This window comes from Lissotriton helveticus, chromosome 5_1, assembly GCF_964261635.1.
Source record: "Lissotriton helveticus chromosome 5_1, aLisHel1.1, whole genome shotgun sequence".
NCBI lineage: Eukaryota > Metazoa > Chordata > Amphibia > Caudata > Salamandridae > Lissotriton > Lissotriton helveticus.
Genome location: NC_136065.1, coordinates 2,053,139,477 through 2,053,283,655, shown reverse-complemented (window position 1 = coordinate 2,053,283,655; position 144,179 = coordinate 2,053,139,477). Strand labels below are relative to the sequence as shown.

The window sequence follows — 144,179 nt, the reverse complement described above, 5'->3', positions numbered from 1 at the left end:
GATGCAATTAGGAGGGAGGGAGGCTGATGCGCGTTTGTGTTGATCACGTGGTTCACGTGAACTTCGTGAAAACGCCAGGCAAAAAACTGGTGGTTTCACGAGCAGTTTGCCGACTTGAATTCTCCCTCCGCTCGATGCGCATGCGCGCATCGATAGGTCGCGAGACCTAAAAACTATCAAATCCAAATTATGTGAAAAAGTCTGCTTTAATGAGACAGGTGCATCAAATCAGGTAACATTCCCTTGGCACTTGCCCATGCAGACTAAACAACCCGGGCCTCATTAAACATTTCAATAACTTCACCCCTCATACTCTCCCCTCGCCTATAAAGCTCTTGAACATTCCCCTTTCCAAAGACACACTATCCTAACTCCAGGATTCAATTCATCCAAAACATCCCAACATCCTACAACAGTATCCTACAGTTGACTTTCCAACTCGCTCCCCTCTTACCTCGCCCTGCGCTGCTTATCGTGGTGCTCCACCTACGCAAACTTGGCTCGAGTCCTGAAAATCGCTCTCTGAAGCTGCCACCAGAAAAACCCTTCCATGGCACTTCCCTTTCCCCACCCCCAAACTACAGATTCACTCCCACCAATGTGGCCACACACTTCTCAACTGAAGCAAGTACAACTCCATGCCAATAACTGATAAATGAACCCCATTGTCACTAAAAAGCTGTGTAATCGCAAACTCAATATCCGGGTGCCCAGCCCTAAAAACACCATCCTCTTTGCAAAACTCCCCGATTGATCTTCTGAGGCACTCTGTCAATCGTCCCTCGTTTCTTCGTGTCACCCCTCTCTTTTCTAGGCAGAATTTCGGTACACAAGATGGAAATATCCTTCCAAGCCCTCTTTCCTCCAGTACATCCCCTTAAATGCACTTTAACAGTGGCAAGCCTTTCATTTTCACCAGGTCATTCTCCCCTAGGTGTCTCAACAACACATTTGGACAATAAAAGCCACTTGACAGAGCATTCAACTGTGGCTATAACTCACGGCACGCATGCCCCTTTCCCAAACCATTCAACTTGGAAATTGCAGTTCTCCAAGCCAAGCCTCTGTACAAATTTTCTTGTGTCCGCCTGATGTGCTGCCCACTGTAAGAAGGAGTGGCAGCTAATCCAACTCTCAGTATGGTCTCACCTGGGACCCACCACACAACCTGTAATAATAAACAGCAAAAGACAAATAATTAAAACGTACCATTTTAATCCAAGACCACGTGGGGCTGACATAGCACTCATTGCAATCACATTTCCACCCCCTCACCTTTTAATCTCATCCCTTGTAGAACCCCCATGTCTGCGTCAGTTGCCATCCGTATGTGAAAAGAATGCGTACCAAATTCCACAGGAAGAAGATGCAGTAGTCTCATTGGTTTCTGAAACGCTCCCAATAATTTCTGTGCTGACACCCCGTGACCTGTCCTTGTGCCGAAACATACCCACGTCACTCAAAACTCACCCCTCTTGTATCTTCTGCACCAAATCTCTCATATGGATCAGCCACCAAATTCACTGATTTACCCTGCCCCTTCAGATCTGTTTTCAGCCGTATCAGTCTTGCCTGCACAAACTGTTCCCTTTTCACAATGGTCTCCCTTCTCAATCCTTCAATGGCCTTTGAACCCAACAGTTCCACCGCCCAAAAGGCTCCAAAAAATTACCAAACCATAAGTAGAGAGAAAAATGTATAAAGCCCTCTATCATCCCTACAAACATGAGTAAGAACCAAAACCACATTTCTCACTATCTGTAACGTCAATGGCCTACCCCACTTCCCTGCAGCTCCCCACTCCCGTGCCCACCCTTCCAGTATTCTCTCATCCATCTCTCCCACTGATAGCACATATCCCCAATACATTTTCAAAACGAAAGACAGACCTGCCAATGGTCACAGGGCACAGTCCCTTACCACTCATGGACATTACGAAATTTACCAGGCTCCTGACACCAAAAACTACCCGGTGCCCGATTGTACGCTTTCCTGGTGGACGCCAACAGTGCCCTTTCAACCAGTTGCATTTAGCGGACCCTTCTATGCCCCACAACTGCTCAGGCATTGCTGTCGTCACCTCGTCTGGCATCGGAGCCAGCCCACGGAATATCCTCCACTGCCAACGAGATTAAGAATCCATAGTGTCATTGTCAACCCCAGCAATGTGCTTTGCATTAAAAGCAATGTTATGTTGCAAGCACTCTAGCATTAATACACTCTCAATGACTGCAACACATTCTCATCTTGCACTGATTGCATGTTTACAATATTGATCTCTGACAAATTGTCAACATTGAAAAACACCTTCTTGTTTGCAAAGTATCTGCCCCACAATACAACTGCCACTGCCATGGGAAAAACCCAAGTAATGCAATGCTACGGCCACTGTTCTGCCACTCTCCAGGCCACACTCAGCACACCATTTGCCCTGCCATTAAATGCCAAAACCGGAGCCACCTGATGCATATGAAAACATTTGAAACAACCACTCTGCTTCGTCACCCATGCCTCTCAAAGACACTCCATTGAAGTCTGCCAAAAATGGTTTACAAACCAACAAATCCGCTTTTACTTCTGCTGACAGATGGACTATGCAAATGGGCAGCTTTCTGCCTGGAGGAGCCAATCCAAACCTTCTGGAAAATGTACATCCAACCCTCACTGCCTTGCATGTGAAATTCAAGTGCCCCAATAGCACTTGAGTATCTTTGACCAATGCTTTTTTCTTTGTCATCATCATCTCCAGCAAACCCAACAATCGCTTTTTCTTATCCATAGGAGGACGAACCTCCATTGTCTCAGACTCTTACTCCAGTTCCAAAAATGTGAGTACCTCACTGGGTCCCACCTTCTGCTCCAGGGCTAATGGCACCCCCAAGATCCATCATCAACTTTTGGAATTTTGTCAGCAAGTTGCTACATTCCATAGATACCGGAGGCCCCACAATAAATAAGTCATCCAAGTAAGGTGTCATGCTTTCAAAACTATAGGACCTCTTTAGCAACTTTTGTAAAAAGCTACTGAATTTCTCAAAAACGGATCACAAAATCAAGCAAACCATGGGCAAATCCTTGTCCACAAAGAAAAATCACCAAACTGGATGCTCAGCAACTCAAAGAGTGCTGGGTGCACCAGTAACAACCGAAAGGCAGATTGAATATCACATTTTACCATGAGAGCTCCCGACCCGAACTTGTTAACCAGATCAAAGGCATCAACTGGTACGTACTTTATCATGCTTAATGTGTCAGGTATAAAGTAATTCATTGACTGCCCTTCTAGTCATGACAAATGCTGAATTATGTGAAACTCACCATGCTTTTTTTTAGAAACATCTCGCTGAGTCAAATGATCAGTCTGTCCAAAGGCCAATCTTGAAAGGCGCCTGTCATCTGCGCTTCTTCCATCTCCTTCCTTGATTTATTCTGTATATGCTCCTCATGCCCTTTCACAGATTTCAAATTCTCCACCTTCCGTCATAGTCTAAGGCCCTCATAGCCCAACCAATAACCAAATTCAAAACATTTCAACAAGAACCCGAACTGAAGGTATTTGAGTGATTTATATGAGCACCACTTACATTACACAAAGAAGATTAATTTGTTCAGAATCATAGGATGTTGAGCCAACGTCGAGACTTGAACCTGGTTGTGCAGTTCCAAAGTCAGCAGCTCTGGCCTAACGCCACACACATCACTTCCCTGTGATACGTCAAAGCTGGCTACAGTCACCCAATTAAAATCAGCATACTTAAAGTAGGCAGCCTTCTGACTATGGCATACACACCAACATTTTAGAAGAGGAAAGTGGGAGATTTTAAAAATCATAATTGGGAGAATGTATTTCCTCCATTGACTTATATTGGAGCAGAGGCAATTTCAGGTGGGATACAGCCAACTTAAAGCCATTTTTGCTTTAAAAATGTGGATTCTCCTGCCTGAATCAGGTCTATTGATATGTATGGTGGGCGAAATCAGTAAGGAAGGGGATCTTTGTATGATGAATGGGTGAGCAAGGCCAGCGACGGAGACGCCCTCACATCAACTGACCCCCTGACCATGCCTTCAGCCTTCTGACCATGGTAGGAGAACTAGGTATGGTAGGGAAGCCTCATATGGAGGTCTGAAAGGGTGCCTCAGTGACGGGAAGGGGAGAGGATGTGGTGTTATGGCCACAGCTGCAGACTTTGGAACAGAGAAACCAGCTTTGAGTCTCAGCAGCGGCTCAAAATCTTGTGATTCTGGACGAATCACTTAATATCCCTGTGAATGTGTCCTTGTGTAATGTAACTGGTGCTCGTGTAAAGCGCTCCAGTACCTTCGGTTCAAGTTTGCGCTATTCAGTGGTATTTGGAGTGCCTATTTTTAATAGCCCCCCCCGGAGAAAAGCTTTGGGCACCGTGAGGGCCTGACTCTTAGCAGGCATCAGGCTTTTTCCCAGGAGACTGGGGGGCAGTTTTGTAACTGGGGGGCCGGTTGTGCAACTGTGCTGCACTATCAGCCCCCAGTAACAAAAGCAGCAATGCTTCACTCTTGCACCCCCTTCTTTCCTCAGGGGCTAGTCCGACAGACTTGCTTTGGGTTCTCAGTCTGGACCTGGGCACCGGCACTCATTCTTTTACAAAGTCAGTACTGGAGACCCCCTCCTCCATCTCATATGGAGGACTGAGCGGGTACCCCAGTGAAGGAGAACCCAAGCTCATATGAAGGACAGAGATGGTACCCCAGTGAAGGTGATCCCCATGGTGTGGAGGACAGAGAGGATGAACCAGTGAAGGCGCCCCCGTGTCGAGGACAGATAGGGTGCCCCTGCGAAAGAGATGCCCTTGTGAGGACGACTGTGTGGGTTGCCCTAGCGGAGGAGACCCCCCTCAAGTATACACGACTGATAGGATGATCCAGTGAAGGCACCACCCCATGTGTGTAGACCCCCCTCAAGTATACACGACTGATAGGATGATCCAGTGAAGGCACCACCCCATGTGTGTAGGACGGAGGGACTGCCCAAGTAAAGGAGACCCCCCCCTTTTATGTGAAGGAAAGGCGGGGAAGTCCCAAGTGAAGGAGACCCCTGTTTGTGTGGAGGTGGCACCAAGTGAAGGAGACCTCCCCTTGTTTGAAGGACAGAAGGGATGACCAAGTGATGTGCTGTTACCAGGGTTTTCATCTGCTCCTCCCAGAGGTCACTTTGAATGTGAAGGAGGGTTTTGTGGAGCACAGAGACCTAGAAGCGGGAGAGCTAGACCGGTGGAATGAAAGAACTTAGAGGCAACTATGACTCCCACATTCTTCCTACCTTGGCTTGGTAGAGGGAGCCATACCTTGGTTAATTGGCCAGTGAAAAGGTAATAGATCGGCCTGTGCCCCTCCTAACACCAAGATGTCTATGTCGGCTCATTTTATCATAGGAAGCTCTACCGCCCAATGGAACATATTCCCAGGCATGTGGAGTGGGTGGCATTATTCACATGCCAGTTTTCCAGCTAGAAATGGATGTGAGTGTGGCTAGCAGAGGATTTCAGCGCCCTTATTTCTTACCCTCGGATTCTTCTTTTTCACCTTTTGTGGCCCTCTTTCTTAACACTCTTCTGCTTCCTGGCCTTCTTGATGGCTCTCTTCCTAACCAGCTGTGTTCCTTTTGTTTTAACCCTTAGCATCCCTCTTTCTGACCCTCGTGCTCCTCTTCCTCAGTGGTCATCTTTCTGACCCTGGTGCCTGCTCTTAGGTTTCTCCTTTACTGGTAGTCTGTGTCCCTCTGACATCAGTTCCCTTCTTTTCACCCTCAGTCTTTCACTTTCTGTTGTGGTGTCCATATTCCTGATCTTCACTCCTCCTCTACAGGATCTGAGACTCTTGGTTCGTCTTTCTGATTCTCTCTCTTACTCTTCTAACCCTGAGTACCTTTCTGTCCCTTCTCTAGTGTTGATAGAGTGAACAAGGTATGTAGAGGCCAGGCTGAGTACAGACAGGTTCCTCTCTTCTGAGGTTATAATGAACTTCTGCAAACTTGACTCGAGTCCCGCCAATTCCTCTCCAAAGCTGCCACAAAAAAAACGCTTCCATGGTGCTTTACTGGCCCCTTCCCCAATCTACAGATTCACTTCCACCAAGGCGGCCAGCCTACTACTCAACTGAAGCAAGTACAACTCCATGTCAATAATGGATAAATAAACCTCATTGTCCCTAAAAAGCTGTGTAATCTCAAACGTAATATCCGGGTGTTGAGTCCTAAAACAACTTCCTCTTTGCAAAACTCGCGCATTTCCCTGCTAACCTTCTGAGGCACTTTATCAATCGCCCCATGCTCTTCGTGTCATCCCACTCTTTTCTGGGCAGAATTTCGGTCCACAAGATGGAAAAAACCCTTCCCTGCCCTCTTTCCTCCAGTAAATCCCCTTAAATGCACTTTAACAGTATCAATCCTTTCATTTTCACCAGGTCATTCTCCCCTAGGTGTCTCAACAACACATTTGGAAAATAACAGCCACTTGAGAGACCATTCAACTGTGGCAATAACTCATGCCGCGCATGCCCCTTTACCAAACCATTCAACTTGAAAACTGCAGTTCTCCAAGACAAGCTTCTTTCCAAATCTTGTGTCCGCCTAATGTGCCGCCCATTGTATGAAGGAGTGGCAGCACATCCAAATCTCAGTATGGTCTCAACTGGGACCCACAACACAACCTGTAATAATAAACAGCAAAAGACAAACTGTTAAAACATGTAACATTTTAATCCAAGACCACATGGGGCTGACATAGCACTCATTGCAATCAGATTTCCACATCCCTAACCTTTTAATCTCATCCCGGGTAGAACCCCTCATGTCTGCGTCAGTTGACATCCGTATGTGAAAAGAATGAGTACCAACCTCCACAGGAAGAAGATGCAGTAGTCTCATTGGTTTCTGCAATGTTCCCAATAATATCTGTGCTGACACCCGTGACCTGTCCTCGTGCCGGAACACACCCACGTCACTCAAAACCTATCACTCCTATATCTTCTCTACCAACTAAGTGGACATACTCTCTCATATGGATTAGTTACCAAATTCACCGATTTACCCTGCCCCTTCTGATCTATTTTCATCTGTATCAATCTCATGTGCACAAACTGTTCCCTTTCCAAAATGTTCTCCCTCCTCAAACCTTCAATGGTCTTGCAACCCAACAGTTCCACTACCCCAAAGGCTCCAAAAAACAACCAAGCCATCCATAAGTAGAGAGAAAATGTATAAAGCCCTCTATCATCCATACAAACATCAGAAAGAAGCAAAACAACCTTTCTCAATACCTGTAACGTCAATGACCTACCCCACTTCCCCGCATTCCCCTTCTCTTGCGCCCACCCTTCCAGTATTCTCTCCCATTGATGGCTCATATCCCCAGTACATTTTCGGAAAGAAAGACAGACCTGCCAATGGTCACCAGGGACTGACCCTTCCCTTATCAATCATGGACAGCCGTCTTTTGCTCCACTGCCACCTCGCTACACCTCTGCTTAGCTCTTGACACCAAGAACGACCCCCCTGCCTGATTGTACGCTTTCCTGGTGGATGCCAACAGTGCCCTTTCAACCAGTTGCATTAAGTGGACCATTCCAACTGCTCAGGCATCGCTGTCTTCACCTCCACTGGCACCGGAGCCTGCCCACAGAATATTGTCCACTGCAACTGGATAAAGCATCTGCAATGTCATTGTTAAGCCAAGGAATGTGCTTTGCCTTAAAAATAATGTTACAGTGTAAGCACTCTAGCATGAACACACTCTCAATAGTCATCTTCTCATCCTACACCGATTGCCTGCTTACTATAGTGACTTCTGACAAATTGTCAACGTTGAAAAACACCTTCTTGTTTGCAAAGTATCTGCCCCACAATACAGCTGCCACCGCCATGTGGAAAAATAAAACAAATGCAATGCTACGCCCACCATTCTGCCATTCTCTGGCCCGCACTCAGCACACCATTTGCCCAACCAATAAATGCCTAATCCAGTGCCACCTGCTGAATCTGCAAACATTTGAATAGATCACTCTGCTTCGTCACCCATGCCTCTCAAAGGCACTCCATTGAAGTCTGCCAAAAAGGTTTTCCAAACCAACAAGTCAGCTTTTACTCCAGCTGACAGATGAACTTTGTAATGGGGCAGCTTCATACCCGAAAGGGCCGATCGAAACCTTCTGGAGAATGTACATCCCACCTCACTGCCCTGCAGGTGAAATTCAGGTGCCCCAACAGCACCTGAGTATCTCTGACCATCACTTTTATCTTTGACATCATCTCCTCCAGCAAACCCAACAATCTCTTTTTCTTATCCATAGGAAGACGAACCTCAATTGTCACAGAGTCTTACTCCACTCCCAAAAAGGTGAGTTCCTCACTGGGTCCCATCTGGTTTTCCAGGGCTAAAGGCACCCCTAAATCCATTGTCAACTCTTTGAATTTCATCAAATGTCTTACAGTAGCCTGGAAGACATTTGAAATGTAAATGTATTGAAATGTACCTTTCCTTAACAATATGTTTATTGGTGAGACTGCTGTCTGTAAGTGATGGATAGTGCGCGAGCTTGTGACAGGTACATGACATGTCAGTTAACGCTGTCTTCGGTTCAGTGCTTTACCCAGATAAATCTGCATTCAACTGAAGGGAAGAGCACCCTCCTCCCTAAGCATATAATCACGTAAGTCAATATCCGAGGACTGAAAACTATGCCCTGTCGACTTGTAATCATCTGGGAACTCCCTGGCAGTGTTTCAAGAGCTGCTCGACACTGACATATTACTCGAGACCTTTACACCCGTTTCAAGAAGTGACTCACAGCATTTAGCGAGTCTAACTTATTCTTGTAAAACAAATCTGAGTATGTGGATCAAGACAGATCTCAATTTGTCCCATGCCAGGCCTGGCAGTTTCATCCAATCCATTTTTTATCTATGACTTCTACTAACCAATATTAGTTTGAATGGGGAAAACTAGAATGCACCGAAAAAAACAAGGCAGGATACACAGGGGAGCAGGTGGAGCTTACATAGCAATTTAGCGCCGAGACGCCCATGGGCCTTTGTTCGCGCTTTAGAAATGTTATTAATAAATAAATAAATAAATAACGCGAAAAGAGCAAGAAGGGAGAAACTTCTGTAGAGGTAAGAAAGCTCATGTTCTACCACAGCTTGACCTACCCAGCTAACAACAATGATCAAAGGTAGCAGGTGGGAACACAGCACAGGATTACATTTCATGGGTTTAGATCCGTTTTTTCCAACAGGGCATTTGAGGCTGCGAGGTTATACGGGAGGAGCTCTGGAGCCCACGGCGAACCCATTATCCCACCTCATGCATGGGCCTGAGGGGAGGTTCAGGAGCAGTGGTGCTATCAACACCCCATGCAGTGGCTCGAAGTCAACGTATGGGGTAATGCCGCTATCTACACCCCATTCACATACACAAGAGGAAATACTGATGCAGTGGCGCTATCTATATCCAAGCGCAGGCACGAGGGGAGATACGGAGGCAGTTGCACTATTAATGCCACATGCACAGGCACGAGGGGAGATACGGAGGCAGTGGCATTATTTATGCACCATGTGCAGGCATGAGGGGAGGTACAAAAGAAGTGGGGCTATCTACACCCATGCACAGGAGCAAAGAGAGGTGCGGAGGCAGTGGTGCTATTTATGCCCCATGCACAGGCACGGGCGAAGACAGGGAGGCAGTGGCACTATCTACATCCCATGCATGGGCGCAAGGGGAGGTACGAAAGCAGTGGTGCTATCTACACCCATGCACAGGTGCAAGAGGAGGTAAGAAGGCAGTGGCGCTATCCACCCCCGTGCACGGGCGCGAGGGGATGTATAGAGGCAATGGCGCTATCTACACCCCATGCACGGGCGTGATGGGAGGTACAGAATCAGTGGCTATATCTTGGTACGGGGTAGTGGACTACAGCCAACCATGAGCTGGAGTTTCGAATCAAAAGGACTTTTTAATTCCCATACCAAGGTTCACTGGTTCACAGTGGCGGCTCCTCTGCTAAGGCATAAGAGCGTTGCCCCACTGCTCTCTGATCTGAGCAGTGCGAAAAGGAAAATAAAATGACAACATAATGTTATTATCATTTTATTTTTCCGTAGAGCCAGTCAGAGCAGGGAGGAGGAGTGGTGGGCACCATAAGTTCACATGTTGGTTTGGCCGGGTGTCCTAGGGTGGCCAAACCGATGTGCACACCCAACATTTTTCCACCTGGCTGTGTTGCACAGCCGGGTGGAGAACAGTCCCAGGCACTATCTGAGCAGCAAATCAGTCCACTGAGACCAATCACAACGGTGTCATCATACCAGCATGTGAGCAGCGTTGTGACTGTCAAAGGGAATTCTGGGAACCTGTGTGCTGCCGGTAGTCAGGAACAGAAGTGGACTGAGGAGAGGTTGCGGCTGGCAGGGAGGTCATATTTTCTTTTATTCTTGGACCAATCCCCCCCCCCCCCTTTACTTCTGGTCCCTAGCAGCTGCCACTGCTGGTTAAATGCCCCATACGCCTCCTAAGAGCTCTTCTCACCCCTAGAAACCCCCTCTACTGCCATTAAACATGTTTTACAATTCAAGCCATGCCAACAACGTCTATCATGAGGCAAGATTACACTTTGAAACAATGAGTAATCTAGGAAGATTATATTTCTCGTACCCCGATCCAGTGGCGTTGTGAACCCCCTGCTCCAGCAGCTTGAGCGTGGGAGGGGAGGATGCTACTGGACCCCCAAGAACACTTTGCGCCCAACCAAGAGGAGCTTGTCACTGACAAGTAGCTCCTGCTCGGTTCGCAGGTTGCAATGAGTGAGGTTTATGGGGGGGGGGGGGCTTGGGAGGGAGGGGTGGGGAGGGAGCAGACCACAAACCAGATTTTGTGTTTAAAAGGCCGCTTTATTGAAACAGGTGCACATAACAATTATAAAACCTCGGGCAAATGCCTTACAAAACTAAACCTCACTAATAAACACTTACTTAGCCCCCTCTCCCCCCCCTAACATTTTTCTCAAACCCGCCCCACCCGTACAATACCACATTACAAAATTACAAACAGTACAAATCAATGCATCAACGTATAAACCTATAAATCCAAACGATCTGTTACACAACCTCCCCTGCCTGCCCTTTTAGAACTTCCGATCACCCAACCTATGTAAACACACCAATCATAAACCTGGCCAAACCATCCCTGTCGATGACCAAACTTCTAAAAATGAACAACAAAACTCAGCCAACCCTGGCAAACTTCTAATACCCCTGCCACCCAGAAAGCCGGAGGGGGGGGGGAGAAAAAACTCCCGCCCTCCCCCCTTTCTGCCCCCCAAACTGATAGCAAATTTCAGGCCTACACGGCAAGCCCCTGAACATACCAAAACCTTGAAAAGACTTCTCCATCCGGTAACAAATAAAGGTCCATACCCATCCTGGATAAGTGAACCCCATCGCCCCTGAAAAACTCTACAGCCTCAAAACGAATGTCCCTATGCGTCACTGTCCCAATAACGTAAACTCCTACAGAAACTGAAGATTACTAAGCTCACTTTCTAATGCGCCCTGTCAATCGCCCTATGATTCAAAGCTCCCCACCATATTCTGAGCAAAACCCTTCCATCCCATAAAAACGTGGCAACCAGCCCACTGCTCCTGCAAAAAATGCCAAGTCCCTCTTCATTGCCTGCAACAAACATGCCCCTTAAAATTCACAAAGGTCATTCTCTCCAAATGAATTAACAACTCAAACGGCCACTGCCCCCCAACGATCCATTTATTCAGAGCAGGTACCAGGTCCCTCCAACACATTCCCAGTTTCCCCTTCCACCTGATTATACACAAAGTTCATAGAGACCCAACATTGCCCAAGATAACAAAAGCACGCTTGTATCTGTGCCCATATGATGAACAAGTGCCCCAACTATCCAGATGGTCAGTTATGTCGGCGTGGACCGGCTACTGAACCTGTAACGAAAAACATAATGAGACTCATGGCAAGGAGAATGACGCATGCGCCTTCTCCGCATTACTTCACACATAGCGCCGGGAACAATTAGAAGACCAGAGCCCCAGCCGCAAAACATCCCCCCTAACCCCGCTCCGGTTAGAAGCTTCTGTTGCTGCACTGATCCTAAAGCGTGCGTCCTATTACGCCCCATCCCACCTAATACTCTGAAAGGCCCTGCGCCACACCATTCGAAACTGATAGCCTGATATCTGGCTCCCGCCGGCTTGCAAAACACCTATTTAACCTCTTCCCCACCAGACAACGCCTTCCAACGATGAGCCTACGGTAGGGGTATGTCAACACGGGCAAAGCCAACACCAGCCAAACACCTATCTCTCAGCCTCTCTGGTCTGATTTTAAGCTTGCCTGCCATAAATGCACCCACCCTCTGAGAAAAATACTTCCTTTTAAAAATGCCCCATTTCAAATTAGTGCTTAAGAGCTCGGAGACTCTAACAGCGCCGAAAAACAACCATGCCATAAGGTTAAAAAACAGACGGGACTCAAATCTATCCTTACAAACACTCGGTAACACATCCACAAGCGTGCTAAACTCTGCCATGACAAAGAGCTGCGTAACAACGCTCCCCGCCCCGGTCCCTAGTCCAACCGTCCAACATTCTCCTCCCTACTTCACCCGCGGAAGGATAATAACCCACAGGAGTTTCCCCATTAACGAAATGCCCGCCAATTTCCTTGCAATGATGACCTTGAAAAGACCCCTCTCAATGAGGTCCCAAAGAAACTGGATCGCACCTTCTGACTGCCTCTATTCCTCCACCCGCCTGCAGGTCTGTAATGCTAAGAAATCCTAAGAGTGCTGAGAGCCCCTGCGTGTTACCACTGGACCATCTCTTCTGACTGGGCCCTCTGCTCTGCCTTACCCTCCCAATACATGCCAAAATTAAAACTGCCTGCCGCCTCTGAAAACAATTTTGACATCCCCTTGGAATTCCAACTCCCAATTTAACGGGACTCCCTTAAAAGAGTTGAGAAAAACTGCCCACATGCGCCATTCCTCTATCGAAAAAGCTCTGAGAGCCCCTGTTAGTTACCACTAGACCATCTGTTCTCCCCCCAGACGACAGGCGGACTTGGCGGCGAAGCAGGTGATAACCCGCCAAATGCTCGCCCCAAACTCCTACAAAAGGTCCTACCCGCCATGACTACCCTGCAGGCAAAATTAAGGTGGTCAAGCAAGACCTGTATGTCTTTCACCATCACTCTCTGTTTTGAGAGCATTCCCTCCAATAATTGTAACATTGCATTTTGTTATACTCAGGCAGGTGAACCTGCATTGCCACAGAGTCCAGTTCCATTCCCAAAAAATACGTGGTTGTGCATGGACCCATTGTCCTCTCTGGGTCCAATGGCACCCCCAAATCCTCCAGGCGCTCATGGAACGTGACCAGGGCTACCTGGCACTCCGTGGAGCCCGGAGAATCAACGAAAAGAAGTCATCCAAAGAATGTGACACCACCTCATGACCAGTGTGCTACGTGAAGTACTGCTGCAAAAACAAAGTGCTAAAAACTCAAACAGGGCCCAATACATTGAGCAACCCCTCGGTAATGCTTTGTTCTCGTACCATTCTCCATGAAAATGGATCCTCAGAAGATTCCCATCATCTGGATGGACTCGAAGCAACCGAATTGCCGAATTCATATCACATTTACCAGCTCTGCAGTTGCGCCCGCGGTCACAACTAGTGACACTGCAACGGCAACTAAAAGGTGCAAAAATGCCCAAAACAGGGCACAATACCTTGAGCCACCCATCGGAAATGCTTTGTCAACGTACCATTCTCCTTCAAAATGGATCCTCCGAAAATTCCAATCCTCTGGATGGACTGTGAGCAACCAAAGTGCGGATTTTATATCACATTTTACCATCTCTGCAGTTGCGCCCGCGGTCACAACTAGTGACATTGCAAAATCAACTGATGAATATGAAACTGCGTCCGCCTCCTCAACCATAAATTCATTAACTGAAGACCCCTTTGGCCATGACAAGTCCTGTATCAGACGGTACTGGCCCACCTCTTTTTCGGGCACCACTCCGGTCGGAGAAATAATCAAATCCTCCAATGGCCAGGCATCAAAGGACCCGCCATTCTCCCTTCTCTCAACTCCTTGACCAGTTTGTCTCGCACAACTGCCTTAAATTCCGCCGCCTATTTTAAATTGCGCACCCTTTTAAATGTATTGAGAGCCCCTGTTGGTTGCCCCCATCAGAAGCACCTGTCTTGCCCCTACAATCTCCATACTCTCTCAAACCCTCAGCCAGCGCCCTCAGCCTAACTGGCGTAGGAACCTACAGGCCCAGATACTTGAGATCCCTTACCTCCCCATCTACTCTGGAACTGTGAAGAGGGCCCCGGACTGGTAGCACCTGTCTGTTGCCACTACTGACTTCCCTGTTGCGTGCCTTCCCAACATTGAACCAAGGAGTGTTTCTTCCCACACTAACAGCACGCATGACGGACTTACAGTATTCCCTTGTGCCCAGGCCCTTGTTAAACTCCCAGCATGCCCGGTCCCAGATTGTGTAGCTGTTGTGCTCCCCACCACACCCCGGGTGGACTTCCCCTGACAGGGCCGGTATGCTAATGGCAACTGACCAGCTGTAAATATGGTCTTGCCCCCAGCCGGTGCATCGTGTGGTGCCACCAGTCCGTGTCTAACTCCCCCCACTTTGCCTCTGGGTCCCAAGCCTATACGGGCCCGAAGTTCCTCCTCATACTGCGTTCATGCGTAGCCACTACCCGTGATCTGAACTTTCTTAATAACATCCTTATATTAGAAAATGGCAATGCAGCGCGCTGGAAACATTTAGCAATACACGCTGGCATAAATTAGAAATGCAGCCGTTCCATTTTCAAATTGTCAAGGGCACCTTGTGCTGCTTAGCAAACTCATACTCCTCCTCTTTCGAACCTTCCTTTGACTTCACCTTCTTGCGAAGAAGTTTGAGAATTTCAACCTATACCCCCTTCCATAGGCGATCCTTGGTGGCTAACAATAAATGCGCACCCAGGAGCTTCGTCACGCCCATATAAGGCAGGTTTTAACTCTTCCGCTCTTTACTCCGTAAAGGCTCTTTACCTGCGTCAACTGCCACAGTATTCGTCATGCTCTCCACTTTATCACCCTGCGGCCCCCCCACCTCTCTTGTTTCCACCCCTTGATACGGAACGTATTTACCTTTTTTAAAGCTTCCCTTCCAACACTCCACCCTTCTCCTTCCCCCCGTCCCCACAGACACCATATTTGGTTTAGCCCGTGGTTCACCAATCTCACCTGGGTCTAACAAAACTGCCTGCTGGGCGCCGACCTCCATGCCACTTGCTCCGTGCTGTCAACCTTCTGAGGAATCCTCACCGAGGGGCCGCGCTCTCTTCTGGGTCCAGCCGCCACTGACCTCCTGGGCTGCACCACCACCGGTGCCTGTAAAAAACTATGAGACATGTAAGAAGGCCCCCCCCATCCACATCGTCCCGGCTCCTCCATTTGCCATTTATCTGAAACCACTTCAACCTCACGGGCCTTAACAGACCCTACATTGACCTCATCGGCTCTACTGGCCCCTGAATGTCTTCCTGAGGGGGGAGCCGACTGTACACGCCGATACTCCCCCAAGCAATGACCACCTTGAAGAAATCCGTTCCTGGCTTATCTGACCAAAGGTATCCTGCTTGACGTTGGGGCCAGCGAGATCGCGCCCGACCTTCGTGTGCTGGCCACGCCGGGATCCCCCGCCGGTACGGAATGTGCCGCGCCAGGCTCCACCCTGCCTTCTCCTGAGCGATGTTGGGCCACACTTCGCCCTACCGAGTCTGCAATCCTAAAAAGCTCCCTGCCACGGGAAGAAAAAATCTGGACTGATGTGCTGGGACCCTCAAACTTGCTAACTCCCATGCTCTCTTGCCTGTCCCAAGTGCTATTCCCAAACTTCTGGCCCCTACCTGCCCTACGTGACCCGAACTGCCCCTAACCCCAGGAGAATAGCCAGGGGGTAAGATTCCCCCGTCTTCATCCCCACTCCAATCCAACATCGCCTGTATAATGGCAGAAGCTCGACCGCCTGGAAAACACTACCTGGCCTTTCCCCAGCCCCCGACCACACCAACCCTGTAATATGGACTTTGACATGACCCCCACATCCTGAGTAACTACCAACCTGCAGCAAGCTCACCAGCCCCCCAACTATGCCCCTTTCCCCTCCCCCACTGAGCTACCCACCACAGAGGCCACTTCGCCCCTAGGAAAATATGGGGGAGAAGAAAGAAGAAAAAAGGGGGGGGCTAAAAGGAATCCCTGCCTGCCACAGACATATGCCCCATAAAAATGGGCCCCCTAACTGTTGAGCCGACTAGCAGGGGCCCTTATAGCTAAAGAATGTAGTCCACACCGGAGTGCTGTGCCCCACCCCCCCACCCCAGCACCAGACACCATGCCCTGTTCTCACACACACGAAGGGGAAACTAACAGAACCTGGCGCTCCCCCTCCGCTGCTCTCGGCAATATTCCCAGCACTTGAGGACCCATACCCCTCCCAGGTCCCCCTCCTCCCCGCTCTCCTGAGTAGCCGTTCCTCCAAAGCCGCGGACACTGAGGCAGAGCGCCTCATGCCGCCCCGTACCCCCCGCACATACCCCTTAGCGCGGGGGCTGATGAAGCAGCGTCAAGCAGCCCCGGAGCGGGTAGCAACTCAGCCGCTCCGAGCGCTGCGAAACTTGCTGCCGCGGGGACCCCCCGCCCTCCTGTATCAAAGTGCCCACATCACCCAGCCCTCCCTCCGTGCCAGACCCAGTCTCAACCACCGGGGCTGCTCCGTAATAATAGAGGCGGCCCCTTACACTTACCGCTGCCAGTCTGAATGCGCTAGTAGGAAATACAAGCTGCCAGAAACGCAACTCCAGCCGAGGCTTGTCGCACGAGAAGCGGAGGACTCAGCGAAAAGCCCTATGGCTTCTCAGCCCCTATCTAACACCCCCCTACAAAAAACCTAACACCGCCCCCATTGCACCAGACCGTTCAGAGTAGGGATCAATTCTTTCCATCTCATGCCCCCCTCCCTGACCAAACCACCTGAAACATTGCAGGATTAAAACCCAGGTTATCACCAAAATAACTATCCTGCGCTTGCCACTTTGCCCTCTTCACAAAAGAATGGCCCACAATCCAAATCAACATGTCCCGGGCCATGGGACCCGCCACCGAACCTGAAACGACAAACAAATGTCAGTAAGTACGTCCCCCCCAACATCCCATCGCGCAGTCACAACCGCTCCTCGCTGCGCACATAACGCCAATAACAATTTGAGGACCACCTTTCCAGGCGCATAATGTCCGCCTTTACACCCCCGTCTATGTGCTTCCGGCGCCGCCCCAATCCGGAACGAGTGCGTGCCAAACTGCCTGCCATCGACCCCCACCTTCGCCAAAGCCTTCCGCAACATCCCCAACAACTGTGACCCCGTCGCCCCTCTCCCATTTGCATGTTGAAACACCAAGCCGCCCGCCAGCCTTTTTCCCTCCCATTTCCAACCCCATCGCACCGGACACACAGCTCGCTCCCCCGCCTTCCGCAAGACCACCCACGCCCGACATACCGTTGATCGGTCTTTGACTTACGCAACCAAAGGCGCACCTCCTGCCGCCCCAACTGCACGTCTGACCACCCCAGCCCCGGGCCTGATTTCGAACCCAACAGCTCAGACACCCTAAAAGCCCCTGCAAACATCCACACCATCAACGTTGCAAACAGGCAAGCTTCCCGGCCATCCCTGCAGACCAACGGCAAAACCCCCACAACTCTCCCCACCATCTCCTCCGACATAGGCCTCCGTACCGCCCCTACCCGCCCACATTCCCGGGCCCAACCCTCCAACATCCGAGACCCGAGCTCCCCCGCGGAAGGGGCGTATCCCCAGAATAGCTTTCCCATGAAAGCGATCCCAGCCAGCTTGACCGCTATTGTCACCCTTGATAAATCTTTGCCGATCATGGACAGCAGAAACTGCACCACGTCCTCCTGTCTCTCCATTCCCGGAGGCCTCCACTGCGCCCCAGACGCCACAAACTCCCCCCTTGAAGCCACATACGTTGTCCTGGTCGACTCTGCCAAGGATCCTAGAACCAGTTGCAACATCTGGTGTTGCCTTTGTGCCACATCCGCCGCGGCATTGGCGTCGGGTCCCGCTCCGCGTCCTCGGCTAACCCACGGAATCTCCCCCACTGCGAACGAGACAAAGCATCCGCAATGTCATTGTCAATCCCTGGGACATGCACCGCGCAAAAAGAAATGTCATGGCGCAAACAGCCCAACACAAACACCCGCAGCAGCTTCAACACCTGCTCATCCCTGGCGGACTGGAGATTTACCACCTGGACCACCGCCATGTTGTCCACGTTGAAGGTTACCCTTCGGTGGGCCAGCACCTCACCCCACAACCATATCGCCACCACCAAGGGGAAAAGCTCCAGGAAAGCAATGCTCCTCCCACCCCCCAGCCACTCGGGGGGCCACCGCTCCGCACACCATTTCCCGTTCCAGTAGAGCCCGAACCCGTCGCTGCCCGCCACGTCCGAGAAAATGTGCACGTCCCACACCATGTCCCCATCCCTCCGCATGGGCACCCCGTTGAACTGTGTCAGGAAAAACCGCCACATCCGCAAATCCTCCCGAACGCCCGCCGACAAACGCACGTGGTGGTGCGGGGGCCTCGGCCCCGCCAGGGCCCGTCCCAACCTCCTACAGAACGTCTGCCCGACCCGTACCACTCTGCAGGCAAAGTTGAGGTGTCCCAACAGCACCTGAATCTCCAACACTGTCACTTTGTGCTTTGTCACCATCACCTCCAGCAGCCCCAACATCTGCCGTTGCTTGTCTGCCGGCAACCGTGCCTCCATCAACTCCGAGTCCAGCTCAATACCCAAAAATGACAGTGCCGTGCCTGGCCCCACTGTCTTCTCCAGCGCCAATGGCACCCCAAGGTCCTCCATGATCTCCTGAAACCTGTCCAGCACCACCTGGCAGTCCGTGGAGTCTGGGGCACCGACCAAGAAAAAGTCATCCAGGTAGTGCGTAACTCCTTGGTGGCCCATTCGTTCCGTAAAAAGCCATTGCAGGAACGTACTAAAACATTCAAAAAGCGCACAGGACATCGAGCAGCCCATCGGCAATGCCTTGTCCACATACCAGCGGCCATTAAACTGGATCCCCAGCAGGCACCAGTTGTCTGGGTGAACCGGAAGCAGCCGGAAAGCCGACTTGATGTCGCATTTTGCCATCCGCGCGCCAGGTCCCGCCGCTACCACTAAGGCCAAGGCCGCCTCCACCGAGGAGTAAGACACCGTGGCCTCCTCCTTATCAATATAGTCGTTAACCGATCCGCCCCCCGACCATGACAAATGCTGTATCAGGCGAAACTGTCCCGCCTCTTTCTTGGCACAACCCAATGGGGGACACCATCAATTCCTCCAACGGCCAGTCCACAAACGGCCCCGTCATGCGGCCCTCACTGACCTCCTTGTCCAGCTTGCCCTGTACCACCTGTTCCCGTGCTGACCGCGAATTGTCCACCCAACGCCGCCGCCGAGGCCCCACGTAGCCGAACCGAAACCCGTCCTGAAACCCGGTCCGCAACCGATCCGCGGCCCCTACGTCCGGGTAAGTACGCAGGGCCGCTGTCAAACGTTCCAAACTAAACGGAGTACGAGCCCTTGGGCCCAGACCCCTTACCACCTCTGACGTTGCTCGACTGTTGAGCCGCTCCGGAAAGTGCACTCCCGGCCGGCGCCTTTGGGCCCCCGTGCTGCTGCCCTGGGGGGCCCCAACAACGGACCACTGGGTGTCCGTATTTCCCGCAACCGGAACACTCATGTCGAAAACGGCAATGCTCTCTGGCACACGCCCCTTTATTGAAGTTCCAGCATGCGCCCACTGCTCTGGACTGGCTCTTGAAACCGGCCCCCACCCCCCTCGGTGGGGTGGCCCTGAAAGGGCTGATATATAATCGGGAGGCCACTGGCGGTAAAAATGGTCTTGCCTGACCCCGCCAGCCCCATCGTATGCTGCCAAAGATCGCAATCCAACTCACCCCACTATGCCTCCGTGTCCCACGGCATCCGCGCCCGGAACTCCTCGTCATACTGCGCCCACGCATAACCACCCCCAGTGATCTGTGCCTTCCGTATGACGTCCATGTATTTAAACAAGGACACCGACCGCTCTGGGAAATTTTCACAATAAACGCTCGCCAATATCAGAAACGCCGCCGTCCAATTTTCGATCATCAACAGCACCCTCGGCCTCTTTTGCAGCACATACTCTTCCTCCTAAGAACCCTCCTTTGAACGGACCTCACGGTGCAACAACTTCAACAACTCCACATACTCCCCCTTCCATATCTTCTCTTTAGTAGACGCCATTAGGTGTGACCCCAGCGGCTTCGTGACCCCCATATACGGGAGCCGCTTAATCTTCAGCTCTTTGCTCTCTGGCTTCGCCGCGCCGCCCGCCACCCCCTGCGAACCCTCCGTGGCCGCACCGCCCCCAATGTCCTTGCCCTCCGGCTTTGCCCCGCCGCCCGCCGAAACGCCGACCGAACCCGCGCCGCCAGCGCCCTGCTGCCCTGCTACCACCCTTCCCCCTTTTCCTGCTTTGAGGTCCCCCTCCAAGACCATCGCCCCGGGCGCCAGCGCAGCCTCATCCGGCCCGACACTCCGATCCACCACACACTTTCCTTTGCACAGCCGATCACCCCCCACCTCCCCCTCCCCCCCACTCCCACCGATATCATGCGCAGCGCGTCCTTGCATTTACCTGGCACCAAGGCATCCCTTCTCCGCTCGTCCCCTCTCCGATCCATCGCCAACCTGTCCCTTGACTGTGTCCGGGCCGCTGCAGCACCCAGGCCCCGTGACACCTGCAAGAAATTACCAACACCATTACTGGACCCCCGGCCGCCCTCGCCATCCCGTACTTCACCTTCCTCCAAACTGTCATCATCCCCAATTTCACTCCCCCCCACATATAACGCCGGCGAGGCGGCGGCGGCGCTGACTGCACCCTGCCGGAGGCACTCATTCCTTCTCTTCCCCCGCTTAAAACATAACAGTCCTCCGTGTCGGTGCTCCATGTCCGCCGTTGATCCCCAAGCCGCTGGGGCCCTGTGGGTGGAGGGGCCGGCGAGCCCGCCTGGGGCCTTCATGAGGCAGCCGCGCCGTGATCCCTCGTTGACTCCGGGCTTGCCGCAGGAGGCTCCGCCCTCCCTTCTCCTTGGTGTCGCTGGGCCGCCCCCAGCCATACCAAGTCTGCAGCCCCGCGCCAGCCATCCCCCTGCAAAAGAAAAGATACCGCTGGTGTGCTGGGGCCCTGAAACTGCGCGCCCCCTCCGACCTGGCCCTCCTCCCCCCACCTGCTCCCCACACCCGACCTCCTCATCCTCACTCCATATTAACCCCCCTAACCCCGCTCCCCCATCCTCCGGCGAGCTCCCCCCCATCTCCCAACCCCTCCCCCTCGACACCCCGCCCCCACCCTGACCTGCAAGCTCCCCATCCCTACGGACCCGTCTCCTCCTCCCCCGTCCCACCCTGCCCCCGCCCGCGTACGCACCTCCTGCACCCGCTCCTCCCATGACTCGAAAACATCCAACCCCTCCCACTCCCTCTCACTGTCCTCTGATTCTATCAATAATGGTGAAAACCCTCCCGCCTGCCCCATCTCCGCTCCCCGGCTCCCCGCCCCCCCCACCTGTTCGCCTAGGACCAACTCCTCTTCCCCCCCTCCTCGGCCCCCATGCCCCGTCCCATCTTGCGCCCCCCCCTTTGCCCCCTTCTTGACAGCCTTCCTACCCATCCCTGCTTCGCCCGGGGCCCCCTGCCTGGCAGGTGAAGGGCTCTCCTGTCTCCCCTTCATTGGCGGGCCGCATCCCTTCTTGGCATAGACTTGGCCCCCTCCCCACACCATTTCCCCCCACGCTCTCTCTCTTGCCCCCCTCCCTCGTCCCACCCCCGAGGCCTTCTCCCCCGCCCCTCCCCTCCCCTGCCCTCCCGCCCCCTTCCCCGCCCGTTGCAACACTTCCCGGGAGGCCCTGCTCCCTGGAAGGGCCTCCCCGACCTCGTACGCCGAGTCAGGTCGGCCGCGCACTTCCTTGCGTGGCCGCGACGCTCCCTCCGGAGCGCTCTCTGCCCGCGGCCGCCTCCCGCCTACCGCCCCGCCCCCAGCCCTCCCCGCAGACGCCATTTCGAAGCACGGCGAGGCGCCACTGGCAGCACGCCTCGGCCGCTCACCTTGCTTCGCTTTCCTCGCACCGCCTGCCACAAACAGGGCCGCGCTCCTGACATCCGCGCGGCCCTGAGAACCCACCTGGAGATACGCCGGCTTCCGTGGCGGTGGGCAGGCGATGACCGCCGCTGCCACGCCCACGGAGGCACGACGCGCCGGGCGCGCCGCATCCCGCGGGCCCACCAGGAGGTCCATCCCCCCCACCTCGCTCAGCAGGCGGATGGCCTCCAGGACTCGCACATCGCTCTGCTCTGCCATCGCCACAGGTAACGCTGCAACCCCTTATCAAGCGACACAAAGTGTTGGGTACTGTTCTGTTACACGAGCTGTCACGAGCGTGGTGATTGTCTGGTCACAGCTCGTGACGGTCTCGTGTTGTGGGTTTGCTGGGAAGAATGTTGTCTTTCAAAATGGGGAGGTTTGCCGTTTGGAATGTTGTTATGTGCATGGGGCATTCCCTGACTGGACTTTGACATGTGCAGATGTGACTAATAAACCTCGTCACTCATCAACTCGTTTCCAGTTGCTGATCTGTTCTTCCTACACTGGCGACGGCCGGGATTTTCATTTACCGAGTTTAAAAAAAAAAAAGGAGATTAAAGGAAGATTGCATCGCTGGAAGCAGAGATTCGCTTAAATCATTTTTTTTTCTTACCGTTTCGGAGGAGTTCCATTGTGGAGTTGAGATGAGCCTTTCTGGAATTTGATGCGTGTGGAAATCTGGCTTTTGTGGTTGAAATTCAGCGCAAGCAAGTCACGGTTACGTAGGGAGATCTCGAGCTTACACGTTGCTGTGTTGTTTATGCTCGATCTCCTGTAAAAAACATCACGCAAACCACGTTTGACGCGCTACTACAACAAGGCCGATTTCCTTTAGAAAAGAGCGTATGAACGACGTAACGGCCATTTTGGAAAAACCAACTCCGATGAAGTGAAATTTATCGATCGGCATTGAGATCGACATTCATTTGAAGTACCTTATGTTAAGTGGACTCCGGAAGGTATTCATTTATTTTTTGTTCATTCTCCAATCATACTGTGCCAACAGTTCTGTGGAACTTCAAGGATTTGATGTTATCTTATGTCAGTGTCAGAGGGTCGGTGACTGCCGTCCAATAACGGACTTCTCATCCCCAATGCAGGACTGGGCTGGCCCCTTTAATTCGTGTCTCGCCTACGAGGCTGCCTGCCCCGCCCCTGTGACGGGGGCCACGGTGCTCCAATCAGTGACGACTGCTCGTCATAGAAGGGCGGACCAGGAAGACGCGGAGGAGCTGCTATGGAGGACGACTACAGCTACGGAGGTGAGAGAGGACGACGCGGGTGTTGCCGAGGGAGAGGACGACGAAAGCCCTGAGGCGGCGCCGAGAAGAAGGTCGGAGAACCTGCCCCACCACGAGGAACCGGAGGACAACCCTGTGGAAGGACCAACGCGAGGAAGGGAGCCGGAGAAGCCAGGAGGCCACCGACACCGACTACCGCCCAGCCACGCGCAGGAGGACGCGTGGCTATCACAGGTGCGTGACCGCTTGCGTAACCTGTTCAGCTTCAAGCGGGGAGGGACCGGGTAGGAAGGAGTCGGGTAGACCGTAGAGGACCTGTAAAACACTGCACTCTCGGGTCGCTCATAGCCTTGGTGGTGGTCTCTTTGTACGCACAAAACGTACTCCCTCACTACCCATCCCTGATTCCCATGTTTATAAGAGCTGTGCACTAACAGCCACGTTTCTTTCTTTTTGAGCTTGTGGGTGAGCTGGACAACGGACATCAACCCCGGGGAGGAGAGAAAGAGCACCGAAGAACGGAGTAGACGGGAGGAACTGCTGTCTCCCCTGTTTCATGTGTTTGCCTGTAGAGACTTGTTGAACGCTTATATAGCAATTAAACCCCTTGCCCTAAACCCAGCCTTGGCTCTGTCGATTCTTGTACCTAAAGGTTACAAGTGGCGAGCCAGATAGGAGTTATTCATCTGCACAGATGGAGGCCATTATCACCAAAATGTCGGAGGGGCAGGCCAAGCTGGAATGGGCAGTAGGACAGGCAAGCGAACAAGCTGACAATGACCGGACAGCATTTTCAGCCGCTATGCAGCAACAAGCGGACCACATCACCAAGCTCACGGAGGGACAGACTCAGCTCCTCACACTGTTGGGACAGCAAAGAGCCGCCGCACCCCCAGGGGCAGTTGTACCCCTACAGAAATATGTTTCAGGCGACGATCCGGTCTCATTCTTTCTGAACTTTGAGAGGGCGGCCCGTGCTAGTGCCTGGCCAGGGGAAAGGTGGCCTTTCTACTTAGCCCCCCTGTTAACGGGGGAGGCGCAGGCAGCTTACCAGCTCGCAAATAAGGATGGTACGGCTACATATGGCCATGTGAAGCAGCTAGTACTGGACAGACTCGGGGTCGATGATGAAAGCCACAGAATAAGGTTCAGACAGGAGAGAGGTCTAGCCAATGACAACCCAAAAACACTCTTCTATAAATTGAAAGAAGCAGCTGACCGCTGGCTGAAACCCCAAGATGGCAACCTAGAGGAGGTAATGAACAAGATATATTTAGAACAGTTCCTTGAAGCACTACCCTATGGGACACAGAGGTGGCTCAGGCAACACGCTGGTTTGACCCTGGAACATGCCATAGAAATGGCCAATTCGTATTCCCGAGCACAAATACGCCCCACAATGAAGGAAACCGAGAAACCTACCGCCAATAAAGTCTTCACAAAGCCCGAAAAGAAGCCAGTAAAGGCCTTTCCTGATCCCCAGCCACTCCCATTTAAACCCAGAGCCATACGACCTGAACTTCCTGCTATGTCCGGTCCCCAATGCTACGAATGCGGAGAGTGGGGCCACATTGCAAGACTGTGCAGAAAACGTAAAGAGAAAGAAGAAGAGCCAATGGAGGTGGGATATGCGCCTCGTGCCATCCTCTATGCCCAGGAAACAGGACCGGCCTACTACGTAAGTGTTCGACTCGATGACCGCCCTATTAGAGCCTTGTTAGATTCAGGGTGTCGACACTCAGTAGTAAAGAAAAGCGCCTTGACCAGCTCTTCTCTCCTCTTGCACCAGAACGTCAGGATAAAATGTGTACATGGTGACATACGCACGTATCCTCTCGCCAGGGTCACCATTCTAACAGAAAAGGGGCCAGCCCAGTCCTGCATTGGGGATGAGAAGTCCGTTATTGGACGGCAGTCACCGACCCTCTGACAGTCAGATTATTTCGGTTTCCACTGCAACCATCCAACATTGCTAGTCCGATATTTTCTCCTGCAAGTGAACATTGACTATTAAAAAAGTTTTTTTTTTTTTCCTTCTGTTCTATTTTTGGGATGTCTGGCATTTTTCCTCCTCCTTCTTTTCTTTCATCTCCAGGCGAACCACCTATGGCTTGGGAAATATGGGAGCCTGTGTTCCTAGCATATGTAGACGTACTAAAGGAGGGAGAATGTGAGGCTGAGAGGAAGTTATCTTTATTAAAACATTGTTTGGGTGGTATTGCCTTGAAGGAATATAAAACTCTACCACCTCTAGTTAATCCAGGAAATTTAAATGTTTATGAGTATGCTTCGTCGCAATTGAATTTGCGTTATGGTAAAAAGAAAAATGTTGTAATGGAGAGGTTTATTTTTTATTTACGGAAACAACGTGCAGATGAACCTGTTGAAGATTTCGTTTCAGCTTTACGATCATTAGCTGTTACATGTGATTTTGAACACATTTCTTATGAGCAAGTGTTAAGGGACCAAATTTTGATGAGAACAAATAACAAAAAAGTACAAGAACGGCTCTGGACCACATCTGATTTGTCCTTAAACAATGCTATAGACATTGCCAAGTCTATCGAACATTCTGAAAAATTTGTGAAAGAGATTAGAGGCAATGATAAGAACGATGTTTTCAATGTGTCTAAAGATTCTGATAAATTAAAAAAAAATTATTCACAAAAGAATGATTTTCCGTCTAAAATGGATGGCAAGTTCAGGAATCAAAAGCAAGAAAGAAAAAACTCGAGACCACTCTGTTTCAGATGTGGAAGTGATGGTCATTTAGCAGATTGTAGAAATTGTCCAGCTTTGGGAAAAATGTGTTCAAAATGCGGAAAAAAAGGCCATTTTACTAGATTATGTAAATCTTTACCAAGGAAAGTAAACTGTGTACATGATTGTTGTGACAGTGATACTTTTGATGATGAAGGAGAATTTCAAGTCAACACTGTTATTAATGTCTGTGGGGAGGGTGAGTGCACTAAGTTTCCTTCCTGTATAGTAAGGGTCGACAGTGTTGATATGGAATTTTTTGTTGATTCATGTGCTTGGTTTACCATTATTTCATTGGATGTTTTTCATGAAAAATTGCCGGACAAAACCTTGATTTCACCTGATGTATCACCTGGTGGCTACACAGGTCACAAAATTGATCTAATTGGTTATTTTGAAGCTAATTTGCAATTCTTTGGCCGTCATACTTATGGGAAAATTTATGTAGCAAAAACGGGGTTGTCACTTTTGGGGTGGCCGCACCAATATCAATTGGAAATGAAAATTGATCCCAGAGCCAATCCTCCAGTTTTTGCTGTAGAACCACACAGTGTATCTAGTATTCCTGTGTCTAATACCCAATTAGTTGATGGTTTAAGGAAATCATTCCCTAATGTTTTTAGCGGTACTTTGGGACGGTATCAAGGTTTTGAGCATGTTATTAAGCTACATGAAAATGTTATTCCTGTTCGACATAGAGTGAGGAATGTGCCCCTATCTTTTAGAAGCAAATTGAAAGATATGCTTAAAGATTTGTGCCAAAAGAATATCATTGAACCAATTGAATCATCCCCTTGGGTTTCTCCCATTGTAATTTCCATCAAATCTTCTGGTGAACTTAGGTTGTGTGTGGACCTTCGTAGTGTCAATGAGGCGATTTGGGTTGATTCTCATCCCCTACCCAACCTTCATGAGATGGTTTCCACTCTAGCGGGGGCACAAGTTTTTTCATGTATTGATTTGGCCAGCGCGTACCACCAAGTAGTTTTAGCTGAGGAATCAAAAAACATTACCGCTTTTATTACGCCAGAGGGTCTTTACAGATTTTGCCGTATGCCATTTGGTTTGGCGAGTGCCGCCTCAGTGTTTCAAAGGCTTATGAGAGACACTTTGGAAGGGTTAAATGGCGCTGTGGCATTTCAGGATGACATACTTGTTTTTGGCAAGGACAATGAGGAGCATGATAAAAATGTTGAAGGTGTGATTGCTGCTTTGTCAAGGAAAGGACTTACTTTACATCTTGATAAGTGCAAGTTTTGGGCAAAAAGAGGTTGAGTATTTAGGGCATACCATTAGTGGCATTGGGATTAAACCTAAACGTAATCATGTTGAAAGCATTGTTAAAGCTCCTGTGCCTTCTTCCAAAGAACAGCTTGTGGCGTTTTTGGGACTCATTGAATTTTATACAAAATTCATACCAAATTTTGCTTCAAAAGTTGATCCTTTCAGATGTTTGTTGAAGAAGAATGCTAAGTTTGTTTGGACTGAGGAGATGATTGAAGTTTTTGGGAATTTGAAAAAGTTTATTGTGAATGCACCATGTCTCAAACCTTTTGTGTGTGGAGCCAAATGCATAGTCATGGTGGATGCTAGCAGTTCTGGTTTGGGTGGTGTTCTTTTGCAGAGGGATAATGAGAAGGAGTGGATTGTTGCTTACGCATCAAGAGCTTTGAGGGATGCGGAAAGAAACTATTCTGTCATAGAGAGGGAATTATTGGCGTGTGTGTGGGGAGCGGAACACTTTAGACCGTTTTTGTGGGGTACAAGGTTTGTCATAAAAACTGACCACAAGCCTTTGATTTTTCTCATGTCTCCAGGCGGTGGCAGGACAATGTCAGCGTGTCTTGCAAGACTAGCATCTAGACTACAATCTTTTCAATATCAAATTGAGTATGTTCAGGGTAAAGCAAATGTACATGCAGATTGCATGTCCAGGCTGGTTTCTCCTTGTGAGGTTTCTTGTGGAGTTCTAGAAGATGATTGTGAAGTGGCTTTTACTTTTAATGATGTTGATTTGGCAGATAAAGATCGGTCATTTTTGCAAGAAAAAAGTTGGTTAACGGAGATGAGTAAAGATGTGGAGTTGTGTAGTGTCAAGAGATATCTAGTACAAGGTTGGCCTGAACCAAGGAAGTTGTCGGGTGATATGATGGGTTTTTATAAAATTCAGGAGGAGCTCGCAGAGGAGAATGGTTTGGTTTTAAGGGGAGACAAGATTGTTCCACCTTTTTCTTTCAGAAATATTATTGTCAAAATTGCTCATGAAGGGCATTTGGGGATATCTTTTACCAGAAGACGAGTGAAAGAGACATTTTGGTGGCCAGGTATTGATGCTTGTGTAGACCATTTTGTACGTTCTTGTGTTTATTGTTCAAACAGTGACAAAACTGCTGTGGCTTTACGTCCTGAACCACAACCTGTTGATTTTCCCAGTGGCCCTTGGCGTAAACTGGGCTTAGACATCATTGGTCCTTTTAGTTGTTTGTCTAAGCAAGAGACTTTTGGAATTGTCCTGATTGATTACTATTCTAAATGGCCGGAGGTTAAAATGGTTAAGGATGTTACTTCTCAGAAAGTGATTGAATTCATGGATGAGGTTTTTTGCAGAGAAGGGATTCCCCAAGAGGTTGTGACTGACAATGGTCCTCAATTTGTAAGTAAGGAAATGGAAAGTTTCATGATTAAGTGTGGTATTGCTCATAGGAGAATTGCAGTTTTCCATCCTGAAGCCAATGGCCAGGTTGAACGCTTCAACCGCGTGATCAAAGAAGCCATCCAACTCTCCATTAAAGGTGGGTTGAATTGGAGGAATGCATTACAATCCATGCTTTTGGCGTATAGGACTTCTCCTAATTCTGTAACCTTGGTTAGCCCTTTTGAGCTTTAAGAGGACGTAAGCCTAGTACCAGGTTAGCACCTTGGTGGTTGAAGAAGAATGTGAGTGGATCCGATGAGTTTTTGAAGGTTGATTTTGAGGCTGTTCACCGCAGAGTTGAGTTATATAAAAATAAAATGAAACTTTCCATGGAAAGGAAGATTGGCTCTGCATCCAGTCGTTTGATAAAGGTGGGTGACTACGTCCGAATAAAAAAAAAAGAAGGTGTTAGTAAAGGTTTTCCTGTGTGGTCAAACCCTAAAAAAGTGATTGAAGTTTTCAAGAATGCCGTTAGGGTTGATGGTGGTTCGGTTTGGAATTTCAATAGGGTTTCGGTTTTTTCTGGGCCTACCTCGTTTCAAAATGATTGTGACAGTAATGTGTTTTTGGATGTTGGGGAACATGCCGAACAAACTAATAATACAAGAGCTGACAGCAATTCTGGTAACACTAGATGTGTTCGTTCACATCGTCTGCCTTCTAGGTTTAGAGATTTTGTTATGAATTGATTCTACGATGATAATCTTGTTTTTTTATGTTTTTTTGTTTTTTTTTAAGGGGGGAAGGTGTGTTGGGTACTGTTCTGTTACACGAGCTGTCACGAGCGTGGTGATTGTCTGGTCACAGCTCGTGACGGTCTCGTGTTGTGGATTTGCTGGGAAGAATGTTGTCTTTCAAAATGGGGAGGTTTGCCGTTTGGAATGTTGTTATGTGCATGGGGCATTCCCTGACTGGACTTTGACATGTGCAGATGTGACTAATAAACCTCGTCACTCATCAACTCGTTTCCAGTTGCTGATCTGTTCTTCCTACACAAAGCTGACCCAGAAAGCCTCAAACGAGCCAAAACTAGACAAAAAAGACCTATACTGCCACGCTCCCAGCCACCAGGTCTCAGTACCTAAAATGGTGGCTGAGATAACGCGGGCACCTTATTTAAACTTTGGGCTGCTGACCTCATATTTGGGCTTCCTTTGGGCTATCCCCAGGCAGCCCAAAGTGTCAAAATGGCCGCTCTTCTCTTTTCCTCCTACCCCCTCCCAAAACTGCCCGGGGAGGCAGACCTCACGGCTCGGCTGCCCCCCAAACCCATCTTGATAAAACAATACACTAGAAGCTGCTTCAAACTGCAAGCTGAAGGGGACGGCTAAAAGGTCGGGTTGCACTTGCAAGGACTAAGAGGAACACTTAAAATGAGCAGGATATCAGGGGGGATGCCGTGATCTGAGCGGCTGGGGCTGAGATGGGGAGCGCAGCTGAGTAGACTCGGAGGCGAGCAGCACTGGGAGTTAATAGGCACGGTCAGCGATGTTATGTGGCAGCAAAGACCAGCACGGTAGAGTACCTGAACACAGGCAGAGGGAGCATCGAAGAGCAGCGGACAGGGGTACAGCCCGGGTGGCGCCTGTGCTGCACCACGGAGCTGAGCAGCGGCTGGGTCTAGCTGACTCGACTGAGCCTGCCGTGTATACCGATCTACTCACCAATAAGGATCCGCCATAAACACCTGAGAGTTTCCTCAGAGAACAAGGCACCAGGCCTGGACTGGCCGTTGCGGGCACCGAGCAATCCCCCGGTGCACCGCAAGGGTGGGGGCTGGTTTTGGGCTCCTGGGGGGCGGTTTTGTTACAGGGCTGTTTATGCAGCATAGCTGCAAAATCGGCCCTGCAACAAAATCGGCCGAAAACCGGCCCCGGCAAAGAGATCAGACCTGCCCCCGGGGGCCGGTCGAGCACTTTGCCGGGGCAGGTTTTGGTTCCCAGTCCGGCCCTGCAAAGCACACGTGTAATAATGGAGATGGATGGTGGGAAATCGAGGGGGAAGATTGAGAGGGTGGTAAATCTAGGGGAAGGATTAAGATAGGGTGACAGGCATCCCGGATTTGCCAGGACGGTCCCCGTTTTTCACCAGCTGTCCGGGCAGATTTCGAGAAATGTAGCTCATGTCCCAGTTTTTGGAGAGGGTCCACTAAAAACTGGGGGAACTGTTTTTTTGTGTTTTACAAAGCGGGGATAGTTAGCAGTTGTTCCAAGAAAGCAGTTTAATGCACAGGCAAGCTATTGGGTTTAAAAAGTGCATCTTATGTATGCAGGCGCGCAACACCCATTGGGCTCACCGGGCTTCAGCCCCCCCCGTCGTGTGTGTCAGCCCGGGCTGACAAAGCTTCGAGGCTGGCGACGTTTTAATTGCAGCCGCACCAGAGTACTTCACAGGTCTGTAAAATACCATTTAAATGTAAATGAGGCTTTTGTTATGTTTTTAGTCCTTCTTACATCCACTCTGGTTACGGCTGGAAGAATTAGCCCCCCCCCCCTCCCCCTGAAATTTGACTCTAGTTGCCCGCCTGCCTCCTGTAGTCGCCTCCACCCACACACCTCTGCTGATTATTTAAAGTGGGATTGGCTGGGATTCGGTATTCTCTGGTGCACTGTAAACCCAGCCTGATGGCGTGAAGCAAGACTTTATTTGCTGGGAGGTGTGAAGGTTTTAACGTGACAGTGGAAAGAAAAAAAAATTTGAGTTCCCAGAATCGTGAATGTCCTGAAAGCTGTCTCGTAGTAAATAGGCAATAGGCGTTACGTGAATAAGGAAATTATGCAGTATTCTGCTTCAAGTTAAACAGGTCAAATTTGCTTGCTGATGCTGAATCTATTTTGTTCTAAAAATAAACATTCCCTTGTGTTCAGGTTCTTAATAGCAAAGGTTGCTTAATCAAGGGGTTTCATCTCTGGCCAGAGCAACAATTCTTAAGGCTACAGACTACACTATTTAGTGCGCCTTTTACTGGAAGTAGTGCGTACCTAAACATATAGATAAGAGGTTATAGGACGACATATTGTAGATGGTAATATGACATTTCAAGTACCATCCCAATTATTTCCGCAGACTAAAAAAATATAATGGACAGGGTGCAACAGTTGCTGAAAGAATGCAAGTCGTGGGATAGGGGCGGGAGGTTACACTTCCTTACCCACATATGACACAGGCGTCCTACTGAATGAATCTCAACCAAATATACATTTGTTAGAAAGGAGGCTAAGATGTTGAAGCAAGTATCGTTTTTCAGTTCAGATGAGTTATGCGCCGCAGATAAAAAAATAATGCCCCTCAGAAAGGTATGGGCTTTGGTTTTATGAGCACAAACACTATCCAGAAGTAAACTTAAGAGAATATGTTACAAACACACTTAAGTTTTCCCCAACTACATGTTTAGACTTTTGACGTTTCTGAAATCAATTTGACAACTATATCGATTAAACATAGAAAGAAAAGGCAAGACAATTTGGCAAACTGAGCTATTAAAAAGCTTCTAGGCAGGAGGCAGATGGGAATTGGGAATGCATTGAAACCCAGAATAAAAGGTGGCCATCTTTATTTAACATTACGCTTAAAAAATTGAATATGATTAGGCAAGGTGTCCAAGCAAACTTTTGGATGGAATTGCTACTCCTAAAACCAAGAAACAATTTATGTAAATGCACTCAACAACTGGTAAATGCCATTTACCATTCAGTGGCATTACATTGTGTCGTAAGACCAACAAAAAATCACTAATGTATTTCCTCAAGTGGTTCTATGACAGGTGGTTTATTAACATCAAAGCAGAAAGCTACCCCCAGAGATTTGAGAGGAACTAGAGCAATAAAGTGGCAATGATTTACCTTACTAGTATTTATTTTAACATACAAATACTCCTATACAAAAGAACGCTTCTAAGGGAAATCTGTAAAAGTTGCAAGGAGATACAGGGATGAATCCTCTACCTCCCCCACACACCCCTCAGTTAATTGGACTTCATATACGTCCAAATAGACTGAATGACGTAAAGTTACAACAGCCCTTTTATTAAGAAGCAGACAAAGCTGAAACATCTTTCCAAAATGGTCACACCGCCCTCTGTGCCAAATTGCATTGACTGAACAATGATGTTGATTTTACCCAAACGCACATCTAGACATCTAGAAATGGTGAAAATAGGGTTCAGATAATGTCCTCTCCATCTCCGTTCTGATTAGAACAAACCCTGTTGGAGGGCTGCTTTCAACCGTGGTCTTGGAAGTAATGTTTTATTGTTCATTTTGAATTGTTGCGTATGAACATTTTTACCTAGCACAGATACCATGACAACCGCTGTGCTGTTTTTCCACGTTGAGAAGACTGCTTAAGTCCTCTTACAACTACTGGTTCGTGGCAGTCAGTGCTTTAGAAATAATAGTTATTAAACTTGTTGCCTTAGAACTTTAAAAAAAAAAAAAAAAAAAAAAAGGAAATTATGCAGTATTCTCACGTTTCCCCATTCCTTGCGCTAGAAATGTCCAGTTAACGTTTTCTCTGCATTCTGGTTCTTGTAGTCCTAAATTTGTAATGGGATGAACACTTCTATACGTGCCTGAATTTACAGAAAAACCTTAACTGGAAAAGCTACTCGCGCACAAAAACAGGAGGCCTGAAACCTGCTTGAACGTTGTGTAAATTGCTGAGGTTCAAAGAAGGGAATAAAGGAAGCGTACTCTTTTATCTGCAGAACTTCTGCTGTTTGCAGACCATCCACGTTCACGAGCAGTTGTGAAAAAGTGGGTGTTCTCAAAGCTGCACTATAAAAAGAATGTACGTCTTCTGCTGAATGGGAATAGTGAAGCTGTTGGTGGAATGGCCAGGGGACGGCAGTGCAAAATGAACGTACCCAGCTACAGATGAGTGTACATATCTGCCAGGCTAAGATGATCATGACCGCATGACACTTTACTGACACGCATTAAAATAATTAAAGCATGGAAACCTTTCTTCCCCAGTTAAATTTCTATTTAGGCTGCGTGTAGCATGGATGCTTTAGCATCCGAGAATGTGATTTTAATTACCCTTTCGGAGAGGCCCAGAACCAACCCCTGCCAGCCCGCCTCTGTAAGGTTTCAACAACCCTCCCTGCCCCACACCTCTTGTTTTGTTTGAGACGGGCTGCCACCGAGGTGATATCCTTGACTGAATGCAGGGATTTCACCTAAGCACTTTTGGTGTGTTGAATTTGTATTCAGCTGTTTTAACAAGGCAAGGCAGCAGTTGCTTTGAGGGAAACATTGGCCCCAGACGGAGAACTATGCTTGAAGATAGGTGGTGCATGTTGTTTTGGGCACATGTCAACGGTACATGAGCGTCAAGGCACCTGGGACATCATGGGCATGGTGTTAGGATCGAGATTCAGTATGGACGAGACTGCATAATTGCTGTCAAATTCACTCAGTCTCCTATGATGGTGAATATCAACAGTGGTTGAGGTGAGGTCTGTCACTGACCCTTGGGAGGAAAAGGGATAAGGGAGAGAGAAAAGGGAGACCCCCCAAAAGATCACCACAAGGACGCGCCAATCAATGCGTTGCCATGGTCCATCTATCAGAGGGAAAGTCTGGAGTAAGTTGGAGAAAATATGATCAAATACAAAGTAAGAAATGTGAACCAAAAGATCTCTACATTAGCACAGAGAATTTTACTGCTAACATTCAGAACAAGAGTGTGACCAGTCTCCCAGCTGCCTGAATCCAGCCAGAGAACCTAAGAGAAGAAAGGCAGGATACTTTGCTGAGGTGGAAGACACTGTCAACCCCATAGAAAGAAGTGAAGTAGCTGCAAGCTCCAGATTCAGGTCCACAGAGCCAACCCCATACAGAACAAAATAAAACTGTGGTGACACAAACATGTGATAGAGCATCGTGGAGTGAAGGTAACTCACCAACTGCTGTCGCAGGTGAGAATACTCAGCGGACTGTGGCTCTTATTCTATCTCTGCTCATCCCTTCCTGGGTGTGCTCCCATAACCAGTGTTCTACCAAATCTGTGCCATAAGTGTTTCCATCTTTGTGACCCCAATCTATACTGTCAACCAGTGCATCCTTCAGCCATAGCCTGTTTGGAATTCTCCTTCGACGGGACAGATCAGTCCTACCAATTCTGACGCTTGTCACCAATAGTTGAGATATGTTAATGCAGAGACAGTCCTCACATAGTCATTGTGTTCCAAGAGAGACACACAATGCAGGGCGTATTATATTGTATTTGTAGAGCACTTACTACCCCTATGTGCGATGCTGAAGCACTTGTCCATGCGGGTAGCAGGTTACACCTTATGCTTGTGTGGTTGGAAGAGTGTTGTCTTTGCTTTGAGCCTCTGTGGAAAGCGTCTCCATGCGGTGCATGATGAATACCAGGGTGCAGTTTTGTAATGCAGAATCGCCACTTCTGTTTCTCAGGTTGGCCTGAGCATTACCTGATCCTCATTGTCTGCCATTTTAGCTCCGCCCCCCTTGATTACCTTTAGCCACGCCCCTTATTTGCTATGTTAGCCACCCCCGAAGTTAAGACCTAGTTGCGCCCCTGTATGTATGTTCTTACTGCCTGTTTTGTAATTCTCTGCTGAGGAGCCCTGTCATCCTGTGCGCTCGCTTGACGTAAAATTACAGTCCTTCTTCTATTTTTTTTCAATGTCCCGTTTTTTTGCTTTAAAATTCTGGTCACCCTAGATTAAGAGGGTGCTAACTCTAATCTTCCCCAGGGCGCTATTAGAGCAAAGGCCTGCAGTAGTAAACATGGAGACCAGGCGCGCGCAGTGCTCAGCTCAGGGTACACGTGGTTCTGCGCCCATAGACTTCTCTGTCTCCAGGCCTGCGTAGAGCCCGGTTGCTACAGACGCCTTTCCGGTTGCCAGGGCCTGACCGGACGTGACGTCGGGGGGCGGGCACCGTCTTGCAGGCAGCGCTCGGTCGGGTTGGTTCTAATGGGAAGTAAACAAGGGGGAGGAGAACTGACTACAGTTGGGGAAGGGAAGGCAGCGGGAGCGCTATTATAAGCCAGAGGAGAGAGGAGAGAAGGGACGGGTGAGAGCTCAGGGCACCGGTGCCAACACGAGGGCTTGTGAGTACTCAGAGGGGGCAGAAGGGCACGAAAACAATAGCGCAGGAGTAGAGGAGAGCACCAGAGCATAGAGGATAGCAGCGGGTGGAGGGAGGAAACCGGGAGGGCGACGAGCGCAAGGGCAGTTAAAGTACATGGGTAAGAGGGGGCAGATTTTCCTCGGAGCCGGAGGGAGCACAGAAGGCGAGCGGGTGATCCACCACACCCCAGGGAGCACAGAGGGCGCACATCCAGGCGGACAATCCACTCACTGTGGAGTAAGTGTTTTCATACAGAGCAGCTGATCTTGCCGGTGTGTTGTTGCAGGCCTCCTGCCCATCTTCTATGTGATCTGTATGGCTGCCAGCCCCCACTGCCTGCTATGTGCTTTCCTGGCTCATTCCCCTGGCTTCCTGCACACAGCCGTGCTATTTCTGCAGCGGGCAGCATCTCTAACTTCGTTTATGTTAATGCTTTCCATTGGCCTTACACAATCCTCGCCTCTATAGGGCAGACTCAACTGCCTGGGTCTGTACTAACCTTTTCTCGAGGTCTTAAACAGAATGCCCTAAACGGCTGACTCCACTGCCTAGGTCTGTGGGTCCTTTCTCGCGGCCTCCTGGATCCAGCCCTATCATCTCTAGAGAGGGCACACTCCCCTGCCTGGGTCTGTGGGTCCCTTCTCGTGGCCTCCATCACACAGATCTATCATCTCTAGAGAGGGCAGCCTCCCCTGCCTGGGTCTGTGGGTTCCTACTCGTGGCCTCCTGTATACAGTTCTTTTATCTCTAAGCAGGACAGCCTCCCCAGCCTGGGTCTGTTGGTTCCTTCTCGTGGACTCCTGTACACAGTCCTTTTATCTCTAAGCAGGACAGTCTCCACTGCCTGGGTCTGTGGGTTCCTTCTCGTGGCCTCCTGTACACAGTCCTATTGTCTCTAAGCAGGACAGCCATCACTGCCTGGGTCTGTGGGTTCCTTCTCGTGGCCTCCTTTACACAGTCCTATTGTCTCTAAGCAAGACAGCTGCCACTGCCTGGGTCTGTGGGTTCCTTCTCGTGGCCTCCTGTACACAGTCCTATTGTCTCTAAGCAGGACAGCCGCCACTGCCTGGGTCTGTGGGTTCCTTCTCGTGGCCTCCTGTACACAGTCCTATTGTCTCTAAGCAGGACAGCCTCCACTGCCTGGGTCTGTGGGTTCCTTCTCGTGGCCTCCTGTACACAGTCCTATTCCTATTATCTCTAAGCAGGACAGCTTCCACTGCCTGGGTCTGTGGGTTCCTTCTCGTGGCCTCCTGTACACAGTCCTATTGTCTCTAAGCAGGACAGCCTCCACTGCCTGGGTCTGTGGGTTCCTTCTCGTGGCCTCCTGTACACAGTCCTATTCCTATTATCTCTAAGCAGGACAGCCTGGGTCTGTGGGTTCCTACACGTGGTCTCCTCACTGTATACAGTCCAATTATCTCTACGCAGGGCAGACCCCACAGCCAGGGTCCCTTCTTGCGCCTCCTGTTTACAGCCCTATGATCTCGACAAAGGGCAGTCTCCCTTGGCAGTTATGTGTGTACTCACTCTTCCTGTACACAATCCATTTTTTCCACAAACAGTTTTGGTTGCTTGGTATATGTTTCCCCTGCAGTTCATAACCTGTTTTTGTTGAGCCCCCTGGTCTCTGCACATCCTTCTTGTGCTTCCTGTACACAATCCATTTTTCCACAAACAGTTTTGGTTGCTTGGTATATGTTTCCCCTGCAGTCCATTACCTGTTTTTGTTGAGCCCCCTGGTCTCTGCACGTTGTATATTGCCTTGCTGGTATGAGCCCCTCTCCCCACCCTTCTTGTCTGTACAAAGAGCAGTCTTCCCTTGCAGCTACCTGTCCTCTGCTGCGCAGGTGTTTTATGGTGTTTGAGGATTGTAAACGCTTGTGTTTTTTGCCTGTCACTTAAACCGTGCGTGCCTGTATCTTTCTCTATTAGTTGTTTCCCTGTCGTTGAGCTGTGGACTTTTGTTTGCCGGTTGTAGGTGCTCCATGATTGAAAGGGAGTTATGGTGTCAGAGTCTCCGTATGCTGCAGAGTAATGTCTCTGCAGAGTCGGGTTGTCTGCCTTAGAAAAAGACTTGTTTGAAGAAGCCTCAAATCTCAAGCAAGTTGATTCAACTTATGATTATGGTATGGGGTCTCTTTACATTGTTCTGCCTGCTCATGGCGTTTCACTACCTCAGGTCCAATCTAAATGTAAACGTCACCGAAAGACCCCATAAGGCTCGCCCTTCTCTACGCGCCACCAGCAAACTGAGCGCATCACAGGTCAGTCTCAGCTGAACTTTGAGCCTCACCAGATCGGTCATGACTTTGTAGTCTTTCAGGCTTCGGTTTGCCCCACTTTGATCATCTGTTGGGTCCAGCATGCCAACTCTCGAAGAAACCCAGCGACCGGATGTAAAAGTAATCCGAAAGGTTGTAGAAAGGACCAGAACTTCTGAAAAAGCTGCTACATGCGTACATGGCCTGTGAGTTACGTTCAGACCTGATTTAGTGGTTAAGATGTTCTATAGTGAATACGAATATTTGTACTGCAGTGTCTAACGTACAGGTTCACCCAGTGATAATGTCCCCAGGGCTTTCGTTTAGACATCTCTAGAAACTGGGTTTTGATGATCTATGTAGGTCAGTGGGTTCGTTAAAAGGTGGTCCCAGTCCTAGATGAGGACATGCCCTCTATTCCAGGTCACGGGTATGTATCCATACAGATTGCTGGAGTGCAAACATGTTCGATTCCTGTTGGTCCCAGAGGTGCTAGTGCTATATGCAGCACCTAGAGAAGGTTAACGTTTTCCATAGCAACTGCAGGATGCAGGTGCGGCTACTTGGTTGGCCCTGCGTGTCAGCATGTTTGATGCATAAATGTCAGGAGAATAAATGCCTGTGTTCTGCTTGACAACAGATTTTCGATGAAACATTTCAGAGAAAGGTGTGCAGTTGCTTACAGAGGGTGTTCCGGGTCAGTATTGTCCCATGTGCATGACATGTGCATATAGGAATACTTTCTGGGTAAGATGCTTTTACCCCTTAGCTTTCTGGAAGGGATTTGTTGTTTTGGGCAGCCCCCTTCCTATTGAAGGTTGAAAGTTTGGACCAGGGATCGCTAGTGAGACCCTCTGGTGACCCTCTTCCCCCATAGAGAGAGCATCCACACTTTAAGGGTGAGTGGGCTAGTCCACGTGGAAACTACACCCATGATGTTCTCGATGGCATAGACACATAGCCCAACAGAGGGCCTAGATTGGCATGATGGATGTGGGACCTTGCTGTAGGTGATATGTACTTAGACTGGTTACCTTCACATTTGCATTTTAAGAGGCGCCTATTGTTATTCCAATTGATCAATTATGGAACTCGGAGCCCTCAGTACTACTCGCTACTCCTTGAATGACTAAATATCCCACATTGTGTCAAAACTAGGACCACTCACAAATGTTATGTTATGCAGATTTGTGGAGTGCACTATCATCTGTGACGTTATCCTGGCGCAGAGCAGGTGTCGGTCTAGGCACACCACTTGCCTAGTGGTACTACTCGAAAATCAAGGTCTTTAGATCTTGCAGAATTCAAGAAGTGAGGAAGTGGCTTTTAGGTGTAGGGCACGTTGTTCCACAATTTAGGATCAATGTAAGAGAAGGCTTGACCGTAGGATCTGGTTTTCCGTATGCGTGGGATGTGTGTAAGTAGGTGTCTAGATGAGCAGAGGTGTTTGGAAGGTTTGTGAAAGTAAAGTCTATTGTTGAAGCAGGCTGGGCCAGTGTTATGTAGTGCCTTCAAATTGTACGTGAGAAATCAGTTCAACATAATTATGCTGTCCGTAACAAAACAAAAACCTTGACTTCTACACATTTTCCATCCGTGGGTCTCTACTAGTGTTGAGAGAGTTAATACCCTTAAATTGTGATCCACAAAGTGCCAACGCCCCATGTGTATAAGCAGGAACTATTAGCATGGCTTGGCGTCAGCAATATTTTATGAAGTGTTTACTTCCTCCAGGGTACTTTTCCCTTGCGTGCTTCTTCATACCTTTCCTCTCTACACGTTTTATGATTTGCAATCGGTTCTAGGTTAAACATTAAACTGTTGCTATAAGTTTACCGGCTGCTCATTTTTGCATTTATGTGTGCTAGGCAAGGCTTTTAAATATTGCAATTGAAATCTTAACTCAGTGCTCCCAATTTACATTGGGATCAGATAGAAGTAACTTCAAATATTTTGCTGAATAACTTTAGTTCTCCTACATGCTTTAGAAGAGGGGAGGTTTACTTTTTGGAGTCCCATTTCCCAACTTCTGCTGGGTCCCTCCCTCCACCTTGCCAGCAGCTCTTCTCTAGCGGTAGAACCTATGTGGCACATAGTGCATATGTTTACCTGTTATCCTCTTTCCCCAGGCATGTCTAATAATTGTTGTCTTCTTCCTACTCCCAGGTTGTCGGCTGCTGAGGGGAGGATGGGATGCCAGGTCTGCTCCATGCGCCCTTGCTGGGCTATCTCTGTAGGCCCCTTGGTGCTGGTGCTGCTGTCTGCCCTGTCGAAGCTGCCAGTGTCTGGGTACAAGCCAGTCATCATCGTGCACGGACTGTTCGACAGTCCTGCTGAGTTTAAAACCATGCTGGACTTCATTAACCAGGTATGTCGCATCACTCTGGGTGGACTGACGTCTGGGTTGAGAATAGGTAGGACAAGCTGTCCCATTTTTCACAGGCTTTCTGTCAGGCCATGGTCATTGAAGTTGGATGGTGCTTTTTGCCTCATAGACAAAGGATGCAGCAGTAAATGGCGAAGCAGTTTTTCATTGCATTCCTGGTTTGTTGTCCTCTACGTTGATTTTCTGTGGTACTTCAGGAAACGTCTATGAACTTAGCTACCTTCTGAAAACTTCTACTGGGGTGGCCTTGTTATTTGTCACTAGTCTTTTGAGTGGGTAGTTAGAACACTGCACTTAGTCGTCGCTGGCTAGTTAGTTGAGGTAGTAATGGCTGAAACAATTTTGGAGAGGTCTTTGTTCTCTACAGTCTAGAAATCTAGGGCGCTACTCTTGCAAGGAGTGGAGTCACAAAACGAAGAGGATAATGATTGTGGAGAGCACCATGGCCTGGGTATTGGATTTCTAGCGATGTTTATGGAGTCAGTCAAAAACCCTCCTATGAATGATGGAAGCCCCTCGCCCACTCCTGGGTTGCACATTTCACCATAGGGACCCTCCTTGCATTGTTCAAGAGTGTTAAACCAATGTGGTCTACATCCTTCGTTGGGTTGCTCTTTTGAACCTACTTTATTCGGATCTAATGGTAAGTGTCAGACCCCTTCCAAGAGCCACAGAGCAAGCAGGGGCTACTGTGCCTCAACAGTGGGGGTCGGGCTATTTTTCTCTGCTTTCCCGAGGTCTGTTCTACGATGGCTCTGCAAACTGGGCCGAGTACAATCCCTTCAGCACTTTACTGTCAGTGGTAATGATGAAGAGCAGCCACAGGCCTCTCAGGGAGGGAGTGTGGGGGATGCTTAAGTTCAGCACTCGACAAACCCTCTTCAGAATAATAAATTGTCTAATCCAGTTCTTAACTTCCAAGAAGAAAAGTATTTAAATGTACACCTAAACAAACAGACACAGGGGTCGTACTGTGGCTCGCTCCTCCTACAGTACCCTACTCCAACCACTCCAGTACGTTTTAGTTTGTGCTTCTCCAGACCAAACATTCTTAAAATATACTGCCTACTAGTATGGATGACAAGTGATCCCTCCACCTTGTAAATCCTCTTTTTTTTTTAATGCAACATTTCCTTTACAATGATTTGCGCAAGGATGATTGATAGTCTCTGTATAATGTGTGTGAAGTCTGACACCCCACCCTGGTATGAATAGCACTATAAAACAAATTAAATGGATGTAAGAGAGGCGCTATGGAGAGATGAGGGGCACTTTTGCAAGTGGGAGTGATGGAATCCATGGAGAAGGAGGTCGAGCAGGAGGTTGGGTTCCAAAAAAGATTGTTGCACCGAGTTCCACCAGCGCTACTGTCGGCCCTGTTCTCACTCTAGCCTTGAGCACCCACAAGGAGGTATGAGCTTTCTGCAGTTGGAGGGAAAATCTATTAATAAAGTAAGACAAAACAATTTTCACACAATAATATGGTTTCAATCAATCAATGGGGAAAATCAGCCAAGTCTGAAGTTCAAAGTTCTGGTTTACACACAGTAGTATATATACTGCAAAAGCCACAAAAACACGGGTTGCAAATTCCTCCATGACTTAAATAGCAAGCTGGGCAGATAAGATACTGCAAAAAACAAGTATATATTTCCTAGAATTGTGTACGTGTTTGTTTAACAGAAGCCCCCTCTTGTGGGTTAGTTCTCAGAATAATGGTGAAATAATCATAGAAACACATTTTTGTTTTTCTGCATAGCGAGTGATTATCTCTTGTTTTACATCGATGGGCCCAGCCCAGCCTATCTGACTTTAACGTAGTCTCAACAGGCTTGCACTAAGGCAGAATTGACCCTTGTTTGCACCATGTGTTCAGTGCTCAATGACCCTGCAAAAAAATATTTGTACTATTGGCCTCTCGTTGTGTTTGGTTAACAGAGAGGGAGAGTTAAGAGGGAGAGGTGTGGCGCCGCGGCCAGGGTGACTGACTCCGGAATCTGGGGATCACGGTTCTATCCCCGGGGCCGGCGGCAGATTAGCCCAGCACCATGTGACTATGGGCAATAGCTTGCTTAATCTTCCTGACGGCCCCCAGCGCCTAGAGACCCTAACAGGTGATGGTTCGCGCTTTACAAATGTGGATTATATTATTATAACGGATAGAAATGTGGTTGCCTTTGCTGTGATGTCTGTACTAATTATTGATGTCCTGTCAAGTTTGAGTCTGCAAAGAAATATAATCTATTTATGTGTTTCAGTGCAGCTAAATTGACCATACAACATTTTATGTGTATTTCCTAAAACTAATGTGCACTGTGGCCTATGTATTTCTGCAGAACCCACAGTTATCCTTTTCAGCACATCCATGTATTAGCATGATTGGGTTCACTACTTACATGGGTTTAAAACTATACCTCACCTGAAATGCGTGCATTGGGGGTTTGGGATTTTATATGTGTGTGTGTCTATAAAATGTATTCATATTCTTTCCCCCTACATCACTGCACCTGCCTGAATCAGTCACAGTGAACCGTGATCAGGTGAAAGAGAAATAGAAGAATAGATCCCACAAGCCTCTGTGACTCTGGTTCACTAATACAAACCATGCAAGTACCACATACACTCACAGTATACACCTGGGGTGATAATGTTAGGATCTGGGATAGCATATATAATCAACACTTTACTCTAGTGGGCCAGTAGGGCAAGCCCAGCAGTGGCACAGATAAAAAGGTCTGTTCACAATTATGGATTTACAAACTCACTATGCTGCCACCAGCACTCCATGTGCTATCACTATTTACTATAACCATGACCGGGACAGTAGTCTATTACCTATAAAATGATGGTACACTTGTGGTGCCAACATAGGTCATAGGACAGGTCAAGGACCTCATTCATTTCCAGAGACCGACCCAGGCCTCTGCACCCACATTAGATTAGTGTGAGGCTAGAGCCAAAATCTAAACCAGGATACCAGAACCAACCATTTGGGTGGTAAAGCATGGGGAGCATGACAGTACACCATGCACAAAACATTCCCATCCAAACAGGAGGTGTCTTAGATGGTAACACAATGGGAATATATAAAGAGGATAGTTCTAGCTGTGTTTTATTCTTGTATCTAGTAAGTATGGTTAAAAAGCACCAATGCCTTGCTAAAGGTCATGCAGCTTTCTTCAGGACCAAAACCCCCTCTCTGTACATCTCATTTTAGTAGTTCCTACTTCCTTACTCTGGCACATATTCTGAAACTGTAGGTAGAATAGCTTTTCACCTTCCCTGGGAACCTGCAAAACGAAATATAAACAGCATGGAAATTATTGCAAAAAAAAATTTGAAGGCCGCATACCAAAGCGGGACATTACGCCCTGGGTGCCCTTATTAGTGTTTAGCATTCTAACCACTTGCAACAAATATACTTCAGTTCTTCTGTGCTTTGTGACACAGTCTTTCATTGTGCTCACTCGTCAGCATCTCCTTCAGCGTCACCAGGTTCGGCCGGTATAGGTAAGAGTGGTAAGGCGGGGGGAGCAAGAGGGGAGGGAGAGTCGACATACAATGGGATAGGAAAAGTAAGATAAATAAAACGGCTTACCTTGCGCTAGCTGCATCGCCAAGTCGGCGATGTGGTGAGCGCAAGGTAAGTGGTTTTATTTATTTTATTTCCCCTGTTCCGTCGTATGTCGCTTTTTCCCTGCAGCCCCCCCCTTCCCACTGCTCTTACCTGTACTGTCCGCGCCGGAGTGTCACTCGACTGGAGAAGTGGGCACACTTGTCGCACAGCCTGCTGAGAGGATCAGCACAACAGTTCCAGATCGATAAGTGTATGACTTTGGCAGTTGTGGCCTCTGGGTTGGGGGCAGTTGTTTTGTTTCAGCACCGATTGTGGCTCCTTGGGGAGGGGATACTTGCCATGTTGACAGTAGCAGCACCAGACCTACATGCATGGGTGAATGTATGACATTGTTCTGCATTCTGTCCATCAATTGTTCTTTTTGCATTTGTCACCGCAGGTATACCGGATGGTACACTTGTTTAGGGTATGAACCATATTCTAGGAGACCAGGTGTCACCGTACAACTCGGGTTGATACCGGCGATGCTCCAACTAAGCAGTCTGCTTCTGGTGCTCCAAACACTGGAAACATGGCTGGGATTCTGCTCCTGGACAGTCTCTCTTCCCACAGGGCCAGGTACTCTCCTTCCCTCTGAGTAGGCAGGCGGGCTTCTAGGTACAAGAGTAGGTGCTAGACTCGAGTTGATGTTCTATCAACTCTGTGATACTGGCTAACATACGGACTCAAGCCCTGGTCTCAAACATAGCTCTCAGAGTACCCTGCAATGTATTCTCATCCTTAGTCAAAAAGAACATATAACTGTAATAAAGTGGGGGGTTTGGGCCCACTTTCATAGTCATTTTCCAGACAGGGTATGTGGATCCTCTATCTAAGGTTCTGGGACATTAGACACTGAATCCACAGGCTCAAGGTCGTTCCTCCTCAAATGCCACTTCCAGCTGGATGTAGACATAGCCTTTGTGCAAGGTGATGGCTGTTGCAGCAGGTAGTGATGATCCTGGCTCCGAGCAGAAGTGCCCAAAATATGTAACAATGAAGTGTGAAGGATCAGCACTTGGCTGTCATCAGCCTTCCTGCAGTAGCAATGAGGGACTGGCAAAAGGGCAGGCCCTACCTAAATAGAATCTTCCTCACTATGAAAAACAGGAAGTGCTGAATCTTACCCTTTCCTCTACGATCCACCACATGGCAGAACTCCGAGAAATCTAATCTGCAAACCCTTGCAAAAGGTCTTCATAGAATCTCTAAGGTCAGCCCTTTCTCCATACTCCCTCACTTCAGAGTCTGGGTCTCCTTCCTCCTGTCACAGCCACGCAAGCATTACACTTATACTAGCTAGAGAAGCTGCATCCATCCTTGATTTTGTTCCATGCCAGACTAGGGGCCATCCATAGATCCTGCTGGTTCCAGCAAACATAATAACATTGCACACAGTTTAGTTGTCATGTAGGTGCTGCACATGCACAGGAGACGCACACGAGATGTCATTGCAAGGGTCGGGGGAATCAGACTGAAGTCCTCCTGAGGCTCAGCCGGGAGAAAGCTGCGGTACGGCGCTAGTGCCACTGTTTTTAATCTTAAAAAATAGTCCGTTCATTTTAAACTGTTTCCCCTTACTTTAAAATTGTGATTGCTACTTTGCTCATACTAAAGGCTCCACACTCCCCGGTGCTGCTCTGCTAACACGGGACCGCCATTTTAGGAGGAGCTTTGGTTAGCGGGCTAGTGTCTACAGCCCTGGGGATACTTAACCCCTTCGACGCTCATGACGAGCTCAGCTCGTCATGAGTTACGCCTCTCGTACACTCATGACGAGCTGAGCTCGTCATGAACCGCGGGTTTTTGAAAAACTCAGCGCACAGCGGGAAAACGCTTAGCGCGCATGCGGTTAAACGCAGGCTGGCGCGAATGCGCAGACCGAAATCCTCCTGAGGCTCGGCCGGCAGAAAGCTGCGGTACAGCGCTAGTGCCACTGTTTTTAATCTTAAAAAATAGTCCGTGCATTTTAAACTTTTTCGTCTTATTTTAAAGTTGTGATTGCCACTTTGCACATACTAAAGGCTCCACACTCCCTGGCGCCGCTCTGCTAACGCGGGACTGCCATTTTGTGAGGAGCTTTGGTTAGCTGGCTAGTCTCTACAGCCCTGTGGATACTTAAACACAGGCTGGCGCGAACGCGCAGCGGCGGGCGTGCTGATGGTGCACCGAGGGCGCGCCTAAGGCAAGCCCATCCGCACACCGTTCGCGACCGGCGCCAGCCACCCTGCCACTTATGATACAGGTACAGATAAATCCATGCCCATTATTTACTCCAGCAGGACCGTACATAATTATAATACTATTGCCTCAAAAGCAGATTGTTCATGCATTTCGTTTGACACTATGTCTACATATAGTCAAACAACCTGCCCTGGCTGTCTAACTAAACTACCGGACTTTGTATTCCAGAAGACAGAAGGGAGTCAAAATAAAGGTAAAAATAATAAACCACACAAGAAAGCCAAGAACTGGAAGTATGCCCTGTTAAATGCTAACTCCTTAGTCAAACATAGCGTGGAATGTGCCGCTCTTATTGAGGAAGAAGATATAATTATCGCATTCAAAACTGAATCTTGGACGGACGATGCATCAGGTCCGGATTTGGTGAAAGCCACACCAGCAGACTACCTCTCCTCCACTTTAAATAGACCACATAGGAAGGGGGGTGGCTTAGCAGTAATCTATCACAAGTCCTTAACTGCGTCATTTAAGCCCTCATCGAATGAGGAATGCGAAGCTTTGGATTTTAGCTTTTATTTCTCTGATCACACATTTAAAGGCACTCTCATGTACAGACCACCTGGCCCCAGAAATCCGTTTATCACAAAAGCTGCTTCCATGTTTGAAAATGGCTTAAGTGCCAGTTCCTACACTACTTTGGGAAATTTAAATTTCTATTTAGAAGCACAAGCTGACCCAGAAACCTCTAATTTGATCGACCTTATGAGTAGCCTTGACTTAAAGCAATTGGTCAATGCTGCTACCCATAAAGCAGGACATACTTTGGATGAAATATTTTCCAATATTGAGCATCTATCTGTTATGGGTATTCACCTAGTGGTCTGGTCAGACCACAAGGTAGTGCTATTTACATTAGCCAAACCTGATCGACATATTAGGAAACCAATATCCAAACAGATATCCAGTAGAGCATGGAACAGGGTAGTTGCGAACGAACTACAAGAGGTGCTAATGTCTACATCCTGCGCTCCTCCAACAGACTTGGATGAGGCTGCACTCCAATATACTAACTGGTTGGAATCCACCGGGAACAAACTTACTCCAAAGAAAGTTCTACGATCTAGCAGGGCACGACCCTCCTCTCCATGGTACACCCAAGAACTTAGAGATCAGAAAGTGGTCTGTAAGCATCTCAAGAGATCCTGGAGGAGGGAATATAAGGATAACTAATAAAATGAATATAAAGTAGGCTTAGCCAAGTATGAAAAGATGCTGCATGATACGAAGCAAGAGTTTTTTATGAAAAAAATTAACTCAGCCAAAGAACTTTTTAAAACAGTAACCTCTTTAGCCTATCCAACCCTTCCACCCATCCAGGCCACTTAAGGAATTGTGTGATAAAATCGCAAATGTTTTCTTTGAAAAAGTTGTTGCCATCTTTTTGATCCTTCACTAATACAGAAACCAAAACCTCTGCTAAATACCCCCTTGATGCTGGGACAGGATTAAATCCCGGATCTCAGTTAATCAAGTTCACTGGAATTACCACCGTAGACATCTCTAATTCTCTGTTGAAAGTGAAAATGGGTTCGCCCTCTGATCCATGCCCAGTTTCATTATTAAAACTAACATGGGGACCCTGTTGCTTCCACCCTGGCCTCTATTATTAATGCCATGTTTGCAGAAGGACACTTCACCAAACTGTGGAAGGAGGCATTAATACTGCCCCTGCTCAAAAAGTCGAGTCTGGATCCTAAAAACGTGAACAATTACAGACCTATATCCAGACTCCCTCTTCCCGCAAAATTGCAGAGAAGATTATGAATGAGCAACTAAGTTCCTTCATAGAAAAAGCTCAGGTATTAGACCCTACACAATATGGCTTTCGTAGTGGCCATAGTACGGAAACTGCGATTGTCAAATCGACCGAGGAGATCAGGGCCATTATAGTGGAGAGGTGTGGTGCAGCGGCCAGGGCAGCTGACTTCGGAGCACATGGTTCACGGTTCGATCCGCGGCTCCAGTGTCAGCTCAGCTCAGCACCATGTGACTCTGAGCAATAGCTCACTTAATTTCCACAACGGCCACCAGCGCCTTGAGACCCGAAAGGTTGAGTAGTTGCGCTATACAAATTCGGATTTAGAGTTGAGATTCTAGATCATGGAGGAAAAGCAGCTATAATCATGCTGGATCTCTCCGCGGCCTTTGATACGGTCCATCATGCATTGCTGATAGACCGGCTGCGAGAGATCGGAATACATGGTCTGGCTTGGAGACTTCTTAAATCATTTCTGTCAGACAGACGACAGATAGTCACCCTAGGCGAATTTTCAACCAAACCATACTCTCTGCCTTGTGGGGTACCTCGGGGGTCATCATTAAGCCAGACACTTTTTAACGTCTAAGTGTCGCTCCTGGCCCCCCTGATTGAATCATTTGGTTTCAATCTGACCTCATATGCAGACGACACCCAAATTGCGGTGTCACTAAGGCCAGGAGAATTGCAGGGAACAGCATCCAGATTTCATGACTGCATGATAGCAGTGGGTAACTAGATGGTCTCAAACTAAATTCTAGTTAGACAGAGGTGGTCCTATTCAGTAATGATGTCAACTTCTGGACCCAGAATGGTGGCCAGACACACTAGGTCCCCTTCCCACTCCGGTCAAAAAGGCAAAAAATTTGGGAATCTGGATAGATAACAAACCTAGCCTCAAGGATCAAGTGAATGCAGTGGTCTCTTCCACCTCCTACATTCTAAAAGCCTGTAAGAAAATCTTGCCATTCCTGCCCAAAGAGAGTCAGCAGTTAATCATCACGGCTCTAGTGATGTCCAGACTGGATTATTGCAACAGTTTATGTGTCAACATCCAGGAAGGATTAATCAACAAATTGCAACTCCTGCAGAACGCAGCAGCCAGATTGCTGACTGGCACTCCCAAACACGCCTCCATTTCAGCAGAGATCAGAAGGTTCCACTGGTTGCCAGTGCGAAAACGGATGCAGTTTAAGGCTCTGTGCGCAGTACACAAGGCACTTTATAGAACTGGACCCAACCAACTCAAATGAAATTCTAATGGTACACACCAACTAGATGTTTACGCTCTTCATATGCTAAACTGGTGGCGGTACCTCTTGTAAAAAAAGCCAACTGGGGGGAGGGGGGAGAAGCTTTGTGGTGGGGGCTGCCAAAGCATGGACTGATCTCCTGATGCATCTTCGAGCCTTTCCAAGGCTACTGGCCTTTAGAAAGGCTTTGGAGACTGGGCTCTTTACTGGCTACGCTCAGGCTTTAGTTTAACACCCCTTTCTCGCTTTAGGACCCAGGTAGGACTTCATGTAGTGCCAGGACACCTTCGGGTAGCAGTTTGCCCTATAGAAATGTCAATAACATTAACATTAAGCAGAACTTTTACCCAAGTGCGGCCGGTAGGTTGTATTCCTTTCTGACACAGAGAAAAGGTCTATTCAAAACTATTAATTCTCAAAAATCTATACACTGCCACCACTACTACATGTTAGCACAGTGGCTGCTGGTAGGTTTTTGAGGATGGGGCGCGGACAGGACACGCACACATACACATAACACTCACAGCCATGCATTCACACACGCACACACAAACGCATCGATTTATTTTTATTTTTTTTAAACATAATTTTATTGGTTTTACATGGCATGCCGCAGTATTACAGTGCCTTAGCCAAAGGTACATTGTAACATTGTTTTAAACTTTGCGGTTAAACATTTCAGCAATCTCTTGTCATAGAGCTAATATAGGTACATCCGCACCACCATTCATAACACTCTTTACCAAACATTCATACATACACGCTCATGGACGCTGCACTTTATCTTTGACTATGCTTTTCTATTTGGTAAGGCTTTTATATTAGTTGCTTTCTCTTTAAGCAACCACGCGCCTTTCTTTACTTTTGGACAGGGTGGCACTTCTGCACGCGCTATGCAGCTTCACGGCCGCCCGCCCTGCTTGATATTTTTTTGTAAAAGCGACCGTGCTGCGCATTCACTTCAATGACGGCTGTGCCCTTTTCTTTAAACGAGCCGCGTCTGAAGAAAGGGGTATGGCCGACATTAAAGTGAAATCGCCTCATGGGTGCTTTAAAAAAAAAAAAAAAGCATTTATTTGTCAACTTAACAAGCAAATGCTTTTTTGTTTGTAAAAGCGCCCCAAACCGTGCTTTCACTTTAATGGCAGCTGCACGCCTTTCTTTAGATGCAGAAGCGCCGCCATTAAAGTGAAAGCGTGACATGGGGTTACTTTTACAAACAAGAATTTGAAATGCAACAGGCCTCACATTTGCGAGAGTTTAAGCTTTTGGCATTGTAAATTACAATGCCTTTTATTTATCTGTTTTAAAAACCAACACATACATAGAAGGCATTGTCATTTACCATACCAATAGCTCAAGCTATCGAAAATGCAAGACCTATTGCATTGCAAATGCTTGTTTAATACTTGCAACAAGACTGTGTATAAATGCAGCTGATGACGTTCTTAAAATGGTATGTTTGTAATACTTGTACCATTACAGGATGACATGTTGCATTAGTTTTAAATACAGCACCTACATGCAGCATGATTACCATCTTGGAATGGGACATGTTGTAAGAAAAAGTTGTCATGGACAAACATTGACACAAGCAAGACTGGCACATGGCAGTCAGCCAACTTAAAAAGACTAAAAACATTGACTGCCAGTTTTCCACACAAGACTTATTGGCTTTGCCGATGCTTGTTTTGTGTGTGTGAGTGGTATGAACATTTTCTTGTTCACTTGACAAAATGCGAAACTGGGAGTAATTCGGAGTAACAGTTTCTTACTTCCCAACCTGTTTCTTTTCCATACACAGGTCTCATTTAACATCTGTAGCAGGAAACACTGCTCATTCCAATGTCATTATAGTTTTACTTTCTTATTTTATGCATGTTTGTATCAGGTTTCGAGTGATGATTGCTACAGTCACTGGTGTAAAGCTGCACCATTATAATTTAACATTTTTAAACATTGGCAGTTTGATGTGCTAATTTCTTTCTTTTAGATTGTTTTTTTTTCAATAAATCCCATCCAAAAAGTAGTAGTGTGACGAAAGTTGTACTGTCAATTACCCAACACATAACCAAGAAGGTGTCCGATTTAAAGTTAGGATGGAGGTAGTTCGTCAGTTAGGGTGGGGAGGAATTATGTCCACCATGCTGATGGAGTACGCCTGCCAACCTTTGAGAGCATCGCCCGCCCACAGGTGATCTCTGTACCTTCAGAGGAACTGCTGTCACAACGGTTCCTCTGAAGGCATACAAAGTTTGATTTATGGCCCCTACTGCTTTAAATGACTGTCCACCAAATGTTTTGTTTTGCAAGGTGTGATTGTGTTTTGGAAAATCCACTAACTAATGATGCCTACACCTGGTGTAGTACCCCCTCCTTCCCCTCCCAATCTGAGGGTCATTATTTAAATTTTTCTGTTAGTCACCGCCAGTTTTTCCCTCACAGTGATGCCCCAAAATCACAAAAGTGCCAAGAGAAGATGGTATTGCTGAAATGTGCAGTATGCAAAACGGAAGTAGTAAAAAAAAGTTAGTTGGTGGTGCTTTCAGAGGCCTTTTTGAGTTTTCTTCTTGATTTATGTCCAGAATGTGTGCTCTTCCACTTTCTTGTTCTTTCTATGAATTGGTAAAAACTACTAATCGTGCCTACGGACTGTGTCCGTTCTTCAGTGAACGGAAGGATTCTCATCTCCGCCAAGCGATTTGGTATTCAGTAATGTAACCGATAAAATGTTCTGGTGCATTTGGTACTGTCCATCGGGCACCCGCCCGGGTGGCTCTCTCCTCCCGTTGGATTCATGACCTTCAGCATGTGTTTCCTCAAGGATGAGTGGGCCTCAGTGTTCTAGAAAACTGAGGCCCCCGCAACAAGAGTGAAGGTCCTTCTTCAAATGCCAGTGGCAGATTGGGAGTCTCCTAAGACCTGTAGATACGCTATATACCAGGGGTGTTAAATTTAGCAATGCGCTATCCTCTTCTGCGTGCCTTGATTAGAATGGTTGTGTTCTCTGAAGTCTGCAGTAGTGACAGTTGAGTAGCTGTCTCCTCTGGAGAGTGACGCTGTGCATGATTGTCAATCAAACATACTTACCTCTAAAGATACCAAGGTATTCTTTTATAGGTCTATTTATACAGAGCTTGTGAAGCTATTGAACATATAAAACGTTTATCATGTCTAGGAATAAAAAGGTGCAATGTGACCGGGCCTTCCAGAGACCTGGGTGAGAGTCATCTTGAAATCTTTCCTGTCTTTTGTGTGAAGTGTTCGTCTGAGAAAGAGTAGAGTTCCCACTTGGAGATGTTGGTAGTAGGTGTCACCCTAATGGAGATGTGCAAGGAATTCTAGAGTTTAGGGCTGCTCCTGAGAAAGCCTGCTTCAAGCCCCTGTTCCTAAAAACCTTGGAGATTATTGGTGCCTTCTTTCTTCTGAACCAGAGACCTTTAGTGTCTATGCTATGTTCAGATGGACTGATTTGTACGTGATACACCCAAGTTTAAATTGGCATCTTGTTTGGAGTGAAAGACATTGAAGATCACTTAATACAGCGATTGTAGGATGCTTGTGGCTGTCGGATACATAGCTGCACGAAGAGCTACTTTTAGCGGTGTTACTCCAGGGCTAGGGAGACCGGTTATTAGGGCTTTCCATGACGAGTGGTACTTGGGACCAATGCTTGGAGGTGGGTTCTGGTTATTGGCCTTTATCTGCTTGGGAGGAGCCAGGTCTTTATCTCTTTCCTGAATTCCACGCGATGGTGCGTGTTTCTCGTTTTGGCGGGAAAGGGTTCCATGTTTTTGTTGCGTGGCCAGGGGATGCTGTTCCACCGACGCCTTTGTTCTTGACACTCGCCTCTGCCCCAGGGTAGCAGGGACTGCGGGCTCCTCACGTGCCACTGAGGACTCCTGGGGCCTCAGCGCCTAGGCTCGCGTGCACCGCAGCGCCACCCGACGGGCCCCCTCCTTACTCCAAACCTCCAGCCGTTCCAACTGCTTTGATGATTCAATCATCCCAGGACCGTGCGGGCGCGAGATTGCCCCGGGGGCTCGAGCGGGGCTGCCTCATTCCAACGACTCATCCGCGTGACACGTGACGCGCGAGACGGAGCTGGCCTGGGCCTCGTGCCAGGGCAGTCCTGGCAGGGGTGGGGCCGTGCACGCAGTGTGCCAGTGCTAACACTTCCACTGCATTAACCTCCCCCTGGAAGACTGGAAGTGGAACACGGACCGGACGAGAGCAGCAAGTTATGCACCCATGCCAATACACCCGATTGGAGGAGATTTCGAAGAAACATGATTTTATTTCGGCCGTAAATTGCCTCTGCTGCTATAGAACTCCGTGGGGATAATACTGTCGCCTGATTTCATTTTCAAAATATCTAACTTTCATGTTCTAAAACGTTCGCGTGTATGGGGATACTAGTCAGGGCTGAGGTGCACTGGCAGAGCTGGGAGTGAACCTAGTGCTGAAATAACAGGAGGAGCTGCAGGGCTGAGGTGCACTGGCAGAGCTGAGATTGAACCCACAGCAGGAGGAGCTGCAGGGCTGAGGTGCACTGGCAGAGCTGAGATTGAACCCACAGCAGGAGGAGCTGCAGGACTGAGGTGCACTGGCAGAGCTGAGATTGAACCTACAGCAGGAGGAGCTGCAGGGCTGAGGTGCACTGGCAGAGCTGAGATTGAACCTACAGCAGGAGGAGCTGCAGGGCTGAGGTGCACTGGCAGAGCTGGGAGTGAACCTAGTGCTGTAATAAAAGGAGCTGCAGGGCTGAGGTGCACTGGCAGAGCTGAGATTGAACCCACAGCAGGAGGAGCTGCAGGGCTGAGGTGCACTGGCAGAGCTGAGATTGAACCTACAGCAGCAGGAGCTGCAGGGCTGAGGTGCACTGGCAGAGCTGGGAGTGAACCTAGTGCTGTAATAACAGGAGGAGCTGCAGGGCTGAGGTGCCCTGGTAGAGCTGAGATTGAATCCACAGCAGGAGGAGCTGCAGGGCTGAGGTGCACTGGCAGAGCTGAGATTGAACCCACAGCAGGAGGAGCTGCAGGGCTGAGGTGCACTGGCAGAGCTGAGATTGAACCTACAGCAGGAGGAGCTGCAGGGCTGAGGGGCACTGGCAGAGCTGGGAGTGAACCTAGTGCTGTAATAACAGGAGGAGCTGCAGGGCTGAGGTGCACTGGCAGAGCTGAGATTGAACCCACAGCAGGAGGAGCTGCAGGGCTGAGGTGCACTGTCAGAGCTGAGATTGAACCCACAGCAGGGGGAGCTGCAGGGCTGAGGTGCACTGGCAGAGCTTGAACCCACAGCAGGATGAGCTGCAGGGCTGAGGTGCACTGGCAGAGCTGGGAGTGAACCTAGTGCTGTAATAACAGGAGGAGCTGCAGGGCTGAGGTGCACTGGCAGAGCTGAGATTGAACCCACAGCAGGAGGAGCTGCAGGGCTGAGGTGCACTGTCAGAGCTGAGATTGAACCCACAGCAGGAGGAGCTGCAGGGCTGAGGAGCTGCAGGGCTGAGGTGCACTGGCAGAGCTGAGATTGAACCTACAGCAGGAGGAGCTGCAGGGCTGAGGTGCACTGGCAGAGCTGGGAGTGAACCTAGTGCCTTATTAACAGGAGGAGCTGTAGGGCTGAGGTGCACTGGCAGAGCCGAGGGAGAACCTAGTGCTGTTGTAGCAGGAGGAGCTGCAGGGCTGAGGTGCACTGGCAGAGCCGAGAGAGAACCTAGTGCTGTTGTAGCAGGAGGAGCTGCAGGGCTGAGGTGCTCTGGCAGAGCTGAGTGAACCCTAGTACTGTAATAACCAGAGTTGCTGAAGGGCAGGACTGAGGGAGGGGGGCATTGGAAGACTGTAATAAGTAGAAGAGCTGCAGGCAGCATTGAGGGCCATCGGCAGAGCTGAGAGTTAATCTAGTGCTGTAATAACAGGACGAGCTGCAGCACTGGGGGCCATCAGCAGAACTGTGAGTGAACCCTAGTGCTGTAATAACAGGAGGAGCCGCAGGGCTGAGGTGCACTGGCAGAGCTGAGAGTAAACCTAGTGCTGTTGTAGCAGGAGGAGCTGCAGGGCTGAGGTGCACTGGCAGAGCTGAGAGTGAACCTAGTGCTGTTGTAGCAGGAGGAGCTGCAGGGCTGAGGTGCACTGGCAGAGCTGAGATTGAACCTAGTGCTGTAATAACAAGAGGAGCTGCAGGGCTGAGGTGCACTGGCAGAGCTGAGATTGAACCTAGTGCTGTTGTAGCAAGAGGAGCTGCAGGGCTGAGGTGCACTGGCAGAGCTGAGATTGAACCTAGTGCCTTTGTAGCAAGAGGAGCTGCAGGGCTGAGAGTGAACCTAGTGCTATTGTAAATGTGAATGTAAATGTAATGTAAATGTAAATGTGTTTGTCTTGTAAAGCGCACTGCTACCCGGAGGCGTCCTGGCGCTGTAGACCGCTGGGGAACCCGTCCTGGCTTTCCCTGTGAGATGCTCCCTCCTGGGTATCTCCAGGGTGAAAACAGGCATCCCCGGCGTTGGTGGGGGGCCGTTGTGGAGATGAGGCAAGCTAATGCCCAGAGTTGCCGAGTGTGATCCCTGGTTAGAGTAGGCACCGAGGCGAGAATTATCGAGTCCGCTGACCCCTGGTTCACAACCCTGCCGCGTCGTGAATTGAACCCTGGTCCCAGGCCGTCTTCTGCTTCCGGGTCTGCCGCTTCTAACCAGTGAGCCACACCACTCCACCACTCCATTGTAGCAGGAGGAGCTGCAGGGCTGAGGTGCACTGGCAGAGCTGAGAGTGAACCTAGTGCTGTTGTAGCAGGAGGAGCTGCAGCACTGAGAGGCAAAGGCAGAGCTGCGTATGAACCCTAGTGCTGTTATATCGGAAAGTGCTGCAGGGTAGGTTTGTACTTGCACCGCACACTCAGTGGGCAGTGCTTTTCTTGCCTGTCCTTCACGGCCTAGTGCGGCGGAGCCTGAAGTCCCCCATGGCAGCTCTTCAGGAACTCTGCCAAGGGCTTCCAGGAAGTGTCTCCTGGGCACATTGGGGCCAAGGCCTCGATGGGAGGAGAGAGAGAGGGTTGTATATGTAGCACGTGCCCACGAGGGCTGCCCGAGGAGACCCGTGGCTGCTGGAGTGTACCATAAGAGGCTTTCCTCACTCTCTTGCTTGTGAGACGGCCTGTGGTGCATGTTTCATATCCCACCTTACCAAAGACGTTACTGGTTCCATTCTATAATAACTCTAGCCAGCATCACTGAAAAGAACACACAGTACCAGCACTCACACACTAAGAACTTAGTACCTGCACATACTCTGTGAGAGCGCACAAGATTAGCAGACACTCTTTAAGAACACACAGTACCTGCACGCACTCTGTAGGAAAACACAGTACCTGCACGCACTCTGTAGGAACACACAGTACCTGCACATACTCTGTAGGAACACACAGTACCTGCACATACTCTGTAGGAACACACAGTACCTGCACGCACTCTGTAGGAACACACCGGACATACACACACTCTGTAGGAGTACACAGTACCTGCACATACTCTGTGAGAGCACACAAGATCAGCAGACACTCTTTAAGAACACACAGTACCTGCACACACTCTGTAGGAACACACAGTACCTGCACATACTCTGTAGGAACACACAGTACCTGCACATACTCTGTAGGAACACATAGTACACGCACACACTCTGTAGGAACACACAGTACCTGTACACACTCTGAAGGAACGCACAGTACCTGCACACACTCTGTAGGAACGCACAGTACCTGCACACACTCTGGCGGAATGCACAGTACCTGCACTCACTCTGTAGGAACACACAGTACCTGCACTCACTCTGTAGGAACACACAGTACCTGCACTCACACTGTAGGAACACACAGTACCTGCACACACTCTGTAGGAACGCACAGTACCTGCACACACTCTGGAGGAACACACTAGACCTGCACATACTCTGTAGGAGTACACAGTACCTGCACACTCTGTGGAAGTAAAAACACAGTACCGGCACACACTGTGGAAGTAAAAACACAGTACCGGCACATACTCTGTGAGAGTGCACAATATGAGCAGACACTCTTTAAGAGCACACAGTACCTGCACATACTCTGTGGGAATACAGGGTACCAGCACACACTGTGGGAACACACTAGACCTGCACACACTCTGTAGGAGTACACAGTACCTGCACATACTGTGGAAGAACACACAGTACCGGCACATACTGTGGAAGAACACACAGTACCGGCACATACTGTGGAAGAACACACAGTACCGGCATATTCTCTTTAGGAACACAGTAGACCTGCACATGCTCTGTAGGAGTACACAGTACCTGCACACACTGTGGAAGAACACACAATACCGGCACATACTCTGTGAGAGTGCACAATATCAGCAGACACCCTTTAAGAACACACAGTACAAGTACCTGCACATAGTCTGTAAGAACACAGGGTACCAGCGCACACTGTAGTAACACACTGGACCTGCAAATACTCTGTAGGAACTCACATTTCCTGCACATAGTCTGTAAGAACACAGGGTACCAGCGCACACTGTAGTAACACACTGGACCTGCAAATACTCTGTAGGAACTCACATTTCCTGCACATAGTCTGTAAGAACACAGGGTATCTGCTCTTATTTTGTAGAAACACAGGGTACCAGCACACCCTCTGTAGGAACACACTGGACCTGCACATACTCTGTAGGAACTCACATTCCCTGCACATAGTCTGTAAGAACACAGGTTATCTGCTCTTATTTTGTAGAAACACAGGGTACCAGCACACCCTCTGTAGGAAAAACAGTGGTCCTGCACATAATCTGGAAGAACATACAGTACCTGCACATACTTTGTAGGAACTCATAATACCCGCATACACTCTGTTCGAAAACAGGGTACCAGCACACACTCTGTAGGAACACACTGGACTGCACACGCTCTGGAAGAACACACAGTACCTGCACACACTCTGTACGGACACACAGTACCAGCACACACTCTGTACGGACACAGGGTACCAGCACACACTCGGTAGAAACACACTGGACATGCACATGCTCTGTAGGAACTCACAGTACCTACACAGTCAGTCTGTAACAACACCGGGTACCTGCTCCTATTTTGTACGAACACAGGGTACCAGCACACACTCTGTAGGAACACACTGGACCTGCACATGCTCTGGAAGAACACACAGTACCTGCACACACTGTACGAACACAGGGTACCAGTACACACTCTGTAGGAACACACTGGACCTGCACATGCTCTGGAAGAACACACCTGACCTGACTCAGAGCTTTTCCTGTGGTTAAGACACCAATGCTAGAGGTGGGCTACCTATGTACCATGGCTGGGCGATACCAGTCCAGATTACCCATTTGTGGTTCCTTTTCTCATGCCCGTAGTCTGTGATGTCTGTGTTCTTGGACCTATGAGTGTGGGTGCGAGAGTAACTGATAAATACCACCCCACTCCCAATCTTGTATAGGATGGGTAATGTTTAACCCTCCTACCATAATACTGTTTTATCAGACTTTACTCCTCTGCACATAAATAACTCCAGGGACACCTTTTCCACAAAGATCAGGACAAGCACATCTTGAACCAAGGTGTGGATGAAGAACCCCTGTGATGAAGCCTGTCACCTAGTGTGAGTGAAATCCATTAATAGACCAAATGTAACATAGACTCGACATACTACCGGCTTAAGACGAGGCACTAACCATAGGTAATCGGGAATCATTTACTTGATTACCATTACCAGAGCGCTCCTGGCCCTTGAGTTCAGCTACTAGGTGGGAGACGGTGCTGGTGACTGGCTCTTTAATCTGTCTATCTCTCCCCAACAAACAGTTCAGTAAGTAGCTATATATAGTGCATACCAAGCTGGAGAGCTGCAGAGCACTGAATAGTTCTTCCTATGCGGCAGAACATTCGTGGGTGGTACTTCCCGCCATGTGTAGGTGCACTGGTCTCTGAACAGTGTTTCAGATTCTGTGAGTGGAAATGGAAGGCTTGTGTTTTGGCCTTATCGTTTTTAGGTACAGTCTACCAGAAAGCAGAAGATGTCGGTTTGTAAAAGACTTATTATCAGTTTACTACAAATCTACAGCGGGCTTAAAGCCCTTGCATTACTAGGTTTTATTGTTGCTCTAATTTACTTGATTTTCGTTCCTTGGCTTATCTTGTCCATATTTGTGTTTGTTTCTCCCGTGGATTATAGACTTTCTTATTTCCTTCTACTGCTCACTTTAAGGAAACCATTTTTTTCGTTTTGCTTAAGGTACTTCATAAGAGTACATTTTTATTCCAACTGTCACCTTCATGTGCTGCTTTACCTGAGTGCTATCTTATCCGTGTGCTTTTCTTCCCCACACTGTTGCTCTCCCTCATGTGCATCTCACAGCGCCCTCCTTGTTGCTCCCTCCCTCGTATGCTTCTTTTCCGTGTCTCCCTCCCACCCGCCACCTGGATCTACACCTTAGTTGCCCCATCTGCTGTAAATATAAGTGGTATTACGCTACTTAATTTTCATATATATATATATATATTTTTTTTTTTTAATTTACCAATCCATCTCACATTTTTTAAAATAAAAGAAATGCCACCTGTGTTACACTCGTGCATCATGTTGGCAAAAGTGCATATGTCTGGAGGCCATCAGCTGGTTCATCATACATTTTTTTCCATTTGTTCCGATGTTTTACAGCATCAACAAAAGACTGACAGTGCCAATAGGCCTCAAAGGCGAGACCTGTTGACTTTGCTAATGCTTGTTTGCAGTTTTTGTTTTCTAAACTGGCAGTGTCTTGGCTTTGACTGTGGAGTGTATGCCTGAGGAGAATCTTTTACATTTTATCATTTTTTTTTTATCAGGTAAGCATGGCTGCTGTTTAGGGAGCCACATTTTAGGCTGTCTGGCCCTGCCCTGCCCGAACACTGTCTATGCCACTGCTGGATTTGAAGTGTAAGGGGGCAGATGGAACATACCCCAAGAGAGTGCCTACTGAGACGCTGTTTCCAAACTTTGAAACATTTTCTTTGAGGTGGCAGCAAATAGTGATTGCAGACAAGACCAGCAGGGTTCTGTAATTAGTAACAGAAACCCGGAGGAAGATTCTTTGTTAGGTGAAGGGGTTCTAAAGCCCACCCAATAGGGGAGGCTTCAGGCGTACAATGTATGATGCTGTAAAATGTGGCAAGAGCAGAGCTTCTGGTCGAGTATTGTGCCACGGGCTGGAAGTCCCATTTAAAGTAATGTGTGCTTTTCTGAAAGCATGATGTGAAGTGTTGCGTGGTAGCAATGTCTGGATCACTGGCAGCCACACATGGATTATTAGTTCACCACCTCTGGCATATGTCCTGTATATGAGGCCGCCTGTGGAAGTCCTTTCAGGAGGTCATACCTGGAGTATGGTGCCCAGTCCTGGAAGCCAAGCTTATAGATGGTAGACAGAGTCTGCAGACAGGTGAATGAAGATTTAACAAGCATTTGCAATGCAATAGGTATCGCATTTACGCGAGTTTAGGCTATTGGCATTGTAAATGACAGTGCCTTTTACTTTTGTTTTAAAAACAAAAATAAAAGGCTTTGTTATTTGAAAAGTCAATAACTTAAACTCCCGTAAATGCGAGACCTATTGTATTGCAAATGCTTGTTTATATTTGTATTGCTTTGAAAAACACATATATAAAAGGCATGCTCATTTACAATGTCAATAGCTTAAAATCTCGAAATTGTGCGTCCTAGTGCATTGAAAATGCTTGTTATATCAGATGTCATTCCACAACCACTGTAATGCATGATGAACTGTCTTGCAGTCAGCAAGCAGCCTGGAAGCATTAATGAGCAAGCACTGACAAAGAGTCTCTCGGAAAAAATGGATGCAACAGGAAGGAAAACACTTTTTCCTGTACCCTCGTTTTTTATCAGATGCTTTTGTCTTTGTTCACTGCTTAGTACACATATAAGCATAAGAAAGGCCAATGGCACACATAGAACCTTCTAAACTATTGGCTTTGCCAGTCCTTGTTTCAGCACCATGGACATGAGAAATGCAGACAGTGGACGGCGCGTTCTTAGGCAGGTGTCGGGTTGCGTAATGTAAACAGGACCACTCGTGTCTCATATCACGGTTTATTCAGGGAGCCACTACGTCAAACTAAAGTTGCCCATTGAAATCCTTCCCCCGCCTTTACACATTTGTCCTGCATGACCCCTTAAGGAACACCCACAGTAACATCTCAGACCCCATTTTAGTGTGTTATGATGCTTGGCTTCCAAGCGGGGAGTAAGCTGCGAGGCTTTAGCCGTTATGTGACTGGGGCAAGTCCCTTCACAGCGCCCTTCATAGCGCTGCACAAGCGCTTCAATAGCTTGAAGTTTGGCGCTGCGTGAGCACGCGGCCATAATGCCATTAGCATCTCCAGAAGAGGGGGAGCCGTGGTGAAAGACTGGGTTTCCAAGTGCCTCATATATTGTGTGAAAGAAGGGACTGTGCTGGCCATGGAGAAGACTGACTCTTCAGCCACAAATCTGTGACTACCCGACTGAGCTATTTTTTCTATCTTATAACTGTTGTGGGATCGCAGTTTCAGGAGAGAGGATGTGAAACTTCAGGACCCCCCAAAAAAAGAAATCAAACTACTTAGAATTAAGAACAAGCTGTCGCAGTGAGAGTGAAAGCGCGGGGCAGGAGACGTGCGTACGCGTGCACAACTCCTGTACAAGCTGTTGCTATGAGAGTGAAAGTGCGCCATGCGCGGGTTCTGCTCAAACGCCGCGAGGGGGGGCAGGAGATGTGCGTACGCGTGCACCTGTCCTCTGCCTGCGTGCACATGTCCTGCCCCCCTTCGGCAACCAAGTCGACAACAATAGATCTCGCCAAGGCGAGTAGCGCATGCGCTGCGTCGCTAGGTGAGGAGAGGGAGTCCATTCGGGCAGTTGACATTAGTTTTAATTTTGTGGCACAAGTCTGAATTCCCACTGGACAGCCCAAGCTTCCATTTTACCAAGATCAATCCACTGACGATGCTTTTACGGCGACTTTAAGTGGAAAACACTTTGGTATACAGCACTATGTAAAAGACCAGTTATGTTTTATTTCTATTTAATGCATTGAAAGGACGGTGCAGACACAGGAAGGCCAAAGTACTGAGTTAGCGAAAGTAAAACGGGAGACCACACAGGGCCTATGTATCAAGTATAGGTACGGACAGTTTGTCCTTCCTTATGTCAACGCTTTTAATTAATAATAATAGAAACCTTCGGAGGACAAAAATCAGAGTCAAAATCATACAGGTTTATTCAAATGTAAGACTCTTTACCGAAGGCAAAAAAGTAGTTTGTCAAATTCAAATCCGCATCAATGTTGCATCAAATAACGCAAATGCGAGAGTATCGAGATTAGATTGACATCCAAAGCAAGTAAATATTCAGTATCAAAGTATAGTTGAGTGATGGGACTAATATAAAATCTGGTCAGTTCAGAAGTCAAGGAAAGTTTTAAGTATAAACCAGTAGACCGAATTACATTGAGAGACTGCACAGTTTAAAAGCAAGAAAAGTCTTAAAATAAACTAACAGATTTTGAGGTTTGAGGTGCGCTCAAACCTCATACAGATTCCAGTATCTCACCTGATAGCCAAATCACGTTTGGTATTAAATGTCGCAAGTTCAACACTTGACTCCTTCGAAGTGTATTGTTAGGACACTGATCTTCCTGCTAATATTTCACAGGTTCTTGTGCTGAGGACTGCGGATTTTGTCAGACACCAAGAACCTGGTCTTCCCAAACGTCGCCCATTGAATAAAACGGTCCATAGACACCACTGGTAAAGATCTTTATTGCACTTTGTACATAAGCGCTATAATAGTGCTTGGGGCTGTATCTCTGGCCATGTAGGAACTAGAGACTGCTTGATTTCCACGTCTGGCATCATTGCCTGTTCAGTTTCTTGTTTCCTGTGCGTAGAAGTACAGTGTCTACGGCCCCCCTGGGCTCAGATGATTGCCACATACAGGGACTCAGTCGCTGCGCAGGGGTACAGAGGGAAACCCTTGTAGTACTGGAAGGGCTCAGTCGCTGTGCAGGGGTACAGAGGCCATCTCTTGTAGTGCTGGAAGAGCTCAGTCGTTTTACAGGGGTACAGAGCCCATCTCTTGTAGTGCTGGAGGGGCTCAGTCGCTGTGCAGGGGTGTAGAGCCTATCTTTTGTAGTGCTTGAAGGGCTCAGTCGCTGTGCAGGGGTACAGAGGCCATCTCTTGTAGTGCTGGAGGGGCTTAGTCTCTGTGCAGAGGTATAGAGCCCATCTGCTGTTGTGCCCTAAGGGCTCAGTTGCTGTGCAGTGGTACACAGCCCATCTCCTGTGAGGTTGGATCGCCTCAGACGCTGTGCAGGGTTAAAGAACCAATCTCTTGTAGTGTTGGAAGGGCACAGTCGCTGTGCAGGGGTACAGAGGCCATCTCTTGTACTGCTGGAGGGGCTAAGTCGCTGTGCAGGGGTGTAGAGCCTATCTTTTGTAGTCCCCCAAGGGCTCAGTCGCTGTGCAGGGGTACAGAGCCCATCTCATGTGGGGTTGAATCGGCTCAGACGCTGTACAAGGGTACGGAGCCCATCTCTTGTAGTGCTGGAGAGGCTCAGTCACTGTGCTGGGGTACCCAGCCCATCTCTTTTAGTGCTGGAAGGTCTCAGTCGCTGTGCAGAGGTACAGAGCCCATCTCTTATAGTGCTGGAAGGGCTCAGTCGCTGTGCAAGGGTACAGAGCCCATCTCTTGTAGTGCTGGAAGGGCTCAGTCGCTGTGCAAGGGTACAGAGCCCATCTCTTATAGTGCTGGAAGGGCCCAGTCAATGTGTAGTGCTGGAGGGGCTCAGTCGCTGTGCAGGGGTACAGAGCCCATCTCCTGTAGTGCTGGAAAGGCTCAGTCGCTGTGCACAGATACAGAACCCATCATATTTTTTAAATAGAGTTTTATATAGCGCAAACTAGACCCGAATTGGGTATCCGAGTGCTTTACTTGAGTGTCAGTTTTGTTACAGAGGACACATTCATTTTTGTCAGGCATGGGGAGATTACGTGATTTGCCCACAATCACCAGATGTTAATAGCCATTGTGAGACTCGAAACCCGGTTCCCCAGCTTCGAGGTCGACCGCTCTAGCCGTGAGGCTACATCCTCTCCCATCTTTTGTAGTACTGGAGGGGCTCAGTCGCTGTGCAGGGGTACAGAGGCGATCTCTCAATTAATCAGAACATTTGTAAAGCGCACTACTTACCCGTGAGGGTCTCAAGGAGCTGGGGGGGGAGGGCAGGGGTGCTGCTACTGCTCGAAAAGCCAGGTCTTGAGGAGTCTTCTGAAGGTTAGCAGGTCCTGGGTCTGCCGTAGGAGGATGGGGAGGGTGTTCCAGGACGTGCCGGCGAGGTGGGTGAACGATCTTCCACCAGAGGTCGCTCTGCGGATGTGGGGACTAGGGCGAGGTCGTTGGAGCGGAGCTGGTGGTTGGGGGTGTAGAAGCTGAGTTGTCTGTTAAGATATGCTGGTCCGGTGTTGTGGAGTGCCTTGTGTGTGTGGGTGAGGAGCTTCAAGGTGATCCTCTTGTTGACGGGGAGCCAGTGCAGGTCTCTCAGGTGGGGTGTGAAGTGGCTGCGGCGAGGGATGTCGAGGATCAGGTATGCAGAGGCATTCTGTATGCGTTGCAGTTGTTTCAGGAGTTTGGCCGAGGCTCCTGCTTAGAGGGCGTTTCCGTACCCCAGCCTGCTGCTGACGAGGGCCTGGTTGACCGTTCTTCTTGCTTCGGTGGGGATCCACCTGTAGATCTTGCGAAGCATGCGGAGGGTGTTGAAGCAGGAGGACGAGACGGCATTGACCTGCTTTGTCATGGAGAGAGTGGAGTCGAGGATAAACCCTAGGTTGCGTGCGTGGTCGGTGGGTGTTGGAGCTGTTCCCAATGCGGTCGGCCACCAGGAGTCGTTCCAGGCCGAGGGGGTGGAGCCGAGGAGGAGGACTTCCGTCTTGTCCGAGTTTAGCTTCAGTCGGTGTTCTTCATCCACTGGCCGACGTCTTTCATTCCTTCGTGGAGGTTGGTTTTGGCGGTGAGGGGGACCTTGGTGAGGGAGAGGATGAGCTGGGTGTGATATGTGGTTGAAGTCATGCATTCGGGCGACGTGGATGAGCGGTGCCATGTAGATGTTGAACAACGTCGGGCTGAGGGATGAGCCCTGGGGTACGCCGCAGATGATCTCGGTGGCTTCAGAGCGAAAAGGGGGAGGCGGACGCTCTGAGTTCTGCCGGAGAGGAACGAGGTGGTCAAGTCCAGAGCCTTGTCTCGGATCCCAGCGTCGTGGAGGTGTGTGCGTAGGGTGCGTTGGCAGATGGTGTCGAAGGCGGCTGATAGATCCAGGAGGATGAGGGCCGCGGTTTCTCCGGTGTCCAGCAGGACCCTGGTGTCATCGGTGGCGGCGATGAGGGCAGTTTTGGTGCGGCGGTTGCTGCGGAACCCAGACTGGGATAGTTCCAGGATGCTGTTTTCCTCGAGGTAGCGGGTCTGTTGTCTGTTGACGGTCTTCTCGATGACCTTCGCCGGGAACGGGAGCAGGGAGATAGCCCGGAAGTTCTTAAGGTCCTTGGGGTCAGCCTTGGGTTTTTTGAGTAGGGCGTTGATCTCGGCGTCCTTCCAGCTTGCTGTTTCGAAGGAGATGTTGATGGCTTTCCGGAGATGGGGTGCGATGGTGGTGCTGGCTTTTTTGAAGATGTAGTGTGGGCATGGTTCTGACGGAGATCCGGAGTGGATGGTGTTCATGATTTTGATGTTGTCGTCATTGTTTATGTTGGTCCAGGAGAGCAGGGGGTCAGTGCGGATGGTGGCCGTGGGGATGGAGGTCTCAGTGGTTGTCGGGGCGGTCGTGACGTTGAAGCTGTAGTGGATGTCTGCGATCTTGCGATGGAAGAAGGTGGAAAGGGAGTTACACAGGTCTTGCGAAGGTGGGATGTCGTTGGTGTTGGAGCTGGGGTTTTCCTTCACAATGTTGAAGAGCTCTTTGCTGTTGTGTGCGTTGTTATCTAGGCGGTCTTTGAAGGAGGCGCTTTTGGCGGATCTGATGAGTTGATGGTGTCTGCGGGTGGCGTTCTTGTGGGCTGCGTGGCTGTCCGGGGTCTGTTCGCGGTGCCATTTCTTCTCTAGCTTACAGCAGGTTTGCTTGGAGGCCTGGAGGTCTTCAGTGAACCAGTTGACTTTCTTGCTGGTGTGTCTGTTGGAGGGTTTCTTGATCGGGGCGAGGGTGTTGGTGCAGTCGTTGATCCATTGTCTGAGGTTGCGGGCGGCGGTGGTGGAGTCGGCGGGTGGGCTCCGGGCGAGGGTGGTGGTTAGCTGGTCTTCTGTGACTTTGCTCCAGCAGCGGCGGGGGGGTCTGTTGGGTGCAGTGGTGCGTGGTGGGTTTCCGAAAGGTGAAGTGGATGCAGCGATGGTCGGTCCAGTGGAGTTCGGTGGTGTGGTTGAAGGAGACGTGGGCGCTTGCAGAGAAGATGGGGTCAAGCGTGTGGCCGGCGGAGTGAATGGGTGTGGTGACGAGTTGCCTGTGTCCGAGATTGTCAATCAGGGCGGTGGAGTTGCAGTCGTTGTTGTTCTCGAGGTTGAAGTTCAGGTCCCCAAGAAGGATGTAGTCTGTGGAGGCGAGGGCGTGCGTACTGACTAAGTTGGGAATGTAGTCGCTGAATTGTGGTCAAGGTCCGGGGGGTCTGTAGACGAGGGTTCCTCTGAGGGTGGTGTTGGGATCAGTGTGGATCTGGAAGTGCAGGTGTTCGGCGGTGCTGAGGGTGTCGTCAGTGTTAGTCGAAACTCTGAGAGTATTCCTGTGGACAAGTGCGATTCCTCCTCCTACTCCGTTGGCGCGGTCCCTGCGGCTGATTTTGTAACCGTCCGGGATGGCTATGACGATGTCGGGTGCTGAGGAGGGGTTCAGCCAGGTCTCCATCAGGAAGGCGACGTCTGGGGAGGTTGAGTCGAGTAGGTCCCAGAGTTCAACGGCGTGTCTGCGGGCAGAGCGGGTGTTGAGAAGGATGCATCTGAGGTGGTTGCGTTCTTTCACGGTGGGTGGCTTCGCGGATCAGATGTTGGTGAAGCTGCAGTTCCGGCAGGAGAATTGTCCTTGGGTGCGCTTCAGGGCGGCCAGGAAGCAGGTGTATGATTGTCCGGTGTGGAATGCGAGGAGGGTGCTGGTGTTGAAGCGGAGATGGGCGGTGGGGTTCTTGGGGGCCAGGGGTTCTGGCGCTGGGTGCGTTCTAGGCACAGACGGGCGCAGACGGGCTTGCCTTTGGCACGGCCCCACAGTGGCCGCAATAAGAAGGGGAGGTGGGAGGGAGGAGCAGCTGGGAGAAGGGAGTGGACAAATGGGCGAGCGGGGGGGCGGGCCGCAGGGGACACAGCGGCGGGAAAAACGGGGCAAGAATGGCGAGGGAACAGAAGGCAAAAAGAGGGCACAGAATTCAAGGGGAAGGAGGAAAAATGAGCAAATTAAATAAATAAAAACAGAGGCAATACAGTACAAGCAGGGGGGCGGGCCGCAGGGGGCACAGCGGCGGGAAAGGCTGGGTCAGGAGCGGCGAGGGCCCAGAAGGCAAAAGAGGACACAGGGCACAGAATTAAACTATGAAAAACCGAAGGAGGAGAAAATGAAACAATAAAACAAGAAATACAGTGCAAGCAGACCTACGGCCAGCCGCTGGCCACCAGGGATGAGGCGCAGGTGGTATCCTGCGGGTGGAGGAGGGCCTCGAACTCGCGGCAGTGGCAGCAGCAGCGAGCAGGGAAACACAGGTGGTGCTGTCGCGGGGTGGGGAGCGACCTGCCTGGAGCAGGGTCACGGGTCGCTCTCTGCAGCGCGCAGCAGCTGGGAGGAGGGAGTAGACGAATGGGCGAGCAGGGGGGCGGGGCCGCAGGGGACACAGCGGCGGGAAAAACAGGGCAGGAACGGCGAGGGAACAGAAGGCAAAAAGAGGGCACAGGACACAGAATCCAAGGGAAAGGAGGACAAATGAGAAAATGAAATAATTAAAAACAGAAGCAATACAGTACAAGCAGGAGGGGCGGGGCCGCAGGGGGCACAGCGGCGGGAAAGACTGGGGCAGGAGCGGCGAGGGGCCAGAAGGCAAAAGAGGGCACAGAATTATAGTTCTGGAAGGGCTCAGTCGCAGTGCGGGGGTACAGAATCCATCTTCTGTAGTGCTGGAAGGGCTCAGTCGCTGTGCAGAAACCCATCTCTTGTAGTGCTGGGGGGGCTCAGTCATTTTACAGGGGTACAGAGGTCATCTCTTGTAGTGCTGGAAGTCGCTGTGCAGGGGTACACAGCCTATCTATTGTAGTGCTGGAAGGGCTCAGTCGCTGTGCAGTGGTACAGAGCCCATCTCTTGTAGTGCCGGAAGGGCTCAGTTGCGGTGCAGAGGTACAGAGCCTATCTCTTGTGGCGCTGGAGGGGCTCAGTCACTGTGCAGGGGTACAGAGCCCATCTCTTGTAGTGCCGGAAGGCCTCGCCTAAACGCTGTGCAGGGGTACAGAACCCATCTCCTGTAGTGTTGGAGGGGCTCAGTCGCTGTACAGAGCCTATCGCTAGTGGTGCTGGAGGGGCCTAGTCGCTGTGCAGAGGTGTAGAGCCCATCTCTTGTAGTGCTGGAGGGGCTCAGTCACTGTGCTGGGGTACAGAGCCCATCTCTTGTAGTGCTGGAGGGGCTCAGTCGCTGTGCAGCGGTACAGAGCCCATCTCTTGTAGTGCTGGAGGGGCTCAGTCACTGTGCTGGGGTACCAAGCCCATCTCTTGTAGTGCCGGAAGGGCTCAGTCGCTGTGCAGGGCTACAGAGCCCATCTCTTGTGCTGAAGGGGGTCAGTCGCTGTGCAGTGGTACAAAGCCCACCTTTTGTAGTGCTGGAAGGGCTCAGTCGCTGTGCAGAGCCCTTCTCCTGTGGGGTTGGATGGGCTCAGTCGCTGTACCAAACCCATCTCTTCTAGTGCTGTGGGGGGCTCAGTCATTTTACAGGGGTACAGAGGTCGTCTTTTGTAGTGCTGGAAGGGCTCAGTTGCTGTGCAGGGGTGTAGAGCCCATCTATTGTAGTGCTAGAAGGGCTCAGTCGCTGTGCAGGGGTACAGAGCCCATCTCGTGTAGTGCTGGAAGGGCCCCTTCGCTGTGCAGGGGTGCAGAGCCCATCTCTTGGGGTGCTAGAAGGGCTCAGTCGCTGCGCAGGGGTGCAGAGACCATCTCTTGGGGTGCTGGAAGGGCTCAGTCGCTGTGCTGGGGTGCAGAGACCATTGGGTGCTGGAAGGGCTCAGTAGCTGTGCAGGGGTGCAGAGCCCATCTCTTGGGGTGCTAGAAGGGCTCAATCGCTGCGCAGGGTGCAGGGCCCATCTCTTGTAGTGCTGGAAGGGCTCAGTCGCTGTGCAGAGGTACAGGGCCCATCTCTTGGGGTGCTGGAAGGGCTCAGTAGCTGTGCAGGGGTGCAGATCCCATCTCTTGGGGGGCTGGAAGGGCTCAGTCGCTGTGCAGAGGTACAGAGCCCATCTCTTGTAGTGCTGGAGGTGCTCAGTGGCTGTACAGGGGTGCAGAGCCCATCTCTTGTGGTAGCGGAAGGGCTCAGTCATTTTACAGGGGTACAGAGGTCATCTTTTGTAGTGCTTGAAGGGCTCAGTCGCTGTGCAGGGGTACAGAGCCCAACTCTTGTAGTGCTGGAGGTGCTCAGTGGCTGTGCAGGGGTGCATAGCCCATCTCCTGTAGGGTTGGAAGGGCTGAGACATTCACTGGATACTTAGCATGTCGCCTCACCTGTCGAGTACCACTGGCGCAGAGAGCCATCTGCGGTGCCATCTGACCAGGGCTCCAGGGATGCTAACTTCTCTTCCAACTCTCATCCCTCTCACAGACCCACCCGGGCACCAACGTGACTGTCGTGGACCTGTTCGACCGCAGCGAGAGCCTGCAGCCCCTCTGGAAGCAGGTGCTGGGCTTCGAGCAGGTCATCTACCCCATCATGCAGAACGCGGCTAAGGGCGTGCACCTGCTCTGCTACTCCCAGGGTGAGTACTGCTAGTGCGGTGACTGCTGCGCTTGGTGGGAGTACTGCTAGTGCCATGACAGCTGCTCTCGGTGTGAGTACTGCTAGTGCTGTGACTGCTGCGCTCGGTGGGAGTACTGCTAGTGCGGTGACTGCTGCGCTTGGTGGGAGTACTGCTAGTGCGGTGACTGCTGCGCTTGGTGGGAGTACTGCTAGTGCGGTGACTGCTGCGCTCGGTGGGAGTACTGTGAACGTTGTGACTGCTGCTCTCGGTGTGAGTACTGCTAGTGCTGTGACTGCTGCTCTCGGTGTGAGTACTGCTAGTGCTGTGACTGCTGCTCTCGGTGGTAGTACTGTCAACGCTGTGACTGCTGCGCTCGGTGGGAGTACTATTTACGCTGTGACTGCTGCTCTTGGTGTGAGTACTGTTTATGCTGTGACTGTTGCTCTCGGTATGAGTACTGCTAGTGCTGTGACTGCTGCGCTCGGTGGTAGTACTGTCAACGCTGTGACTGCTGCTCTCGGTGTGAGTACTGTTTACGCTGTGACTGTTGCTCTCGGTGTGAGCACTGCTAGTGCTGTGACTGCTGCGCTCGGTGTGAGTACTGTCAACGCTGTGACTGCTGCTCTCGGTGTGAGTACTGTTTACGCTGTGTCTGCTGCGCTTGGTGGGAGTACTGTCAACGCCGTGACTGCTGCTCTCGGTGTGAGTACTGTTTACGCTGTGACTGCTGCTCTCGGTGTGAGTACTGCTAGTGACGTGATGGCTGCGCTTGGTGTGAATACTGCTAGTGCCGTGACTGCTGCTCTCGGTGTGAGTACTGTTTACACTGTGACTGCTGCTCGCGGTGTGAGTACTGCTAGTGCCTTGATGGCTGCTCTCGGTGTGAGTACTGCTAGTGCCATGACGGCTGCTCTCGGTGTGAGTACTGCTAGTGCCTTGACAGCTGCTCTCGGTGTGAGTACTGCTGGTGCCATGACGGCTGCTCTCGGTGTGAGCACTGCTAGTGCCGTGACTGCTGCGCTTGGTGGGAGTACTGCTAGTGCCATGACAGCTGCTCTCGGTGTGAGCACTAATAGTGCTGTGACTGCTGCGCTTGCTGTGAGTACTGCTAGTGCTGTGACTGCTGCGCTTGGTGTGAGTACTGCTAGTGCTGTGACTGCTGCGCTCGGTGTGAGTACTGCTAGTGCCGTGACGGCTGCTCTTGGTGCGAGTACTGCTAGTGCTGTGACGGCTGCTCTTGGTGCGAGTACTGCTAGTGCTTTGACGGCTGCTCTCGGTGTGAGTACTGCTGGTGCCGTGTCGGCTGCTCTCTTTGGTGTGAGTACTGCTAGTGCCGTGACGGCTTCTCTCGGTGTGAGTACTGCTAGTGCCGTGACGGCTGCTCTCGGTGCGAGTACTGCTAGTGCTGTGACGGCTGTGCTCTCGGTGTGAGCACTGCTGGTGCCGTGACGGCTGCTCTCTTTGGTGTGAGTACTGCCAGTGCCGTGGCGGCTGCTCTCGGTGTGAGTACTGCTAGTGTTGTGACGGCTGCTCTCGGTGCGAGTACTGCTAGTGCTGTGACGGCTGCTCTCCTTGTGAGCACTGCTGGTGCCGTGACGGCTGCTCTCTTTGGTGTGAGTACTGCCAGTGCCGTGACGGCTGCTCTCGGTGTGAGTACTGCTAGTGTCGTGACGGCTGCTCTCGGTGCGAGTACTGCTAGTGCTTTGACGGCTGCTCTCGGTGTGAGTACTGCTGGTGCCGTGTCGGCTGCTCTCTTTGGTGTGAGTACTGCTAGTGCCGTGACGGCTGCTCTCAGTGTGAGAACTGCTAGTGCTGTGACTGCTGCGCTCGGTGTGAGTACTGTCAACAATGTGACTGCTGCTCTCGATGTGAGTACTGTTTACGCTGTGCCTATTGCTCTCGGTGTGAGTACTGGCTGCGCTGTGCCTGCTGCTCCCAAGGTGTGAGTACTGCTAGTGCAGTGCCTGCTGCTGATCTTGGTTTGAGAACTGTCTGCACTGTGCCTACTGCTCGCAGGTAATTACTGTCTGCACTGTGCCTGCTGCTCTCAGTGTGAGTACTGTTTGAACTGTGCCTGTTGCCCTTGGGTAAGTACTGCACCTTCTGCTCTCAGTTGAGTACTGTCAGCACTGTGTCTGATGCTCTTGGGTTTGTACTGCCAACACTGTGCTTGCTACTATCAGTTTAAGTACTGCTTCTCTATGTGTGAGTACTGTCTGTACCATACCTGCTGCTCTCGGGTGAGTGCTGTCAGCTCCTCTCCTGTTGCTCTCAGGTGAATACTGCTAGCGCAGTGACTTCTTCACTTGTGAGTAGTGCCAGCACTGTGCCTGCTGCTCTCAGTTGAGTACTGACAGCACTGTGGTGCTTTTGGGTATCTTCTATCAACACTGTGCCTGATAATATCAGAGTGAGTACCAGCTACTGCACTGACTCTTTCTCTATGTGTGAGTACTGTCTGCACCGTGCCTGCTACCCTCGGGTGACTATTGTCAGCACCTCTCCTGCTGCTCTCAGGTGAGTACAGTCAGCACTCTTGTCTGCTGTTCTCGGGTGAGTACCGGCAGCACCGTGCCTGCTGCTGTGGGGTGAATACTATCCACACTCTGCTTACTGTTATCAGGTGAATAGTGCCAGCACTTCCTCTTGCTGCTTCCAGGGCAAGTAATGCAACCTTCATACCTGCTACTTTCAGGGTGAGCACTGTCCGCTCTACGCCTGCTGTTCTCGGGTAAGTACTGCTGGCACTGCACCTCCTCTTGCTAGGTGACCACTGCAAACCGCACACCTCTTATTCTCAATGTAAGTATCGGCACATCACCTGTTTCACCTGCTAGTGCTTTATTTACTCTGTAGGTGAGTCCTGACAGCTGCTAGTCTCAGGGTCAGTACTGCCAGCTTTTAGCATGCTTCCCTCATTGTAAGTGCTGCAGTTGCTCTGCACTTTCAGCTCTGCACTTTCAGCGTGAATACTGCCAGCTTCACACTTGCTATCTCTTCACGCTGCTCTCGTCTGGGTACTGCTAGGGGCGCAACTATCACTCAAGGTAAATACTCCCTGCTTCATTGCTGCTACTCAGCATGTGCACTGCACCTCTAGGCCTGCTACTCTTCGCATAAGTACTAGGCTGCACTTGCTTACTTCTTGTGTGGTGAATACAGGTAGCTTTGCGCCCGCTACTCTCAAAGGGGAAGGGTGCACCTGCACTACGACACTTAGTGTCCCCGCACTGGTAGCTAAACGTTTGACACTCTTTGGCTCATCACTGCGAGGTAGGCGCCTGCTGCTTTTAGAGGTGTACTGTCAGCTCTGTGCTTAATACTCTTTGGGTGAGTACTGCTAGCTCCACGTCTACTACTCTCGGGGCGAATACTGATAGTGCTGTGCTTCCTACTCTTTGGGTGCGTACTGCTGGCTCCCCTCTGCTACACTGGCAGAGAAGAGCACCAGCACTGTGCCTTTTACAGGCATGGTGAGTACTGTTAGCATTGCGCATGCTATTCTGTCGGTGAGGCCTGCTAGTGCTGTGCATCTTACTCTGAGGGTGAGTACTGCTTGCTCCGTGCCTGTTATTCAGGCAGCAAGGGCTGCTAGTGCCGTGCATCTTACTTCTGATGGGGAGTACTGATATCCTGTGCCTGTTACCCTAATGGTGAGTACTGCTTGTCCCATGCCCATTACTCTGATGGTGAGTACAGCTAGCCCCGTGCCTGTTCCTCTAATCATTACGGCTAGCCCCACGCCAATTACTGGGATGGGGAGTACTGGTAACCCCGTGTTTGTTACTCTGATGATGAGTACTGGTAGTCTGTGCCTATTACTTTGATTGTGAGTACTGCTAGCCCCATGCCCGTTACTCTGATGGGGAGTACTTCTAGCCCCGTCTCCTTTACTCTGATAGGGAGTACTGCTAGCCCATGGCTGTTACTTTGATGGGGAGTACTGCTAGCCCCGTGGCTCTTACCCTGCCGGTGAGGGTTGCCAGTGCCGTGCCTCGTACTCACATGGTGAGTACTACTAGTTTTGTAAATTGCACTCCAGCACGAAGGCCGCCTGAGCGGTGCCTTTTACTCTTATTGTGCTTTGTTGCTGTTACTCTGAAGTGAGGACTGCCTTAGCGGCGCCTCTTACTCTGATGGTGAGTACTACTAGCCCCATGCCCGTTACTTTGATGGTGAGTACTGCAAGCCATGTGCCTGTTACTCTGATGGTGAGTACTGCTAACCCGTGGCTGTTACTTTGATGGGTACTGCTAGCTGTGTGCCTGTTACTCTGATGGTGAGTACAGCTAGCCCAGTGCCTATTACTCCGATGGTGAGTACTGCTAGCCCCATGCCAATTTAACTGCTGGGGAGTACTGCTAGCTGCATGCCTGTTACTCTCATGGTGAGTACTGCTGGCCCAGTGCCTAATACTCGGATGGTGAGTACTGCTAGCCCCATGCCAATTTCGCAGGTGGGGAGTACTGGTAGCCCCATGCCTGTTACTCTGATGGTGAGTACTGCTAGCCCATGGCTGTTACTCTGATGGTGAGTACTGCTAGCCCTGTGCCTGTTACTCTGATGAGTTCTGCAAGCCCTGTGCCTGTTACTCTGATGGTGAGTACTGCTATCCACGTGCATGTTACTCTGATGGCGAGTACTGCTAGCCCCATGCCAATTTCACAGGTGGGGAGTACTGGTAGCCCCATGCCTGTTACTCTGATGGTGGGTTCTGCTAGCCCTGTGCCTGTTACTCTGATGAGTACTGCTAGCCCCATGCCCGTTACTCTGATGGTGAGTACTGCTAGCCCATGGCTGTTACTTTGATGGGGAGTACTGCTAGCCCCGTGGCTCTTACCCTGCCGGTGAGGGTTGCCAGTGCTGTGCCTCGTACTCACATGGTGAGTACTGCTAGTTTTGCAAATTGCACTCCAGCACGAAGGCCGCCTGAGCGGTGCCTTTTACTCTTATGGTGCTTTGTTGCTGTTACTCAGAAGTGAGGACTGCCTTAGCGGCGCCTCTTACTCTGATGGTGAGTACTACTAGTCCCATGCCTGTTACTCTGATGGTGAGTACTGCTAACCCGTGGCTGTTACTTTGATGGGTACTGCTAGCTGTGTGCCTGTTACTCTGATGGTGAGTACTGCTAGCCCAGTGCCTAATACTCGGATGGTGAGTATTGCTAGCCCCATGCCAATTTCGCAGGTGGGGAGTACTGGTAGCCCCATGCCTGTTACTCTGATGGTGAGTATGCTAGCCCTGTGCCTGTTACTCTGATGGTGAATACTGCTAGCCACGTGCATGTTACTCTGATGGTGAGTACTGCTAGCCCCATGCCAATTTCGCAGGTGGGGAGTACTGGTAGGCTAGCCCCATACCTGTTACTCTGATGGTGAGTACTGCTAGCCCAGTGCCTGTTACTCTGATGAGTACTGCTAGCCCTGTGCCTGTTACTCTGATGGTGAGTACTGCTAGCCCATGGCTGTTACTCTGATGGTGAGTACTGCTAGCCCTGTGCCTGTTACTCTGATGGTGAGTACTGCTAGCCCATGGCTGTTGCTCTGATGGTGAGTACTGCTAGCCCTGTGCCTGTTACTCTGATGGTGAGTACTGCTAGCCCTGTGCCTGTTACTCTGATGGTGAGTACTGCTAGCCCATGGCTGTTACTCTGATGGTGAGTACTGCTAGCCCTGTGCCTGTTACTCTGATGGTGAGTACTGCCAGCCCTGTGCCTGTTACTCTGATGGTGAGTACTGCTAGCCCTGTGCCTGTTACTCTGATGGTGAGTACCGCTAGCCCATGGCTGTTACTCTGATGGTGAGGCCTGCCAGTGCCATGCCCTTTACTCTCACGGTGATTCATACCAGTGCCACCTTGCTGTGTGCTGTTGTCGTTTGATTATGTCAGGTACTCCCCACCCTCAGGGTGACGCTGCACCCCCAGGAATCTTCCAGACGTCGCTAGGACGCTTTTTCCTGAGTGGAGATCGGGGTGATCCCTTGAACCCCACCAAGGGCCTTTGGGACATGTAATGGGATGCAAGTGATCCAGCTCTGTATCAACGGTTTTACAGCTGTTCAGTTGTATCCCTTGAGTGGCATACCCCTCCACCTCCTCCCAGGATACGACCTCCCAGGAAGTAAAAAACAAAAAACTTGGAGCATCTTTAGCGAAGACAAACCAAAGGGGCCATGAGCGGCAGCTTGCAGCGGAGTTTCTAAAAGTGCTCCTCAGGGTGGAATTAATCCGATCCTTGGTAATGTGTAGGTGCTACCTGATGACTGCAGTACCTGGCTGCGTGTGCAGCTAGATCTCTACCCCGGAAGTGACGTCCGGTTCAGGGAGTGGTGCCAAGGATTACATTAAGGGTTCTTTCTACCCCAGTGTGGCACAGAGTCCGCCCTTCATTCCACCACTGGAAACCGCAATAACCAATAGAGCAGAGATGGGAGATGCAAGATGAACCGGAAGTGGAGCTCAGACCCCAAACGCATGCGCCTCAGGAATTCTGCTGGACTTGCAGACCTGCTAGCTAGGCACTGGATAGTGGTCATACTCCATTCCCTTCCTTGCCTCCAGCTAGACTTAACCTCTGTTCCTCAATGTATAGCGGTTATATAGGGCTGTCAAACAAATATTACTTAAATAGAGTGTCCCTGTAATAGTTCTCTCTTTCTCCCTCTTTGTTGTTTCTGTCTTCTTTTTTCCATGCTCATCCTGTCTCCACTTTCTTCTGTGTCAAGCGTTCTCCATGCATGTGAATTGAATTGAATTGAATTGAAAAATTATTTATATTGCGCAGAACACTAACCCGAAGGTATCAAGGCGCCTAGCAAAAAGGTCAGGAAGGACCAGAAAGGAGACATTAAGATCTTAGACATAAGCTTGCTTGAAGAGAAGGGTCTTTAAGGCCGTGCGAAAATTCTGAAGGGATGGGAGGGATCTCAGATCCAAAGGAAGTTCATTCCACCACTTAGGAGCAAGAGTGGAAAAAGCTCTGCCGCCCCACCTAGCTTTCCGAACACGGGGGGCTGCTAGAAGCCGTTTCCCTGAGGAACGCAGGTCTCTTCGGGGAACATAGTGGGAGATAATGGATCCAATTCCAGTGTCGCTCTTTTTAGCGATGGCTCTGTAGGTCATACACAGGACCTTAAACCGGATACGCTGTTCTACCGGCAGCCAGTGCAGTGTTTTCCTGGCTGCAGTGGCTGAAGAGCGTCTGGGAATGTCCAGGACAAATCTGGCTATGGCGTTTTGGACCACCTGCAGGCGCTGCAGCTGTCCTTTATTGAGTCCTGCATACAGCGCATTACAGTAGTCCAAGCGCGAGCCGATGAGGGCGACAGCTATTTGTTTTCTTGCCTGGACGGAGAGAAATTTCCTGACCCTACGGAGAGTATGAATCAGGCCCCAACAGGTGGAAACAGTTCTGCTCACCTGGCTGCCTAGGTCAAGGGCAGGATCTATTATCACCCCGAGATTTTTAGCAGAGGATGTGGGGGAGGGACAAGTACCAAGGGAGTCAGGCCACCAGTTGGCTGACCAGATGTTTTCTTTTCCCCCAAACACCATCACCTCCGTTTTCTCCCCATTCAGTTTCAGAGAGTTCTGAACCATCCACTTACCGACCGCCTCCATACAAGATCTAAATTTGGGGGCGATTAGTTCATCTGAATGGGGTAGGGAGACGAGGATTTGAGTGTCGTCTGCGTACGAGACTACCTCCATCCCGAAAGATCTTATTAAATTGGCCAGTGGGGTAACATAGATATTAAAGAGGGTCGGGCTAAGGGCCGACCCTTGAGGAACCCCACATAGCACAGGACGGGATGGAGATAGAAACTCCCCAAGCTTGACTCTTTGTTCCCTCCCTGTGAGAAAGGAGGTCAGGAGATCAAGAGCTGCGTTCTTCACCCCCACCTCCCTCAGCCGAGATGTAAGTACCGAGGGGGAGAGGGTGTCGAAGGCCGCCGTTAGATCTAGCAGGACCAGGAGAGATGGCTGGCCCTCATCTACTGATGTACGGATCTTGTCAAGTACAATAGTGAGGGCTGACTCGGTACTAAATTCTTTCCTGAATCCATGCTGGGAGGAGTCTAAGCATCCAGAGCTTTCGACAAAGGCAGCAAGATGTTTGTTGAGATGAGTCTCAAGCATCTTAGCAGGGGCGGGGAGCAGAGAGATAGGCAGGAAGTTTTTTAGGACCCCCGGATCCAAGGAAGCCTTTTTCAACAGGGGTTTCACTACCGCCTTCTTCCACTCTGCAGGGAAGGTACCATCTCTAATGGCAAGATTCATTATCTCCACCAAGGGAGGTAAGAGGGTCTCCCTACACTGTTTAATGACCTTCAGAGGGCAGGAATCCAAAGGGGATCCGGACTTAGTCTTGGCTAACAAGAGCTCAAGATCTTGTAAAGTCAGCGAGGGAAAGGTGTCCAGAGTGCAAAGAGTGGAGATTTCGGTGGTGGTTAAACTCATCTCTACACCAGGTATAGATGCACTGAGAGCAGCTCTTTGTTCCTCAAGGGCTAAGTAAATATCCTGGATTTTAGAGTGAAAAAAGGAGGCGATCTTTTCACAGAGGTCCTGCGAAGGGATGACAGGGTCAGGGACTTGCAATCTGACCAGGGAGTCAACGGTTTTAAAAAGTTCCTTCGGGGAAGAAAGCGAGGAGGTCACAGTCACGAAATATTGTTGTTTAGCCTGCAAGATTTCCGTCTTGTATTTTTTAACCAGAAGTCGATGCGCATCCTTGTTTTTGAAGTCCCAGCTAGCATGCCATAGTCTCTCCATTCTCCTCACTTCTTGCCTAAGAAGCCTAAGGGAGTTGGAGAACCAGGGGGCAGAAGGTCTCTTTCTAGCGCGGCGTCGGGATTGTTCTGGGGCCAGTTGATTCAAGGCCTCGGTCGTGACCTGTTCAAAATGGGCGACTGCAGTCTGTACGCTATGTGGGCCAGGGATGGTAAGGTTTGCAGCCCAGGGCACGAAGGAATTGCTGTTAATATTCCTGAAATTCCTCGTAATCTCTATTGTATGGTTTGCTAGTTTAGGGGAATTTACCCTGTGATGTTTCAAGAGAAAAGGGACCGCCAGGTGGTCAGACCAGGAAAGATGAATCGGATCCTTGGTAGTCAAGCGAGGATCATTGGAAAAGATGCCGTCCAGGGTGTGTCCTGCACGGTGAGTAGCTCCTGTGACACGTTGCATAAGCCCGCAGGATTGTAAGGCCTCAATAAGACAGGAGGTGTCAGAGAGGTCGTGTCGTTCTAGATGGTAATTGAAATCACCCATGATGGAGAAATTATCTAGGCCAAAGTAGGGTTCAAGAGATTGGAGAAGGTGGTGCGTGAAGTGTGTTCTCGAGCCGGGGGGACGGTAGATTAGGATACCGTTAAAGAAGGGGCGTTGTTCTTCCTTTATTGAAAAGTAGAACGCTTGAAAACTGTCAGGGAAATCAGTCAGGGGTACAGTGTGACATTGAAGGTGATCCTTATAAAGGATCGCTATCCCCCCTCCCACTCGTCTCTGCCTATCGAGTCTGGCCAGGCAGTAACCTTCCGGAACGGCCTCTATTAGATCGGGGTCAGAGGAGTCCTTGGCCCAGGTTTCTGTCACAAATACTACAGTGGGCGTTCTGTCCAGTACCAACTCCCTGAACATAACCCTGTTCTTGATCAGCGAGCGGGCATTAATCAAGATGCCCTCTACTTCTGCTAAATTGGAAGTGGGAGAAGTAGGGAGTTCAGAGGTAGGGTCGATGGGAACGGGGTTGGGAGGTCTACAAGAAAGGTAGCAGCCACAACAGGGGGGGAGCAGGAAGTCGTCCGGATCGTAAGTATGATGACAGCGTTTATTCCCAGGTTTAAGGGCCAACATATCACAACGAGAATAGCTGCAAGCGGGGGATGACATTTTGTCAGAGTCCAGGGCCCAGCCGTCCAGCGCGTCCTCAGCGCGGACGGGCGCAGACGGGCTGGACTCTGGCGTGACTCCGGCGGGCATCCGGCGCATCCACTGCCGCGTCCGCTGCGCGGAGCCGCAGGGTACTCTTTTATAGTAACTAGAGCGCGAGGGCGCGCCTACACTCAAGATGGCCGCCAAACAGCCCTCGCCTCCCCGGGACCAGCTCTCAGCGTCAACACTCAGCTGAGAGCGGCCCAGGAGATAGAGGAGGTAGGGAACAAAGATGCTGATAAAATCCGCTTTTAAAAAAGCAAGAGCGAGTAAAATACACGCGTCACTCGGGACGCGCTAAAAATACACGTAACCCTCTGGAAATGTGTCTCAAATCAAATTAAACAAAGAATAGGAGAGAAGAACCTCCGGCTTCCGCCTCAGAGGGTGAAAAGCAATCGTTTGGCAATCCCTGCCTGAGCCCCCTTTATAGTAACTAGAGCGCGAGGGCGCGCCTACACTCAAGATGGCCGCCAAACAGCCCTCGCCTCCCCGGGACCAGCTCTCAGCGTCAACACTCAGCTGAGAGCGGCCCAGGAGATAGAGGAGGTAGGGAACAAAGATGCTGATAAAATCCGCTTTTAAAAAAGCAAGAGCGAGTAAAATACACGCGTCACTCGGGACGCGCTAAAAATACACGTAACCCTCTGGAAATGTGTCTCAAGGTGGGGGGATTCAATTAGGACCAACCTAGCTATAAAGTGGTGGAGGGCTCTTTTGTCTTATCTCATTTTCTCTTTTTCTCCCTCTCTTCCTTTCTTTGTCTCTTATTGCTGTTCTATTTCTGTTTCTTGTTCTTTCATTCTTTACTTTTCACCTCACTATATTTCTGTGTCAACTTACATTTCTCTCTTTCTTAATTCCTCTGTCTTCCTCTGACTCTGTCTGGTTCAATAAGTTTCCCTGGCTGTCCCTAAGCTCACAGAGGGAGTGCCCTCAGGTGGCACGTGTCCATACCTGCAAGGTAAGGATGACCTCCGTGTGTCCTAGGTGAATGTTTATGTGGTGACTGATCGCAGTGCACAGACAACCTAGTACACCTGTTGCACAGACAGGCGCACCTGCAGGTGCCAAGTTACCGTGAATAAAATCTGGCTGTCCGCGACACGTCAGCTGCGGCTGATCCACATTCCTGAGGTATAGACGGTGATGACAATACCTGGGTGGTGTTCCCGAGACATTCTTCTGCGTGTTTCAGAAAGCAGGTGAATTAAGGCCTCTCTGCTGAGATATCCTCAAGGAATTTACATCTATGACTTCAAGGAGGGACTTACTCTTCGTCCTCTTGAGGTCTATAAATTACATATTACAGTTGGGTAATAATAGTTGCAAATAACACTTTGGCAAAAGCATTTTATATTGTTAGCATATTAGGCGCGTTCTAAAAGGGTTAACCCAGAAAGTAGGAGTGGAATTATTGGAGAAGAGACTGTTCCATAACACACAGAAGCATCACTACGATGTTGTGACCTCCAGGAACCCAGAAAGTAGGAGTAGAATTATTGAAGAAGAGACTGTTCCATAACAGACAGAAGCATCACTAAGATGCTGTGACCTCCAGGAGTAGCTGTCAACCATACACGACAGGCGCTGTGTAGGCAACTCGTACTCCTCTCCCGCCAGCACTCGACGGCTTCACCGAACGCGACAAAGTGACGCATCCCACTCCAGACTCAGCTCAGTAATTCATGGCCTATCCAGGGCACAAAGAGGAGAGCCCAGCAGGGCACCCACCAGATATGTGAGGTGGCAATCCGTGACCAACTTGATTACCAGAACAGACTGCAGGAGGTCCACAAACCTCGTGGCAGCAGCGGGGACCACCCTGGAGAACAAACCCCTCAAGACCTGCTGAAGGCTACATCTGAGTGAGGTAAGTCCTCATACCAAGGATGGTCCGTGGAAGCCGCTTCACTCAAGGTGGCTTTAAGGAGCCCATCTCCCAGACACCGACTCATGGCATATACATATGCCTGATGCCTCCGCTCCCTTCAGACCTCAAACTGTGCCTACCATCAACCTTCGAACGGAAACACTGGGCAGACTACTGGCATGTTGATAACCACGAGCTCTAACTTCCGGGACTTTACCTGCCTAAAACACTGCCAAGCTCCTTGGAATCAGCCTTACTAACTGGCTCATTTTGAGTCTTGAGGTAATTGTGAAATCCACACACATTCTATTTGCCCCTGATTCATGTTGTGCGCAAATTGTGCTTGACCTTCAGGTTTTCTCCCATATAAATTACCTTAAATAATATACACGACGGAAACAGTGCAGATTCCAAAGGGGAAATCTCTACATCGGCCAGTAAAACCACACAGTAATGTTAATGGTATATGAATGCAGAACAATTTGCTGTCTTTATATGGTAAAAAAAAACACCGAAATCCTGCACCTCAAAATTGTTAATCCTTTATCTTTACCTTTACTTTAGCCAGAGAAACTTGGTGTCCCCCTATTCCTGGTGGCTAAAGCAAACAACATGGGTGTGATCTACAATGTTGTCTTTCATTCATTCTCACACCTGGATTGTTGTCATAGTCTTCACACTGGTCTACCCAACGCATTTTTCTCAAATTCCAGATAATTCAAAGCTGTGTAACTCACCAGTTTGGCCTGAAGAGAAATAACCACATCACACTAGCCCCTGCATCCCTTCATGGAATCCAGAAACAAAAGAGCCCAAGGTACTCCTTGGCTACTCATTGAGCTGCCTTGCAAAACGGTCCCTTACTAACAAACCAGAAACCTCTGTTTTGCCAACCAATGCACACCGTCGACCCGACTGCCCAGTTGCAGCAGGTATGGTGGGACATCTTTCCACATCCATAACTCCTCCCTGGGGAACTTCCTGCCTTTTAAACTGATACTGGAACATTCATAATCTAATTCCGAAGATCCTTAAAGATTCACTTCTTCACCCTGGAATTTGAATATTGGAGAGTCATCCTCTGATGTATCCTGTGTGCTTGCACACCAAGAGCCTTCACCTTTGCTTGTAGGCGCTCTAAACTCTTACTCTATAAGGCTTTTGTCACCTACTTAGGGTTCTTAGACGACCTTTAGCTTTGTCCATCGCTGCTGGATGATTGGTTCTTGTCATCAGTTCTACTAGGTTTACTGAAATGGTCTCTCCATTTAGTGCTGCTAAATGCTGGCTTTTCCTCTTCTAACTTCTGTGTAGATTCAAACAACTTCTATTGGCCCATGCCTCCTGCACACTGTCCGTCGTAAAGTAGACTCTGAACAGCTTACCAAGTCCTCATGTAGCACACCCAGACTTTATCTAGATCACCCTAGTTTTTATCGATCTGTGACTCCCATATGCAGCCTGTATTAACTTTACTCTTGCCGTCATAGTTCCCAAGTCTGTCAAGTTGTGCTAACCAACCTCACCCACCTCAAAAGGAACTACTGGCAGCAGGCTGCTTGATGAGGATGAATAATATTTCTGGAGCACATCTGTTACCCAATGAGAGTGTCCTCTCGCCAAGCAACTGGAAACTCCTTATATTTGTTGGAAGAACCAGGTCTTCAGATTTCTGCAAAACCTCCAGTGATTGGTTTGGCCTTTAAGCAACCTAGGGAGGTCTTCCCACAGCTTTGTGCCACGAACGAGAATGATCTTCCACCCCAACCTGATGAAAGCCCTGGACCTTTGTGGGCCATAGAGTAGAGTTGAAACATGTTGGTAAAGGGTCATAGGACCATTATATACTAATACCCTCCTTATATTCTTTTTAACATCCCAGACTACTCCACTAATAAAGGGATACCTTGGAGTAAGCCGGAGGATTTTTAATCTTTGTGCTTCCTGGTCTTTTTAGGTCTCGCGACCTATCGATGCGCGCATGCGCATCGAGCGGAGCGAGAATTCAAGCGGCGAAAACATCATGAAACCACCAGCTTTTTGCTGGCATTTTCATGAAGTTCATGTGAACCACGTGTTCAAACATGAACGCGCATCAGCCTCCCTCCATTTGCTGCACAGCACATCAAAGGGCTTCGCCCAGCGTGCGCTCTGCGGCTTCTCCTCCCCTAATTACGCCGCACACAGCCTTCCTTTCATTTCTCCTCCCCCTCCCCAGCCAGCTTCCCCCAGGCCGTGTTCCCTCAGATATGCTATTGCATATCGTTTGCTACCTCTTGTATTTTGTTGCTCTTGATACTTGCACAACTGTCACTATTGCCTCATGTAAAGTAACGTTTGCTTTTGTAACATGCTCACTTGTAATTTTTGCTTCATGTATCACTACTGTTGTCCGCACTATATAAAAAAAACGCCTCCCTCGCTCTTCTGCTGCCGCCATTGCCTTGGGCTCTCGCGCTCCTTTCTCCCTCTCTCCCGCTGCCTAGTCCTCCCACCCCCTCCCTCTCCAGTGCGCGCTCCACTCGCATCTGCCTGCTGCTCCGACCCAGCAATGCCGAGAAGCTTGTTTCCTCTAGTAACATATCGTTTGCTACCTCTTGTATTTTGTTTGCTCTTGATACTTGCACAATTGTCACTATTGCCTCATGTAACGTAACGTTTGCTTTTGTAACATGCTCACTTGTAATTTTTGCTTCATGTATCACTACTGTTGTCCTCGCTTTATAAAAACTGCTCCCTCGCTCTTCTGCCGCCGCCATCGCCTTGGGCTCTCGCGCTCCTTTCTCCCTCTCTCCCGCTGCCTAGTCCTCCCACCCCCTCCCTCTCCAGCGCGCGCTCCACTCGCATCTGCCTGCTGCTCCCCCACCCACCCCCTCACCCAGCAATGCCGAGAAGCTTGTTTCCTCTAAGAACATATCGTTTGCTACCTCTTGTATTTTGTTTGCTCTTGATACTTGCACAACTGTCACTATTGTCTCATGTAACGTAACGTTTCCTTTTGTAACATGCTCACTTGTAATTTTTGCTTCATGTATCACTACTGTTGTCCGCACTATATAACAAGCATTGGCATAGCCAATAGGTCTCGCTTGTGGGACCTTAGAAGTATTTCGTTTTGCAGCACAATATCCTTGTTGCATAATCGGATATTGTGCTGCAAAACTAAATACTTCTAAGGTCCCACAAGCGAGACCTATTGGCTATGCCAATGCTTGTTCTTTCAAGTGCTCCCTGGAACATAGTCACGCCCACCCTGACCTTTAGGAGTCGGGTGAACCCGATAATAAAGCATGACACTATTAAATTGTGTGCGGGTTATTTAAAGAAAAGGAGCCCTTTCCTTCCCCGCCTCCAGGCATGCAGAGTTCCACCTGATAGCAATAGTACATTGCGCTGCGTTACAATATTGGGTGGGATACTTTGTGTGTGTGTGTATAATACAGTTTGGGAGGACGTATCCCTCATGTCTTTCTTCCATAAGGTGGAAGGGCCGCTCTACCCTTCAGACTTGCCAGAAGGAATTCGTATCCCTCTCCCAGGCCTTTTATACACTGGTGATAAAATCATGGCCTGGACTATTAGTTTACGGTTCTGCATACGGAGCACCTTATGCAGCCTCCGTAGTTAGACAGGAAGCTAAGACTGTATTCACTTGTTCGTTCATTGAATTTTAATGTTTTGGTGCTCATCCACTGCATTACCCCCAGGTCCCTCCGTCCTCGACACCTTCATATATACAAGTGGAGATGATCATCTCCTGACAGAAAAAAACAAGAGGAATGCTGGGATACTAATACTGCCCCTCCCCCCGGGAGTACATAAGCAGTACTTACCCAGCAGCCCTCCTGTTCTTTTTTTCTGTCTTCGACAGAATGGACTGATGGATGCTGTTGATGTTGCTGCACCTGCTCCTGCTGGGCTGGGGTGGCGTGCAGGTTCTTCTCTGCTCCCTCTGCCAGGCTGCCTGGCTTCTCGGGCAGTGGTGATGTTTCCTGGTGTGCCTGCCTCCCGGCCTGCCGGGCTTGCTGGGAGGCATGGCTTCTTCCTGGTCGGTCTTCGGATTCTTACCGGCCCTTTGCGGCTGGTGCGCCGCCTCCTGGTTGCTTACGGGTCGCTGTGCGCGTCTCCCCGAGCTTGGCCGGGTGAGAGACGCGCTGCGCTGGATGTTTGGATTCCGGAGCCGGCTGTTGGTGTGGGGGCCTTGTTGGTGTTGCTCCGGCCCCTGCCCTGGGTGAGTCCCGCTTTGCAGTGTTTTTTTCTCTCTCTCACCATTCCTTCCTTGTGTGGTCCACTGCTGTTCCGGCTCTGGGGTGTGTTGCTGCTACGGCTTGTGCTGCCATGGGCCTGCTTCGGAGGTGGGATAGCGCTGTCGGAGTTCCGGGGTGACGTGATTCCCTCGTGGTCTTTCAGTCATGGCAGCTGGAAGTTCTGGGCTGCGGCGTGCCAGCTTGTACACATGAGTGCACCTGGATGGGTGGATGGATATGGTGAAGTATTCCGCACACGTTGTCCGATGTTGCTGTGTCTTGGGGTGCCCTCTGGGGGGTGCACGGTGTTTCTTTGTGCCATGCTGGGTGCTTTGCTCTGTGCCTGTTCTGCATGGGGCACTGTGTGGGCGTGCATACCCTTTTGGGTTCTCGGGGCTTCGGCCCGTCCCCCCCCAACCTCCCTCATTTGTGTCTGCCTGGGCTGACACGGCTGCGCGGGCTGGCGTCCTTGACAGGTCTTTGCGGACCTTTTCCGTGTACTTGGGTGTTGTGCTTTACGGCATCTCACTCTGACGTCGGTTTTGTGCACGCTCGGCACTCCCGGATGTCCGCGCGCCTGGCTGCCCATTGGAGCTGGCTGCCCTGTTCGCGACCTGGGCCTGTTACTGTGGGGCTTTTTTTGTATGTTCGCCCCTTCTTCCAGCTTCTCTGTCTTTGGTGGGATGTGTTGCCCCCCCCCGGCATGTTTTTCTCGCCCCCCCCCCGCTTTGTGGTTCTGGTTGCCCGCTTGGCGCTGTGTGTGGGGCGTCCCTTTGTTCCTTCCCTGCCTCTGTTCCGCTGCGGCTGGGTGTGGGCGCCTTTCGTCCTGTGTTGTGGGCCCCTTTCTGGCGGTTCTGCTGCACTTTGCCCCGCCTTGGTGGCCTCCGCCATTGCCTGGCGCGTCCTTTTTGATGTGCTGGTTGTCGCTTTGCCCTCTGTCAGTTCTCCGGTGGCCTGTGCAGCGTTGGTATGTGCCCTGGGGTTTCTGCGCCTCTGGTTTGGCTGCCACTCTTGGCCCGTGGGTTTGGTTCCGGCCGCTGCTGTCGTGTTGTCCAGTGTTGGTGGGTCCTCTATTGGCCTGCTGGTGTCGGTCCTGGGGTGCTGTGCGGCGTACCTTCTGGTGTGTGTCTTGTTCCTGGGTCGGTGCCTCCTGGGGGTGCCGGGTCTTGCGTTCGAGCACGGTGCTGTCTCCCCTTTTTGGGGATTCCTGCTGCCCCGGTACTTACTGTTATCGGGTGGTGGACGTTCCGTGGGTCTGTTCCCTTTGGGTCTCTTCTTCGGGGAGTGCCCCTGCTCTTGGCGTCTCTGTGGGCGTTCACCCTTTCTGTTTCTGGCCTGCCTCGGGTTGGCGTGGGTTCCGGTCGCCTCTTTGGTGGCTGGTTCTTTTTTTCGCTGACTCTACCTTTGCTTGCTCGTGGGTTTCCCTGTGTTGTTGGGGTTTTCCTGCCTGCTTGCGCCTTGCCCTCTGCTGCCCTTCTGTCGGAGTCGCTTCTCTCTTCTTCTGCGGCGGCCTGTTGGGTTGCGTCCTGTTCCCCTTCTGCTTCGGGCTCCCTGCCCCGCCTGGTGGTGGGTCGGTGTTCCTGCTCCTTGAGCCGCTGCGGGGAAGTGGGGGGGGGGGTCCTGTGGGCTCCCCTGGTTCCGGTTGCCCTGCCTTGCTCCCTCGGTGGTCTTTCCTCCGCTGCGGGCTGGCTGTTGTGGCCATCTGCTCCGCTTGCAGGTCCTGGTTCTTCCCTTCCTGGCCTCTGTGGGGTTGGTCGGCCGTTGGGGCTCCTGGTTCCTGGCCCTGTTCCTCCCGTCCCGTGGGCTGCGCCTGGTTCCTCTCGTGGGTGCTTGCCGGTGTTGTGCCGGTGGTTCTTTGGGGTGCTCTGTCCCCCCTGCCTGCGCTTGGGTGGCTTGTGCTGCCTTGGAGGCGGCTGTCCTGCTCCTCCCTGCCTGCACCTGTTCTCGGGCGTGGTGTCTGGTGGGGGTGCCTGCCTGGGTCTTCCTGGTGCTGTGGCCTTCCCTTTGCTCCGGCCTGGGGCATCTGGTGTTGTCCGGGGGCCTTTTCTGTGGGCTTGGCCTGGCTGATTCTGCGGTGGCTCTCCCTGTGCTTGCCTTTGGCTTGGTTCTGTTGTTTCCTGGCCGCCCCTCCTGTTTCTGCCGTGGTTCCTGCCTTGGTTTGTTCCTGGCGGCTGCCGGTTACTGTCGTGCCTCCTGTTCTCTGGGTTGGTGTGCTGTCCCCACGCTCCGCTGTCGGTTCGGCGGTTGTGCTTGGTCGGGCCGGGTTGGTTCCTGCCTGGCCTCCTGGGGCGGCTGGTGCTGTTGGCTTCTTGGTCCTTCTGCTCGCGGGGGTGTTTGCTCCCTGGGTTGTGCTGGTCTCGTCTGGTTCCCTTGGTGGGTGCCTGGCTGTGGTTTTGGCTGGGGCGTGCCGCTCCTGCTTGTTGGGCTCCTTTTTGGGCTCTGCTTCCTTGCTGGTTTCCCTTTGGGTCCTAGCGGGGTGTTCTGCGTTGGGGCCGCTTCCTGGTGGTTCCTTCTGGGCCTTCCCTACTGTTGGTTCTCTTCCTGGGCTTGTTTTCCCGGTGTTGTGGGCCTGTGTGGGGTTCTGTGGCTCTGGTTCTGCCGGCTTCTTGCTGGTTGTGTGTTGCCTTGGTCTGTGCCTCCGGGGGTTTTTTCGGGCTGTGCTGTCCCTTTTCGGCCTGCTCGGGGGGTTTGTTGCCGGCTGTTTCCAGGTGCTTTCCTGGTTCTGTGGTCCTGGCTCGCTCCTTCCTCCCTTGCTTTCCCGGGCTTTGTTGCCATGGTGGGTATGTTTGGGTGCTCCTACCTCTCTGGTTGGGGTGCTGTTCTGTGGTGCTCGTGCCTCTGCGGGTCCCTCCCTCTTGGCTGCGGGTTGTCTGGTTCGGTCCTCTGCTCTCCTTCTGGGGTTTGCTTGGGCCTGCTGTTCCTCCTGCGCGGTCGGGTTGCTTGGCTCTGTTCCGGGCTTCCCGGTTCTGTTGGCGTTGGTTGGCCTCTTTTTTGCGGGTTGCTTGGCTCCTCTCCGGCGTTGCTGGGTTGGGTCCTTGTGGTTCTGGTAGGGGTGCTGTGCTCCCTGGGCTTGCTTTTCCCACTGCTCCTGCCCTTGCTGCTTGCCTGGCCTGGGTGTGGGGTTCATGGGCGGTCCTGTGTCGTTTGGGCACCTTCTTTGTGCTGCCCTCTGTGCCTCGTTGGACGGCTGCTGGGGTTTCCCAGTTGCTTTGTGCTCCCCTCCTGCCTTGTGTTCCATCCCTTTGGGGTTGGGGTTTTCTGGGCTTGTGGTCGTTCCCGCCCTGGTTGTGTTGTCTTGGGGCTGGTTTCCGGTCTTGTTGGCCTCTCCTTGTTTGGTGGGCTTTCGGCTGGGTTCTGGGGTTCTTCCCCTTCCCTGTCTTTTGGGTCGGGTTCTCGGTCCTGGTCGGCTCCTGGGTGCTTGTTGCTTCCTGGGCCTCCTCGGCCGGGTTTCCTCCTCGGGTCTCTTGGGCTCGTGTCCTTTTTGGACTGGGTGCTTGTGCCTGCGCTCCGTTGGCCGTTTCTTTCTTTGGCTTTCTTCCGGGTTGTCTCGTCTTCCTGGTGGGTCTGCCTGGCCCTGTGTGCCTTCCGGTGGGTTCTTTTGGCTGGTCTTGGTGTCCTGGTCCGGGTTTCGGTTGCCGGTTTTTCGGGTTGGCGGCCTCCTTTCTTTGGTGCCCTGGCCTTTTTTCTTTGTCTCCGGTCCTTGTCCCTGCTGTCCTGTTCTGGGTTGCGGGCCGGCTGTTTCCTGCGGTCTTCCTTTTCTCCTCGGTGCTCCCTCGGGTAGCTGCTTTTGTTGTGGTTTCCTGGGTGTGCTTGTGCGTGCGGAAGGCTGGGTTTTCTGCTTTGGTATTCTCCACTTGTATATATGAAGGTGTCGAGGACGAAGGGACCTGGGGGTAATGTCCTATTACTTACCGGTAATCTTCATTACTCCGGGTCCCATAGTCCTTGACACCTTCATACGCCCCTCCCTCCCTCCCGGGCGGCCGGCCTTCCTGTCTGGGCTTGTTAGTTCAGGAGGGCTGCTGGGTAAGTACTGCTTATGTACTCCCGGGGGGAGGGGCAGTATTAGTATCCCAGCATTCCTCTTGTTTTTTTCTGTCAGGAGATAATCATCTCCACTTGTATATATGAAGGTGTCGAGGACTACGGGACCCGGAGTAATGAAGATTACCGGTAAGTAATAGGACATTACTGCCGCCGTACTGTCATGGAAGTTAGTGGTTGCTGCTCCATGACCCATTGAGATCTCTTCCCGAAGTGCCTGGTAAGTGGGACATCTGCCAGACTCTGGATCACCTGACCATTTGTGTTACCCTATCTCTTGTGCTGGTACTAACTCCACCTCTTTTGCACGCTTAAATTTATTGTCTTTATCCCCCACTCACCTTCTCCTATTCTTTCTTTTCTTCTTTCCCTTGTCTCATCTCTGTTTTGGAAACTCCACTCTCATTTCAGTGCTCTGCTCAAATGTATTCTCAATCTGGAATCTGTGCAATCTGTTGTTCTCTTGGCAGACTGTGATAGGCCCACCATTGCTGTTTGTGCAACAAAAGTACAACAAATAAAATAACCCATTGTCATAACTGTGAAAATCGTAAATTAAAGATTTCCTATTTTTGGCCTTTTGCATCCTCTCTGGGATGGAATACTCTATCTACAGTAGACTTAGGTGGATAGCGGCACGCCCTGAAAAATACTACTAGCTGGCAGTCAAAGAATGCACGGGTCCCTATGGTCATATTTTGCCACGGGTGAGGTGCCTACATCTCTATTTTTTAGGTCGAGCCTGGCGTAAGCAGCGCGAAAGCGCTGTCGCCAGCGAGCTCTATTGTTAGGGACTTGCCTTGGAAGTGGGACAAGAGATGGACACGCGCAGAGCTTTCGGCAATTTGAGCAGGTGTACGCACTTCTGCAGACGGGCTTGCATCACGTGTACAACTGCTGCTCGGCGCCGCCGCTCTGCTAGAGGCAATAGCTGGCAATAGCTACTTTGTTGTTGACGCGCTTCCGAAGACGTGCTAGCTTAACACTCCATGTTAATCACTTTCCTGCTTTGTTTTCGGCGATTGGACTTCGGCGCCCGTCTTACTGGCGTCAGTTAGCTTTACAAAGCAGCATTTATGTTACATGTATCACAGCATGCACTCCCGCAGTTGGCAAACTTATTGCAGGCAAGTGGAGAAGTTCTATGGTTGTGGGGTGTCGAAGCCTTTAACTTTCCCTCGCCTCCAATCCATATTAGTCCCAGGGTGCGGATATTTTAAACTTGGGTACGCTTCGAGATCGAGAAATGCCTTGGGTCACGGGGTCGGCTATAAACCAGAACAGGGCAGGTGATCGGTCAGCTCTGGTAGCGTGTGAGTTTATTCTAGCCTCGGTGTGATATGGGGCATGTTACAGATTGCTGGGGTAACATGAGACGTATGACTCCTACCAGACGTGACTGACATAAACACAGGTGGGTGGTTCTGCTTGAATTTATCCAAGTACCCACTTCCTGCACACCAAAAACAGGCGGCGCAGTGCGTGCACATCTCACATGGCGCGACAGGGACAAGAAACACTCACCCAGCATTCGTCCTTCCCTGACTGCTTCTGCCCGTTTCCTCTGTGCTCTGCCGGGGAGGTGCCGAAAAATTTGCCTTCCTCCTTTCAATAGACGTGGGAGTAAGACCCGCCTCAAGCAGTCACCAGTCCCTTCTCATTTTTCCATTTAAAGCGCCACTCTGAGAAGACAGGATTCCAATAACGACACATTTCGCCGGCGTTGATTTTATTTTCCCGTGCACATGTACATTTCAGCCGCAAGCGCCATCTTGACTGGAAAATTCTCATTTGTACAAACTCATTAAGGAGCGCCATGCTTGCTCGGGATGATGCATTTCACGAGGACGAGTGCTGAGATGCTTGTTGTGTTAGCCGTGGAGGCTCACCAAAGCCACACCCAGCAGACGATTCCTCTCCCTTTCCCTGTTGCAACCTGAGCTCAGCTCCATACCAGGGTAGCACATAATTTTGTAACACTTTATTTACAAACCACACCACGTCAGGACTTGTTTTAGTGAAAAGTGATACCTCTAGGCAGGCTTGAAAATAAACCCGCCAACAAGGGAAAATTCAACAAGTTGATAAAGCCAGAGTGGCAGCCTTCAACATTTAGAATGTGTGCAGGCCACTGAGGCTGGTATTGCACAGTGGTTGGTGCACCCACTCCTTATATGAGCATAGTGGGGAGAGAGTGACTGAGCTTGCTGTGATATCACAATAAGGGAACTGCTAGTTTGCTGGGCGTATAGGGTTGGTACCAGGAGGATTGGAAGCCTTGTGAGTGTAGGAGCAGCCAGTAGCAGAAGGGCTCCCGGAGTGGAGGTCCCCACAGCAGAGGGTCCTTACCCTCTGCTGTGGGGACCTCCACTCCGTACAGAGTACAGATAGCTCACCCAAGTTCAGGAGAGAGAGAATAAATGCAGGGGAGGAGGCAGCAATGCTGGGAGATTCATAGCAAATTGTCTCTGCTCAAGTGAGCCTTAATGGAGAGCATCCCTGGCCCTGAGCCTGGCCTGTGCACAGACGTGCACATGGACCTTTCTTTGGTGCGGCAGCAGCATGCCTCCTGCATGCTTCCGCACAGCAGCTGACCCTAAATAACCCGAGACGACCTGCACATCCCAGATGAAAGAAAAACTAGAGGGAACACTGTCAAAAATGGAGGCTCTAGGGCGATGGCAAAGGAGGCGGGCTCTCTTCAAATGAAAGCAGACCGGAGAGCAGGAAAGGGTGATGTGCAGCAAGAGGACACCGAGGTAGATGTAGGTAACACAGTTACACACACACACGGACGGTAAGATACAATTAAAACACACTGATGAGGGACAGTAGGCTCCCTGGCATGCACAGATCACAGACCAATAGTCTAAAACGTAGGAAAACCGTCATTAAAAAGCCCTCATTTACCATAGTCTATTCAAATGGAGGAGTAAATGAAGCGTAGCTAACTCTAGTCAGGCACACAAGTGCCAACCTCTTCAAACAAGCATTTTCAATGCAATAGGTCTCTCATTTCCGCAAGTTTGAGCTATCGGCATTGTAAATGACAATGCCTTTTATTTATGTTTTGTTTTTTAAAACAAAAATAAAAGGCATCGTCATTTACAATGCTAATAGCTTAAACTCTCGCAAATGCGAGACCTATTGCATTGCAAATGCTTGTTAATATAGATGTGCGAGGCTAAACACAAGTGCAGACCTGCCATGTGGGGCTCCGTACTCCACACTTTCATATGCAATGCAAGGGCCCTGACGCCAGACTAGGTGCACGGGGGATTGCTTGCAATCAGTGTACAGTATGTGAATCTGTAACAGATTCATGCTAAAAGCAAATTGTTCTTTACCTTTAATGTTAGTTTTGAAGCTTGACACCTTTCATAGATTCACTTGCAACCCACGCAATGACAGGTTCTGAGCCGATTTCACTCCATAAAAGTAACTGGAAATTGTGGGACTGTACTCCGTGTACTGGATAAACACTAACGGTGGACTGGGGTCTTGTTTGTTTTAGCTATCCAGACCAACCACTGGATGCAGGTAATGCACAGCGTTTGACTCCATGGCAGCCATTACAATACAGTGCACTATATCTGAAAAAAGGTGCCTGAGTTTCCCGTTAAGTGTAATAAGGAACAGTTGGTAGCACAGGCGTTCTTTTCTGGGGGACCTGTGGTATTGTTAATAATGTTGTTGTTTATTATGGTTTGTTCCTGTTGGTCACCTGTTATGCAGAGTTGGTATTTTACATAAAGAATTCTGGTTCTCAGAGAGAAACGGTGAAGGCAGTTTGATTGTGTCTTCCCTGCTGCTGTAAGCTGTGGCAGAAGCTTCTCCACTTTAATAAAGGAAGTTGTCTTCATCACCTGACTCTGTGCTTTGGATAACCTCTAACTTCTCATTAGCGACAAGCGGCCTATGAGCCTATATTTAGGGAAACTTCAACACACTTTGAATTAGTTTTGCTTGCTGTATTTCCACGGATCCAGGCGCTGCATGGTTGTACTCTTTCCTTCACATTATTTTCCCCTGAACTCTGTTTGCAAGCATTGCCGCTTCTGTGCAAGGATTTGTATTGCTACTGCTTATTGTTGGAAGCGCTCTTGCATTTCCTCGCGCGCGGCGTGCTGCAGAGCTTTAGAGGTGCGGACCTCTCTGCCTCGTGCCATCACTGCCTGTGCGGCGCTATCTTTACCGCTCACCTATCTCGCGCCGGCCTCTCGCGCTTTTTTCATCCGCGCGGCAGCCTGCTTATCTCTCTGGAGCTCTCGGTCTTGCACTTACCCGGATTGATGTTGTTTGCACTCTAAGGATATTTCCTGGAACTTGGCCTGGACCTCAGCCCGCTCTCGGCGGCAGGAGCCTCTCATGAGGCCTCCCTGGGTTTTGCTGAGAACTCAATTTCTCGTCGTGGAAACAGACGACGGACTGTGATCTTCTAGTAAAGACTCGTAGGTCAAACTCAGCCTTAGTAACACAAATAGGACTATATGATGTTCTAGCATCATTGGAGCAGCCTGAGGAGGCTGCTGAGAATGATTCGCTGCTGCTGTCGGTACTCCTTTTTCTGCCACTTGTATTTTGTTGTTGTCTTTACATTATTTTTTTCTCTATCCGTTAACCACATTTTTTTGTTGTTGCAGGAGGCCTGATCTGCCGGGGTCTGCTAGAGACTATGCCGGACCATAACGTTGACACCTTCATCTCACTGTCATCGCCACAGATGGGCCAATATGGGGGTGAGTGCGCTATGGGACAATGTCTTTGTTACAGGGTGGGCGGAGCTAGATAGTGATAGGGAGGCCACCATGGACCTGTGTGGTCAACGTGATCACGCTCTCGTTGGCCACTGGGAAGCAACAGCGGCAGGGTGCTCGTGAAAAGGTGATATGAAGCGACAACCCCAGAGAACCCGTCAGGGAGTTGGGGGGGGGGGGGCATGGAGGGTTACATGATGATGAAGAGTGAGTGTGTGAACCCGTGCAATGCTCATTGGCTGAAGTCTGTTAGAAACACCTGTGGCTTATTGAAGAAGTATAATGCTGGACCTCTCTGGAAGGTCATTAGGAGTATCAGCAGGTTAGAATAGTGTTACAAGCACAGCTCTATATTAAAGTCCTGTAGCTTTTGGGAGGATCTCCTCTGCCACTACTTTCAAGATGTTCCATCACACACTACAACGAAATACCCCACTACGATTCAGCGCAGCGGTCGTGGTGCATTAGTTTCTTGTTACAAACTCAGTGTTAGACTTCAGGAACTGACAATTGACGGACATCACTTAGGCATCGTGTTTACAAACTTAATCTCAACTCTAAACTGAAAATAAGGTTCCATTCAGTTCATACTGGAAAAAGAGAAGGAGAGGGTAGGAGCCTGAACAGAGATGGCACAGCCTCCGTCTTACAGACTGCGGAATGTTACAACCTTAAGCAAAAGACTCCCCAAAAGCCGTTAACATTGTCCTAGTTAATAGTGGATGAATCGGTCTGCTAAAACAAGAAGTGGATCACAGGTGGGATAGTATACCGGATGATGAACACAGGGATCCTTAATGCTAATCTAGCTTGTCGCTGATATCCAGACGAGAGACTTAAATGATGTTGATAAGATATCAGTATTTGGATTTACACAGGAGCCTTGATGCTACATTTTGAAATAGCTGAAGGATGCTAAAGAGATACAGAGGTAGTCCTCAGCACAGCCAGATAAGACCTTACCTGCGCCATTAAAGCCTGTGTAGAGCTAGGGCTCCGTAGTTAAAGAATAATGCAACTGGTGCTGGGAAAGGTGGAAAGCTAAAGGCAGCAAGACATATGTAATGAGAGCAAAGGTGCAATGACAGTGAATCTCACTAGGATTCGTAGACAGTTTATCTGTTCTCACCTCAGTCCAGGCAGTCAGCAGGCCTGGAGTTGAAACGGGTGTAGCCTGAAGAATATCCTCTAGGTGCGTAGCTTGCTTTGGAGAGTAAAAAGTGCTATGCTGAACCCTGAGGACCTGGAATGTAGGTGATGAAAAACAGTTAGAAAGCACGCAGTGTATTTGCAGGACCTGGGCAGGGTTACTGTCTCCTTGTGTCTGTTTGATAAAGTAGTTGACCGTGTCGAAGGCCAGCGCAAGATCCAGTAGGATGAGGGCTGAGGCACCACTGAGGTGGACCTCTAGTCTGAGATCATATAGCAAAGATGTTGGCTCCAAGATGTTGATAGGTTTAATGTAGGGATGTCGTTCAATTCCACCAGCCCCATCCCAGCAGAAAGGAAGAGGACGCAAGGCCTTGTCAGGGGCATCCTACAGATGCTTTGCGTCTCTTTTGTGACAGGGATGATGACCCCACTTCTGATGCAGCAGTAGGCTTGTGGTTGAGGCCTGACTATGTCATCATTATCAGCCCGGTCATTTAGCAACTGCAAATGCCACATGCAGAATTAACGTGGATAGAGCCATTGGATTCCATGAAAAAGACTGTGTGTTGAAGAGATCGATTTGGCAAGAAAGGATGGCATTGTTTCACAGCTGCAGATCTACGCTATAAAGGATAATGTTTGTGCAGAAGAACCAACTACTTCATTCTTCACCTGTCGCACACAAGTCTTGTTAGATTCTGTGCTCTCTGTCACTCTCATTACGAGAAGACACCACCTCCATTAGGAAGAGCTCATTACTGCAGGTTTCTATTTCTGTAGGGTACTAGGTTTCTTAAAGGAGACCGCCCTTTTATGTGGGGTGTTGGTTGGTAAATGGAAAACACAAGCCCCTGAAACACTCCATTTGGGAGTAGGACTTTGTTGTTTGAAGCTGGGAAGGCCCTCCTGCCATGCCATGCCAAGCATTGGCCTTCGCTTCCAACCTTGGCTGCTAACAGGTTCTTTGGCTTAGCGTGTATGTTCCTGTGTTGTTGTTCACTTGAAGAACTGAGGGATGGGTCTTTAAACAGAGTTGCTGAACCCTGCTACACAACCCGTAGACATGCACCAATCCTTGTAGCAACATATGTATTAAAGTAGGCATTTGCGAGTCCTTAATTGCGGTTATTAAGGAATCGCTATAAGGGACTCTCAAAAGCCTATGCATGTAGAAATCGCTATTAAAATAGCGATTTCTAAACGTTCCTTAATTGCGACTCGCAAACTGCGAGTCGAAATTAAAGAATGGCTTCCCATTCATTCCTATGGGCCTGCAGGCCCATAGGAATGAATGAGAAATTGCTTGCGCAATTTGCGAGTACCAATAGGTACTCGTAAATTGCGCATGCAATTTCAAGGGTGCAAAGGTGTCAAAATGACACCCTGTTGCACCACTGAAATGGTGTTGTTCACCTATGATGCGCACACACATTCCCCAAGGGCATGTGTGTCTGTGTTGCCTGAAACCTTGAAAAAATGCACTTTGGTGCATTTTTCAAGGTTTTTGCAAAATACAGACCAGAGTAATTTCTCTGTATTTTCCGGCCCCCAATGGCAAATTTGCTATTTCTAAGGGGTACATGCATTGCATTTAAGGAATCGCAAATTGCGACTCCTTAAATGCAATCGCAATTTAAGAAATTGCAATAAATTGTGATTTCTGACACTTTAATGCATCGCAATAGGCCTTTTTGTGGGTGCAAACGGCCGATGTTTGCGAATCGCACCGCTTGTGCTCGCAAAAACCGTTGATGCATGTGCCTGATAGTCTGTAGTTCTCAGTGTGAAAATGGTGCAGTGTACCTGTCCTCTAGCTAATCTCTTCCTGTCTTTGTAGACACAGATTACCTGCGGTACCTCTTCCCACAGTATGTCAAGTCCAATCTGTATCGCTTCTGCTACAAGCAGCTTGGGCAGACGTTCTCCATCTGCAACTACTGGAACGGTAAGTGCTCCAAAGTAGTAATGTGTTGTGGAGTCGAGGAGATTGCCTTCTTATGGCATTGAGGCGGGTAGTGGATCCTAGTGTTTTGCTGTGTTTTCTACGTGGAAGGACTCTTACAATCACTACATCTTGTTATGTGGAACTAAATAATACCTTCTACAGAGCTATCCATTTTCAATTTCATTATCTCTGATTTGTTTTTTCTTTGTTAATGCCTCTCCCCCCCATGTAGACCCATTATTGGGCATTTATTATTTCCAGCTTCCTTCCATTGCTTTTCGCCAAAATTGCCTATTAAGTACTTTTGGAAGAGTTTTTATGGAGAGATGTATTATTTCAGAGGTCCAATGTTAGTGAAGGCTTACTGTCTCTATCTATGGATGGATTGAAGCACCCGTGGCTTCCTTCATCCAAGATGGCTGCCACAGCACTGGTGTCATTTTCCTTGAGTTCAGAGCTGACTGTTTTCCTAGCGTGTGACTGCTGAACTCTTTCCTACGTTAAGAACACTGGCACGTTTGCAACAGCAAATGCAACTACTGCCCTGTTGGGTCTGAAGTCTGGACCCTGTTAGGTCTGAAGTCTGGACCGGTTGCCTTGTTCTGCATAAGAATTGAATACACTGTGGTACCGCTGTCCTGCATAGCAAGGGCTTTCTCTGCTACTCTACCTCCCGTGAGGTGTTGCTTTGGTCAGCTTCCTGAGGTGCCTTTGTAGGCTCTTTGTGACCATTGTCGTGATTTCCATTGTTTGCACCTTGCTTTCTTACTTCTAGTATGATCTCAAGGAATTTACATTTATTTTGTTTTTTTGTATTATTTCCAGACCCCCATCACCGCGACCTCTACTTGAACAGTAGTGATTACCTCGCCCTGCTGAACTCGGAGAGACGCTGTCCCAACGCCACCAGTAAGATCTCTGAGCCAGAGCGGCACTTCTTGGGGGATGGGAGAAGGGAAAATAAATTGTATTGTATTGTATTGTATTGGTTATTTATAGAGTGCACTGTGACCAGAATGTTGTTGTGGTTCTAACTAGCCAAAAACTCGTCTATAAGAGCAGAAATAGTGAAAAGAGGATATTGCTGCGGAAAACTAGTAATCACAATGATTAGTGAGGAAAGAGCCAAGTTTTCAGGGCCTTCTAATCTTAAGCAGGTCAGTTTGGGATCTTATTTGGGATGGTAACTTGTTCCATAGCTGCACCTCTTTAACAGTGAAGGCGCGTACTCCCTGCCACACTTTGCTGAATCTCTGTTCTTGGACAAAATAGAGTGTTGTTGAAAAAATTGACCTACCAGGAATATATTTCCTCAATCTGGCCTGTAAAGGCTCTGGTCCTTTGTTATGCAATACCTTAAAAAACAATGCAGAGCGATTTAAAAATAATCCTCTGTTTAATTGGTAGCCAGTGGAGATCTCAAAGAGCACCAGAGGCAGAAGAATTCTGGTGTCTGTTTAGAGTTAATTTGACATATGACTATTTGAACGTGTTCCAATTTCTTTAATAATAAGAAAGACGGAGGGCATTGCAATAATCCAATCTACTGAGTATTACTACTCTGGAAATCAGGGATCTTGCTTGGACAGATAACATTGGATACAATTTCCTGAGACTCCGGATCAAGGCAAAGCAAACCCCAGCTACTCCATTCACGTTGTTTTCGAGTGAGAGGTCCTCGTACAACACTACTCCCAGATTCCAGACTGTCGTTGAATTGCCATGGGGCTCTCTGTAGACAGAGGCCAGAGATTGGAGGGTACAGATCCTGGGATTTTTCTAGGGGGGCTGCAGAGGAGCTCAGTTGTACCTGAGTTGTACCTCCATTTAGCTTTAGGGAGTTAACATTCATCCAATTGGATATGACTAATATGCAAGCCTAAAAATTACGGATTGAGTCCATCTGATTACTGTTAAGTTAAAGAATCAATTGAGTATCATCTGTATTATTGATAACCTTAATGTTGTATGATTTGATAAGGCAGAATAGTGGTTTTATGTACAAGTTAAACACAATTGGACTAAGGGAGGATCCTTGAGGACAGCCATTTTGAATTGTTCTGAATTTAGAGCAGAACGGGGGCATGGCTACAGCCTGACGGACATCATGTAGATATTTAGCCACTTTGACACAGGCCACAGAGGATAGTCTAGTCAGTAGGGTGTGGTCGTTCACTCTGTCGTAAGCTGCCGATAGATCGAGGAGGACCAATACCACCAAGTGCCCACTGTCTTTCATCCTACGCATTTTGTCAGTAGCACAGACCAATGCGGTCTCAGTTCCATGGCCGGGTCAGAAGCCAAATTGCTCTTCCTATAGCTATGAGTTGTCCTCCAAGTATTGGGAGAACATTTTGCTGACATGTTGTTCTAATATTTTTCTTGGAAAAGGGAGAAGGGAAATTGGTCAATAGTTGGACGGGATTGTAGGGTCCACTGAAGCTTTCTTTAATAGTGGCTTAGCTATAGCTTTTTCCAACATTTTAGCACCACACTAGTTTCTAGAGATTGATTACAGAGTTGTAGCAGAGATGACAACACTTCGTCTTTCCATCTTCTCCATTGTTTTGGGGGAAATGGATCAAGAGGAGATCCCGATTTGATAGATCTAAACAGATATATCTATAGAGATCAGATCAAAACTGTTTAGATTTGCTGTAAGGGGGTTGGATAAATGTAATGAGTCATTGCCAACAATGGGAGGCTCAATTCTATCACTGTTAGAGAAAGTGCCATGCATGGGTAATCCATTTTTGTTGGAGGGTAAAATTAATATAATCTAAAATCAACTTAATTTTATTCTCAAAGAAGTCTGATAATTTGTCACATAGTTGCTGTGAAGATACAATTTCTTGCCTGAGATGTGGAGGGTTTGTGAGATCGCAAAGTATTTCAAAAATCTTTTTGGCTTTATTAGAGGCAGCCGAGATTAACTCACAGTAATAGTCAGCTTTTGCTTTCTTGACTTTATTTTTGTAGTCATTTAAAGATATTAAACGGATCTTGTCTTCACTTAGGTAATGGCTGTGCCATTTCCTTTCAAGTTGCCTACAGATTAATTTAATCTCCTTCAAGGTTGTGTTGTACCAAGGGACGAACGCGCCTGTGCAAGGTTTTTGGGTCTTAAATGGTATCTGTTCATCTAGTACTTTTAAAATCTCACATTCAAACATTTGGCATTTTTTTCTATAAGAGTCTGAAGGGTTAAAGTTTGATTGACTAAAAATAGGCCCTGATCCAAGCACAGAAAGTTTGTGCCAGGCTCTAGTTTTAGGTGTATGCCAGGTGGTATTCTTATGAGACCCCACCTTCCCCACATGTAAGTGAAAAGTAATACGTGAGTGATCAGTCTAGCACAGAGGAGTGATTTCCCCGACAATTATCAAACCTTCTGGGGAGAATAGGAGGTTGAGGTTGTGACCCCCAATATGTGTAGGGCATGGCACCAGCTGCTGAAGGCGGAGCACTTCCCTTCCTTATATGCCGGGGATAGGTCCCCATTTTCCCAGAGGTTGAAGTCTGCTAACAGAAAAGGGTTCGCATGCGTCAGCGTCATGTTAGTTATAGTGTCCAAGAAAGGAGAAAGGGAAGAGCTTGGAGTGTTTAGTGGTCTATAACATAGGATCCCAGCAGCCACATTCCCCATATGCCCTTTCAGCCGGGACCCGAGCATTTCAATTTCATCTACTTCATCCAGAGGAAGGCAGAGAAATTCCAGATATTCCAGTGAATAATGTGATTGGTTTTAGTCACTAACAAAAGGCTCCAGAGGGACTCCGACATTTCCCATACAAAAGGGAAGGCTAGTGAATAATAGGGTGTGTTTATGACATTAACTGAAGGCTTCGACCCAGGACCCAGACATTTCACCTACAGGATACCAGCATTTTTGAATTTGGAACAGAAGTCTTTGATATCTATAACAAGCTGTTACGAGTACTCCTCTGATCTGGATGGAAATGGACACAACAAGTTTTGAAATGCATGCTTGTGGCTGCATTGTAAAATGTGTTTTGCACTTATTGCATCCAACAAATGTGGTAGGCTTTTCTAGAGCAACAATTGGTTTTGATCTAGGACAAGTGCCCAGACCAAGGCCCTGATTTAGATTTGGAGGGCAAGGTACTTTGTTGAAAACTCGACGAGTACCCTGTCCACCAAATCCTCGGTCCGGCCACCTCAGTAAGAGACAGGTGGACCTTACTTTTTCTGTTGATGGAGACCCTGTTGGCTCTGTCAATAGAAATGTTTTTGTGTTAGCCTGAAGGAATAGGAGCCATCGTTGTAAGGACATTACTCCTTCCTGCCCTATGTAGGGTTGCTCAGTAAGGGCTTTTTTTCTGTCAGGAAAAACCTGGCAGTGAGGGACAGAAAAAAGGACCCCCACACCCTGGGCGAGAAATTCTAGGGTTGGTGGCGGGGGTAAAGTCACTGGTTTTTTTGCAGAGTTTTATATAGCGCGAACTAGAACCGAACCGAATCAGTTATCAGAGCTCTTTACATAGCACCAGTTACGTTACATGAGGACACACTTTCATTTTAGGCACGGGGAGATTAAGTGATTTGCCCAGAATCACAGGGGGTTTTTGGCGTCGTTACCGAGACTCGAACCGAGTTCCCCAGGTCCGAGGTCGAGCACCTTAGCCGTTAGGCCAACCCCTCTCCCCAAGATTTGGTTTGGTTTTCATAAACAAACTTCAGCTTTGGGAGTTTGTTTCTGAGAAACAACAACTTTGACAGAATTTGGTGAATGGCCTTGAAAACTGATGGCGGCTGTCTACCAAACCTTTTGTACATTGAAAGGAACCACCTTAAAAGCACTTCCTTTGAATGTACCAAATTGTGATTGTAGGGACCTCTGGACTGGCAGTCATCTCTAAATTTGAAAGACAGTAGTCCCTGAGGATGGCGGAGGTAATGTCCTCCACCACTCTGACAGATAGAATATCATCTGTCAAGTTCTAAATCCGCCCCCACTGTCTTAATCACAAACTGTGTAAGCTAGAGCTGAAAAACCCAAATACTCAGGACATAGATACCCCTAAAATGGGAGGTGGACTTGTGAAGTATCAGCTGAAAAGAAAGAGGTTATACATCATACTTTTGTATGGCTCCTGTGTCTGTGGCCTAGGACCAGGGAGAAAGAACCCTCCATCCCACAGGATACTGTGAGACAGAAGTAGGGGGTCTCGGCCACATGTCACAGGATACCATCAATAGGGAACTGTGGGTGGCACGTTCCGTGTATCAGAATACTTTGATTTGGCACAGGGATGACTTGGGCTCTAAGTAACAGGATCGTGAGAGCTGGAAACAAGATGTCCCATCCCCATGCCACAGGGCACTATGAGGTGGAAACATGGTAGCAGAGGCCCGATGCCACAGGATACTGGGAACTTAAGCCATGGTAGTACAGGTCCCATGCAACACATTCTCTAGAGATGGATCAGAGTTGGTCAGTAGAGCTTATAACCGCTGATGTTTTGACTTTATATGTAATGTAAATATGTAGACATCAACCATAAGGTTTGCTGTCCAGTACTGCCACAATTAGATCACATCGTACTTTCTGTAACCCATTGTTAACTTCCCCCTGACATCCCATTGATATACAGCGGACCATCTTGTGTAAAGCTACATCCGTTTCAAATTCTTGTGCCACAATTAAAAAAGATCCTCTGTCCTTCTTCCTGGTGCAAGGTCCATGGTATGCCAAATACCTAACAGAAAAACATTTTGAAGCATTTCTTCAGGTTTCTTTTTAAATACTTTCAACCTTTGCCCTCAGTTGGTTCCTGTGGATCACCTTTGTTAACCACTCACTGAACCACTCCTTTCGCTCCCTGAACTCTCTTGCATCCTCAACTCACTCAAGTCCACCGCCTACAAAGACGAGGTTCTACCATCATCTGTCTTCCAGTCTCTTCAAGCAGTTGCTCTTGTACACTTCCTCAACATTGTCCAAGCCTCCCTCTGGCAAGCAAAATTGCAGGATGCCATAAAAACAGGACAGATCCTCCCCTTACTGAAGTAATCAACCCTGGACCTAGATCACCTTTAGAGATTCTGGCTCATCACACACCTAACATTCAATAGCAACAATCCTCGAGATAGACGATTCAACTAAACTACAGGAATAGGTCAACAAGAATAACTTTCTACTGACCAGGATATAGCTTGGAGATGCTTACAATTCAGGTATTCATTGATTCCCTCCTCTTAAATGATAAAAATGACCCCTGGTCCTGCTTGACCTTTCTGTTGCTTTCAAGAAAGTCCACACCAAACACCTTTATATACCTTGGAAACATACATGTGTTTGCCCCAGTATTGGAACTTTCATAGATTCCCATGCTTTTGTATCATTCCCCGTCGTCGGAATGGGAGTCTCGGTAATAACAAAATACCATAGAGTAGGTACAAAAGAGAGAGGAAAGGCCTAGGCCTCATTCCCTTTTGTAGCATATCAGCCTCTTTTTGTAAAAGAGACCAAATATTAGGCATCAGCCAATCAGAAGAGCCTCACCCCTGGAACCTTCCTGAAGGAATCAAAGAGCCTCAGATTTTCTACCGCACGTTGTGCTAGGGAATCTCCATTGAGCTCTGCTCTATTTTCAACTCTTTCAAGTAGATTTCTACAGTTTTTTCTTCAGGATTTCTTCAGTTCTACTTCAGAAATCTCTCCTTTTCATCAAGATGTCTGAAGTTGAGAAAAAGAAAGCTCTTTTCAAGCCCTGTTCCACCTGTGGGAAGAAGAGGCTGTTTGTGGAGGACAAACACAAGGATTGCATTTACTGCCTTTATCCGGATCACAAGGCAGAAGACTGCAAAATTTGCCGCACTCTCTCCACCAAGACCTTGAGAGATCGTGCTGGAAGACTGCTTACATGGCTACAGAGGCAAAAGGAGAGGAAACATGGAGTTTCCAGTGATGAGGAGGAATCGTCTTCATTTGCTTCCTCAAAAAGGTCAGTGAAAAGGGGTAGAGGTTCCCCATCTTCCTCTGTTGGGCGCCCCTCAAAGGCTTCAAAACAGACCCCCAGAGAGTCTGAGAGCCGCGGTTCAGGAAGCTCCCCCCACCGCAGTGGGAAGGATAAGGCAGAACTGGTTTCGCCTCCAAAGGGTGAGAAGACAGACCCAGTCTTCAAGAAACCCTCATCACATTCTTCTGAGAGGAGTTCTAAGTCCTCTACGACGAAGACATCGTCGACGGTGGGTCTGTCGACGAAGAAAACGAAGCCCAAAATTCAATTGGTCCCGTCGACGGGCTCTTCGGCGGGAGAATCGTCGACGAAAGCTTCGTCGTCGTCGTCGTTGAAGGTAGCGCCGACGGCAGCGTCGACGAGAGGTACGACGACGGCATCGTTGACGAAGACGTCGTCGACGGCTTCATTACCATCGACGACGAAGAAACCATCATCGTCGACGGCAGTGACGACGACGGCGTCGTCGACGGTATCGACGACGGTGGTGTCGTCGACGAGTGCATCGACGACGACAACAATATCTACTACGTCGGCGGGCTCGTCGACGGCGGTGTCGACGACGACATCTGTGATTCCAATATCGTCGACGAGAATATCTCCGGCTTCGACGGAGCCATCGACAATCCTGGCTACGGTGAGACGAGTGCCGATTTCTTTGACGAGGATCACTCCGGAAATGACATCCCCGGTAAAAGTGACCGATTTACCGCCAACTTTGTTGTTGGATCAAGACGAATCTGAGGAAGACGGACAGGATGCTTATGACTATGCCAGTAGCCCGTCTCAGCTACTAATCAAGAGTCAGGAGACTGATTCGGATGGGGCATATGACCAAGGATAAGGAGAGTATCATCAAGTGGCCCACTCTAAGGGTAATGTGCAACAGGACATGGTTTCGGTACCTACCACATTCCTGCATGACCTCCACAAGATGCTGCTGGACTATAAGTCGAAAGCGGAAAGACCAACACCACGTAGGTCTGCTCCTTCGACACCAGTCAGGAACCCCTCATCTGTAGTCCCTTTGGTACTTCCGGCACGGACGCCACCTCAACCTCAGCGGCCGACACCTCAGGCTCCATCAGAGCCAGCCGATCAGCCAGAGGGGGATGATGATGATGATGACTCATCTGATGGTAACCAAGACTCGGATCAGGATAGGGATGAATATGATGACTACATCATCCCAGACCAAGCTTCACCTCATCATGACTTGGTAGATTCGCCTCCTGCTGACATCGGCAGTTTTCACCAACTGATGGAACGTGCAGCAGGAAGATTTAAGCTGGCAATGCCCGCAGAAACCACTGAATGTTTCCTATATGACTTCAAGGAAACACATCGCAAAACGACAAGATCGATTCCAATTGTGGATCATTTGTGGGATGAAGGTTTGAAAGCTATGAAAAACCCAGCGACGGTGGTCCCTGTGCTACCGCGTCTGGATAAAAAATATAAAGCACCTGATGATGGACCGGCAGCGTTGACAGGCCATCCAAAACCTGACTCTGTCATCTCACAAGCAGCACAGAGGAAGTCGCGGAACCCTTCGGCTCCATTAACGGCCCCTCCTGATAAGGGTGGGCGACGACTTGATAACACGGGCAAGCGGTTTTCATCGATGGCTAGCCTACTAATACGTGCCTCCAATGCTTTGGCAATATTAGGACGATATGATCGCCAATTATGGTGCGATGTAGCCCCATATCTGGAACTCCTTCCACCGGAGTCACGGGCGGAAGCGAAGAAGACTTTACAGGAGAGTGAGGCGGTCTCCATGGAAATTATAGACTGTGCCATGGACATCGCGACAACGTCTTTTCGGACGTTAGCAGGCGCGGTGGTGTTGAGACGCCAAGGGTGGCTGAAGGCGACTTGGTTTAGACCGGAGATTCAGAACAAGGTCCTTGATCTGCCTTTCGATGGCGAAGCCCTATTCGGGAAATTGATAGATGATACTCTTCAAGAGATCAAAAAAGACACAGAAACAGCCAGGTCTCTAGGTACCCTCCAGTATCGCAAATCTCCCTTCAGAGGTTCGAGAGGCAGAGGAGGGGGTTATAGGGGTTCATACCACCAACAACAGCAACAACGCTATTCTTCGAACAGCTCTGGATACCAGCAAAATCGCCAGTCATACCAGCAAAGGCAAGGCCAATCTTCGGGTTATTCGAGGCCTTACAATAAGGGCAAGCAGGCTGCCCGTGGACGGGACACGTCCAAGCGCCAATAGCGGCCTCCTGGCTCTGCCTACTGTTCCCTCCTCCAAGAAATCTCCAGTTGGAGGCAGGGTGTCAAAATTCCTTCAGAATTGGTCCAAAATAACATCGGACCGTTGGGTGATCAACATCATAAGGCGAGGACATACTTTGGAATTTATGGAAGTCCCTCCACCCAGGCCCCCGGCAGCCGTTCCGTCAAAACATCTGGGTCTCCTAAGGCTTGAAGTACAACACATGCTCCGCAAAGGGGCGATAGAGCCGGTTCCCTCCAGACAACAGGGCCAAGGTTTCTATTCCAGGTTCTTCCTGGTGAGAAAGACGCTGGAGAAATGGCACCCCATCTTAGACCTCAGGGAGCTAAATACCTATCTCGTCTCCCTATCCTTCCGGATGGTATCCCTACAGGATATATTGAAGATGGTCAGCCCGGGGGATTTCATGGCCACGCTCGATCTGGAGGACGCGTACTTCCATGTCCCGATTCACCCAGCACACAGAAGGTTCCTACGCTTCACAGTAGCCAAGAGCCATTTTCAGTTCAGGGTTCTGCCGTTCGGACTTCACTCGGCCCCCAGGATTTTCACGAAGGTGCTGGCACCGGTGGCGGCATTTCTACGAAGGAGCAACTTCCAGGTCTTCCCTTATCTGGACGATTGGTTACTGAAGGCCCCGTCCAGAAGGTTAGCGCAGGATGCTGTGCAGGCTTGCACTAATCTGTTCCAGAATTTGGGACTCACTTTGAACAGAGAAAAATCCACGCTGATGCCCTCAAGAAGAGCACGGTTCCTAGGAGCAGTGTTAGATTCAAAGCTCTCGAGGGCGTTTCCTACTCAAGAGAGGATAGAGAAACTGCAACGGTTGTCACGAAACCTTCGGGTAAGAAGGTCTCTTTCTGTACGCAGTTACAAGTCGCTGCTAGGGGTGATTTCATCATGTATCCCCTTAATTCCACACTGCAAACTTCGGATGCGTCCCCTGCAGGAACAACTGGACCTCCAATGGAAACAAGTGCACGGATCGTTCGAGGACAAGGTGGTTGTCACTCGGGAGATGAAGGAGGCAGTGATTTGATGGTCACTTCAAGACAATTTGTGCCACGGTCTATCCTTCGCAAGCGTACCATCGCCTCAAATACTGACGACGGATGTGTCATTGGAGGGATGGGGAGCAGTAATGCAGGACCTGCAGGTCAGCGGCCATTGGTCCCCTCGCGAGCAAAAACTGCATATCAATCTGTTGGAGCTGAGAGCGATCAGGCTAGCTCTTCAAGCTTTTCTTCCGCGACTCCAGGGTTCACATGTGCTCTTCAGAACGGACAACACCACAGCTATGCATTATGTGAACAAGGAGGGAGGAACGAGATCACTCCTCTTGTCATGGGAAGCTCAGCAGATATGGGAATGGTCTATTCTTCAGAGAATTTCACTAAAGGCGGAGCACTTACCAGGAGTGCTGAACGAGGGCGCCGACAGACTGAGTAGATTATCATCAGTCAGTCACGAGTGGGAACTAAAACAGCAGGTTCTGGATCTACTATTTCAGACATGGGGCACACCGGAGGTGGACCTTTTGCCAACCAACAAAAAGTGCTGCTCATACGCCAGCAGGTTCCACCATCAAGGCTCATTGGGCAATGCCCTGTTGTTAGCTTGGACAGGGAGGTTTCTCTATGCGTTTCCACCGATTCCCCTGATTCCACGCCTCATCAGGAAGATGAAAACAGAACCATGCAAAATGATCCTGATAGCGCCAGCATGGCCGCGACAGTTTTGGTACACAGAACTACATCTGCTGTCACTAGTCCCTCCATTGCAGCTGGAGGAGGTTCCGGATCTTCTGACCATGTCCGAAGGACAGGTTTGGCATCCAGACCCAAGATCATTGCACCTGACTGCATGGCTCCTGACCAGGGAGAATTCATGAATGTCCCTCTTTCCAAGGAGATCAAGGACATCCTTTCCCAGGCAAGAGCACCTTCAACAAACAAGACATACAGATTAAAATGGAAAAGGTTCTGTATTTGGTGTAAAAAGGAAAAGGTTGATCCTTTTACGTCAAAACCTCATCAGATCTTGCCTTACCTACTCTCGCTAGCAAAGTCTAATCTGACCCATTCTACGATCAAGGTCCATTTGGCGGCACTTTCCAGATTCAGGAGAGCTGACTCTGGTCCTTCATTGTGGTCTTCAAGAATTGTCAAGCAATTCCTCAAAGGCCTGTTCAGGGTCTATCCACCAGTGAGACCTCCTCTTCCTCCAACTTGGCATTTCAACTTGGTCCTGGCTCAACTGATGAAGGATCCGTTTGAGCCAATTCACCGCTCGGACCTGAAATATTTGTCATGGAAATTGGCCCTACTTTTAGCCCTGACATCGGCTAGGCGAGTGGGAGAGTTGCAGGCCCTTACTATCCAGGAGCCGTTTTTACAGTTCAAGAAGAACACCTTCATCTTGCGGACGAACCCAAGATTCATTCCTAAAGTTCCTACAGACTTTCACTTGAACGAGCCAGTAATTCTAAAGACATTTTTTCCAAACCCAGTCACTCCAGCTGAGAAGTCATTGCACACTCTGGACTTACAACGATGTCTTAAATTCTACTTGGCCCGTACCAAGGAATTTAGAAAGACTTCGCAATTGTTCATCGCCTTTGGTGGTCCAAGCAAAGGTCTCCCTCTGTCCAAACAGGGGATCTCCAGATGGATTTCAAGTGCTATTCTGCATTGCCACAACATAGCAGGAAAACCTCTGGTGGGCAGGATACGTGCTCACTCAACGAGATCAGTGGCATCCTCAACGGCCCTCTTTGCGGGGGTGCCTATAAAAGACATTTGCAGGGCTGCTACCTGGAGCAGCGTGCACACTTTCACTAAGCATTACGGATTAGAGTCATTGCAGCAGGATGATGCAGCAGTGGGCCAGGCTGTCCTGAGGAACCTCTTCCAGTGATTGGTGAGCTTTCCTTTCTATCCCACCTTCCAGTGGTAACACATTTTGTGATTTCATTTGTGATGATATACAGTACTTATTTACAAAATGTTTTTATGATGGTTTACTGCTTGCTATTCTGATACAAAAGCATGGGAATCTATGAAAGTTCCAATACTGGGGCAAGAAAACAAGTTACTTACCTGTAACTTTGGTTCCCCAGTATTGGTAACTTTCATAGATTCCCATGCGCCCACCCACCTCCCCGGGGAAAGCTCAGCCTTCAGCAAGTAGGGTGTCTAGCACACAACAGCTACGAAAATCTGAGGCTCTGAGATTCCTTCAGGAAGGTTCCAGGGGTGAGGCTCTTCTGATTGGCTGATGCCTAATATTTGGTCTCTTTTACAAAAAGAGGCTGATATGCTACAAAAGGGAATGAGGCCTAGGCCTTTCCTCTCTCTTTTGTACCTACTCTATGGTATTTTGTTATTACCGAGACTCCCATTCCGACGACAGGGAATGATACAAAAGCATGGGAATCTATGAAAGTTACCAATACTGGGGAACCAAAGTTACAGGTAAGTAACTTGTTTTCTTCTCTGACACTTACCTATAATGGTTTTACCTCTTAGCTCTGCAATCACCATTAACTTGTACAAATGGAGATGTCAAGATCCCAGAAACTCCATATCCCCAGGCATCTATCCACTGCTCTAGTATCTTCATCCCTGTATGTGGAACCCCTCTGGCGATAAAGACTGAAAAAAATAATTAAGGGCCATCGATATGTTGAGCACTTGCAACAGAGCTTCCAAATCTCTGGGGCCCATGGCATTCAGCGATTGATAAAAAAAAGGTCTGAAGCTAACCCAGAAATGCATTTGAAAAACCTGCCTAACAGTCCGCTTGATATAGACTGAATTCTTCCCGGTCACTAAGAGCACCAAATAACCACATATTCAAGCTTTGCTATTCAATATAAACATGGGTGACTTCACCACTCCTGACACTCAATGTGAAATAACTCCAATTCACCCTTGACTCAGATTACCTCCTTCAAAAACACATCACCAAGAAAGTTAAGAGAGCTTGAACATGTTGCATCACCTACAAAGCCCTCTAAAACTAAACACTTTTAGAGGTGGCCAAGAAAAAAGCACCACAGGCAGAACTCCTGAGCCAGGACATTGCCAGACTGGAGACAATAAAATGTAAGAAGGAAAGGGCAGGAAGACAGCCAGGATCTGGAATAACATCCCCATCAACAACAGAACTGCTCTAACTCTCTTACAATTCATCTCCTCAAGGAGCAATCCTTCACAATAAGAGCCTCTTACCGGCCTACGGGTAGATGGTCTTAAATCCGATCTTTGGATCTCGTCCATTGCAGAGTGCTTTTTTGCTCCCGGCTAGGTACACGCTATACAAGTAAGATTGCGTTGATAGGACCCCAACAACACTGGTGTAAGACTGTCTTTGTGTGAGCCAAAGAGCTTATAAACTCTAAATAATAAACTTCACTGTGAGTCGTGTTTGTAGCAAGCAAAATGGCTGACCTGCCAGCGCATAAAGAGGGCCACAAGGTCACGCTCCTCATCATTGAAAAGTTTGAGAGAATTAAATTTTAAGATATAGAGTTTGATAATGAAGACCCAAAGCCACTCCACAAAAGAACATTCAGTGAGCCAGTTTGACAATAAAAAGTACTTTAAACTTAAAGAAAAACTATCAAGACCCTTTTCAGTTTCAAATTCTGTTTCCTCAAAAGAATATTGGAACAGGAAACTGGCCACGTCTGATGACTTGTCCACTCCTTCCAAACTGACAAATCATCTATGACGGCAAATCCCTTCCAACTGTAAGTTCGACAAAATTGCCACACCAATGCAGGCCCAAGCTCACCAACGACAGAGGAGCAGAAAAACGTGCGTCAGAGATTTGACCCTATAAACTTTGACATTGAACAAAAACATACATTACCATTTCAGCAAGTGTTGATTTTGGCATCATGCTGATACTAAAAAAAAAAAAAAAAGACAATGAGCCCATCAAAAAGATTCCAATAACGAGATGCTCGTCCTTATGCTCAATATACACCAAATTGCGATTGTGATTTGGGTGTTTAAGCATTAACCCTGATTTTGCTCCATATAATACCATTATATGACGGGTTGCAGGTTTTTATGAGTTGAAGACGAAGATAAAGCTACTTTTTTCCTGTGTTTGAGTTTGAACTGCAAAGCTGTACATAACTGTGCTCTGCAAGATGTTACACCCTGCAGAAGACTTATTCAGCATTAGGGTTCGTCACAAAGTATTAATCATGGGTCTACAGCAGGCCCTCCAGGTTTCTTGGAAACTGGAGATGCGAGGTAGATGATTCAGTGTGAGATTTGAGATCGGCCTGAGCTTTAAAGTACTCCGCTCTGTGGTACTACTGTGTCAATATAATTCTCAACAACTGGATGTTGTGGAGCAGTTCATCTAAAAGTGACCTGAGTTACATAAAGGTAGGTGGCTACCATAGTGCTGGAAGGCAAGGCTGCTTCTTGCACCCATATCAGAGCACCTTGCGCTGGAGGGCGACCACCAGTAAACGGGTAGTTGCAGAATTGCGACTTGGATGTCACTACTGCTTTAGAGTTCGGATGTTCAGGTTAGGGATGAACATCTCAGTTAATGTCCATAACCTCTTGACGAACTGGTGACTGATGTGCATAGTAAGCTAAAGAAAGAAACTGCCATGGCCAGAGCTTGGTGTGCATGACAAGAGGCAGGTGGTCTACTGGAAAAATGCCCATACAGAACACACCGACAAATATCACAAGAGTTGTTCACTCAACAACACTCACTACACGTTGTCACCTGTCAGTTTGCAATGAGAATTTGTTTTTTACAAGAGAAAAAGTTAGAACTCTTAACACCCTCATGCATGCCACACTGCAACAATGCCATGTAGTTGGCAAAGGGCTGTCAACTCAGCACCCACCACAAACCAAGCCCTCCGTGCCTTGTGTCACTCACCAGTCCTCTCCAAAGCTCCAACCAGCATTTGACTTGAAAGAACTGTGCCTGTCAGAGTCGATTTAATGACAGCACACACCGTTCAAGGGTTATAGCTAAGTTGCTTCATTACCAGGCACATCCTTCTCAAACTGCCTCATACTTCCCATGTCTAACACTTCATAATCTGTTCACTGAGACAGGAAAAGTGATGGCCACAGTATTCTTATCTGTATTTTTCGATATGGGACACACTATCTCTGACTAGCAGTGTTTCTTCGAAACAAATGTATGCTCCTCCTTCTGATCAGGTTAAGTAACCAAGCACGCAATCTTCTTGTCAAGAGCCATTTACTGGCTCCCCATGTAGAAGAGATGCCAGTTCAAGATTCTCATGCACGCCTACAAAGCCCTCTACGACCTAGGACCTGCCTATATCAACCATCAACTGAACTTCTACCACCCACTAGACACCTGTGCTCCTCTTCACTCGCCATCGCACACACCTCCCACACCCATCGCAGCCTCAGCGGTAACTGCTTCTACAATGCTTCCAAGACCTGGAACGACCTTCCCCTCCAGCTCCGTACATTCCCCTCGCTGGCAGACTTCAGAAAGAGACTCAAGACTGGCTCTTTGTTGAAGACACAGCACCCAGATACCCCTAGGGATGACAGTGATGCGCTGTCCAAATGCTGTTTGATTGTTTGAGTCTTATAGGTAGGTACAGAATGTTCTGCTATAGGAAAATACTGCAGTTGGCCCTGAAGTACTATAATATTTCATTAAGCCACATTCAGAAGGGTCTATAAAACGTTAGCTTTTTAGGAAATACTTGTGCTCGGTTTTTTAATAGAATTTTCATGGAGGCTAGGCGAAATCCCCTCAGACCAATCTAGAGAGAGCTCTGGTGAAGCTTGATATCAAGGTGGAATTGCAAAGAAAGTCTTTCCAAGAGCTGTTTTTCATTATCGCAAAAGGTATGCCTACCTTTGCGATTCAAGGCAGAATGCACCATGTCTTTACTGTACTCATGCCTTGATTTAAATCCTCCAGTACAGGTCTGTTCGGTGATTTTGAATGTGGAGTCTGTGTGTAGTGCTTTAAATGTGCAGGTTTAGAAAAAGAAATGCAATTCCACCAACCCAAACTAGACGGTGAAATAAAAACAGCATGTGACTTTACAACTGACACAATCAACACAATGATTACAGGTGTAAGTAACGTTTTCCTCGCAACTTTTTTCTAGCTTAGTTTTATTTGTGCTTGGAAAAAGCTTTGTGAATTAGCCCATAGTATATGGCCACCTAAATATTAACATGGGTATATATGTAATAGTGAAGCAGTTAAGAAAGTCCTCTATCAGGAAGTGTTTTGCCATGAAGTGGAAAAAGTTTAATAACCAAGAGCTACAAGGTAAGTAACATCTTATCTGTGCTCTGTTTACCTTTTCTGTGGACTTACATGTTTGCCTTCTCTCCACAGTCTGGAAGAAGAACTTCCTGCGCCTCCGGAAGCTAGTTCTGATTGGGGGTCCTGATGATGGCGTTATCACACCCTGGCAGTCCAGGTGAGATTGTGGAGAGTGGTAACAGGGCACTACATTGGAGGAGTGAAGGAAGGCCAGGAAGGTTAGCAAGAACCATGGATGATGATCTGTAACAGTGAGAGAAGTGTTGGGTGACTCTGGAGGGGGGGGGGTAATGAGGCTGTATGGGATGGAAAAAGGCAGAGAAGGATAATCATCAACTAAGATCTGAGAGCGAGGTATAAGGATAAAAATGAAGAAAGAAATGGAGGGTTAAGAGAAAGGGGGAGGGAAAAGGAAGCTGGGGAGATGAAGCAGGGGAGAGTTGCAAATGCATGGTGTAAAGGGGAGAGCTATGGAAAAATAACCCTATGACCAGAACAGCAGTGAAGAAAGAAATAAAGAAAGAAACTCTGGAGTTGGTGGATGAAAGGTTAGGGTAAAACTGGCAGAATACGGTAAAGTTACACTAACAAGTGGCAACGAGCATTGGTAAAGCCAGTAGGTCTAGCTGATGAGAGCTATTGACTTTGTCAATGTTTTTGTAGCCATGTTGTACAGCAGCATGTACCCAAGCTGGGGAATGACCAAATGCCAATCCTTATGTTTGCTGAGGATGTGGTCATTCTAGCATGCACAGAACTGTCAGTGCACCACTTTTCTGTAGATCTAGAAAATTAACAGTCGACATACAGAAAACAAAGCTCATGATAATGAAATCAAAAACCAAGTTAAAATCGACTTTCAGGATCTATGGTAATCCAATAGAATAGGTTAAATTACTTGAGTATCTGGATTGACAACCTTTATTGGGGTGGCCAAGTAACCAAATCCAAAGTGGTTCTCTCCCAACAGGCCGTAGTGGTTCGGAGGTTTGCAAGCAAGTGTAATAACCGTCTGATAAAGCCTGCACTGACTGCGTTTAAAACCAAGGCTTTAGCCGCAAGCTGCTATGTTGCCGAAATCTGGGGACATGTAAATATGCAGGTCTTACAAAAAGTGGAAAATTCTTTCCTGAGATGACTGTTACGCCTTGTCCCAAGAACACCAATGATAAATCTCAGAATTGGGAATGCTTACTGCAGTGGATTACATTGCTTTCCACCCAGTAAGCTTTTGGATTAGACTCTGACCCACCCCTGCTCTTGCAGAGTACCAAAAGAGCCGAGGGACAACCTGAGATGCCTGAATGGTAAAGTTTGTATTGGTTTAAACATGTACAGCATATGCTAAGCTCAATAGAGTGTCTAGATTTGCGGCTTCATCCAGAAAACGTGACTAAGGCCACCTTACCCTCCGTGAAAAAGAAATTCTGGGCTCTCAGGTGGCAAAAGCACAAGGCTATTAAAATTGCCTTATTATCTAAATATCTGGACATAAAAGCTGAACCACGTTGGGAGTCTTTCCTTGACTTGATTTTACCACCTGAGAAAGGCGCCCTGTACCTCAGATTTAGGCTAGGCACGCTACAGGTTCAGTCCTATATCAAATCCTGGTCCAAGGGTCTTGGACAGAGAGCTGCTATGTGTGACTGTTCTCTCGGCGGGCTAGAAACTTTGAAGCATTTTATGCTACTCTGTATTAAGTCATTAGACCCTCGAAGGTGTTACCTCCGCTCCTTGTTTATAAATACTTTACGAAGAGCTGTAAGGATGCCTTTTCACCTTAAGAGATCTATCATGCTGTAGCACATCATATATATGCACTGCTTTGAAGGGAAGATGGCCGATTACAAAATAGGGCTCGGAGAGTAGCAACTCTCGCAAGAATGAGAATCAAGGGAGTTTATTATGTTAGTCATGTCTGAGGCATTGGGTTGATGTTTGGAGCAAATGGTGGTTATTGGTCCAAAGTTCACTTGCACTTTCATTCGATGGGAGGATTAGGGCAGTGATTTGAGCCTACATAGGTGCTACCTCTTAAGTGAGTGATGGAGCCGCACTTATTGCTGTCATATAAGGCGGTACAAGATTGTATAGGTTTATCTCTCTGGCACCAATATATTTTTTAATGGCTTTGCCTTGCAAAAAATGCAATTTAGCTGTTTTGCAGAAGTGAGTGGTAGGGCAGCATTTATAGCGGTCTTGTAAGGTGAGATAAGGTTTAGTAGGTCTCCTTCTGGTACCAGTATATATGTACATAATATCTGCCCTGTGTGGATGCACTTAAGCTGTTTTGCACAGACATAGCCACTGAGGCAGACTAATATTTTATATTCATTAGCCATTCTAGACGACAACTATACTTAGCACTTTACCTGCTCGTTACGCAGACATAGATGTATATTTTTAAAAAGGCTTTTGTCCTGCACAGATGCACTTTAGCAATCCTGCACAGGCGAAGCCTTCGAGGCAGATTAATGACTCTAAAGTTATTAGTCGTTCTAGACGGCAACTATATGTAGCACTTAACCGGTTTGTAGCAAAGAAATATCATATTTTTTCTAACTACTTCTGCACAGATGCACTCTTTGCTGTCTTTACACAGATAAAGCCCTTGAGGTGGCCTAATATTCCCAAGCCATCAGCTGACACAGTCAAAAATCACTTATAGCATTTTTATGTGCTTGTTGCTTAGTTACAATACTATTCTTCACTTGCCCTCTCTTGCTTTTATACCTTGGAATCATTGTACAATAAATGTATTGTTTTAATATAACTAGAGATGCCATTTCCAGTCCCTGTTCCTTTTGCACTGACGACACCCTTCATCAAACACATCTACGATGTTATTCGTTGTGCATCCCTGCTTAGCTAAACTACGGCTTATTCGTGATACAGTGGAGGATGAATGTTACATCCATGTTACCAGGGAAGCCACGCGGACTAATTGCAACCCTCTTGAGGTGTTTAACCTATTCAGGCAGTATTTATTTTGCAACCATGAAATTACAGAAGGCAGGCATGTTAGCCTACGGGAGCACATCAGTGGGAATGTTTTAACGTCGTTTTATCTGGGACATGTATTGTCATAATGTAGTGTATATTTTTGGATATTCTGCAATGTATAAACTGTATGTTTTATTATTGTGTGACTTTATTGCAAAGCCGAATCAATAAACTTGGGTTAACACGGTTTATATTTTTTGTCCTGACCTCTTGCACAGTATGTGCAGTGTTGTCATAGTGTAAGTGAGATGACAGAATATACAGTAGAAGCACATTCATAATTGAATGATTCTTTTTGTGTTTTTCAGCCAGTTTGGGTTTTACAATGAAAACGAGACGGTGATGGACATGCGTCATCAGAAGGTAAGGAGGATGGCACCTGGGCTCTCGCCCTTCAAAGCCCACACTCCATGACTGGCAATTTATTCACACACCCAATCTGTATTGAACACCTAAGGTTATTCTAATCATAGTATGTGCTACGAAGAAAATGTACTCAATTTGCCAGTCCCTCTAGTCCTTGACCACAATCTAATGATCCATATCCATAATGATCCGCTGGTGTATGCGTGCATAGCTTCAGCCTTTGAAACCAGAGGCCTGCTGCTATTGTCGTTTCATAATTTGCTGTGTGCAAAATCTCTTGAAGCAGATTGAGTTCATGTGTCTCGCTGTGTGTACATCAGTGTCCCACACAATGCAGTTGATGGCATGTCTTGCACCAAGCCAGGAGGCCAGGAGAAGACAGTGGAAGGCATCAGAAAATTCTCGATCACTCCTCTGTTTCACTGGGGTCAACTGTGCGAACAGATTCACTTCACCCATTGAAGACGCCCATGCTGTATCCTCTTGCAGGTCCAGTCGAAAACCTCACCTATTAGTGCCCTCAGCTGTGCTGCAGAGAACTGGTGCCATGTCAACCCTACTCAATGATCAGTAACCCAGGCTAAATTAATGTGCATACTCTTTGTAAGGCCAATGTGGAACCCAGGTGTACTGCCAGGGGTGTTGTGAGAAGCCACAGCATCCCACTGCATGTAGAATAGTCTGGTGGGTGATTTCTTGGGCCATCTTTTGCATGGCCACCCGGCAGCATTCCAGACCACGTGCTTCAACCAAACAGGGGCTGTTCTCACGAGTGGACTTAATACCCAGGTAGCTGCCACCTCCGCGTTTCTTAGCAGTGGTCTTCAGGCAGCGTCTTCTTTACGCACCATTTTGAGTCTGAACCTCTGTCTCGCATAGTCTATGGTTACCTAGGCACAAGGAGGCTGAGGTGAGGTGCACACCCACCCCTAGGTTCAACACATCAAACTGTATTGTCTCTTTTATTAACAGTTGTTACTCAGTTTAGTGGTTTGTTGTGTGGAGGTTGGAAGGGACTGATTTTGTATTATCTCTGCCAGTATTAGAGCCTCGGACCTGCAGGTTGCATCCAGAATCCATCCACGCCCTGGGTCGTCGTATGGCATTTTACCCTGTCCGTGCTCCCTCTCTACCTCATTTCATTTTTCACTCTCTTTCCATCTTTGTTCCTCTTTCTTATCCGCCTTTCTAGTCTATCTTTAATTGCTGTTTGTGTTTTCTTTTTTTAGTTGTCCTGTCAACTCTGCACTGCCACCCCTCCCCGCTGCAGAGCTGTCGCTCCTCTACCTATTCTGGTTGAGTTGCTTTTCTGACTCTCTCTCTCTCCTGTTTCAGGTGTACCTGCAAGATGCATTCGGCCTGAAGACGCTGGATGCCCGGCGCGCCATCACTTCGTACACTGTCTCAGGAGTGCACCACACCACCTGGCACTCCAACCTTACTGTCTACGAGTCCTACATTGAAAAATGGCTGACATAGTGGAGTCAATAAGTGGATTGAAGAAAGTCATCCCTCCCACAGACCCTCCACCCTCCTCACCCCATCCAGAGGCTGCCAGCTGTTTGGGTGGTTCTCATGCTGGGGTACATATGGTTGCGGAGATCACAGGAGTATTAAGGCCTTGATGCAAAGAACAAAAAATGTCTACCCATCCTCGATTGCGATGGGCGGCATTGCAGGAGGGGAGTGAACGCCTGTCAGTCATTGCGTTTCTGTTCATCACATAAGGGTTTCGTTTTTGCAAACACTGCCATGATAACGGGAAACCCGACTGGGATAGTGGAGGACAAATCCTTAGGGAAAGAAGTAGGAAAAAACCCGAATTTTACTGTGTTTTATATTTATTTATTTTTTAAGCTGCTAGTGATGTCTGAAATGTTCTGTCCTTGTGCAGAAATGTGCCTTGTCTGCATATCAGAATGTTCAGTCTCCTCAGTCTGATGGTAGTTTTTGAGTAGTGTAACATCCCTCAGCGATAACCGCGACAGCACTACCCCCTCATCTCACTTTCAGAATGGAGGGGAGGGTGTGATGTAGGCCCTACCAGATTGCTATCCTGGTCATCTCCAAACTACTGAAGTTGAGATGGGTGAAAACTGGTGCCTTTACTTCAACACGTCTGACTATCAAGAAAGCCCAGTGCATCACACCCGTCCATTTTCGTTGTTTGGAGATGGCCAGAATCCGGGGAAATGAAGAGAAGTCTCTCCCTGTATGTTTTTTGTTTCTAGCGTTCTATGTGTTTTTTTAAAAAAATGACTATTTAAAATTCCTGCATGTAGCACAAAAAAAAGGTTCAGGAGTTCAAGCTGCATTGGTGATGTGTTTCCCTTTTCGTTTTGCCGTTTTCAGGATTAGTAGTATGGATGGAAAAGATCAGGGCTTGCTTCACGCCCCTTTGGACCATAATAGTCTGCGAATGACTGGCTATGAAACCCCAAAATTACTGTCATTTAATTATGAAGTTAAAAATAAGCAAAGGCTGGCATGGGCTGATTTATAATTTTACGGGCGGACTCCGACAGTTAGGTTGGAGGAGGACATTACATCCGCCATCCTAACGGATGCCAAATTTGGAGATCACTGCTGGCCTGCAGTTATTTTTGTACCAAAGAAATTGTTAGATGGTCACTATTTTGACGGCCACCCACCAAACCTTTTTTTGTTTTTCAAAAACAAACTCCCAGAGGTGGAGTTTGCTGATGAAAAAATAAAGACTCATGACCACTGCACCCAAGAAGTTTTTTGCCCTAGGTCTGTGGGGTCACTATTTGCTTTTCCTGACCCATAGCTGTAAAACGTGGTGGTGACAGACAAAAAAACAAAATGACATCACATCATCAACCTTAATTAGGCCAGGCGGTGTAATACCCTCCCTCCGACGGTCCATACCCTGTCAGGTTGTTCGAGGAAGGTGTCCATTGACTGAGCCAACGGGGCTTCATCAACGGAAAGCTGGTGGTCCTAGCACACTTAAATTGGGCCCCCAAACCGTCAGTTTGGTGGACTGGTACACCACATTATAAATCAGCCCATAGTTTTAAACTTGATAGATTTGTATTTTTTTATTGAAAGAAGTATAACCTTGGTGAAAGTCCAAAAGGAATCTTTTTTTAAACTTTCGGAACTTCCGCCACAGTATATCTGAATTATTTCTATAGAAGTTTACAGCAACAGGTACACACCTGGTTTCTCCAGCACAGGTCAACTTTGGATTCTCTTGTTCCAAAAGATGTCTTGTTGTCAGGGCAACTTATTGAGGTAACCAGACCAAGAACGGTGACATTATTACATCTCTCTGGTACATGGCCAACATTGCTACTTCAGCTTCCAACTAGGTACCTTCTGCTGGTGGCATACCTGGCGACTACTTGGCCTTCCTTTGCGTGATCAATTCCTGGCGCAACACCTCTTACTTTGGCTTATAAATGAGCAGAGTCATCTTTTACAATGGCTGATGCTTTGCGGTATATTTTCGCAGGATCTGTTAAAATGTACAACAGTCCCTGGAATGGGGAAAAATGGTGGTAAACCTTGGTCGTTTTTCTTGACTTTCCAATATCCGGTAACAATTTTTACAGCAATTTATTTTCCTCTGGAGGCAAGCTGGACAAGAGATGTGCAAATTCTGAATAGAAAAATTAAAAAGTTGACTTTCGGGATCAGAATTTTGCTTGCTATTTTATGTATGTTTCAAAATAGCCATTGGAAATGTTGTCAGCCATACAGAATACCGATTGCTGCTTGAGAATCCCAGGAAACCATAGGGAACATTTTAGGAGTCCAAGATACTGTTAAGCAAACTACTAGATTCCTTGACCTGGCTGTGTTTTTAATTGTTATAAACTAGATTACGCTTCGTCAGGCCTGGTGTCTGCCTTTAACCCCTTCCATGCTGATGACGGCCCCCAGCCGTCAAGCATCACGGTGGGCGTGTGCTGATGACGGCTGGGGGCTGTCATGAGCCCGGCCACTCATTAAAACGGCCTCACAGGTGCAGAATCGCGGCCGAGCCCAAGGGGTTAAGTCGCCCTAATGTTTGCTGTTATTGAGTGCTTTGTTTAGCACAGAGGGTAGGCCTCTATTTTCTTTCATATAAAGGATTAATTTACTAAAAGGGAAGGGCAGGACCACGCCGCTGCCCAACAGATTCTGGTGACCCCAGGCATCAACAAACTGAGTATGAGAATCAGCATATAACTTGTTGGCTTCAAGGGGAGTTTGGCCCTTTTTTATTATTTGTTTTGTTGAGCGCTTTTGTGGGTACTTCTGGTAGGTGGCGTCGGTTAGGCGGTGTTTGGGACCGGTAAATAGGGAAGGGGTGTCAAACTCAATACAATATATTGGATAGTGGGAGTGAAATCACACACATTGTGAACAAAATAACTTTACAGTTTTAACCCATTTTCCCAATCTAATCCCCTCCACTCCATTTGCTGCAGAGGTACTGATCACACAGTAAGGAGTGAAAACAAACGTGGGCTTAGAGTCCAGTTTACCGTATGTTCTGCTGCTACCCTCATGACTTCTGGGACCAGGGGGTAGCAAGGGCAGTGCCATTCTAAACCTGTGGGCCAAGAACGCGAAGCAGCTGATAACCCCCTTTGCTGTCCATGCAGAAGAAGCCTCTGCCTAAAGCATCATTGTGTTTGCAGATTTCAAACCTTGTTCCCCATCCTTCCTACCGAAACATGTCTGCACTCCTTTATGCTGATTGAAGTCCCAGCTTTTCCAGTGTTTTCATGTTTCTTTGTGCCCTTTCTCAAAGTATTGTACATAATACAAGTAAAATATGATGTCACTGTGTGACGACATCTTTGTTGTTCCACCAGTTTGTGGAATGGGCTTTCTTTGCTTAATGCCAATTGAAACTGCATTTCAGAAACGTGATGCTAGTCAAAGTACATGAACCAAAAAAGTGTTGGTTTTCCAGTAAAGAGTAGTCTTAAATCTGAGTGAGGAAGAGATTAGGGCTTCTTTCCTGGGCACAACCACTATTTTTGGGTGGGATGGGATGCTATGTAAATTTGAGGGGTAGCAGTTGTTTAGGGGAAGGGGTTTATAAAAGAAAGGGGTAAGATTTGTAATGTTCCTGCCTGTTTTTCTAATGTTACAATTCTATTCTTTCATTGCTCAAGGTCTCTGTTTTGTGGCTGTGAGCACTTTGAAGTAGGCTTTTGTTTTTTTGAATTGGATGTTTTATGGGGATGCAACCCATTGCAGTGAGCCCCATCACGCGTTTGACTGCACATGAGACATGGCCACAAAGCTTGCTCAGGATCAGACTCCAGACGTCATTAGATTGGGAGCTACTTATCGGAAACGTGTTTACATTTGCATCCGCGGAAAGGAATAGCATGCGTTTTATATGTGTTTTTGAAACTTTTTTGGGGAACATTTGTGCTTAGTTTTCCACAGTATTGCATCGTGCGTAGTGGCATGGCTTTTGGTTTATAGATGTGGGTTGGGGATTGCCTAGCCTGTCTGTGGGGTGTGCATCATCAAAAAAGACATTTTGGAAAATTGCTCTGTTGCACAAATCCACCCTCTAGCCAAGATGAAAGCTCATTAAAAGATTTTGAAATATTATTGGGGAGGGCCTTTGTTTGGGTCAGACTGGATCAGTAAGCCCAAGTTCTTCCACAAGTTTCCTTCAAGGAGATGTATAAATGCTAAAAATGTGTTGCTGAGCACAGAAAGTCATGGCCACAAAAACAATTAGCCTACAGTGCGTTGTGTTGGGAGGCTGGGTGCATATGATTGAGAATTGCTTTAGGACATGGGTCTGTGTGCCTTTGGAAGTGCTCACATAGTCATGTTGATGAAACGTTTATTAGAGGGAATGGGTGCAATAGTTGCAACTCTCACTGCATCCAATGTCGACAACTCTTGGCATCATGGTCCCCCAAGGGATTGCAACTACGGGGGGGGGGTATACATTGTATATTCATTTCCTGCAGCCCCCACTGAACTACATTGGGCCTTGTTTTTTTCTTTGTGTTTGTTTTTGGCTGCGTTACTTGTTTGTTTTTTGGGTCTTAAACATTTTGTAACACTTGAAGCACATGTAAATTAAAGAATAACATTTTACCTCAGATTTTGCTTTCTTCTTTTCACTTTCGACTTGTTGGGCTGTTGATCAGCCATCTTGTGTGGAGTAAAATATGCCTGCAGTACATCCAGGTTTGGGAAATGGCTTTGACTCAACAGTGGAGTATATTCTTTACATAACAAATCCATGCCCACCAGGACTGCTTATGTTTTTTTTGCTCGAGTGTTTCATTTTCGAACTAAACAGATGAAGTTATTCCTATATGGGAAAGGAACCTGTCCAAGACATTACGGAGGTGTGCAAGGTGAAAAACGAGTTACTTGTAGCAATAGCTTGGAACTCCAGTAGAATGACATGCAACCCTCCAAAGTTCTTGGTGAAAGGGGTGAGCAGTCAAAAAAATTCTAAACTTATCAACATAGTAAACATTTAGGTGACATAGACTCCATCTGTGCTCAGCGCCCAAAAGAATATCTTTAGACTTGTTCTGGATTTTTCCATACCCAACCACTAGAATGCCGGAAAATGCAAAGCATGTGACCGTAGAGTTACAGGTTAGCAGCTAGTTTCTTGCACAGAGAAGCAGTAATGGCATAAGACTTTTAAAGAACTGCAAATGTTACTCAATGGAAAAGGATGGGGCAGGATAGCATGGGTAAGAATTATTCATGGCAACGTCTATCACCTCATACTGCCTAAACATGTTGATCTGTTAAATTAGTAGTTGAGTAGTTCCTGACAGTTTGAGGAAGGATCAGATTCGCGACCACCGTAAAGATAGAATATCAAATGCAGTCACTCCCAAAACTGACAAACTCTTCAAACAGCCTCCAACTCACATCCTCCTCAGTCCGAGGGTGCTCAAACCCTGAGGTAATCTTCGCTTAGTGAATTATCCAGCCCACCTGGAAACTCAATGGACTTAAGAACTTTCCTGGAATGGAAGTGTTGGATATGGGTCATAAATGATAAGGGGGTTCACTCAATATGCACTCTCCTATGCTGGGAATTCTTGTTTACTGATATGGGCGCAGTAGTGGAAGTTCTTTTCCACTACTGCCAAGCGGCTTGCTGAGTAGTGTAAAGAAATATACATTACCTGCTTTATCATAGATTGCTTTAAGGGTGGTTGTAATGGTTTTAAATCCCTGGTTTGCACTGGGAGTCATCAAAGATCTGTTTGTGCTTCAGAGGCGTGAACTTGCGAATGGATGTACTGAAGCACACGGCTGAATTTTGGACTAGTTGTAATTTGAATACATTGTATTTGCTGATACCAGCATGTAAAGCATTATAGTAGTGTGAGAAAGAGACCACTTTGCATGGTTAGCCCCCCATTTTTTGCCTGGTCTTGTTGTGGTTTCAAATGTAGTGCACAGGGTCCCTGCCAACCAGGTCCCTGTGCCAGTGCTCCTTCCCTAAAAGCAAATCCCTAATTGGCACTTCTGCCCTCTGTAAGTCCCTAATAAATGGTACTCTGAGTACTTGTAGCCTGGGGCTGAAGAGGGTCCCCTGGTGGCCCCCTTTCTGGGACCATGTCACTGCCCTTGCAGCTTGCATGTCCCTGTGAGGTAAAAAATGAATAAGTCGACATGGCACCCTGCCGGGCTGCCATGCCAGCTAACACTGCCTGAAGACATAGGTAAGTCACCCCTCTAGCAGGCCGCACAGCCCTAAAGCAGGGTGCACTACACCACAGGTGAGGGTCTCTCTGCATAAGTAGATATGCCCCTACAATATTGGGGTCCATTTCCTAATGTAAGTGCCTGTGAAGCCATAGAAAGTACATGGGCTGGAAACTCGAGTTCCACAGCAGCATAATGGCTTCACTGACCACGAGTGTTGAGCACCAAACTACTCCTTGCAATAAATCCATGCTGATTCCAGTGCGTGATTTATTGTACCATGTGCCCAGAGGGCACCTTAGAAGTGCCCCAGACAACCTGCCAACCCTGATGTTGTCTCTGACCGGCTATAGGCAGCCAGCCACCCCCAGACATGTTTCTGGACCCCTGGGTAGAGAGCCCCTGCTCTCTGGGACCAGAAACAATGCACATCCTGGGCAGAGGTGTCACACATCCTCCCCCAGGAAGGGAATTTCAAAGGCCTGCCGCCTTTGTAATGCAACCCCCAGCCTCTGCAGCTAGCAGCAGATGGCAGCCCCCGGTTTACACCCCCACTTTGGGCGGGAAAACTCAAGAAGAATAGGAGGTGTGCCAAGCTCTGTTAACTCCACCCCTAAGGTGGGTTAGGCGAGGTGAAGCACATCTTTCAGTCCCCGCCATCTTGAAGATGGGGGGGCCCCTCCAATCAGGGCTAGGTCTATGCCCCCCTCCCACAGGAGGGTGGCTTAATAGAGGGTGTAGTCACCCCCGGTAAGGTGCCCATTGGCTCTACATGCTACTCCCCTAAAACGTCCCTAAATCTAGTATTTAGGTGGCTCCCCCAGACCTAGAAACTAGATCTTCTACGACATAACAAGAAAGAAGACGACCCTGCAGAGAAGACTGAAGCCGACGACTGCCTTGGCTCCAGCCTTCCCGGCCTGTCTCTAGCTTCTGCGAACCTGCGACCTGTCTTGCAGTCAGCGACCTGCTGAAAACCCCGGGAGGGCTGCTGCTTGCAAAAAAGACTCCAAAATTCTGTGGCCAGCGGACTTATCCAGAAGAAAGCTACTCCATGTACTCCAGATCTGCATCTCCTGCCTACTTTGCACCCGACGCCCAGTGCCCAAGTCTGAATGGCTCATCTGCTCAGTCAAGTTTCCCCAGTGATCCTTACCTCATGTCCAGTATTGGCTGAGTTCTCCTGACTTCCACGACGGCGCCTGCAGTGTGAATCCAGAGGTTTCCCCCTGACCGCGATCGGCTCTGATAAGAAGACTCTGACATCACAAGGCACCCCTGCACCCGAAGCCCCCGGGGCTAGGTGAGCTGAACCGACAGTGCCCCTATGACCCCATACATCTCTACTTACTCTTCTGTCGTTTGTCTCCCTCCTGCAACCTTTGTTGCCATACCTGCAGCTTCTTTGCTGAAAGAAGAATCCCCATTGAAAAGCACTGGGTGCCTGACATTTAAATTGCGCCCTGCACTCAGCCACCCCTGTGCTGCTGGTGGTGTATGTTTGGTGCTGCTTTGTGGCCCCCCAGTGCTAACCCTACCCCCCAAAGTTTGGCCCCTTCAACCAATCAAGACTTACCTGCAAGCAGTGTGGCTCCAGGCACCCCCTGTCTCCATTGGAAAGCATTGGCTGAACTCTGAATTTGACCTCTTCACCCGGCCACCCATGTGCCGCTGGTGGTTCAGTTTTGGAACTCACCTGACCTCTGGACTTTGTAGTCTTTTGGCTCCGAAGACTGGGATTGTAAGTTCAGTACTTACCTGTTTAACCACAATATTGTTTTGCCCACAGGATAACATTTGACTGTGTTGAAAAATGTCTAAGTGTCAGTTTTTCAAAGTGAAAAGTATTTTTTTAATTAAAAACATACTTGCCTTATTAAGAAGACCTGGCTCCTAAATTAAAGTACAAACAAAGTAGAATTTTCTAAAATTGTTCTGGATCTCATTCTTGAGCCATGTGTCCATTATTGATCACTGTTGTGCAATAAATGTATGACACTCCTCTGTATTACGCCTTAGGCTGCTCACCCACACTACCTCTAATAGAGCACTTTGGGTTTTACTTTGAGCCCTGTACACTTTTGGGAAACCCATGGACTCTGTGCACGGTATTACCACCTAGCGGCAATATCATATACAGAGCCAGCTTCCTATACAGAGCCAGCTTCCTACAAGCAGTTTAATGTAGCCTCATTTAGATTCCCTCTGATGGGGCATTCCTTGGTGCCTAATGACACTGCTAGGCCTCCAGATGGCCCTTTACCAGCCCTATGCCTCCAGACAATGCACCACGCCTATGCCCCACTAAGAAATTACCTAAGTTTAGCCCCCAATTTTAGAAGATCCAACAGCCTCCGCCTTGATGCCAGTACTGTTGTGTGCTGGAAGCTTTCTTCGATCAAGTTCAGATTCTGTTCAGGGCCTTCAAAATGTCTCATAACAAATATGATGAATAGGAGGCGGATCATTTACTCCCCTTTCATTGCACTGATGCTGGCCTATATTTAGATTACAGAATGCCAGCGGTCTAGACTCAGTCTAGAGATGGAGTTCTGCAGAGCCGTTGAGTTCCCTAGAGACTACGGTTGGACTTTTTTTTTTATCGGGAGTAGTACGCAGAGCAGCAGTGCTGGAAGTGGAACTTCAGCTGCCCACATAAAGGCTGGGGCAAACGCACTCGCAGAAATCCTGCAGCCCGGGCCTGCTACCTTGGAGCCTTTGCTGTCTTTTAATGAGGCCTTGACGCCAACACTGGTTTGGTCCTCACGCGGATATCACGGCGTGAGGAGGAATCCTTAATACGGCTGTCCGAATTCATCAAAAAAATATATTATCTACTTACTGGCCAAAAATACTGAAATCAAATTAAAACTTATGACCTGCTCAGAGTTGGATGCCATCATTACATCACTCTGGCTTTGAAGAGCTATAATATAATATACTCTTCACTGGAGGCCTACAGTTTAAGTCTCCTTTGTACCTGGCTATAAACAGTGAAGGCTCTACAGCCTTAGCAGCAACAGAAAAGAACTGATTATCTTAACTCAGAGATATAAGAAATCACCTCTGATCTATTGTGGCCCCTTTTTCCTGATGAAGGCACTGTCCTGTGCCGAACTGCGCGTAGAATTCAACAAGTTGTGATCATTGTGCCACATTGTTCTTTGATGATTATGAAAATCAGATATCAATGTTATTATTATCTCTGTGAATTATACTCCAATAATAAGTTGTGTTTTTTATTGTATGTTTTTGTATAGAGTGTGAATGAGGATATGCATGAACTAGCATGACTGGGTGATGTTTTACAATGAAATTAATTTGCTACATTCAATTAAATAATAATACAAACATTTTTTTCTTCACAAAAATAAACAGTATTTGTTGGTTCTCTCTGGGCTTTTCACATATCTTGTTTTGTTGATTTCTGTACATTATATGATACTGATATTATTGTTGCGTTGAGTCCTTACATTTGACCTCTTCGAAGCCATGTTCCTCTCCACCGATAAGTCGTACTGTGGCTAGGTGTCATCAGCTTGCCCCAGTGGTCCCGGCCTTTCTGATCCCACACCTAACTAGTAGTCGTGTACTGGGTCAAACTTCCACCCGCAAGGTCAACATCAATTAATTCCCCACAGCTCCACCAAACTGCCTACTAAGAGGCTATACATATACCCTCTGTGACTTGGCCAGTGAGAGCATGCCAGCTGTTTCTGATTTGTTCAGAAAGAGTCAAGATGGGCACTAATCGGGTGATCAGATGCCATGCCTAGATGCTCACCATTGGGTTTTCTTGGGATGTGCTAGCATCCCTTATAGATTTGCAATTTGAAGGCTCCTAACCTTTTGGAGAGAAAGTGGTACCAGCATTGACATTTGCAAAGACAGTTGCACTACAGCCTGAACCTTGGGCTTGCTATCTCTGGTCTATCAATTTCATCAATAATACTAAAGCTTTTAGGGATACTTGTGGAAGGCTCATTTATCATCAGAATCATCCTTTACATTTCACAACAGCCACTGCAGCTCTTTCATGGCTCCAGACGATGAGGTAGTTTCAGGGGCTGTGACCACAGCGAGAACAGCAGCCTTACTCTTGCTTGTCGCCTGCAGCCAAGTCACTTTGTTTTCTCCTCATATAGTCGTAATTGGCAGGTGGGAGGCAGAATTTATCTTTAGCTGCTTGGCTGATGTGCAATTACCTCAGACTAGTCCGTGCTGCAGGTGGTTCAACCTGGTTAGGACCTTTTTAGGTTGCAGCCTACCAGACAAGCCAAATGTCTGGTTTGCTAAAGACATCTTGTGGTCCTTTAGAAAGTTGACCTAGTAGTGCAAGCTGCCCATTGCTTGCCATTGGCTTTGTGGTTTGTAACTCATGTTTTCTTGCTTTCCATTGGCTGGCTTTAGTTGTTTTAGGCTGTCCGGCTTGAGTTGTAACTTCCCTTTCCCAAACCTTATTTACAGTATCCTTCTTAGTGGTCTCCTTCTGTAAACAGGCCTGTAAATCTTGTTCTTATCTCGTCACATTTGCTGTGCATTCAACGACTGAGGTCAAATGTCTGTCTTCCAAGGGCTCTTGTTTACTTTTCTTTCCAGGACTTCAAAGTGAGGGGATTTATGTGATAATCTTGCTGGATACTGGGGGTAGGAAGAGTTTTTTTCTAGCACACATTTAAATGAAATGTGTACGATTTCAGTGTATACCAGAATTAGGAACACAAATGAAGCACAAATGTTCTTGTTATTTTTGAAGTGTGTTGGAAACAATTTGCTCAAAACAAATCATTATACTAGGTGATGCAATTTTCACACATTTTCATCTGTACACTGTATATTTTTATTAGTAAAACTGTATGTCTATGGAAATGTAATGGTTATTTCAATTGAAAATGTGTTCTCTGTAATGACAGTGTGCTACCATACATACCATGACTACCCCACTGTACGCCACTGCACTCAACTCTGCACCACTCCTGGCAACTGCACTCTGCACCACTCCACTTTATGCCACTGCACTCTACACTACTGTACTCTACTATTCTCTCCTGTCCTCTGTACCACTCTACGCCAATGCACTCTTTGCCACTCTACGCCACTCTGCACCACTCCACTCTATGCCACTGCACTCTACACTATTATACTCTACTCTACCCTGTACCAATCTACTGTATGCTAATGCACTCTTCGCCACTCTACTGTATGCCACTCTGGAACACTGCATTCTATGCCAGTGCGCGTTACTCTGCCCTGTACTCACCGCCTATCCACTGTACGCCACTGTAATCTACTCTGCTCTACTGCACTCTACACTACTTTACGCTATGCCATTACACTCTATGCTACTCTACGCGACTGCAGTCTACCCTGCACTACTCCACTCTACTCTTAACCACTGTACTCTACCCTAATGCACTCTACACAACTGCACTCTGTCACTGCACTCTATGCTACTCCACGCCACTGTACTCCACTCTACGCCACTGCACTCTTGACACTCTACTCTGCAATACTGCATTCTCTGCAACTGAACTCTACGCCCCTCTACTCTGCACCCCTGCACTCTACACTACTGCACTCTACACCACTGCACTCTACACCACTATACTCTACTCCACTCTATGCCACTCTGCGCCACTCCCCTCTGAGCCACAGCACTCTGCACCACTGCACTCTACTATGCACTACTCTAATCTACGCCTCTGAATTTAACAATGCTGCATTGTATGCCACTGCACCCTACAGCACTATACTCTGCAACACTCCACACCAATGCATTCTACACCAGTCCTCTCTACTCTATGCCACTCCAGTGTATGCCACTCTAAGCATCTCTACACTATACCACTCCAACATATGCCACTCTCTGCCACGCCACTCTACAACACAATAATCTTCGCCATTCCACTCAATGACACTCCACGCCACTCTACTCTAAGCCACCAACTTTTAGCCATGCTGAACAGCAGCCACGCTGTTGTACAGCATGGCTAAAACACATAGGTGAGACTTACTGTCTTTGCCAATGTTAGTAACATCTGCTTACCCCTCGTGTTCTTCCTGTTTTGTTCAGACGTTGGCAGTTTATGCCGCAATTCTCGCCCATGAAGTTCAGTCCCTGCTGGCCAAAGAGGCCATAGGACGTCCCCAAGATGAAGAAGGGCAGGGGTTGTTCCTCCAGATATATGTTTTGGGTGCTCAAAAAAGAGGACTCAGGCCGATATTTGATCATTTAATTTCTGAACACCTTCCTTCAGAAGGACAATTTTAAAATGTTGACTGGCTGGCTTTTTCCTCCCTGAATCTGGGTACTGGTTGCTTCGGTGAGACTCGCAGAATGCATACTTTCATGTGCCTGTCGTTCAGTCCTACGCTTTCTTTGGTTCATGGCAGACTAAGAGCACTTTCAGAGGACCGTCTTGTTCTTTGGCCTCACCTCACCCCCACAGTATTTCCAGAGGCATGGCAGTGGTTGCGGCTCATCTTTGCAGGTTGGGTGTACATGTCTTCCAATACATTGACAGCTGGCTGCTGAAGGCGGGCTCATCGCAGTCTGCCACTTGGAACCAGCTGTCACTCTGCTGTCACCCCTGGGGTCCTTCATCAATGGACTGACATCCCACCTGCAACCTACACAGAGGATCACTTTCAAAGGGGCTATCCTGGACTTGGTGACATTCAAGGCCTTTCAAACCTTGCAGTGAGTCTCAGACTTTCAAGACTATGATCCTGATGTTTCGGGCTCACTTCTACTTTCTGATGCGGGTTTCTGATGCGGATTGTTTTGAGGCTTTTTGCCTTTTGGTAGAGAATCGGGCCCTTTGGTCCTGCATGGAGCAGCGGCACCACACCAACCTTCTGGAGCTTTGTGCCATTCAGCAGTGCATGAAAGCTTTCCGTCCCTCTAGCAAAGGGAACCGATCCAAGTTCTAATGGACAACATGACCGCAGAGAGGGGTCCAGACAGCATGGAGTTTCTGTTGGTGGCTCAATCGCCACACAATCTTCCTGACAGTCAACCAGTTATGGGCTCATTCATTTCCAGGCAGATGAACTGAGCAGACGTTATCTAGTGGATCATAAATGATATGCATATGGAAGTGGTCCAAGGCATCTACGCCCAATAGGGCATGTCTTGGCTAGATCTTTTCACTACGGCTGAAAACATTCTGTGCTGTGCTTACTGCATGCTGAAGATCCCATCTCCAGTTTCTCTGGATTGTTCCTTCTGCCTGCAGTGCGACTCCTCTATGCCTTCGCGTCTTTGCCACCAGAGGGATCAACTCATCTTGCTAGCTTAAGATGTGGGCATGAGAGTTCGGTACTCCGACCTGCTGAGCCCAAACACTTGGTCTCCTAACAGCCTACCTCTTCGGTAGGACCTCTTGTCTCTGCATTAGGGCAAGGTCCTGTACCCAAATCTTCGCAGTGTACACATCTAAACGTGGAGATTAAGTGACACTAATTGATTGGGTTTGATCTGCCTGAGAAAGTTGTGGTTGTTCTCCTTTTAGCTTGATGCCTGACAACCAAATCTGTCTCTTCTGGTCTTTTAGCCCCTTCAGGCCAAGTTATCTGATGTTTTTATCACTAGCCCAACAAGGCTTTGCTGTGGGTATTGTTAAAGGTTATTTGCTGGCCCTTTCAGCCTGTGTAGGTTTGCCTAACCAACCGTCGTTATTTAAGTTACAGATTGTGATGCATCACATATATATGTCTTCTTATGCTCTTTATTATTCCTCAATGGCCCCTTAAAATTATCATCACATTCTTGATGTCCACACATTTCGAGCCTTTGCAGTTATTAATTGATATTAATGGCAATTAAGACAGCATTCCTATGCACAATTATTTCTGTGCACTGTGTCAGTGAGCTGCATGGGTGGCTCCTCCGCTACGGCGGAGTGTCGCACCACTGCTCTCGCAGTGCGAAAAGCAGAAACATAAAATGGTAAAACTACCATTTTATGTTTCTGCTTCCCGCCCTGCGAGAAAGCAGAAGGGTATGCCTTGTAGGGGACGGGCAGGTGGGCGAGCCGGGGAGGAGTGGCTTGCCCAATGTTGTGGGCCCTAACTGTTTGATTGGACCGCTGGGTCCGACCAAACCAGTCACGCGCACTCTACCTTGTCTCCATCTAGGCTGCATGCCGCTTCCATGGATGGAGAAAATGGTCTCTCCATAGGTGCCCGGCTGGGCGCCGTCCCCACCCATCACAACGCTGCCATTGCAGTGTTGTGATTGGCTTAGGGGAGGAGGACGGAGGCTGCCTGCTGCCTGTTCAGCAGGAGAGCATGAAAACTGGACCCGGCCAGGAGCCGTGATGTCGCGGGACCCGGGAAGGTACTTTTCTTTTTTTACTATTAATTGACACACCGCCCCCTCTCCCTGCGCTAACCCGTCACCTGCCCCCCCCCAAGAGTCGTGCCGGCCTCAAGTGAAGGGCTGTGTGATTCTTTTCTACCAATAGTGGTATCCCCTTCTACACGGGACAGTCCATTACCACTTCTTTTAAAAAAAAATAAGTATCTATTCTACATCTTTAAGGAGTTGGGCAGATTTCACTGGTTGGAGCCCTTAGTTATATACATCGAACATACTAAAAATCATTGGGTGAATGTGAAACATTTTAGTTGCTTCACCAGTGCCAAGAACAGTGGAGGAGCTCACAAGAGTACTGGGTCCAGGTGGAGTGTCCTGTGCATGAAAACATGTAATGCCCTGGTCAGGAATGCGCCTCCTGAGGGTCTTTGGGCTCATTCCATCAGAGTAAAGATGGTCACCGCAGCTCTGGCTAGAGGTATTCTAGTATTGGACATTTGCTAGTCAGACACATGGGTTTCTTTCCATACTTTCCCCCACCACCACTGCCTTGATTCCAAAGTCCATAAAGAGGGACGTTTTGCCTCTTTTTTTTCGGCAGGACTTACTGGTGTAAAACTCACTCCTCGGCTCTCCACCATTGGGAGGTACTGCTTCTTTGGTAAGAATCTGCAGTTACCATTACCCATCAGATGAATTAGTTACTTAACTTTGGCAATGCTCTTTCCCGTGGATACTTTAATCACAGATTCCTCGCTGCCCTCCCTCCCTGTTCTGTGAAGTGAGGTTTTATGATTATATGAAGGTCTGAAGTTAGATTCTACGCACTCCTAAGTTTGCAACCAACCACTTTTGCTCAATTTGTGAAGGTGAGGAATAAAATAGAGAAAACTGATATCAGCAAGCAGGGGTTGCACTTAGGACTCAGAGCATCACCTCTGGGGGTGGTGTGAGGTCGCTGTGGAGTTTGGTGTCAACACCTGTCGATTCGCAGGAGAAAGTGCTAAGAAACAGTTTTGGATCCAGTGTGGTGATTGGGTTTATTTATAAGATGAGGAATATACAGTAAGATAGATTATTCACCAGAATTTGGTCGGGAGTACTGTCCTGCGGACCTCCCAGCAGATCCTCGACTAACTCTTCTCCACAGTACAGACGATATTGGGGGGAACATATACAAAAGACATTATTATTTTTAGGACTTATATTGGCCAAGCGTGACATAGCTCAACAGTGGAAGTCCTCCCTCCTGGGGGCGGTGGCATGGAAGTCCGCATTAGATTAATGTATGTCAGCCGAAGTGGCAGTTTTTCAGGCTCGGGGTTACCCGCAGAAGCATGGGAAGATCTGGACCGCATGGGCCAACTACCGGGGCATTGACCTTTCCATCGTCAGCAAATTCAGACCCTATCGACAGACTCTCCATTTAATGACTCTCCAATCTAATTCCCGGATTGGCCAGCACGGAGATATGCCTGTATGTTTCTACGCCTGTATAATGTTCCAAGTGGGAAGTACGGTGCAAGGGAGAGGGGCGGCGGGAGGTGGGTTTTTTTTTGTTTTTTTTGCAGAGTTTTATATAGCGCGAACTAGACCCGAACCAAATCAGGTATCGGGAGATTAAGTGATTTGCCCAGAATCACAGGAGGTTTTGGCGTCGTTACCAAGACTCGAACCCAGATCCCCAGGTCCGAGGTCGAGCGCCCTAGCCGTTAGGCCAACTCCAACTCCTCTCTCTTGTTGGTTCGAATGTTGTATTGATCCTCAAATGCTACCCTCATCAGCCGCTTATGTACCTATAAGCTGTGATCTGTATGAACATTGCTTGTGGGGGTCCGCCCCGTTGGTTGTAAAATCTCATTAAAATTTGTTGTCAAAAAAAGATAGAGTATTCACCAGAAAAAGCAAAGTAACTTGTTCCTCTGGGAATGCCTCAGAAGAACTGATCATAGCTCCGGGGCTTCAGGAAACCTGTCCATTCTACATCTCCTTGCCATCAGACTGACGGACAACCCTCCACATCACAATAGGATAAACCTTACTTAGCACAAGAAACTCCCTGTCGACCCTCAAGCATGTACTCCAACCATGCATCATTACCACCTCTAACTCAGTGTCACTGTTGCTTCCAAAGATTTAATGAAGAAGTTTCTAATGATGGGGTGACCAGTGTCTGTTTATGGATACATTTACTGGCATCACGCAACCAGTTTAGAACCCAACTGGTGTGCCTTTTGTTCAATGAGGCAGATATAGAAGATGGCCAGCGCTTACTGTGAAGTCCCTGAGGTGCTTTAAATTTTAGGGGTGTCTATCTCTGATACAGCTTGTCATGCTAAAGATTTTCCAGTGGTGGCATACCAGAGTTTATTTCTCCTGACCACTGCATGCTAGAGGGCTATCACAAATGGTCTAACATCTGGATGAATCATTTAAGCCACCAGAACCAGACCCTGTGCCTGGGGAGTGAAGGCTGACTGCCTTATGGTCTTTATGCGTTCAAGATCAAGAATAATCTGTTTATAGAATATCTTAGTGAGTTCAGCACACTTCCTGAAATATGTGTTGATCTGCATGTAACAACTTTCAATCCCTGCAAGGCTGACTCTGCCATAAATCTATCTGAAGTGGCAAATTCCATACTATTAGATGTGGTAGTAGTAACCTGTTATTTACATGACTTAGACAGTTCTGAAATGTGGTAAAAAAAACAAATCATTACTATTAAAGGCACCTATGAGTACATAGTGTGTTTGTAATGGTCAGTAGTTCTTAATGATGCAGATTCTTGAGTCAGATGATGCTTTTCTCCAGCTGTGCTGCAGGGACCTCTGGTTTCCCAGGTGCCCTCCATCGATCGAGACGCCCTTCACGCAGACCCTTCAGTTAGCTTAGCCATGTGTATGTCTCCCTTGGATGAGGTTGGCCTCCCCTGGCGGGTGCAGTCCATCACCTTGTGCGGCCAAGCTCTTCATTTATCTGCAGGTGACACCAGCAATGCTGTAGGAAGACTTCTCAGATTTGGGATCTTTTATTCGGAAAGCAACAGCCCAGCAGAGATCCACTGTTGGACCTGATATCTTCCTCCTACGCTGGTGTGAGGCCTCCTCTGACACCAGCCACAATGACCATGTACTGGCCAATAATTTGCTACATCGCACCTCTTTTTAAAAAGCCTTCAGTTGATGTAAAGGTCCTAGCCAATGATACTGAAGAAGGAACCACACTGAAGAAAGGAAGAGGCATATTATCCCCTTAAGGACCTAATTAGGCCACCCATGAACCATTGTTTTTCTAAAATATATTATCCAGAACGGCGTTTAAAATTGTCGCCGCTTTAGCTGCGGGAAACTTCCGCTAAAGCGGCGATAATGGGCTTGATAATATGCCCTTGTGAATTCCCATAGAAGCCCATGTTCACACCAGAACATGGGCTCCTATGGGAATTCACAAGGGCATATTATCAAGCCCATTATCGCCTCTTTAGCAGCAGTTTCCCGCCGCTAAAGCGGCGATAATTTTAACGACGTTCTTGAGAATATGCCCCCAGGTTTTTTTTTATTTATAATTCACATAGAGAAGTTAAATCATAGCTGACTGACTCAGCTGGATGGTGGGAGGGAGAGTCAACAGGACCTTTCCTTTACAAGGTATGTCATTAGGGCATAAATCAAAAAATTAAGAGGAGTAAAATTGCTAGACAAAATCTTAAATGTCTCTTAAAAAAGGAGGCGGCCTGAGTGTAAGATTTATACATTAACAGTACAGATACGGTGTCAGCCTTATGCTTCTGGCGGGCAAGAACGAGCAAAAGTAAATTGACAGTCAAAGATGAGACCGACAGGTGTCTGCAGAGACCATACCAAAAGGTGAGCAGAAAAGGTGCATCTTGTGGCCTTGCCTGAATTTGATAAAAATCTTAACTCTTTCTGGCTGAGGGAGGGGTTTCAAGAAGAAGAACCCTTATACGCGAGCAATCTACTTAGGATTTTTTATAACTTGGCAGTGTGAAAGGCCGATTAGTTTGATGAGGATGATCTCGGCTACCTAGGTGGATGGTATGGATGAAAAAGTTTGCTCCGGTAAACTGGTCTATGTCCATGAATAGACGTATGTACACTGAAGTCGGATCTAATTCTCAAGGGTTTAGAGATGTAACCAGGTATGCATTTATGGGTTGTGAGTATGGAACGTGGGTCTGGGTCTAGGTAATCCTCTTCTAGAGGTGTCCTGTGTTCCCCACGTCACACCAGTGGTAAAGGGCATCAATCCTCAATTCTCCCTCTTTGGAAAATGATCTTCCTAATCGTGACCAAGCGCCGGTAAGTTCAGGTGATGGCCTATGTTGACTAATGTAATATTGTCTATACAGGTGTCTCTAAGAAGCTCATGGAGTCCACAATGAGAATATGGAAACACTGATGCATATCAAATCAGAACTCAAAGTCCCACGCTTGTTCCCAGTTGACATGAAGATCAAGTTCAGAGTCCTCCGTGCCATCCACAAGGTCTACCAGGGAAAAAGGACCAGGATGTCTACAGACATTGGCAGCTCACTAGGCCCCAACAGAAACCTGTGGTTGACAAGTGCAAACTTGATGACCCAAATTATTTTAAATGTAGGAAACACGGAGGAGGATCTTTGGTCGTCCAGGCCGACGATTGTGGAATGCAATGAAAAAAGGCTTGGGAGCAGAGATGAAGCCCAGCTAAGAAAAGGCTCAAAACTGACCTGTCCCACACTTCTTAGACCTGAGCTCCTGCAGTTGAGGATGATGACTGAAGAATATCAAACTGGAGCCTTCCTTGCACTGATTTCACCCTAATTCCCCAATCCCCACCATCATCAGGGGACACTCTTATTCATTAAAAGTACTCAGAAGTGTTGGTAAGGTATCACGCAGCACTACACAAAATTATAAATGAATAAAAGAAACAGAAGAACTGTGCTTCTGTCATCTGCCCTTATCCTAGTTTCTCAAGGTTTTAGGGTGCACGAAGACGGCTGTTGCATAGGCAAAGTTCAAGTGTCCAGTTGAGTAAAGCACATCTTTCTTTGGTACTTGGTGCAATAATGGACAAGTCAGCTTGCTGCCGCCAAGATGCTGAGTTTCCATCAAAAATGATAAAAGTACCGTCACCTAAAGATCCATCCTCCAAAGAAAAAATGATTCCACCAGAGATCAGTACATGGAAGAATTTTTGGATGCCAAGAGTTTCCATGTCCAGTTTCTGTCCAAGATCTGGTAAATATGGTGGCGCCAGGACACCTCTGGCCTCAAGGTCTTTTAAATTGGGATGTTACGAGTAGTGATGAGTGACCACCCTCTGTGGTGTTCTTTATGTATACCCGCTTTAGGGACCTATATCTGAAAACTGCTAGCTGCAGTATCGATTTTTAGTGAGACTGGGTGAAGCCACTGGATTCGATGGCTTCACTTCTGCCCTACATGGCTTCCCACTTTCAAAACGCTTTGAGGCTTTGATATAGGCACAGAAAGCGAAATGGTACAATACAATGCAATACCAATTACAACTGATAAATGAATGTTAGGGTTGGGGACCCATTAGAAATATAAATCACAATAGCTTTGAAACACTGGCATGAATGTGTTGAACCTCTGTAATTCAAAAAGGACATATAATGGATGATTTGAAGAAGATGCAGTCTCACCAGGGAGGGTGCAGTCTCACCAGGGATGGTGCAGTCTCACCAGGGATGGTGCAGGGGGCCGTGTCTGCAGGTGCACCTCTTGGGCATTCCTTGTCTGTGGTCTTTGATGTCTTTCAGGTCAGCTGAGAAGCAGGAATGTCGGGGCTCCTTGGCGGTCTGAAGTGCTTAAGTCATCCTCCATCCAATCTTCAGGCATCTGGCCCTTGGAAGGTCTTTCAGCCGTGAAGCGCAGATCCCCATCTCCCACAGGTCATCTTAGAAGGTGCTTCAGGAACCAACGCTTGGCTCCAAACTGGAATTCTGTCCTGGCAGTGCGATTGTCTAACACAAATATATATTGTTTCCTTGATCTCCAGACCATGCACAGCTCATGGACTTCAGCGAGTTAGTACTGATCCAACTTTCATGGGAAAGGTGGGATGTCGGAGCCAACCAAAGATTTGCTTTATTCAGAGTTCTTCTACCAGTGATGGGGAAGTTCATCTTCCTTCCTTTTTTGTTCATAGTTTTAGCAGGCTTCTGGTGCAGGAAGGCCAATGTCAGGGTTAGGAGTCCATGGTCAAGGCAGCCTTGTTGAACAAGGTGGGAAGTCTGAGCCCACCAAAGAACTACTTTATTCAGAGTTCTCCCAGTGACAGGGAAGTTCATCTTCCATCCTTCTTTTTTCAGAGATTTTTACCTCTCTGGGACACTTAAAAAAAGCCTAAAAACAATGTATCTCTTCCGGCAACCTGTTCCAATGAAAGGGGGCAGATAGGAAAATGCACGCCCTCCCATTCTAGATTCTGGCACAGGGAGTCAACGATCAGGTCAGTTTGGAACGGTGAAGGGCATTGATAATGGCCCAGACACACCCAGGTGAGGGTTAGGTATTAGCAAGAGTAGACAGTTAAGTTATTGCGCCAGAGATGGAAGATCGCTGAAGTTACAACTCCCCTTCCTCTTGAGGGATTGACCTAGTGAGTAGAAGCGTCTTGGAGCTGCCCCCCCTCCACATGTCCTGCACTGCCTCCTCATTAGGTTGAGACTGGCAGACTCCCCATCTGTGACTGCCGCTCTAGCTGTATGTGCTGATTGGTGACCCGCCGACACTAGACCTGACCACGAGCACTGGGTCCAGAGGGAACTATCGTCCCAGAAATTGTGTTACCAAATAATTCCCTCATGAGATGGCATGGAAACCCATTGTGTTCCTTGGAGCTCCCTATTCACAGTGTACTGACCCCACCATTCATCCACGAGGTGATGTAAGACTAATGCCTGTATCTTGGTTATCAAGTGCTTACCCCACCCAACTTTGCAGACCCATGACCATGTTGCCACCTCATCTGATACACCATCTTGACCCTCCATGCAGGGGACTCTTGAAAGTGCACTGAAAGGCCCAACACAACAATTACATCGCCCTCTGGGGCACAAGCGTGCCCACCTGGGATGGAGACTTCTTGCAGAACATAGTTATTCTATTTGCTGTGACTAACCGATATTCCTTCCATCTTCAGGAGGAATGAAAGTTACTCATCGTTGTATTCTCTGTGCTTGTTTTAAAAATATATTTATATTTCTGTGTGCATTGAGCAATGTGGTGTTGCTCACTGCCTCCACAGCATAGGGTCACACACAGCTCCTACCTCTCTATAAGTCCCATCTACATCTCCATAATGAAGTCTGCTCAGTTGATGCCTTCTACACCAAGGTGGGAGAACCCGGAACAAAATATGGAGCCAGTATGACTGCACTTGTTTATTTTCCAAATTCGCTTGGGATGCTATGCCCTTGCTGTGTCTTTTTTTCATCCAGGAGGCAAGCAGGTGGAGGTTCCTATTTACTAAACAACCAGCTAAACCAGTCCAGTACACCTGTTACAAACTAGAGTTTGCCAGTTGACACTTCTTTGGAAGTTTTAGCAAGGAAGCAAACCTACTCGTATACCTAGGAGACACTCTGGATACCGGTACTTCTATCGAGGAAAAGCATCCTCTGTGGGTGGGACATCTCTTCCTAAGAGACGCACATGTACTGGTGAGGAAGCGATACCTAGCTAGTCAGCCCAATCAGCCGAAGCAACTCTAGCGAACAATGGGGCGACAGATGGTGTGGTTCAATTGCCTCTTATCTGAGCGAGTGTGCCAGTGAGACATCCATAAGGCAAAAGTAGAAATGCCTACCCAGGAGTTGGCTGTTAATGAAAGCAAGATACCAGAGGCCTGATTCATAAAACCTATTGCTGAAAACTTGCACCTCGATCCCAGGAGAACTTCTCTAAATCTGTGACAATTGAAGATTTACAAGAATTGTCCATTGTTCAAAATGTACATCTCTGTTTCCTCTAGGTGGAAAATCCTGCACGCATAAATTATACAGAATGTGTATTTCTACAATCCACAAATCTGTCTGGGGGGATTCCTCTACCTCCTCATGGTCCTCCAGTCAGCCCTGGGTCTCTCAAAATGGAACCCAGAGTCGTAAATGTATTGTAACATTCACAGGCACACATACACCCAGCAGATACATACAACACACTTGCGCTGCTCTGCGCTACTCACTGTTATGTTATGTTATGTTATGTTATGTTATTTAATCTTTTGTATAGCGCACAGCGACTCAAAAAGAGTATCCCGGCGCTTTTAGTAAGGAGGGCTGCATCCTAATAACATAACACGGTTAAAATGAGAAAAAAAAAAAGACAGAGGCCAAGCGGGCACACAGAAAGCGGGCTACTGGGTAAACAGCCAGGTTTTAATGCCTTTTCTAAAGGCAAGTAGGCTGGTAGCTCCTCGCAAAGTGAGCGGCAGAGAGTTCCACAACTGAGGCGCTAGTAGTCCAAAGGAGCGGCCTCCCAAGGGAGCTCTCCTCACTCGCGGGACAACCGCCAGGAACAGGGATTCCGACCTCAAAGAACGAGTTGGATGATAAAAGGCCAGTCTCTTTTGGAGATACTTTGCTCCCACCGCATGGAGGGCCTTATAGGCCAGAGTCAAAGCCTTAAAGGCAATCCGTTTCCGGATTGGAAGCCAGTGCAAGTTCTTCAACAGACCCGCTGCACTGGCCCGTCTATTTAGACCAAAAATAGCTCTCGCGGCCGCGTTCTGCACCACTTGGAGCCGCTGCAGCAAATACTCTGGCAGGCCCAGGTAAAGAATGTTCGAGTAATCTAACCTGGACCCGATTAGAGCCTGCACCGTCAGCTTCCTGTGCTCCTCAGACAACAGGGGAAGGAACCTCCGCAGCATCCTCAGGAGGCCAAAGCAGGTACCCGACACCCCGAGGATCTGGGATTTCAGAGTTAGCCCATTATCCATCTTGACCCCCAAGTTCTTAGCAATTTTGGAAGAACAAGACGGAGGAAACATATTAATGGGTCACCAAGCCTGCCAGTCTGGCTCTGCCTCACACCCAAAGAAGAGTACCTCGGACTTATCGGAATTGCACTTGAGGCTGTTCAGTTGGAACCATTGAAAAACAGCCCCAAGTCAATCCCGGATACTCTCCCCATCAAAATCTCCTCCTCTCTTACACGAGAAGAGGAGCTGGGTGTCGCCAGCGTAGGATACGATCTGGGCCCCATACGACTCCGCCAACGCCGCCAAAGGAGTCATAAAGATGTTAAATAGGGTCGGGCTCAAAATAGAGCCCTGTGGGACCCCGACTCCCAAAGGCGGCATCACGGCGGAATCTGGCGAGGCCCAGACCGTTTGCCGGCGGCCAGCTAGAAAGGAGGAAAACCAGCCGAGCACCGTCCCCCGCAGACCAATCTCATAAAGTCTAACGAGAAGGCCGTCATGGGGGACGGTGTCGAAAGCCGCCGACAGGTCCAACATCACCAGCATGGCTTTGCCCCCCGAGTCCAGAACACCTTTAATGGTTTCTGAGACCTCAAGGAGCGCAGTCTCTGTACTGAGATGGGGACGAAAAC

General features: G+C 48.5%; 1 protein-coding gene across 1 annotated transcript; it reads left to right on the top strand.

Annotated features, from left to right (window-relative positions):
• The first annotated feature begins 35,994 nt into the window (after positions 1-35,994).
• PPT2 (palmitoyl-protein thioesterase 2) lies at positions 35,995-122,245 on the top strand. Its single transcript, XM_078645929.1, has 9 exons — positions 35,995-36,400; positions 40,591-40,792; positions 70,583-70,736; positions 95,462-95,557; positions 98,565-98,672; positions 99,498-99,581; positions 115,296-115,380; positions 118,535-118,589; positions 119,928-122,245. Exons 2-9 carry the CDS (start codon positions 40,613-40,615, stop codon positions 120,069-120,071), a joined length of 906 nt encoding a protein of 301 aa, XP_078502055.1. The 5' UTR covers positions 35,995-36,400; positions 40,591-40,612; the 3' UTR covers positions 120,072-122,245.
• The last annotated feature ends 21,934 nt before the right edge of the window (positions 122,246-144,179 follow it).

Bases quoted from the DNA above. Each gene is read 5' to 3' on its own strand.
- PPT2 (XM_078645929.1), top strand. From the start codon at position 40,613: ATGGGATGCCAGGTCTGCTCCATGCGCCCTTGCTGGGCTATCTCTGTA. The intron at 40,793-70,582 runs GTATGTCGCATC...TCCCTCTCACAG, and splicing joins TGCTGGACTTCATTAACCAG to ACCCACCCGGGCACCAACGT. The intron at 118,590-119,927 runs GTAAGGAGGATG...CTCCTGTTTCAG, and splicing joins TGGACATGCGTCATCAGAAG to GTGTACCTGCAAGATGCATT.